This window comes from Tachypleus tridentatus, chromosome 8 (genome assembly GCF_004210375.1).
Source record: "Tachypleus tridentatus isolate NWPU-2018 chromosome 8, ASM421037v1, whole genome shotgun sequence".
NCBI classification, from domain to species: Eukaryota; Metazoa; Arthropoda; class Merostomata; order Xiphosura; family Limulidae; genus Tachypleus; species Tachypleus tridentatus.
In genome coordinates this window covers 154,805,665-154,949,843 of record NC_134832.1, presented here as the reverse complement: position 1 = coordinate 154,949,843, position 144,179 = coordinate 154,805,665, and the positions used below count along the sequence as shown (strand labels likewise).

The 144,179-nt window shown below is 32.1% G+C and overlaps 1 protein-coding gene across 1 annotated transcript; it reads right to left on the bottom strand.

Annotated features, from left to right (window-relative positions):
- Window positions 1–22,776: 22,776 nt before the first annotated feature.
- LOC143224050 (uncharacterized) lies at window positions 22,777–133,700 on the bottom strand. The gene is made up of 9 exons (XM_076452512.1): window positions 132,341–133,700; window positions 64,873–66,471; window positions 63,373–63,630; window positions 58,376–58,551; window positions 51,422–51,643; window positions 46,569–46,758; window positions 36,438–36,506; window positions 33,056–33,393; window positions 22,777–28,431 (listed from the first exon to the last, which is right to left on the bottom strand). The coding sequence occupies exons 1-9, from the start codon at window positions 132,876–132,878 to the stop codon at window positions 27,670–27,672; spliced, it is 4,152 nt and encodes a 1,383-aa protein (XP_076308627.1). The 5' UTR covers window positions 132,879–133,700; the 3' UTR covers window positions 22,777–27,669.
- Window positions 133,701–144,179: the final 10,479 nt, after the last annotated feature.

The following is a 144,179-nucleotide window of genomic DNA, read 5'->3' as shown; positions in this document are numbered from 1 at the left end:
TTATTGGTGAATCATTTTTGAATATATTGGAATAATCAATCATTAAATATCATACCTAGCAGCTCTGGAATTAATTATTTCCTAGCATAAATATTCGTAGGCTATAGAAACGTTCTCCTGTTCACGTAGATTGTCAGAGCCTTTTATCAAATCTTGACCTGTGTTAACTAAAGCATTTAACATTAGAAGTTTCATACATTTCATGTAAGCACCAGATTTTGTGAAGACACTATTTTACAATGTGTTTTATTGTTCTGTGTTCATCTCACTCAGTTGAAAACTGATTATTTTCAGAGATGTTAGTGATCGTTTTATATCATTTTTTGTGCGTTAAACTTATTTGTATGAAATGAATTATAGCTCAGTTTACCCTGTTCCGCCATATCACGTTTCCTGACTTAATTTAACTTTCAGACAGTTGCGTACTATTTTCTACCGCGTGGTCTGAAGCGTTACGCGTTACACACATTGTAAACAACTAAGCGGAAGTAATTACTCTATATTACCGCCAGTAGCGGAAAGTAATTAGGAGATAAATTAATATTGGAATGAAAACGAACTGTAGATAATAGAGTTAATAACTCTTTCGTCATATTTCTGAAGTTGTTTAGTTACACGGGTTGTAGTAGGTTCACGTACATTCCAAACGAGTTTTGAGTGTCATTAGCATATCACAGTGAGTTGAGATCGTCATTAATTAAAGTTTTAATACACGATATGGTAATTTTGTTGTTTTTTAAACACAGTGTGTTTCATGATGCACATGGTTAATAGCGATGTTTCCTTACTGTTCTATATTTGTATAAATTATATGTCCTGTAACATTCCAAGGAAGGCACAACTACATTTTATCTTACATTTTATGTCGTACTGTGAGAGACGTAACAACATCATAAAAAACTGTACCCGTTTTATACACAGGGTGGTCCAAAATTATCCTGCATTATTCAAACTAAGGAAATTTAACCATGCAATTTTCATAAATAGTCAGTCGAACTCAAATGGTACTTATTCTCCTGTCACGTTTTTTATTGTTGTTTTCTCTCTAGTGACTAGTGTTACAACCATGCAAGAAAAGGCTGAACACGTTATTTGTCTTGCAGAGATTAAGTTACTTAGTTAGTTTGTTTATTTAGAATTTCGCGCAAAGCTACACGAGGGCTATCTGCGCTACCCGTCCCTAATTTAGCAGTGTAAGACTAGAGGGAGGGCAGCTAGTCATCATCACCTACCGCCAATTCTTGGGCTACTCTTTATCAACGAATAGTGGAACTGACTGTCACATTATAACGCCCCGCGACTAAAGAGGCGAGCATGTTTGGTGTGACGGGGATTCGAACCCGTGACCCTCGGATTACGATTCGAACGCCTTAACCCACCTGGCCATGCCGGGTCCGATTAAGTTAGTATAATTACGATCGCCAGCACAAGAAAGACGTATGGGGGTATGTTAAGGATATCGTGTAATGCACATCTGTGGCAAACATTATGGATCTAAAAACAAGGATAACGGACATTATTGCCGTTGTAAATGTAGATATATTGCAACAAACGTAGACCGAAATCAGATATTGATTAGGCATGCTGAGAACCAATAACGATGCTCACATAAAAGCCGTATGATGTCAATAACAATTGCTTGTGTTGGGCAACAAGTTGTTGAAAACAGCATTGTTGTAATTTCTACTTATGTAATTGTTAACTTTTAAAATAGAAAAGATAAATGTGATCAACACCGTGTTCCAAATTTTCACTTCACTCCTGTTACAGGTAATCCTAGTTACAAATGGGTTCCGTATAAATCACAGCGAATTTTTAAATACATTTTTCTCAATTATTTATGTACCAAATTGTTTGCATTTTATACAGAAAATAAGTTATTTTAAATTTCCATACCAAAATATTTCTCCAGTGCTCATTCATATGTTCTTAGTTCTTATATGTTTTTATAAGGCAATCCAAATATTTTAAATTAATGAAACAACTGAGCTTTACCAACATCCCAACATATTGAACAAAGTATGACAACATTCTGTTTAATTATATAAACATTAACAGAAAGTATGAATACAAGATGTCAGTACAGACCCACTAGATGTTGTAAGTGACATTAATAAGAGAAATGTTTGTCTTCATCCTTTACTTTATACCACAAAACATATTTTATTCTACTTTATAGCCTTTCCACCAATGTCTTAAGAATCTAACATCTTTGTTGACCATATGATCGTTACTTTATCAGTTCTCCTAATGATAGAAAACAGTATATCAACCAGGAAGCCCTTATTGAAAAGCCAAAGATTATAAAAGCAATCTAGCAAGCTAGTCAACAATAAAATCTTTGTCTAAAAATTCTATATTTTGTAAAAATAATCTAGAAAGTTAGTAGAGTGTCAGTCATATGCACAAAGCCTTTTATTTGAAGTATTCTTCACAATAGATTCAAAACTTGATATTCAGTAGAAGTGAAACTAATTGGATTCAAAGTTGTAATATCTTTCTTGAACTATTTTTAGAAAATATTGTATCTGTATTTTGTATTTTTACTAAGACAGATAGTCAGCAGCACCCTATCGCCAACTTTCCAAGCTTGAGGCTTAACAGTTGGTGCGTCCACAGTTTCAAGTGCGAGTAATATTAAATGTATTCAAATGACGATCATCAGTTCCAAATCCATAGTCTCTGACAACGTACTTGGAACAACCTTACATTGAAAACTGTTTTAGTATCAACGCTTTTTAAAAGAGAAAGAATACGTCCATGATAGCGGAATACGAACCATGAATCGTTTGATTCGCTGCTCTGTTATATCACAAAAATAACACGCTTGACCATTTAATGGTTAAGTTACTAAAGATAAAAGTATGATAGATGACCATAAAGTCTGGAAGAAATATTACTAACGAGAATTCTATGGCTGTCTCATGATCTAATTGAATCTATTAAACTCTTATAATTACAGTAAAAAGTTTACATACTGACTGATTTAAGACTTCTACAATCCTCTTTCTTTGTATTTCTTACATCTTGTCTGTATTACTTGCTACGTTTTATTATTTTGTAAAACATAGTTACAATTGTTTGTTTTTGGAATTTCGCACAAAGCTACTCGATGGCTATCTGTGCTAGCCGTCCTTAATTTAGCAGTGTAAGACTAGAGGGATGGCAGCTAGTCATCACCACCCACCGCCAACTCTTGGGCTACTCTTTTACTAACGAATAGTGGGATTGACCGTCACATAATAACGTCCCCACGGCTGGGAGGGCGAGCATGTTTGGCACGACTCAGGTGCGAACCTGCGACCCTCAGATTACGAAGCGCACGCCTTAACGCGCTAGGCCATGCCAGGCCCCCATAGTTACAAACGAAATTAATGTGACAGAAGCACGGCGACTGGCAAGAAGTTACACAAATACATAGAATAGTAATTAACTTGACAGCTAGACATCCGGAAAGACAAACAAATAGATAAGAAGAGAGAACGACAGATAGAGCTTAATGATCGTTAGATCCGTATCGACAACTTGAGACCTCACCAAGGCGATGAAGGGTCAGGTCATCCATCACTGTCCGAACTCCAGTGAATTAGAAAACGGAAGACCTTGAGTAACATTAGGTCAAATTTCCACATAAATTTAAAGCCAGTAATTGATGAAATAGCATGAATGATGATGAGACTGTGGCATAACGAAGACAAACATACAAGTACTTACGTAACAAACAGTTTATTGTAAGCCAACTCCAGGGCTATACCTAGTTTAATTTTTCATAACTTTATATCAAGCATCGTATTCTCGTCTGCTTCCCTCGTATTAACTTTATCGTCGCTAACAAGTGAAGGTAAATTTTAAACATAAACAACTTATATATGGTAATCACGTGAAAAATTAAATAACTATTTGCTAAAACAATATTAATACGTTTCTATAATATTAGTACGCAATACTGTTGGTTTAGTCTTTTACATACGTAAACATTGACAATTTTTTCAATCACTAACTATAAAAGGCTTTGACACTCCTCTATTGTTAATACTCAATATTACACATCGTCACATAGTAACAAAACCGTCTCACGAGTGTTATTAGGCCAACTATGGTGTTTATGTTAATAGTTCAATACTAACGTTGATTTGTTAAAAAGTTTTTTTTATTCTTTATGTTTGATAACTTCAGTGATATAACAGGAAAACAGTTTAATTTAGGAGTTTTATGACATTTCCTTGAACCGAAGAACTAAATAAAATTTACTAAATAGTGTTATAGCTGAGCTTTACGTGTTTTTCTTAGGTATTAAACCTAATGCTTAAATTAGACTGCATGTAGGCCTACTACTTTTAATATTACAGAATATTTTTTAAAAACATTTAAGTGGTGAATAAATGTTAATTAATAAAAATTATTTCGGCATTTTAACACATATGTTATCTACTTGGACTTAAAATATGAAAACAAATATCGTTACCAACTATATTTTATCATTTTTACAGTGTTAAAATTTGTGTCAGAATGTCCACACTATGTTTTTTGCTTCCTGATATAGAATGCAGGGAAAAGCTCAAGAATTATATTTAGGTTTCTTCACGTGAACTTTTATTCTCGATAAATATTTTTTGCTGCTTAGTTTTCACTAAAACTTTAGTGATTAGAGAATTACTTCTACACCGAAGAAATGAATATATAATCTCAGTTTCAACAATACTGAGAGATTATAGGAATATCACTAAACAATTGAAACTGAAGAAAAGACTTTTCAAGATCTTCTGTAAATGTAATTTCTACAAAAATGCATATTCTAACTGAGGAAAAGTTAGGACACCCCAACATTTATACCTACTTAAAATGGCTCAACTCACACACTGGTGTATCACACCAGGTGCACATGATTATATGATCGTTACGCAGCATCTTGAATGAGGCTTGCCCTATTTAAACCTCAGACATTTAGTTTGGTGTGCTTCTGACTGTTGAAGTGAGAGTAAGCACCATGGTGAGAGCAAAAGAGCTGTCTGAGGCTTTGAGAAAGAAAATTATAGCAGCTTATGGGTCTGGTAAGGGATTTAAAAGGATCCCAAAAGATTTTGAAATCAGCCATTTCACTGTCCGGAAAATAGTCAACAAGTGAAGGGCTTTCGAAACAACTGCCAACATGCCCAAGTCTGGTCGTCCAAGCAAGTTCACCCCGAGGTTAAAATGCCATCATGGGACCTACAGCAGGCTCTGGCTACTGTTGATGTGAAAGTGCATGCCTCTACAATCAGAAAGAGACTGCACAGGTTTAACTTGCATGGGAGGTTGCAAGGAGAAAACCTTTATCCTCTCTAAGAGAAACATCAAGGCCAGACTGAAGTTTGCCAAAGAAAAGTATAAAAAACCAGGACTTCTGGAATAATGTTCTTTGGACAGATGAGTCCAAAATTGAATTATTTGGACACCAGAACAGAGGACATGTTGGCGTTAACCAAATACAGCATTCCAGAAAAAGAACCTCATACCAACTGTGAAGCATGGAGGTAGAAGTGTCATGGTTTGGGGCTGCTTTGCTGCAGCAGGACCCAGACAGCTTACAATCATAGAATCCACCATGAATTCTACTGTGTATCAGAGTGTGCTTGAGGATCATGTGAGACCATCTGTACAAAAATTAAAGCTGAAGCGAAACTGGACCCTGCAACACGACAATGACCCAAAATATACCAGTAAATCCATCAAGGACTGGCTGAACACTAAGAAATGGAGAGTCCTGGAATGGCCGAATCAAAGCCCAGATCTTAATCCCATTGAGATGCTGTGGGTGACTTGAAACTGGCTGTACATGCAAGAAACCCCTCAAACACCTCACAGGTGAAAGAATTCTGCATTAAGGAGTGGGGCAAACATTCTTCAGACCGATGTCAGAGACTGGTAGATGGCTACAAGAAACGTCTCACTGCAGTTATTTTAGCCAGAGGACTAGCTATTAGAGGGTAGGGTATCCTAACTTTTCCTCAGTTAGAATATGCATTTTTGTAGAATTACATTTACAGAAGATCTTGAAAAGTCTTTTTTTCAGTTTTAATTGTGTAGTTGTATTCCTATAATCTCTCAGTATTGTTGAAATTTAGATTAAATATATATATATCCAAAAATGTTAAAAAAATACACAGGATTTCATTGGGTGTCCTAGATTTTTCACATGACTGTAAGCACACAGTGACTTTCCGAACGCCCTGTATAACACAGTATACGAAATATTTTAGAGCATACAATACCTTATTCATAGTAATTATTTAAACAGAGATTAATATTTTATAATGAATAAACATTAAAGAAGGAATCTGTTGTCATTTCGATCGCTTTTAACCTCAGTACACTTAATGGGAATTAACACTTAACAAAATCTGTTATGAACACAAAACTAAGTAATATGTGAAATATGAAACTGAAGTGAGTTTTATAATTTCTTGTCGATAGGTATAGGAGTTGAATCTGCAAAGAATTGAGTTTAAAGATGAAAGAACGTCTTTGAATACCATTGCAAAACGATCTATACATATGACCTAATTGTAACGTGTATATAGTTGTATTATCGCTTATTTAAGAATTTACAGTGTAATGGGTTTAAAATTATATATTTATTTTGATATCAGTTGATATACATATATATATTGAAAAACGTGTGACTTACATTGTTAAATGTGTATTGCGAAAGTCCTACTTGTTCTCCAAATTTGTAGACGATTTCCAAAAGTAAAAATCAACAACAAATGTTTTACATTGTTTCCAACTGGACTTTCGGAAATCTCGCCAAATGATTATAAAAGGAAGCCATCACAACACTCGGAGAACAGTTTTAATATTGTTGATTTGCTCCAATTTGTACTTTATGAAATCTAGAAGCTATAACTGTGATAAACGCTTATTAATCGGAAAACAACAGATATTTGACCAGGAACGTTTATAAATTACGTACATTACAAACCGTTTAATTTCAGTGAATTAACTTCGAACGTTATTATTTCTAGGAAGACATCCCATAACTCCAGCGGATAAACCTACGTGTGAAGAGATAGCTAACTTTCCCATTAAGCGAAATGTGTCTGTGTTTAAACAGAGAATTACTTCGCTCATCGTGAACTGCTGATAACATATTCGGTTCCAGACAAGGTAAAAGATTCAGTACTGTTAGTAAAACTTTTATATCTAAACCATTACTTGTGACAACTATTATTATAAATTGTAATGTTACTTATATATTAAAATATATTTTTGTTGATTAAGAAAACCGTGTGTGTCAAACTTGGTGATAAATATCATACATCTGATACACATTCACTTCCAATTAACTTTTAAGTTCAGATTCAAATTTCCGACTGTTTAAAATCGTAAAGCGTAACGTATGTAACATGAAAAATGAGATAAATTATAATACGAAACAACTAATAAAATGTACTCTTTAACTGTGTTCTAGTCTAAATTTGCCGTAACATGTATATAACAGCATCATATATTCTTAAACTGTCTTCTACTGTAACTTAACACTAACAAGTACATACTCCTATCATCCATTTTTAATGATTTTCTTACAAAATGTATTCATAAGCCGCGTTGAAGATTAACCTTACTGTTATATCAATTTTAACTCTTTACTGATACATTTATTTTCAAAATTGTTGTATTTGAACTTTACGCTAACAAAACAAAACATGTCATGACATATGTAACAGATTATGAAATAAGAGTACCATTAAAGAATGTTATAATCAAGCTTCACAGTAATATTAATGTTGTATTATGTTTACTTATACAAAAAATTATTTAAAAAACTTACACTTTATTGTGATATAAGATCACTGTAGCATACATGTGGACGTATCATCTGTTTATAGCATTTTACTGATAAAATGTGTTATTAAACTGTGTTTAAGTCTAATCTTACACCAACGTGTATATAGTTCTATCAGCTATATGTTATATTTTAATGATAAAATGTGTTATTAAACTATGTTTTAATCTTATCTTACACAAGCATGTGTCTAATCTTGCACTAACATGAATATAGTTCTATCAGCTATATGTTATATTTTAATGATAAAATGTGTTATTAAACTATGTTTTAATCTTATCTTACACAAGCATGTGTCTAATCTTGCACTAACATGAATATAGTTCTATGATCTATATTTTATATTCTAATGATAAAATGTGTAAATAAACTGTGTTTTAGCATAATCTTTCACTAACATGAGTCTAATCTTACATTAACATGAATAAAGTTCTAATATCTATATTATATATTTTAATGATAAAATGTTATTAAACTGTATTTTCAGTCTAATCTTGCACTAACATGTATATAGTTCTGTCATCTGTATCTAAGAGTTTATTGATAAAATGTGTTATTAAACTGTGTTTTAATCAAATCAATCACTAACATGTATATTGTTCTATCTTCTATATCTAATAGTTTACTGATAAAATGTGTTACTAAACTGTGTTTTAGTCTAATCTTGCACTAACATGTGTTTAATCTTCCAGAAACATATATATAGTTCTATCATCCATATATAACAGTTTTCTAAAAAATGTGTTATTAAAATGTGTTTTAATCTAATCATACACCAACATGTGTCTAATCTTTTACTAATCTATATATAGTTCTATCATCTATATTTAACATTTTTCTGATAAAATGTGTCATTTAACTGTGTTTTCATCTGATCTTACACTGACATATGTCTAATCTTTGCACCAACATGTATTTAGTTCTATCATCTATATCTAATAGTACACTGATAAAATGTGTTATTAAACTGTGTTTTAGTCTAATTTTCCACAAACATGTATATAGTTCATTGATCTATATCTAACAGGTTAATGATGAAATGTGTTATTGAACCGTGTTTTAATCTAATCTTACACTAAGATGTGTCTAATCTTGCACTAACATGTATATAGTTCTATCATCTATTTCTAACTGTTTAGTGATCAAATGTGATATTAAACTGTGTTTTATTATAATCTTGCACTAAAATATATGGAGTTTTATTACTCATATTTAACACTTTTCTGATAAAATGTGTTATTAAACTGCATTTTAATCTAAACTTACACTAACATGTGTCTAATATTGCACCAACATGTATATAGTTCTATCATGTATATTTTATATTCTAATGATAAAATGTATAATTAAACTGTGTTTCAATGTAATCTTACACTAACATGTATATAGTTCTATCATCTATATCTAAGAGGTTAATGAGAAAATGTGTTATTAAACTGTGTTTTAATGTAATCTTGCACTAATATCTACATAGGTTTACTATCTATATCTAATAGTTCACTGAAAAAATGTGTTTTTAAACTCTGGTTTAGTCTAACTTTGCACAAAAATGTGGCTAATATTACACTAACATGTTTATAGTTCTATCATTTATATCTTATATTTTAATTATAAAATGTGTCATTACACTGTGTTTTAATCTAATATTATACTAACATGTATCTGATCTTGCATTTACGTGTATATAGTTCTATGATCTATATCTTAAGTTTACTGACAAAATGTGTTATTAAACTGTGTTCTAGTCTAATCTTATACTGACATTTATATTGTTCTCTCATCTATATCTAACAGTTTACTGATAAAATGTGTTTCTAAAGTGTGATTTTATTTAATCTTACATTAACATGCATGCAGTTCTGTCATCTATGTCTAAGAGGTTAATGAGAAAATGTGTGATTTCACTGTGTTTCAATCTAATCTTCCATAAACATGTACATAGTTCTATCATATCTATCTAAACCTTTACTGATAAAAAGTGTTATTAAACTGTGTTTTAGTCTAATCTTCCACTAACACGAGTCTAATATTGCACAACAAGAATAAATTACTAATATCAATATTTTATAGTTTAATAATAAAATGTCATTAAACTGTGTTTTAATCTAATCTTACACAAACATGTGTGTGATATTGCACTAACATGTATATAGTTCTATCATCTATATTTTATATTCTAATGATGAAATGTGTAATTAAACAGTGTTTTAATCGAAACTTACACTAACATGTATATAATTCTATTATCTATATTTATCCCTTTACTGTTAAGATGTGTTATTAAACTCTGTTTTAATCTAATCCTACACTAACATTAGTCTAATCTTACACTAACATGTATATAAATCTATGATCTATATCTTGTATTATAATGAAAAATGTGTTAATTTACTGTGTTTTAGTCTAATCTTGCACTAACATATGTCTAATCTTTGCACCCACATGTATATTGTTCTATCATCTATATCTAACAATTTACTGATAAAATGTGTTATTAAACTGTGTTTTAATCTAATCTTACACTAACATGAGTCTAATCTTTCACTAACATGTATATAGATCTATCATCTATATTTTATATTTTAATGACAAAATGTCATTAAGCATTGTTTTACTCTCAGTGATGTCGAGAAAACCCACTTGTAGAGAAATATATATGTAAAAATGGCTCGTTTGGGTTGAGAAAATATTTTACGTAGCAGAGCGAACAACGTTTCTACCTTCTTCGGTCATCGTCAGGTTCACATTTTGTTGATCTTCTACGTAAAATATTTTCTCAATCCAAACGAGCCATTTTTGCATATATATTGTTTTACTCTAACCTTACACATACATGCGTATACGTTTATCATCTATATCTAACAGTTTGCTAATAAAATATATTACTGAACAATGTTTTTGTCTAATCTTACACTAACATGTATATAGATCTATCATCTATATCTAAGAGGTTAAAGATAAATGTTTTATTAAATTGTGCTGAAATCTTATCTTACACTAACATGTATATATTTCTACCATCTATATCTTGTATTTTAATGGTAAAATGTGTTATTACACAGTGTTTTAATCTAATCTTACAGTAACATGCGTATAGTTCCATCATCTCTACATAAGAGTTTACTGATAATATGTTTTATTGAACTGTGTTTTATTCTAATTTTGGACTAACGTGTCTAATCTTGCACTAACATATATATATATAACTCTATCATCTATATCTAAATGTTTTCTGATGAAACGTGTTATTAAACTGTGTTTCTGTCTAATCTTACACTAACATGTATATATTTCTATGATTTATTCTTTCAGTTTTATTACAAAATCTGTTATTAAACTGTGTTCTAGTCTAATCTTACACTAACATACATATAGTTCTATCATCTATATCTAACACGTTACTGATAAAATGTGTTATTTAACTGTGCTCTTCTTTAATCTTACACTAACATATGTCTAATCTTTGCACCCACATGTATATAGTTCTATCATCTATACCTAACAGTTTACTGGCAAAATGTGTTGTCAAAGTGTGTTTTATTCTAATTTTATACTAACATGTATATAGTTCTATCATCTATATCTAACAGTTTACTGATAAAATGTGATATTAAATTTAATTTCGTCTTACCTTACACCAACGTGTGTATAATTCTATAAGCTATAACTTATATTTTAATGATAAAATGTGTTATTAAACTGTGTTTTAATCCAATCTTACACTCACGTGTCTAATCTTGCACTAAAATGTGCATTGTTCTATCATCTCTACCTAACAGGTTACTGGTAAAATTTGTTTTAAACTGTGTTTTATTCTAATCTTATACTATCATGTATATAGTTCTATCATCTATATCTAACAGTTTACTGATAATATGTTTTATTGAACTGTGTTTTAATCTGATATTACACTAACATGTATATAGTTCTATCATCTATATCTAACAGTTTACTGATAATATGTTTTATTGAACTGTGTTTTAATCTGATATTACACTAACATGCATATAGTTCTATCATCTATATCTAACAGTTTACTGATAATATGTTTTATTGAACTGTGTTTTAATCTGATATTACACTAACATGCATATAGTTCTATCATCTATATCTAACAGTTTACTGATAATATGTTTTATTGAACTGTGTTTTAATCTGATATTACACTAACATGCATATAGTTCTATCATCTATATCTAACAGTTTACTGATAAAATATGTTATTAAACTGTGCTTTAGTCTAATGTTACACCAACATGTATACAGTTCTATTTTCTATATTTTATATATTAATGATAAAATGTGTTATTAAACTATGTTTTAATCTGATCATCCACTAATATGTGTATAGTTCCATCTTCAATATCTAACCGTTTACTGATAAAATGTGTTATTAAACTGTGTTTTATTCTAATCTTCAACTAACATGCATATATTTATATCTTCTATATTTAAGAGTTTACTGATAAAATGTTATTAAACTGTGTTTTAGTCTAATCTTGCACTAACATGTATATAGTTCTATCATCTATATCTAACACTTAACTGATAAAATGTGTTGTTCAACTGTGTTTTAATCTATTCTTACACTGACATTTACATAGTTCTTTCATCTACATTCTGTATTTTAAGAATAAAATGTGTTATTAAATTTATTTTCGTCTTATATTACACCAACGTGTATGTAATGCTATTAGCTATAACTTATATTTTACTAATAAAATGTGTTATTAAACTGTGTTTTAATCTGATCTTACACCAACGTGTGTATAATTCTATAAGCTATAACTTATATTTTAATGATAAAATGTGTTATTAAACTGTGTTTTAATCTAATCTTACACTAACGTGTCTAATCTTGCACTAAAATGTATATAGTTCTATCATCTATATCTAACAGTTTACTTTAAAATGTGTTGTCAATCTGTGTTCTATTCTAATCTTGTATTGGCATGTGTATAGTTCTATCATCTGTATCTAACAGTTTACTGATAAAGTGTGTTATTAATCTGTGTTTTATTCTAATCTTATACTAACAAGTATACATTTCTATTTTCTATATTTTATATATTAATGATAAAATGTGTTATTAAACTGTGTTTTAGTCTAATCTTACTCTAATGTTTATATAGTTCTATCATCTATATATAACAGTTCACGGATAAAATGAGCTATTAGACTGTGTTTTAGCCTATTTTACACAAAGATGTATATTGTTCTATCACCTATATTCTATATTTTAATGATAAAATGTGTTATTAAACTGTGTTTTAGTCTAATCTTACACTTATATGTATATAGTTCTATCATCTGTATCTAACATATTACTAATGCAATATGTTATTAAACTGTGTTTTTCGTCTGATTTCACACCATCGTGTATGTACTTCTAATAGCTATAACTTATATTTTAATGATAAAAATATGTTGTTAAACTGTGTTTTAATCTAATTTTACACTGACATGTATATAGATCAATCATCTATATCTAACAGTTTACTGATAAAATGTGTTTTTAAACTGTGTTTTAATCTTATCTTACACTAACTGTGTCTAATCTTGCACTAACATGTATATTGTTCTGTCATCTATATCTAAAAGTTTACCCTTAAAAATGTTATTAAACTGTTTTAATGTAATCTTACACTAACATGTGTCTGATCTTACACTAACATGTATATAGTTCTATCTTCTATTTTTAACAGTTTACTGATGATATGTGTTATTAAACTGTGTTTTATTCTAATCTTACACTAACATGCGTTTGATTTTGCTCTAACATGTATGTAGTTCTATCATCTTTATTTTATATTTTAATGATAAAATGTGTTATTATACTGTGTTTTAGTCTGATCTTACACTAACATGTATATAGTTCTATCATCTATTTTTAACAGTTTACTGATGATATGTGTTTTTAAACTGTGTTTTAATCTAATCTTACACTAACATCTGTCTGATCTTGCACTAACATGTGTCTGATCTTGCACTAACATGTATATAGTTCTATCGTCTATATCTAACAGTTCCTCATGAAATGTGTTATTTATTTATTTTTAAACTATTTTGTACTCTAAACTTACCTATATTTGTATATCACTCTTAATTAACATTTTTCAGATATAAATGTATTATCATCAATAAATACATATACTTATAAAAGTTAATAATGTAACCAGTTAGTTCTGTCTCTTTTGACAAATTTCGAAACTCATGAGTATTGTGTTTCATTAATCAAGGCGAAACCCATGACTGGTGTGTTTTTTTTCAATCAGGTATTCGGACAATACTGGTGAATATTGAGAATCATGTTAAACAAATGATTACCACAACATCTAAGGGGGAACAATGTTACACAACAAGGAAGTTATGTTTCTCTGGGGATCTGTTTTTCTGATGTGCTGATTTTATTGTATTACGTAGTATTTCGGTGGTTGTTGTATTATTATTCGCTCCTTTGTTAATAGACTAATGGACAACTAAAGAGTCTGAACCTTACATACATATCGGGTGATATTGGATAGAACTGCTCCTTCACGTTGCTTCGGTACACGTGTCGCTTTGTCACTTTCCTGTTGGATGCGTGATTTCGTTTCCATGCAGCCCACGTACAGAAAGACAACATGACAAGTTGACTGTGCCGTTTGTACGTTAGCATACTTCATTTATCTGAACTTATCGCTTTATAAGCGGCTGTCACGCAGAGAATAGCTTGACGTAGAGGTAGACAAGACATCAATATTTCATCTCTTTACTCTTGACACGTGAGAAATGACATCGATTTATAACAGGGACAAATGTAGAATTTTTTCTCCCTCAAGGAAGCTAAAAATTGGCTCTTTACTCGTCTTTGTATGCATAATAAAAATGTTGTGTTTTTATTGACATAGATAAGAAATTGACAGAATTTTGTTACCTGTATTTTTCATGCTTAAATTCGAAGCTTTTACACATTTGAATATCAGTGTCTTTAGTTCGGTTTGTAAGTAAAGAGTTACAGCGAGTGTACGTAATTATCGTTCATACTTGTGTTGTCGTGTCAGGTAAACTAGTAACACTACAGACTACAGATGTCTTGTTCTGTTTTTGTTCTTCTTGCTGTCTTCCCTACAAGTAACATGGTTACAATATCTATTCTTTTGATTGGTTAGATAATTTCCATCATCTTGGATAAGACAGTTTTTTTTTCCCGTTTGTAAAAGAAAAGAAAAAAACTAAATATCAATAAATATTTGTGCAAAATAATTACACATACGTAAAACAATCACACATACGTAAAATAATTACACATAAGTGAAATAATTACACATACGTAAAATAATCACACATACGTAAAACAATCACACATACGTAAAATAATTACACATACGTAAAATAATCACACATACGTAAAATAATTACACATAAGTGAAATAATTACACATACGTAAAACAATCACATATACGTAAAATAGTCACACATACGTAAAATAATTACACATATGTAAAACAGTCACACATACGTAAAATAATTACACATAGTAAAACAATCACACATACGTAAAATAATTACACATAAGTGAAATAATTACACATACGTAAAATAATTACACATAAGTGAAATAATTACACATACGTAAAATAATCACACATACGTAAAATAATCACATGTAAGTGAAATAATTACACATATTTAAAACAATTACACATACGTTGTGAGAAAAACTTTAGAGAAGAATATACAGAGAAGGTTGTTCTCTGTTTCAATAGGTGATTATTAAGATGACAAATAACCATTCAATCATTTCATAAATAAAATATACATATTTTATTTTACTAACATAATTACACGCTGCTAATTAACTGACATAAACTGAAATTTCAACGCTTCTGTTTGCTCATTAGACACTGCTGATGCAATGTTTTTTTTTTTTCTGTTTTTCTTGCTGATGTAATGGGACAGAGAGACTGATTTTTATCTCTTTAGCTTTGTTAATCTAACAGGCTTTCAAAAACACTAGACCAACCCGCCTATTCAATGAAACTGTCAATGCGAAACACTTAAAATATTTTGGTGATTAAAATAAAATTACTGACTCTGAATATCCACGTGCTTCAGAGAGTACTATAATCAATACTGGCAGCTTGTATGACGTTACATATTCTCAAGTTAGAAGAATTTACTTTTTATTGAAAACTCATACAATAATGAAATAGCCATTATTTAAGCTGTTATATTTAAATGCAAATCGGACATGCGTGTTCTTCGTATTATAAGAATTTAAATTCCGTCACTGAGTATGTGATAATCAGATCAATAGTTCTATCCCGCCGAAGACCGCTACAAAATTAGTAAACTATATATGTAAAGTCTAATGTATATTGTACGGTATACAAGGATATTCCCAACAAATCATAACATTAACAGATGTGTACTGATGATAACATTAAATCAAAACGACATCAGGCATCTTTAAAATCCAACCTAATCAGTCTTCCATGGCATATTCTGACAGATACATCAATCATTTCTAAATGTCCACTCACCCTCCAGAAAAAACTAAATAAAAATATTTGTTTGGCAGCTATCGATAAATCTTGTCCTCTAATATTTTATGTATTGCTTCATTACTTTAAACGCCATGTGGCTAGCGGCGATTTCAAAGGTGTCACGAACTACCAAGCGTAAAAGATGGCGACTTAAAAAAACGGTTCATTCACATATCAGCCAGAAACCAATTTGAAATAAGAACGATATACATACTGCTACATTATGTATAAGGATTAACACTCGAATCATCTTTCCTATCTATGCTTTTATCACAAACAAATCTCTACAAGCTAAAATCCTGGCGGATAATTTGTTTTCTTCAACTATTGATGCACAGACACGTGAAAGACAGAGAGAAATGACGAAATGGTCATTCCAGTAAGAATAAAAATACTTTAATGTCGTTACATGCGTGTTAACTTTACTGAAGCTTAGGCATGTGTGTATATTATATTAACTTTTGGGGCCATTATGTGAGTTTTTTCTCTCTAAAAATTAAACGAAAAGGTATAATAATTTTAGATAATATACTGATACACTACTAAATAGGGAAGAGTAAAAAATACAAACCTCTATTTGGAAATATCAGAGAGAAGGAAAACTGTTTGCTGAACTAAAACAGTAATTTTTGTTTTATTTTTCATTTTCTTGAGATCACTTCGTAGTGAATAATATATTGTACGTTTAGCTCCATGTTTCGATTGTGGCGTCATCTCGCGAAGTTATTGTAAACTACATATTTTTCTTTTCTTTTTTTCGCAATCTTTAATAAGTTTTTACTTCTTTTTCTCTCTCTAATAGGTTCAGTACTTTTAATTATTCTTAAATTAATGTCGACGCAAGTTATATACTTTCATACCTTATTTTGTGATACCTTACGTGATAAAATTAATAAACAGACAATTTTTCACATATTTCATGAGAGCGTTCTATATTTACACCTCTATTTCTCTAGTAGTTATAATCTGTTACATTTACACAGTATTGAATCATAGGCGACAGAAGCACTTACAATTGTAGGAGGACACACGAATGCTTACAACTAGAGCCTGCCTTTCATTTTATTATATTTTTTTACGAAGTAGTCTTTATTTCTTTAAGATGGACACTTTATTACTTTGCAAAAATGTGAGGGTATGAGTTTCCAGTGAATTGCCCAACGTATTGAACATATATAATATAATTGTATTATTATGTTGCCAGATGCTCAATCTAACCAGAAATAAAGTGTTGAAGATATTGAGTTATCAGTTTACTACTCTGAAAACAACATAGTCTTACACTTCTGTTTAGTTATGGACTGTCGAATAAATAAAGTGTTGAAGACATTGAGTCTGGGTTATCAGTTTACTACTCTGAAAACAACATAGTCTTACACTTCTGTTTAATTATGGACTGTCGAATAAATAACTGTGATAGTACAGTAAATAAATTTTAAGGAGTTGTGTTCTAAAACAACAATAAAAGTCACTAAGTAATAACATAACATAATGTTTAGGGACAACAAGGGACCTCTTGGTCCATCTCGGCTGCTCCATCCTCTAAACCAAACTAATATTATTAAATAGAAAAAATTAAATCCACCCCTTATAATTCATATATTTATCAAGCTTTCTTTTAAAGTCACTCAAATTTACTGTCTCTACAACATCCGAACTGTCCTATTTTAAAAATAAAGTTGTCTTAGCTGGACACGGCCTTTACCTTGCCCAAACCATCTTTGTATTCAATTGCTCTATGATCCTCATTGTTAAGTACTGTACCATATTTGTATTCAATAGTTCTATGATCCTCATTGTTAAGTACTAAACCATATTTGTATTCAATAGTTCTATGATCTCATTGTTAAGTACTAAACCATATTTGTATTCAATAACTCTATGATCCTCATTGTTAAGTACTGAACCATATTTGTATTAAATAGTTCTATGATCCTCATTGTTAAGTACTAAACCATATTTGTATTCAACAGCTCTATAATCTTCATTGTTAAGTACTGAACCATATTTGTATTCAATAGTTCTATGATCCTCATTGTTAAGTACTAAACCATATTTGTATTTGATAGTTCTATGATCTCATTGTTAAATACTGAACCATATTTGTATTCAATAGCTCTATGATCTCATTGTTAAGTACTAAACCATATTTGTATTCAACAGCTCTATGATCCTCATTGTTAAGTACTGAACCATATTTGTATTCAATAGCTCTATGATCTCATTGTTAAGTACTAAACCATATTTGTATTCAATAGCTCTATGATCCTCATTGTTAAGTACTGAACCATATTTGTATTCAATAGTTCTATGATCTCATTGTTAAGTACTAAACCATATTTGTATTAAATAGCTCTATGATCCTCATTGTTAAGTACAAAACCATATTTGTATTCAACAGCTCTATGATCTTCATTGTTAAGCACTGAACCATATTTGTATTCAATAGTTCTATGATCCTCATTGTTAAGTACTAAACCATATTTGTATTCAATAGCTCAATGATCTCATTGTTAAGCACTAAACCATATTTGTATTCAATAGCTCTATGATCCTCATTGTTAAGTACTGAACCATATTTGTATTCAATAGTTCTATGATCCTCATTGTTAAGTACTAAACCATATTTGTATTTAATAGTTCTATGATCTCATTGTTAAATACTGAACCATATTTGTATTCAATAGTTCTATGATCCTCAGTGTTAAGTACTGAACCATATTTGTATTTAATAGTTCTATGATCTCATTGTTAAATACTGAACCATATTTGTATTCAATAGTTCTATGATCTCATTGTTAAGTACTAAACCATATTTGTATTCAACAGCTCTATGATCCTCATTGTTAAATACTGAACCATATTTGTATTAAATAGTTCTATGATCCTCATTGTTAAGTACTGAACCATATTTGTATTCAATAGTTCTATGACCCTCATTGTTACGTACTAAAATACTGATGCATCAACATTATCAATTCCTTTCACAGTCTCAAACATTTCAATCAGATCCCCTCAATCTCTTCTTTAACCAAAGGAAAACAATTTAAAGATATTAATCTCTCCTCATCACAACTCCTCCATCCCAGGTATCATTTAAAGATATTAATCTCTCCTCATCACTACTTCTTCATCCCAGGTATCATTTCAATAAACCTCTTCTGAACTCTTTACAAATATTCAATGTATTTCTTAAGCCAATGAGACCAAGACTGAACACAATATTCTAAATATGGCCTAACCAGTGATCTATACAATGAAATTATAACTTCTTTAGACTTGTATTAAATATTTTTGTAGATACAAACTAAAATCCTATTTGCTCTACCAACAACACTTTGCTTGGATGGCTTAAGAGACTGATTAACTTTTTTCACCAAGATCCCACTCTTTCATGGTTATTCCTATCCAAATTATACTTATCATTAAAATATGATAACCCACATACATTATCTTGCATTTATCATAATTAAAACTCATATGATATTTTATTTGCCCAACTCAGTAAATGATCTAAATCCTTTTGTAAATCAACAGTATCGTCTTTGCAGTCACCAACACAAAGACCTCAATATCATCTGTAAATTTAAGTAATTTTTTGCCCATTCTTTTATCTATGTTATTTATATAAATCAAAAAGTATAATAGTCCTAATACTGAGCTTTTAGGTACCCCACTCGCAACATTAATCAAGTCTGGTTGAACTCTATTTATAACAGCCCTCAGCATTCTTCCATCAAGCCACTCTTCTAACCAATAAGTTAACTTATCCCTCACACCTATAGCGATAAGTTTTCTACAAGCCTTTTATGTTATACTTTGTCTGAAAATCTGGACACACCAAATCTACACGTCATCTACATAAGCAAACGAAGGTCAAAAGATTTGTAAGGCAAGATTATCTCTAGTGAAACTATGTTAACTATCCAATAAAATTCTAAACTTTATTAAAAGACTTTACAAAGTATATTTTATCATGCTTTCCAAAATTTCCCCACAAGCCTATAATTACTATGACAACTTCTATAAGTCATCTTAAAGATTGGGGTGACATTAGCTAGTTTTCAATCTGTTAATACTTATTCACTATTCAAGGACTTAGAAAAAACTTGCTGCAAGTACCTACATATCCAATCCTTGATGTCCTTTAAAATCTTCGGGGATATAATAGACCAAGCAATTCTCCAATGGAAATTAACAGCTAAACGGCTGCCATCTTTTGTCGGAAAAATAAAATGAATATATTCAATATTTATTTATTCTAAGTTTTGTTGTAGTTCTAGATTAATCAAAATGTTGTAAGTTAAACTAAAATGTCCATCACTTCATGAACTAGCAAGTTATTCAATCGTGAACATAACTACGCCACAAAAAATCTATTGCCTTGCCCAAAATGGTGTTGAATGTGGCGGTATCGTTTTTGCCATTGATATATTCTTTGGTTTGTTGATGTGTTTTGTGCTGATGTGAACCTTCTTGACAACCACACACTGAATGGCACTAACTCATGGCCTACATCTCTATTTGATTTCAGGAACGACCCCCATCTGTATATGAACAGATACACACCAATAACAATATTAACATTTTGCTGTTATGAAACCTGAAAATAATAAACATGATTCGTGGTGTCTGAGCCATACAAACAATACGTGATGTATTTCTGGTTGTATGGTGCTTCTTACCTCCATCTCGTTTAATGTTGAGTGATTAAATACGTTTGTTGCTGAGATTAAGTACATTTAATTATTATTACTTTACATTTGCAAAACACAAATCAATCAATAATTTGTTTAGATATCGGAATATGCTGTGACAGACAGGTAACAAGTGTTTCTATAATACGTTTTAACTGCTGATGTTGTATCCCAGTAATTGTAAGTGCCACACTCAAATGATTATTTAGATGTAAAAGGTTGTAAAAATTATATGTGACAAGGAAAACAACTTAACTCTGCAACAGAAATTAGCTTGTGTTAGAGAACAAAAGCAATATTGAAAAGCATAAATGTTCATTTGCAAAGAGAAAATTGTTACTAATACTATAATCTTTTAATTTAGGCTGGATTCTTTAGAGTACGTGTCTGTAACCTGTTGGCGATAAATTTCAACAATAAACAAATGGAACAAAATCCACTTATTTTAAAATGATATATTAAAACAAGTCAAACGTACATACAAATGTTCATTATCACAGTTGTAACCCGAGCTTTAAATAATTGTCTCTTTTTCGTCAAAGTCCACACAATCTGGTTCAGGTGCTTTGGAATATAATTTGACAACATGAATCATTTTTTCTACTCTGTTATTACAATCCAATCTGTGATAAATTATTTTTAAAAATCACCACTATACGTTCTTTATGACTACATTCATAATGACGCACTCGAAATCTAATTTGAACTACATTTAGGACGCGTATTTATAGCCCAACAGAGGCATATAACGTTCAACACACTACGAGATATTATGACGTATTAATATTCAACGAAAAAAATGAGAAAAATGTAGGTTATAGCAACATTACGCAATAATACAAAAAGCGCCAATTCACAGCAACTGATCTGTGACGTATGATTTTCACACAGTCACGTAAATCATCTCTTGTAAAAATAAATAAACTTAACACTCGCATTAAACATAACTAATATTTTTATTATTATTTTAACCGTTACATTCATATCTTGTTCTTATAATATTTTCTGCTCGTGCAGTCCGTGTATTCCATCACACTGAGTACCTTTGCATTTGCCCACCGTGATACTGCAAATAAAAAACTAAAAAAAAAAAAAGTGAAAAATCATTTATTTCCCGAGGAAAATAGATATCAGATCCAATCTGTAACAAGAAGGAGTCGCTGAAATTTTATTGGTATTTTTTACATTTTTGTATGAGTGATATTATTCATTGTTGTTGGTATTTTTTACATTTTTGTATGAGTGATATTATTTCATTTTTGTTATTGATATTATTCATTGTTATCGGTATTTTTACATTTTTGTATGAGTGATATTATTCATTGTTGTTGGTATTTTTTACATTTTTGTATGAGTGATATTATTCATTGTTATTGGTATTTTTACATTTTTGTATGAGTGATATTATTCATTGTTGTTGTATAATTTTGTGAGTTACGTCGTACAATATCACAGATATTTTTATTACATCTTATTTTGTACGAGTCATATTAATTAATATTTTTTGATAGGTTGGCTTACTTCTTTTGTATGATTCACTTTATACAACATTACTGGTATTTTGTTTATGGTTTCGTGTGCTTTATATTATTAATAAATCAGTTTTTATATCTAAGCTATAACAATCAACATTTGCCCAGATTTCTTTTGTCACTTGCATGTCGACGAGAAATTCTCTCAAAAGATAAAAGAAAGAAAAAAACACATACATAAACTGAGCTAAAATATTTATAAAATCAATTGCTTTTATTTATTCGATATCATTTAGGCTATATAACCTTACATAGCACATAAATCTTTAATATACTCTTAAACTAGCATTGCAATCAGTAAACACAGTACAATTTAACACGTGTGTGTGTATATATATATATAGTAAATATTGTAAGCAAAAATAACTGATCGTATCTTTGTTCCCTTCTCCGGTAAAAATCATCCAGTTTTGTCTAAGAAAAGTTAAAATCATGTAGATAACAACGACAAAAATGACCTTATATCTAACTGATGACCTGTCACTAATAATTAAAACTATTTATTGTTAATTCTAATTACTGCTGTAAGATTTTAGCAAATTTTACAGAAGAAGTTGAACTATGACAGTGTTAAGTGATATTTTAAGGACTTGAAACACAAGGTTCGATCATGTATTTCTATATTTTATATTGATTGGTGTATGTGATTTCAATATGTAAGGGAGATAAAATATCACAATAAGACAAACTGATCTAATCTTTGTTTTTAATTAAATCCAAGGTCACAACATTCATCCACGTTAAATCCAAGTGTCTCGTTTGGCCTTGCACAATATTCGCTACCATAAATACAATCGTGGGTTTTCATAGTTTTTATCTGTAATATTGTACTCATCTAACCTATATATGTGAAATATGTCCTGGAGAAAGATGGCACACATCTAACGAGCATACCTGGAATACGTCCTGGAATAAGATAGTAGCCATCCAACCTAATATATACGTGGAATGTGTCGTGGAGTTAGATAGTATCCATCTAACCTAATATATACGTGGAATGTGTCGTGGAGTTAGATAGTATCCATCTAACCTGTACATGTGGAATGTGTCTTGGTGTAAGATAGTATCCATCTAACCTGTATATGTGGAATGTGTCTTGGTGTAAGATAGTATCCATCTAACCTGTACATGTGGAATGTGTCTTGATGTAAGATAATATTCACCTAACCTGTACATGTGGAATGTGTCTTGGTGTAAGATAGTATCCATCTAACCTGTACATGTGGAACGTATCTTGGTGTAAGATAGTATTCACCTAACCTGTATATGTGGAATGTGTCTTGATGTAAGATAATATTCATCTAACCTGTATAAGTGGAATGTGTCTTGGTGTAAGATAGTATTCATCTAACCTGTACATGTGGAATGTGTCTTGGTGTAAGATAGTATCCATCTAACCTGTACTTGTGGAATGTGTCTTGATGTAAGATAATATTCATCTAACCTGTATATGTGGAATGTGTCTTGGTGTAAAATGGTATTCATCTAACCTGTACATGTGGAATGTGTCTTGGTGTAAGATAGTATCCATCTAACCTGTACATGTGGAATGTGTCTTGGTGTAAGATAGTATCCATCTAACCTGTATATGTGGAATGTGTCTTGGTGTAAGATAGTATTCATCTAACCTGTACATGTGGAATGTGTCTTGGTGTAAGATAGTATCCATCTAACCTGTACATGTGGAATGTGTCTTGGTGTAAGATAGTATTCATCTAACCTGTACATGTGGAACGTATCTTGGTGTAAGATAGTATCCATCTAACCTGTACTTGTGGAATGTGTCTTGATGTAAGATAATATTCATCTAACCTGTATATGTGGAATGTGTCTTGGTGTAAAATGGTATTCATCTAACCTGTACATGTGGAATGTGTCTTGGTGTAAGATAGTATCCATCTAACCTGTACATGTGGAATGTGTCTTGGTGTAAGATAGTATCCATCTAACCTGTACATGTGGAATGTGTCTTGGTGTAAGATAGTATTCATCTAACCTGTACATGTGGAATGTGTCTTGGTGTAAGATAGTATCCATCTAACCTGTACATGTGGAATGTGTCTTGGTGTAAGATAGTATTCATCTAACCTGTACATGTGGAATGTATCTTGGTGTAAGATAGTATTCATCTAACCTGTACATGTGGAATGTGTCTTGGTGTAAGATAGTATCCATCTAACCTGTACTTGTGGAATGTGTCTTGATGTAAGATAATATTCATCTAACCTGTAGATGTGGAATGTGTCTTGGTGTAAAATAGTATTCATCTAACCTGTACATGTGGAATGTGTCTTGGTGTAAGATAGTATTCATCTAACCTGTACATGTGGAATGTATCTTGGTGTAAGATAGTATCCATCTAACCTGTACATGTGGAATGTGTCTTGGTGTAAGATAGTATCCATCTAACCTGTACATGTGGAATGTGTCTTGGTGTAAGATAGTATCCATCTAACCTGTACATGTGGAATGTGTCTTGGTGTAAGATAGTATCCATCTAACCTGTACATGTGGAATGTATCTTGGTGTAAGATAGTATTCACCTAACCTGTACATGTGGAATGTATCTTGGTGTAAGATAGTATTCACCTAACCTGTACATGTGGAATGTGTCTTGGTGTAAGATAGTATCCATCTAACCTGTACATGTGGAATGTGTCTTGGTGTAAGATAGTATCCATCTAACCTGTACATGTGGAATGTGTCTTGGTGTAAGATAGTATCCATCTAACCTGTACATGTGGAATGTGTCTTGGTGTAAGATAGTATCCATCTAACCTGTACATGTGGAATGTGTCTTGGTGTAAGATAGTATCCATCTAACCTGTACATGTGGAATGTGTCTTGGTGTAAGATAGTATCCATCTAACCTGTACATGTGGAATGTGTCTTGGTGTAAAATAATATCCATCTAACCTGTACATGTGGAATGTGTCTTGGTGTAAGATAGTATCCATCTAACCTGTACATGTGGAATTTGTCTTGGTGTACGATAATATCCATCTAACCTGTACATGTGGAATGTGTCTTGGTGTAAGATAGTATCCATCTAACCTGTACATGTGGAATGTGTCTTTGTGTAAGATAGTATCCATCTAACCTGTATATGTGGAATGTGTCTTGGTGTAAGATAGTATCCATCTAACCTGTATATGTGGAATGTGTCTTGGTGTAAGATAGTATTCATCTAACCTGTACATGTGGAATGTGTCTTGGTGTAAGATAGTATCCATCTAACCTGTACATGTGGAATGTGTCTTGGTGTAAGATAGTATTCATCTAACCTGTACATGTGGAATGTGTCATGGTGTAAGATAGTATCCATCTAACCTGTACATGTGGAATGTGTCTTGGTGTAAGATAATATTCATCTAACCTGTACATGTGGAATGTGTCTTGGTGTAAGATAGTATCCATCTAACCTGTACTTGTGGAATGTGTCTTGGTGTAAAATAGTATTCATCTAACCTGTACATGTGGAATGTGTCTTGGTGTAAGATAGTATTCATCTAACCTGTACATGTGGAATGTGTCTTGGTGTAAGATAGTATTCATCTAACCTGTACATGTGGAATGTATCTTGGTGTAAGATAGTATCCATCTAACCTGTACATGTGGAATATGTCTTGGTGTAAGATAGTATCCATCTTACCTGTACATGTGGAATGTGTCTTGATGTAAGATAGTATCCATCTAACCTGTACATGTGGAATGTGTCTTCGTGTAAGATAGTATTCATCTAACCTGTACATGTGGAATGTGTCTTGGTGTAAGATAGTATTCATCTAACCTGTACATGTGGAATGTGTCTTGGTGTAAGATAGTATTCATCTAACCTGTATACATTTATCTCACTACTTACTCAAGTAGGTATGAGTGTCATTGAGAAATAGTGCAGTAGAAACTTTAAATCGTATGTTTACATGTGGAACTAACTTACCATTCACATGTGATGCTCATCCATCTACCAAGTTTTACAAGTTGAACCAAAACAATCAGTCCCTACTGTCACGCTGATAAGTGACATATCAAATAAATATAACTGTGTCACACATGGTACTCAGCTGTTGTAGCATTTGGTGATCCACTGGACAGTGATAGGGTTACCAAACAAAATATGAGTACAAGGGGCAATGACCAAAGTCAATGTTAGGGTGAGTGCTGGAGTGAAATATCTCACTGAAATATATAAAATAATTTTTTACACTAACTTCAGGTCAGTGGGGTCAACAGAAGTAATATTGCGGGTGTTACAATGTTTTAGGAACAAGGTAAAATTACTCTAATAAGAGAAGAAGCACATTCTTCTGGTAACTTCTGGAACGTAGCGAATTTTATACAATTTCTCAAACGCTTCAAATAATGACTATAAAGATATACATATATGTTTACCGTGGAACTCATTTCAGGTAATTAGACTTTATATTTTTATTTACAAGTCATGGTTGCTACCGACTCGAAAATACATCGTTGAAAGAGAGTAGTTCCTAATTACAATCCACTAGATAAACTACACTATCGTCTATTCGCCATATAACATAGATATAGCACTGCATGTTTTATTCATCTACTAGTCTATATAAAATTGAATATATTTCTTTGGCACGTTTATTTAAGTGTATAACAGTTTCGGTTTAGGCTTTACACGTTTTACCCGCTGACTTACACTAACTGTTTTATTAATGGAACGCTACACGTTGCTCTTACAAAAACATGGCAAATCCTAGCGCCATCAGGTTAAACCATTTCTATTTTTTAATCCGTGAATATATGTATCAAATACAATAAACTAAACTCGTAATAACGTATGGGGTGAAAAACAGTAGGTTTGAAACTTTTTTCGCCAACAAAGGCTCAATTGCACAGGTTGTGTTTAAAATAGAAAACAAAACATATTTATATCCACGTACACAAAAGAGTTTTATACGAATATTACTTGTAAACAAAACAATTAACCGTTTAATACATCGTTGTTGAAGATCCACTAATCGCAAAAATCTATTCTATGCGAGAAATATGAATCTTTAAGTTCATACACTGATGTAAGTACATACACTGATACTGATTTTCTACTGTGTTGATGCTTTCAGTTGTTAAGAAAATCAATGTCTGCTTTTACGCACGTGCCTGTGACCACATCCAGAGCAGTGACTTTGATTTCTGTATCACCAAAAACCATTCTTGTCTGAATTTCTCGACGACGAGGAAGGTACTTGGAATCGGAAAGATCAAGCATCAGAGAGCCACATTTCTTGACCCCTGGGTCTGTAATAAAGTGGACATCGTCCAGTTCGCTGCAATAAATGTGAATGATGCTACACGCTTGACCAGCCTTTGCTGGAGTGTAACTTCTTAGAACAATGTCTCCTAGTCCAACGGACTGATCAGAAACAACAAATTTGTCAAAGACGTCAGTACACCATTCCACGCCATCTTTGACAATTAGTTTCTCAAGGGGATGGACACCATGTATAAAGCGATTAAGGACTCCTACACCATAAGTCATCCTTGAGCGTCTAACATTAACAATGGTAGGATCCAAACCGAATAAAACTGCCCCCTTTACGATCGCTAGACTGACCCCTTGAGGAATAACGACTTTTAGATGGGGGAAAAAAGCGTCTCTGATTTCTTTCTGGACAAACTGAGATTCGGCAAAGCCACCAACGAGGAAGATATAGTCAATTCTACCAAGTGTGGTGTTGTTCAGGATGTTAGCAATGTGCTGCTTTATCATGTGTACTGTGTTCTGAAAGAGACTAAACATGGCGGAAGGCTCTAGACGTAGCATGCCTTGAGATGACCATTTCACGTTTTTCTTGCCATATTTCTTAATAGCTGACTCAACCTACAAACACATATCATAACAAAATAAATAATTAGCAATTACTGGTAAGACACAAATAATAAACTTCATCTTTTCCTGATAATCAACTAAATTACACATAGTAAATAAATAGGTCTATAAATATCGTTTAAAAATTCATATGTTATTGTCCTTCTTTACACTAAATTAATTAAAATATTTAATGGAAAAAAAAAGAAAATTGCTTAACTGTAGTTAAACACAAATCTCTACCACAGGCTGTTAGTATTCTGCCCACCACGAGTATCAGAACCCAGTTTCTAGCATTAATAAGTTCACAAACCTATTGCTATGCCACCTGAAAGGGCGAAAAACACCCTATTTGTTTCATATAATGGAGAACAGGGAGATTGGTAATGAAAGTTTAATACTATAGTTTTTATTCCACTGAAATACAACGAGTTATATTCAAACATGTAGTATTTTGATACCATTTTCAGATCAGTTTCATAGAAAAAAATGGTGGACGTCTATACGTGGTTCGTAAAAGGCGTTGTTGTGTACCCAAAAAACTTTTGTGCACAACAAATAAGATGGTCATAAAACTTTGTAATATTATATTTGAACACACTAGCTGTAAAAGGCTATCATAAAATATACGATTATAATTTTATGTTATTTCTGAAAATAATGGAATCTCCTCTTTAAAAGCAAAACAAAATGTGCTCATCACATACCAGAGGAAAGCAAAGGGATGTTAAAGGATCAAAGGTCCAGAAATATATGTGAGGCAACAGGACATAGTGGTGTAAATACGGTATCAAATAGGAATGTGAAATGTTTTTATTTCCGTCTAATATATGTGAGGCAATAGGACATAGTGGTGTGAATACGGTATCAAATAGGAATGTGAAATGTTTTAATATTTGAGGCAATAGGACGTCTAATATATGTGAGGCAACAGGACATAGTGGTGTGAATACGGTATCAAATAGGAATGTGAAATGTTTTTATTTCCGTCTAATATATGTGAGGCAACAGGATATAGTGGTGTGAATACGGTATCAAATAGGAATGTGAAATGTTTTTATTTCCGTCTAATATATGTGAGGCAACAGGATATAGTGGTGTGAATACGGTATCAAATAGGAATGTGAAATGTTTTTATTTCCGTCTAATATATGTGAGGCAACAGGACATAATGGTGTGAATACGGTATCAAATAGGAATGTGAAATGTTTTTATTTCCGTCTAATATATGTGAGGCAACAGGACATAATGGTGTGAATACGGTATCAAATAGGAATGTGAAATGTTTTTATTTCCGTCTAATATATGTGAGGCAACAGGACATAGTGGTGTGAATACGATATCAAATAGGAATGTGAAATGTTTTTATTTCCGTCTTATTCTTTTTTTGTGTTAATTCACGAAATGAATAAAACAGGAATACTTTTGTTTTCGTAAAGGTCACTTTGAATGATTGCTCTTTTATTGAGTTCATTCTTTCTTCATTTATTTATCGAACTATTTATTCATGTCTTGAGTGGTAAATAAGAAACAAGTTCTGACATTCAATATTCATTTAACAGAGGTTATGAGTGTTAGTGTTTTCTGTTTCCATTGTTTACGTGTTTACTATACACCAATATCCACTACGTAGAATAAATAGTGGTCGAAAATATTGTTTACTGTGAGTGTACCGAGCTAATGAAACAATTCGTGATGACGAGAAACCCACTTAAAGTTTTAATACACATAACAGCTGTCTTGATAATACATTTTTACTTTTAATTCAAATAAAATACAGAACAAACTGTCTTTGTTAACCTGAAGCTGACCTAAGAAAGTTGAAACATTGTTCTGTACTGTATTTAATTAAAGTTTTAATACCCATACCAACCGTCTTTAAAATACATCAACCAATATCGTTTCAGAATACACGGCCAAGCGTGTTAAGGCATTTGACTCGTAATCCGAGAGTCGCGGGTTCGAATCCCTGTTCCACCAAACATGCTCGTCCTTTCAGTCGTGGGGGGAGTTATAATATTACGATTAATCCCACTATTCGTTGGTAAAAGAGTATCCCAAGAGTTGGCGGTGAGTGGTGATGGCTAGTTGCCTTCCCTCTAGTCTTACACTGCTAAATTAAGGATGGCTAGCGCAAATAGCCCTTGAGTAGCTTTGCACGAAATTCAAAAACAAACAAACCAACCATTCGTTGGTAAAAGAGTATCCCAAGAGTTGGCGGTGAGTGGTGATGGCTAGTTGCCTTCCCTCTAGTCTTACACTGCTAAATTAAGGATGGCTAGCGCAAATAGCCCTTGAGTAGCTTTGCACGAAATTCAAAAACAAACAAACCAACCATTCGTTGGTAAAAGAGTATCCCAAGAGTTGGCGGTGAGTGGTGATGGCTAGTTGCCTTCCCTCTAGTCTTACACTGCTAAATTAGGAATGGCTAGCGCAAATAGCCCTTGAGTAGCTTAGCACGAAATTAAAAAACAAACAAACGTTTTGAATACGAATTAGAGCCTTTGTCTTTCCTGGTTACAGGCGTAGTTACTAAACTGAATACACGTTTTCTAATTGGCAGAGAACAAACAGTTTCACTACTTGGCTAACGTCTTGACGTATATCTACTAAGTCAAACCCGTCTTTGCTGTTTAACATCAATAGAAGTAATCCAGTTCTTCAATCGAAAGCGAAAAAAACAAGGTTACACTGATGCACTTGCCCCATCTAGTGGACTTAATCATTAATTACTGTTGAACAGACGAATACAGCAAGAACAAGTTCTATTCACACAGTTCAAAAATTAAAGAAAAATATATTGTGCAAAAATGTTTAATTTTCAACCAATATTTATAGCATTTATTATTTGTCTTAAGAAAGTACAGAATTATATGATCGCGAAATTACATGATCTGAAAAGAATCTACAGAAAAAAAAGTTGAAAAGGTAACAATTAGTATTTATCAGTTATTTTTACAGTCACGTTATCTAAATGTGTAACAATATATTTTTTTATACAACACCATCATCGCTAACCAACATTTAAACGTCCACCATATTGTTTAAACCATTCGATCTGAAATTGGTGTAAACATTCATTTTCTTTAATTTCAATGACATACAGAAGCCTATGTTTAAAAAATATTTTTCTTACACTGACTTTTGGCCACTGATCCAGCCAATATTATTTTGTATTTTAACATATATTCCAGCATATACTTCTGTCTTTAATACAATTCTAACCCGTCGCACCAAACCTGCTCGCCCTTTCAGCCGTGGTGGTGTTATAATGTTACGGTCAATCCCAGTCTTCGTAGCCCAAGAGTTATCAGTGAGTGGTAATGACTAGTTTCTTTCCCTCTAGTTTTACTCTGCAAAATTAGGGACAGATAGCGCAGATAACCCTCGCGTAGCTTTTCGCAAAATTCAAAACAAACCATGGCAATTCTAGTTCTCATAATAAATATATAAATACTTCATACTTCTCTTCACAGATGGCACTAGAATTTAAAAATCCTCATGTGTATATTTCGTGTTAAGTAAGAAGTTACCCAATAAGTTGTCTATGTGATAATTTCGCCACGGGTATCTAAACCCAATTTCTAGTGTTATAAGTTATCATTTGAGCCACCTGAAGGGCTACACTAGTGCTACAAAATTGCTGTTTCTCCGTAGAAATAACATGAACATTTCAAATGGAAGTCAAATCAGTCTCTCTGCTCACACATTCGCTTGTATTTTGACGAGAAATTATTCACTTTCAAATTTAAACTCGAAAATATAACGTAAAGTAAAACATCCGTCTTCCTATTTTTCATTTACGTTATCCTAGAATAATTTTATTAAAACATGGATTTTCGTCTTAAGATTGATTTCAAAATAATAAGTTTTAAACTTTCATAAATTACGCATTTACCTGAAACTTAGATGTTCACAACATACACACAGTACTTTTCCAACTTCTACGTATGTGTATGTATAATTTAGAGAAAATTAATACTTATAAAAAGTTAAGTAAACAAAATCAAAAGGAAGAAGTGCGTTAAAAACAGCAAATTCAAACCTCTGACTAATTTTGTTTGTTTGTTTGTTATAATCTAAAAACAAGCCGAAACAAAACTAACAAACAAAAAACGCTGCACTAGTTAAAGAGACCCCAGGGTACAAGCTATAATAGTTAAAGAGACCCCAGGGTACAAGCTATAATAGTTAAACAAACCCCAAGGTACAAGCTATAATAATTAAAGAGACCCCAGTGTGGGATATAAAATGGAATCTTTTTAATTAGTGCGGCGTTTTTGTTTATAAATTTTGTTTCGGCTTCATTTAGGTTTTTAGGTTATGATTTTAGGTTATAACAAACTAATATATACACAAATATATAGCTTGTGTTCTTATCCGAAACTTTTAACAGTTCAGAACTACGGTTCTTTTCCAAAATTGTCAATAATAAAAAAAAAAAGTTAAAATTATTATTCATTTCACAAAATGAGTAATATCTATGTTAACATATCGATAGGCCATACAAACATAAAGTCTAATATTTAGTTACGTTCAAGTGTTCTGTTATGAGACTTACTCTAAACCAAATGTCTAATATTTTTCCACTATTCCTCTTGGTTCTGTTATGCAACTTAATCTGTGGTTAACTTACCGAGTTGTTCTTGTACTTCTTATAGTAATCGATGAAGGAAAACGGTAGTGATATGTTGAGTGGATTACTTTTAAAAGGACTAGCGTTTCTCTTTCTGGCTTCGAAGGCAATCATCAGGTCAACATATCCTGCTGGACGTTTCAACTTGTATTGTTCTATGAAATCTACACCAAAAATGCTATTTAGAAGGTTCTCAAATTCTTGGTCTACCCCAATAGAACCGTAGGGACCGCCTGTGGCTTTGTAGAGTTCTTTCAGTGACCCCTGTTGATTCAGAAGCTCGTGAACAGTGATGTCCACTGTTCCTCCACCACAGTCCACCACCATATACCTCGTGCCTGACGATGAATTGTGTGAAGTACACTTATCAGCTTCAAATTTGCATATATAATTCTAAATTAGTTCACATCACTAACTTGATACGAATTATCAAAAAATAAATAAACACCTACAAATGGAAGCCCTATTGTAACTGTAAATGTTATTTAGAAAGCATAAAATGGTACAATTACTTTCACAGAAAGTTCTCTCTATTTACAAAAAAACCCTAACAGTAGAGTTGACAAAATCTGAATTATCAGGATTGAAAGCAGTGTTCATAATAAATTATCCTGTTCTTGTTCTATATTAATTTATACACAACTAATAAAACAAAATAGTACCTTTAATTGTGATAATAAACTCCTTCTAAAGTATTCTTAAAGAACATAGTATCTCTGAGTGGTCATACTGTCTTAATACATGGCTTGTAACATATTCCATTCTATTTATATTTCAATTCTGACAAAGAGAAAACTTCTTTACACCTACTGGTTTAGGTAGACAAATAAATAAAGACATTTACTTTGAATAGTGAACCTACTGACAGTACAACAAAACGTTCATATATAAGAACCTACTGACAGTACAACAACACGGTCATATATAAGAACCTACTGACAGTACAACAACACGTTCATATATAAGAACCTACTGACAGTACAACAACATATTCATATGTAAGAACCTACTGACAGTACAACATATTCATATGTAAGAACCTACTGACAGTACAACAACACGTTCGTATATAAGAACCTACTGACAGTACAATTACACATTTATATATAAGAACCTACTGACAGTACAACTACACGTTTTTATACAAGAAGCTATTGACAGTAAAACTACATGTTTATAAATAAGATCCGCTCTGACATGTAAGATACATCAACATCTCTGACTATTCTCTCATCACTACTGTCACCAATGTTCTACATCTACTAACATGAACAATACATCAACATCTCTCAATATTCTCTCACCACTACTGTCACCAATGTTCTACATCTACTAACATGAACAACACATCAACATCTCTGAATATTCTCTCACCACTACTGTCACCAATGTTCTACATCTACTAACATGAACAACACATCAACATCTCTGAATATTCTCTCACCACTACTGTCACCAGTGTTCTACATCTACTAACATGAACAATACATCAACATCTCTGAATATTCTCTCATCACTTCTGTCACCAATGTTATACATCTACTAACATGAACAATACATCAACATCTCTGAATATTGTCTCACTACTACTGTCACCAATGTTCTACATCTACTAACATGAACAATGCATCAACATCTCTGACTATTCTCTCACCACTACTGTCACCAATGTTCTACATCTACTAACATGAACAACACATCAACATCTCTGAATATTCTCTCACCACTACTGTCACCAGTGTTCTACATTTACTAACATGAACAACACATCAACATCTCTGAATATTCTCTCATCACTACTGTCACCAGTGTTCTACATCTACTAACATGAACAATACATCAACATCTCTGAATATTCTCTCGTCACTACTGTCACCAATGTTCTACATCTACTGACATGAACAATGCATCAACATCTCTGACTATTCTCTCACCACTACTGTCACCAATGTTCTACATCTACTAACATGAACAATACATCAACATCTCTGACTATTCTCTCACCACTACTGTCACCAATGTTCTACATCTACTAACATGAACAACACATCAACATCTCTGAATATTCTCTCACCACTACTGTCACCAGTGTTCTACATCTACTAACATGAACAACACATCAACATCTCTGAATATTCTCTCACCACTACTGTCACCAGTGTTCTACATCTACTAACATGAACAATACATCAACATCTCTGAATATTCTCTCACCACTACTGTCACCAGTGTTCTACATCTACTAACATGAACAATACATCAACATCTCTGACTATTCTCTAATCACTTCTGTCACCAGTGTTCTACATCTACTAACATGAACAACACATCAACATCTCTGAATATTCTCTCATCACTACTGTCACCAGTGTTCTACATCTACTAACATGAACAATACATCAACATCTCTGACTATTCTCTCATCACTACTGTCACCAGTGTTCTACATCTACTAACATGAACAACACATCAACATCTTGAATATTCTCTCACCACTACTGTCACCAGTGTTCTGCATCTACTAACATGAACAAATACATCAACATCTCTGAATATTTCTCTCACCACTGCTGTCACCAGTGTTCTGCATCTACTAACATGAACAACACATCAACATCTCTGAATATTCTCTCATCACTACTGTCACCAGTGTTCTACATCTACTAACATGAACAATACATCAACATCTCTGACTATTCTCTAATCACTTCTGTCACCAGTGTTCTACATCTACTAGCATGAACAACACATCAACATCTCTGAATATTCTCTCACTACTACTGTCACCAATGTTCTACATCTACTAACATGAACAATGCATCAACATCTCTGACTATTCTCTCACCACTACTGTCACCAATGTTCTACATCTACTAACATGAACAACACATCAACATCTCTGAATATTCTCTCACCACTACTGTCACCAGTGTTCTACATCTACTAACATGAACAATACATCAACATCTCTGAATATTCTCTCACCACTACTGTCACCAGTGTTCTACATCTACTGACATGAACAATACATCAACATCTGTGAATATTCTCTCATCATAAAGTTACAACATAAGAGTTACATATAACAACAAATAAAAACACCTTGAAAACCTCATCAATCACTACTGTCACCAGGTTAATTGTTTCTACATTAGTAGTGTTATAATAACAACTAACTATTGTAATAAATACAATCAATTTCACTACAGACATCATCCATCATCACTGATGGCACCTGAGAATGGAAGTGAAGGATTGAAAGAGTACTTAATTAGGGTTGTGGTACATAAACATGCATTATGTACCAAGTTTTCATGCATGCAAACATAAATTGTTTCAAATGGTTGTGCCATGTCACAAGAAGCAATGCAATTTAAATTACATGTTGCTGGGCTTCCACAAAAGGAATTTGTAGGGGCATCTGGGATTATGTGGAAAGTGGTCTTGGGATCTGTAATAGAGAGATTGTTGTTAACAGGTGAAATTAAAGTAAGATATAACTGGTGTTAGCAAAGTGAGACTTAATATAAATCAATTTATACAAGCTTTGTAACATTTGCCACAAACGTATTATCCATGCAAGTACAAAATCCCTACAAGTAGGGATTAACATAAAGAAAGTAAGTTGGCAAGCTTAACTGTGAGCTCTTACAATTCCAATACATTTAAAATGGCATCAAGATACTAAAAACTATGTTTGAGTGTATATATATATATATATATATCCATGAAAAAGAATGACACATTAAGATTAACCTAGCAAATTTTTTTTATCTTATCTGCACATTTTACTTACATTAGATTTCAAGCTGTCTCTTCCTTTTGCATTTGAACTTTTACTTATCTTCAGTAAAGTTACTAGAAGATTTTCTTACAGTTACTTACTAACAAATACACAAAGTTTATGTCAGTTTTGTTCATCAGCATGTTAAACTGCATAAAAAATGTAGCAGCAAAGTTTGAAATGTAATCACCAGGTGGTGGTGTTAACCTAAAACCAACATATGATCTTCAAATAATAAAATTTAGTATGGGAATCAGAGGACAACAAAAGCTGTATGCACTTTTCAATCAGTTATTATTGACTATTATAGGTCTTTTTGGAAAAGAAATTCAGACATTAAAATTTTTCAGGTGTAGTGTTTATTTTGTAAAACAACACAAGAATCAAGAGTATCTAGAATGTAGTGAAACAGAACGTAAACCTCAACTCATAGGAAATAAAAACTACTTAGTGTTACTTCAGGGGAAAGAAAACCTAAACTCAAACTTGTCAATGATGTCAAAGTTAAACCCATCCCATTCTGAGATGACAACTGTTGTTACAAATCAGTTTTAGGACATATACAGATAAGTATGAAAACACATTCTGCCCATTACAGGATGTGGATCCATTACACGGTGTAGCTTCAAAGCACTAGCAAGTTGGCCAATACTCAACTTTGAACACTACTTATAGCTACACCAGGAGAAAATGAATTTAAAAGAATAAATACATAAGCTTACTATAAATATACCAACAGTAAGTTTAAGTATTTATAAACTGAAGTATAAATTTTAAGAATCAAATTGGCTACATCCATCACTACAATGTTAAATAATTTCAACATCAAACTCCATTACCTATCAAATACACTGTTGGGGTGAACGTGCTTAGTAGTCACTATGGAAAAATCTATTTACTGGATAGGTGAAGTGAAGAAAAGTGCCTTTGGCCACTATTCGGTTATTCAATTCATGCAATAGAAAATATAATAAATAAATTTGGTATTCTGTAATTTTAAAATCTAAGTTCAAGGGAGACCCAGTTCAACCTTCACCTTGATCAATATTTGTTATTGTGGTATGCTAGTTTAGGAGAATTCTATGTCATCAGTAGCTCTGAACACAAGTTAACCAAAGAGAGATGCATTCAGAGTTACTAATGAGTAATGGAAGTCTACTAAACTAATAAAACTCAATAGCACACACTGATCAAAGTGTATCTCCCTTGGGCATAGATTTCTAGATTAAATAATTTACAGAATATTAAGTTTATTTGCCATTACTTATGTAATATAAAATAGGACAACTTATCTGGTTATACTTGTTGTCACTTATGATCCTATGATTGCAGGACCATTCCTGTTGTGATCCAACTGTACCATTGCTTCACTAAGTTATTGAATTTAACAAGCTAGCACAGATAGCCCTCTTATAGCTTGACATAAAATTGAAACCAAACAACAGTAAATCATAGAACAGTAAACATTCAAATGCAACTTAAAAGGATACGTTTTGTTAGATAAAAGTCTTTAAGTAATTAACATTGATATCAGAGGATGACAAAAAGAGAAAACTACTATAAGTGTGTAAACTTCAATATTATGGCCATGCTCTTCAACAGGTACTAAAGCAAGAATAAGTCACTAGTGTTGAGTTTCAGAGACTAAGCAGATCTGAGGAACAAAAAAGACAGAAAACAGGAATACGCTTGTCTGATGATGTGAAGTTTAGATGAAACATACAGAAAACAGGAATGAGCTTGTCTGATGATGTGAAGTTTAGATGAAACATACAGAAAACAGGAATGAGCTTGTCTGATGATGTGAAGTTTAGACGAAGCATACAGAAAACAGGAATGAGCTTGTCTGATGATGTGAAGTTTAGACGAAACATACAGAAAACAGGAATGAGCTTGTCTGATGATGTGAAGTTTAGACGAAACATACAGAAAACAGGAATGAGCTTGTCTGATGATGTGAAGTTTAGACGAAACATACAGAAAACAGGAATGAGCTTGTCTGATGATGTGAAGTTTAGACGAAGCATACAGAAAACAGGAATGAGCTTGTCTGATGATGTGAAGTTTAGATGAAACATACAGAAAACAGGAATGAGCTTGTCTGATGATGTGAAGTTTAGATGAAACATACAGAAAACAGGAATGAGCTTGTCTGATGATGTGAAGTTTAGATGAAACATACAGAAAACAGGAATGAGCTTGTCTGATGATGTGAAGTTTAGATGAAACATACAGAAAACAGAAATGAGCTTGTCTGATGATGTGAAGTTTAGATGAAACATACAGAAAACAGAAATGAGCTTGTCTGATGATGTGAAGTTTAGATGAAACATACAGAAAACAGGAATGAGCTTGTCTGATGATGTGAAGTTTAGACGAAACATACAGAAAACAGGAATGAGCTTGTCTGATGATGTGAAGTTTAGACGAAACATACAGAAAACAGGAATGAGCTTGTCTGATGATGTGAAGTTTAGACGAAGCATACAGAAAACAGGAATGAGCTTGTCTGATGAAAGTTTAGAGAAACATACAGAAAACAGGAATGAGCTTGTCTGATGATGTGAAGTTTAGACGAAACATACAGAAAACAGGAATGAGCTTGTCTGATGATGTGAAGTTTAGATGAAACATACAGAAAACAGGAATGAGCTTGTCTGATGATGTGAAGTTTAGATGAAACATACAGAAAACAGGAATGAGCTTGTCTGATGATGTGAAGTTTAGATGAAACATACAGAAAACAGGAATGAGCTTGTCTGATGATGTGAAGTTTAGATGAAACATACAGAAAACAGGAATGAGCTTGTCTGATCTGAAGTTTAGATGAAACATACAGAAAACAGGAAAGCTTGTCTGATGATGTGAGTTTGAAACATACAGAAAACAGGAATGAGCTTGTCTGATGATGTGAAGTTTAGACGAAACATACAGAAAACAGGAATGAGCTTGTCTGATGATGTGAAGTTTAGATGAAACATACAGAAAACAGGAATGAGCTTGTCTGATGATGTGAAGTTTAGATGAAACATACAGAAAACAGGAATGAGCTTGTCTGATGATGTGAAGTTTAGACGAAACATACAGAAAACAGGAATGAGCTTGTCTGAATGATACAGAAAACAGGAATGAGCTTGTCTGATGATGTGAAGTTTAGACGAAGCATACAGAAAACAGGAATGAGCTCTGATGATGTGAAGTTTGTCTGATGATGATGTGAAGTTTAGAGAAGCATACAGAAAACAGGAATGAGCTTGTCTGATGATGTGAGCATACATACAAAACAGGAATGAGCTTGTCTGATGATGTGAAGTTTAGACGAAACATACAGAAAACAGGAATGAGCTTGTCTGATGATGTGAAGTTTATGATGTGAAGTTTAGACGAAACATACAGAAAACAGGAATGAGCTTGTCTGATGATGTGAAGTTTAGACGAAACATACAGAAAACAGGAATGAGCTTGTCTGATGATGTGAAGTTTAGACGAAACATACAGAAAACAGGAATGAGCTTGTCTGATGATGTGAAGTTTAGACGAAACATACAGAAAACAGGAATGAGCTTGTCTGATGATGTGAAGTTTAGATGAAACATACAGAAAACAGGAATGAGCTTGTCTGATGATGTGAAGTTTAGACGAAACATACAGAAAACAGGAATGAGCTTGTCTGATGATGTGAAGTTTAGACGAAACATACAGAAAACAGGAATGAGCTTGTCTGATGATGTGAAGTTTAGACGAAACATACAGAAAACAGGAATGAGCTTGTCTGATGATGTGAAGTTTAGACGAAGCATACAGAAAACAGGAATGAGCTTGTCTGATGATGTGAAGTTTAGACGAAGCATACAGAAAACAGGAATGAGCTTGTCTGATGATGTGAAGTTTAGACGAAACATACAGAAAACAGGAATGAGCTTGTCTGATGATGTGAAGTTTAGACGAAACATACAGAAAACAGGAATGAGCTTGTCTGATGATGTGAAGTTTAGACGAAACATACAGAAAACAGGAATGAGCTTGTCTGATGATGTGAAGTTTAGACGAAACATACAGAAAACAGGAATGAGCTTGTCTGATGATGTGAAGTTTAGACGAAACATACAGAAAAAGCTTGTCTGATGATGTGAAGTTTGAGCTACAGAAAACAGGAATGAGCTTGATGATGTGAAGTTTAGACGAAACATACAGAAAACAGGAATGAGCTTGTCTGATGATGTGAAGTTTAGACGAAACATACAGAAAACAGGAATGAGCTTGTCTGATGATGTGAAGTTTAGATGAAACATACAGAAAACAGGAATGAGCTTGTCTGATGATGTGAAGTTTAGACGAAACATACAGAAAACAGGAATGAGCTTGTCTGATGATGTGAAGTTTAGACGAAACATACAGAAAACAGGAATGAGCTTGTCTGATGATGTGAAGTTTAGATGAAACATACAGAAAACAGGAATGAGCTTGTCTGATGATGTGAAGTTTGAAACATACAGAAAACAGGAATGAGCTTGTCTGATGATGTGAAGTTTAGATGAAACATACAGAGGAAACAGGAATGAGCTTGTCTGATGATGTGAAGTTTAGATGAAACATACAGAAAACAGGAATGAGCTTGTCTGATGATGTGAAGTTTAGATGAAACATACAGAAAACAGAAATGAGCTTGTCTGATGATGTGAAGTTTAGATGAAACATACAGAAAACAGGAATGAGCTTGTCTGATGATGTGAAGTTTAGACGAAGCAAACAGAAAACAGGAATGAGCTTGTCTGATGATGTGAAGTTTAGACGAAGCATACAGAAAACAGGAATGAGCTTGTCTGATGATGTGAAGTTTAGACGAAGCATACAGAAAACAGGAATGAGCTTGTCTGATGATGTGAAGTTTAGACGAAGCATACAGAAAACAGGAATGAGCTTGTCTGATGATGTGAAGTTTAGACGAAACATACAGAAAACAGGAATGAGCTTGTCTGATGATGTGAAGTTTAGACGAAACATACAGAAAACAGGAATGAGCTTGTCTGATGATGTGAAGTTTAGACGAAACATACAGAAAACAGGAATGAGCTTGTCTGATGATGTGAAGTTTAGATACAGAAAACAGGAATGAGCTTGTCTGATGATGTGAAGTTTAGACGAAGAAAACAGGAATGAGCTTGTCTGATGATGTGAAGTTTAGATGAAACATACAGAAAACAGGAATGAGCTTGTCTGATGATGTGAAGTTTAGATGAAACATACAGAAAACAGGAATGAGCTTGTCTGATGATGTGAAGTTTAGACGAAGCATACAGAAAACAGGAATGAGCTTGTCTGATGATGTGAAGTTTAGACGAAGCATACAGAAAACAGGAATGAGCTTGTCTGATGATGTGAAGTTTAGACGAAGCATACAGAAAACAGGAATGAGCTTGTCTGATGATGTGAAGTTTAGACGAAGCATACAGAAAACAGGAATGAGCTTGTCTGATGATGTGAAGTTTAGACGAAACATACAGAAAACAGGAATGAGCTTGTCTGATGATGTGAAGTTTAGACGAAACATACAGAAAACAGGAATGAGCTTGTCTGATGATGTGAAGTTTAGACGAAACATACAGAAAACAGGAATGAGCTTGTCTGATGATGTGAAGTTTAGACGAAGCATACAGAAAACAGGAATGAGCTTGTCTGATGATGTGAAGTTTAGACGAAGCATACAGAAAACAGGAATGAGCTTGTCTGATGATGTGAAGTTTAGACGAAGCATACAGAAAACAGGAATGAGCTTGTCTGATGATGTGAAGTTTAGATGAAACATACAGAAAACAGGAATGAGCTTGTCTGATGATGTGAAGTTTAGATGAAACATACAGAAAACAGGAATGAGCTTGTCTGATGATGTGAAGTTTAGATGAAACATTCTTTCTCTCTAATTTAGATGAAGAATTTGATATTTAAAGAAAAAAGTTCAGAAATCAATGGTATTGAAGGCCTCGCAACACGATGAGTTACACCAATTTTTACAGCTACCATTTTTCAATCAAATTCAGCAACTAAAGGTGAAAACTGTCTTTCAGGATGCAAACAAGTTACTATACATGTCCAGCAAGATGAAAGTTGAAAGTCACTCTCATTATGGAATGCTTCTATACACAACACAATATTTGGGTAACTGTAAATAGACTTCACAATAAATCATGGAAATGGATTACTTCAGAGTTCATGACTATGAGCTGCTACACAGAATTATAACATCGTGACAGGTTTACTTCAAATGACAACAATAATGATAGTTATTATTCTAACAAGAAATTAAATGTTTGTACCTAGATTTATTAGACACAACCACAGATCAAATATTTGAGGCTTATATTAAAAACAACATTCTAACTTCACCTGAACAATTATTTGTTGGAATAATTCTTGTGGTACTGTAGAATAAGGACAGCATCACTAGTAGTAAGAACAAAACAAACCCTGAAACCCGAGTCACTTGTATTCCCACATAAATGGAGTATTACTTTAGAAAAAAGATTTAATAAGGATTATTATATCAAATATTTACCTGTGGGAACTTACCAGTCTTACATCTGTTCACTTTATGCAACTCTAATAAGATACTTTCTTCAACAGACCTTATGATTTAAGTCACACCAATAAAAAACTGATACTGGACTTGCAGCCCAATATATCAGATGACCAGAAAACTCCAAAACCTAAAACAGTCTGTAGATCCCAAAGCCATAAAAAAAAATCAAGAAATAAGTGAACTACTAACTAGTCCTTTGGAATCATCTGTTGTACTTACAAAGATTCTGTATGGAGTACTAAAAGGTAAATGTCAAGAAATAAGTGAACTACAAACTAGTCCTTTGGAATCATCTATTGTACTTACAAAGATTCTGTATGGAGTACTGAAAGGTAAACTAGTCCTTTGGAATCATCTATTGTACTTACAAAGATTCTGTATGGAGTACTGAAAGGTAAACTAGTCCTTTGGAATCATCTATTGTACTTACAAAGATTCTGTATGGAGTACTGAAAGGTAAATGGAGTCACCAAAAAGGATGCCAATCCACTTTCAAGTATTCTACTTTTAATGCTGAATTTGGATCAAATTTGTTTACAATATTAGATTTGAAAAGAAGCTGCTGATAAGCAAGGAAGTTATGAAAAATAGAAAACTTTCACTGCAGAAAATGGGTTCTTATGATACATTGTGTTTCCATTAGGATTATGTAATGCATTTGTCACATTTGAATAACTAAAGGAATGGGTGCTCTGTGAAGTATCCGGAATGTCATCATGATGAGAAACTCACTTGAAATAAAAAGGTACCTCAAGGTACATGATAAGATAAAGAAAGAAAACCTTGAGCTGAATTCCAAAAAGTATAAATTGTTGTCCATCAACAATTATGTTTTCTGGAACACACCATGAGTAGAGATAGAACGTCTACAAACATATGAGAAACTGAGTCTGTTCAGAATTGATAAATGTCATAGAACTTACACAATATAAAATAATTTCCTCAATTGTACTTCTACTGTCATTATTTCTTAAAACAGTTCTATGATTTAGGTTGTCCTCTATACAAATGGTTAGAAAAATAAGCAGATTTTCTGAGCTGCTCATTGTAAGCAAGCATTAAAAACAATTGAAGTACATCATCTGTATTAGTACACTAAACTCTTACATACTCACTTGTAACATGTGTTACAATTGAAGAAGTACATCATCTGTATTAGTACACTAAACTCTTACATACTCACTTGTAACATGTGTTACATCATTTTATCACTTACTGTAGCAACACAATGAGTTATGCAGAAAGAAAGTATTGTACCTCAAAGAACTCCAGATACTGGCTGACTGCTTAAAAGTGTGCTTAAGTGTACCAAATATCTTTATGTTGCTAAACACTTTACCATGTTGCTACTAAGTTTTATGTTCATGTGGATGTTCAGCATCTGCTTTCCACCAGTTCAATAATTATCCAAGATGTACAAAAACTGCCATCAACATTGAAACTGTATGTAAGTTGTTTATGGACAAATATATCAGAAGAATGAAAATGCTAATGTTATTTCAGTAATGTCTACATGCACGTATATGATAGCCAATGACTGAAATAGCCGATATACTATTATTGTTGTACAGAATTGTTTAAATTAGTAATATAACAATTAAAAACTACTTTTCATGTAGATGGTACAATACTTTACTATAATAAAACATGGATATTTATGCTGATTTAAGTCTAGGTCCCCAAGCAGTCTTACAACGGAATGATGATTTGTCAACTCTTCATTGATTGTTTCTGTATTTTATGTGAACAGCCATGTAATTGTTCAAGCAATATTTCATGCAAAAATTGCTTCCAGATTTAATCTCATAGCACCTACTTTTTAACAAAATATCTAGGGGCATGCCCCCACACTTTTATAGCATTAGCATACTCTTCATGCTGAGTGTACCTCGCACACTATGTGTTGATCTCATAATTTAGAACATCCTTTTCAAACATTCTGCATATGAACCTGACAACGTTCCAGGCAGTGCTGTTCTTTAGGTACCTCCATATAAACAGTTAGTTGGTAAACAAAAAGTTCTGAATCAAAGTTTATATATTTTATTTTGTAAACCTAAGTTGTAATTGCACTTTGTTTTATAGGCTTACAATCACTTTGTTTCATACATTCAATAAGTGATTGTAAGCCTATATTTATTGGTATTATCGTTGTAATATGTTAAGAGTTAAGTTATTCATAATTATGTAAATTTAAGATGAATGTGCCATTTTTTTATTTTTGTTGTTGTATGTTAAGAGGTTCTTTGCAGGCCAGGGAAAGAATAATGTTGTAAGCTAATTTTTTCCAAATTTAGATATTTGAGATGTTTTTATTGGATAGATGGAGTTCTGACACCAAGTACTTAACATATGTGACATTGCTAACCAATTTGTCTGTTACTGCCATGTAGTTCGTCAGCCTTATGCATGACCACTAGTAAAGCTAACTTGAAGTTAATAAAGAAATGAAGTGATTTCATTATTATAAACTGGACTGGACTCTGTATTATTATTTTACAAAATAATCCAAAAAACAATTGAAAAAATTACAAAACTAGTGTGTGGTACTTCAACATCTTGTACTTTTAAGTTTATGAACCCTTAAACAAGATATGTGAAATTGTTATAAATGAGTTACATATATACCAATACATATTAAACTTTAAGAATAACAGTAGACCTACCAGTGGACTGCATGGTTCAAGAGAAGAATTCAACTGAAATACCATTATTAACAAGTAACACATAACACTTACCTTCAACTTGAAAGGCTTACCATTAAAAATACTCAGGTCTTGTTTTGCATAATTATTCATATGTGCATACACAGCTGTGTTCAGACACTTTCTTAAACACTGAACCGTATGCAAATTTATAACATCAATATATTTTATGTCGTGCAATATAGTGTCCTTGAGAACAAGTGCTAACATAACTTATGTATAATCTCATTCAGTTAAACAATAATCAAACCATGTTATTTCTGTAAGAGAAAAAAAGATTAATTTTTCTTCAAAACTCCCCCTTGAGGGCCCTTTCTCAGTTCTTTAGATCTTTTATTCTATTATTGTGAGGGCCCTTTCTCAGTTCTTTAGATCTTTTATTCTATTATTGTTCAATACATTCATGTGCACACACCTAATTCATGTCATTTATGAAGTTATACTTACCTGTACATTCAATCACAGCAGGATCGCTTATTATTTCAGCTGGCTCCTCCTGTCTAATGGAAAGACGCCGTGGGGAAGGAGCTTCTGGAACTAGCTGGTGCATTCGGAGCTTGCGACAGTAGATAGATGCTGCTTCTGGCTCCAGTGCTATCAGTAACTGATCTGGATTATCAGGAGACCCTATACCAGCCTAGATAAAAATAACATTATACACTCATGATGAAAATATTTATAATCTGTACCTTGAAAATCTAAGATACAAATCTCCAGTACCTGCAGAAATCTGGTAAGATAGAGAGAATAAAGAGAACAAAATGACCAATAATTATATGTATTGTGTAACGATTACAAAACTGACAAGTATTGTATAGTATAACCTAACGGAACAATATATATGTTATATTCTAGTGGAACAATCTATATCATATGTTATATCCTAATTGAACAATGCATATCATACGTTATATCCTAATCAAACAATCTATGCCATATATTTTACTACAGGATAATGAATGCAATGTATAGAACTTTAATAATAAATTGACAAAGATTTATAAACATGATGAAATGGTTTATTTGGGGGGAGGAACATACTCCATGTTTTCTCCAGGTATAATATGCAATATTTTCTCTAAAAAATAAAGTAATTCATCATTTCTATAATTAATTATTTATCAATTTATTACTCCATTAATATAGTGCACTTCCATACTCAAGTACAATACAACTCTGGAGGATATACTTATTGTGGTCACACGTAATGTTGAATCATGTGGTGGATGTATATAGCATTATAACAGATATGATGAGGGCTTTAACCAAACTGTTCAACATGATAACACACACTGGTGTGGAGAACCTTTACCAAACTGTACAACATCATAACAGACACTGGTGTGGAGAACCTTTACCAAACTGTTCAACATGATAACAGACACTGGTGTGGAGAACCTTTACCAAACTGTACAACATCATAACAGACACTGGTGTGGAAAACCTTTACCAAACTGTACAACATGATAACACACACTGGTGTGGAGAACCTTTACCAAACTGTACAACATCATAACAGACACTGGTGTGGAGAACCTTTACCAAACTGTACAACATGATAACACACACTGGTGTGGAGAACCTTTACCAAACTGTACAACATCATAACAAACACTGGTGTGGAGAACCTTTACCAAACTGTACAACATGATAACACACACTGGTGTGGAGAACCTTTACCAAACTGTACAACATCATAACAGACACTGGTGTGGAGAACCTTTACCAAACTGTACAACATGATAACACACACTGGTGTGGAGAACCTTTACCAAACTGTACAACATTATAACAGACACTGGTGTGGAGAACCTTTACCAAACTGTACAACATCATAACAGACACTGGTGTGGAGAACCTTTACCAAACTGTACAACATCATAACAGACACTGGTGTGGAGAACCTTTACCAAACTGTACAACATGATAACACACACTGGTGTGGAGAACCTTCACCAAACTGTACAACATCATAACAGACACTGGTATGGAGAACCTTTACCAAACTGTACAACATGATAACAAACACTGGTGTGGAGAACCTTTACCAAACTGTACGATATCATAACACACACTGATGTGGAGAATCGTTACCAAACTGAACAATGTTATAACAAACACTGATGAGAACCTTTACTAAACTGTTCAATAGTATAACAGACACTGATGAGAATCTTTAACAAACCTTGATGAGAACTTTTAACCAACTGTACAACATTATAATAAACACTGATGAGAACCTTTACCAAATTATACAACATTATAATAAACACTGATGAGAACCTTTACCAAATTATACAACATTATAATAAACACTGATGAGAACCTTTACTAAACTATACAACATTATAACAAACACTGATAAGAACCTTTACTAAACTATGCAACATTATAACAAACACTGATGAGAACCTTTACTAAACTATACAACATTATAACAAACACTGATGAGAACCTTTACCCAATTATACAACATTATAACAGACACTGTGACGAGAACCTTTACCAAACTGTACAACATTATAACAGACACTGATGAGAACCTTTACAAAACTGTACAACATTATAACAAACACTGATGAGAACCTTTACCAAAATACACAACATTATAACAAACACTGATGAGAACCTTTACCAAACTACACAACATTATAACAAACACTGAAGAGAACCTTTACCAAACTACACAATATTATAACAAACACTGATGAGAACCTTAACCAAAATACACAACATTATAACAAACACTGATGAGAACCTTTACCAAACTACACAACATTACAACAAACACTGATGAGAACCTTTACCAAACTACACAACATTATAACAAACACTGATGAGAACCTTTACTAAACTGTTCAATACTATAACAGACACTGATGAGAACCTTTAACAAACCTTGATGAGAACTTTTAACCAACTGTACAACATTATAATAAACACTGATGAGAACCTTTAACAAACCTTGATGAGAACTTTTTACCAACTGTACAACATTATAATAAACACTGATGAGAACCTTTAACAAATTATACAACACTATAACAAACACTGATGAGAACCTTTACTAAACTATACCACATTATAACAAACACTGATGAGAACCTTTACCAAACTACACAACATTATAACAAACACTGATGAGAACCTTTACCACTCTGTATAACATTATAACAAACACTGATGAGAACCTTTACCAAACTATACATTATAACAAACACTGATGAGAACCTTTACCAAATTGCACAACATTATAACAAACACTGATGAGAACCTTTACCAAACTACACAACATTATGACAAACACTGATGGGAACCTTTACTAAACTGTTCAATACTATAACAGACACTGATGAGAACCTTTAACAAACCTTGATGAGAACTTTTAACCAACTGTACAACATTATAATAAACACTGATGAGAACCTTTACCAAATTATACAACATTATAACAAACACTGATGAAAACCTTTACCAAACTATACAACATTATAACAAACACTGATAACAACCTTTACTAAACTATGCAACATTATAACAAACACTGAAGAGAACCTTTACCAAATTATACAACATTATAACAAACACTGATGAGAACCTTTACCAAACTACACAACATTATAACAAACACTGAAGAGAACCTTTACCAAACTATACAACATTATAACAAACACTGATGAGAAACTTTACCAAACTGTACAACATTATAACAAACACTGATGAGAACCTTTACCAAAATACACAACATTATAACAAACACTGATGAGAACCTTTACCAAACTATACAACATTATAACAAACACTGATGAGAACCTTTACCAAACTACACAACATTATAACAACCACTGATGAGAACCTTTACTAAACTGTTCAATACTATAACAGACACTGATGAGAACCTTTACTAAACTGTTCAATACTATAACAGACACTGATAAGAACCTTTAGCAAACCTTGATGAGGACTCTTAACCAACTGTACAACATTATAATAAACACTGATGAGAACCTTTAACAAATTATACAACATTATAACAAACACTGATGAGAACCTTTACCAAACTACACAACATTATAACAAACACTGATGAGAACCTCTACCAAACTACACAACATTATAACAAACACTGATGAGAACCTTTACCACTCTGTATAACATTATAACAGACACTGATGAGAACCTTCACCAAACTACACAACATTATAACAAACACTGATGAGAACCTTTACCAAACTATACAACATTATAACAAACACTGATGAGAAACTTTACCAAACTGTACAACATTATAACAAACACTGATGAGAACCTTTACCAAAATACACAACATTATAACAAACACTGATGAGAACCTTTACCAAACTATACAACATTATAACAAACACTGATGAGAACCTTTACCAAACTACACAACATTATAACAAACACTGATGAGAACCTTTACTAAACTGTTCAATACTATAACAGACACTGATGAGAACCTTTACTAAACTGTTCAATACTATAACAGACACTGATAAGAACCTTTAGCAAACCTTGATGAGGACTCTTAACCAACTGTACAACATTATAATAAACACTGATGAGAACCTTTACTAAACTACACAACATTATAACAAACACTGATGAGAACCTCTACCAAACTTCACAACATTATAACAAACACTGATGAGAACCTTTACCACTCTGTATAACATTATAACAGACACTGATGAGAACCTTCACCAAACTACACAACATTATAACAAACACTGATGAGAACCTTTACCAAACTACACAACATTATAACAAACACTGATGAGAACCTTTACCAAATTGCACAACATTATAACAAACACTGATGAGAACCTTTACCAAACTACACAACATTATAATAAGCAGTGATGGAGCAACTCTCCACAACATCACGAGGTCTAAAAGCAAATTAATGAGATTTTTTATGTATTATTCTACTGTTTTCAGAACAAAACCTTTTTCCTATTGTCTTTATAAGGTGATTTACTTATACACTGCTCTATATTTAGTCGTGTATCTCAGAACAGCTGGTACTGGTATTAACACTTTTACTGATAAAGAAGAGAACAACGTTTCAAGTGGGTTTCTCGTCATTAAGAATATTTGTGTTTCCTTGTGCTTAAAATATAGAATACGATTATGAGGTAAATAGTATAAACCAACACGAATAAAAAATATTAATTTATATTAGCTGCTTGCAGTAGAACCATTACCAAATATTTCATTTCTTGAAAGGTTTGTATTCGGTCATTATACGTTAAGATATATATGTATTGAAACAATACCTCGTAGGCTGCTGTACGCATGAATTGTTTCGCTGGCTGCCTCCAGATGGCCGGAACAGTAACTACCCAGCGGATATCCTCGTTTACTATCTCCGTGGCTGTCTGGTCACTCAGCTCCTGGAGGGCGTGAGTTTTGAAGTACCGGAGAGCGTGGGCAAAAACTTGAACTGCTGGTAGAGTTTTCCCATTTGCTGCCCTTATAGGCGTGTCTCGACTTAAGTTCTGCAATTAAAGAAAAATGGATTATTTTAAATGGCAATATTTTCATTTAGATCAATTTGAAATATAAATAAAACGAACTATTTTATTATTATCTCCGTGTATCAAAATCTGCCTGTTTCCATCCTCTCGACGCTATTTTATATCTCAATTTCTTCCAACTTTAGAAATATCCAGAATCTTTAGTTTCGTGTTCACAAATCTACAGATACTCATAAAGAAATGTTTAAAACGCGCACCGTGTACCACTTAAACATATAGCTAGACGTAAAATATTTGTTTGAAATCAGAATAGAATAATACAAACTACTCAAAATTTCTCGATCACGAGAAGCCCACTTGAAATAAAAATGTATCTCAGAACGGCTGGTATTAGCACTTTTATTGATGAGAAAGGAACAACGTTTCGACCTTCCGAGGTTATCTTCATGTTAAAAAAACAGTTTGCAAGTGACGTTGCCAGACACAAGTCTTTGCGACGAAAGCATAAACGGGTACGAGATTGTAGGGGGCGTTGCAGTTAGATATTAGGTTATTAATTAATATAGGTATAAAGGTGTTCCTTTATATTGGTTTAAATTTGGTTTTAGTTACTGTATAAGTAGGGCTTCTTTGATTTTGAGTTTGTTTATATTTGTTTCCCTACTTAGTACCTAGATGTCTTCTATAGTTATGTTGTGTTTGATTTGAAGTGTTCGAAAACGTGTGAAAGTGTTTTTTTTTACGTTGTTGTTTTTGTTCTTTGAATCTGGTTTCCATTTTTCTACTTGTTTCTCCAATATAGAAGTCGTGGCAGTTATCACATCGTATTTTATAAATTATGTTGGTGTTGTGTTTGTCAGTGTAGTTTTTACATAGAACAGAACTTAGCTTTGTACCTGGTTTTTGAATAAATTTGGTATTAACTGCAATGTTGTGTTTTGTTATAATTTTTTTTCCAAATGTTGGTTATTTTTTCACTGATGTCAAGAACATATGATATGCAGCAGTATATGGTTCTGTTGTATTTTGAGATCTATCATTGTTTGTTTGTTGTTTATCTAGGTGTGTGCGTATAATTTTTTCCACGGTGTTTTGCGGAAATTTATTAATGTTGATGAAGTGTTGTTTTATTTTGTTCATTTCATCGTTAATTTTATCTGGTGAACATAGTTTTGTGACTGTGTTTATTTGGTTTCTTAACATGTTGAGTTTTTGTTTTGTTTCACGTGCTGACAGGAAATTTATAATCCAGTATGGATGATTTTTCTGTGGATTTCTGTTTTGAATTGTGTATCAGTTCTAGTGATCTTGAGGTTAAGAAATGCTATTTGGTTAGTTTTTCTTGTTCACAAGTGAAGTTAATGTTGGGATGTTTTGAGTTAACGTGGTTGAAAAACAAAGTGCGTATTGTGTAGATGTGAACCCAACAATTGTATCGTCAACATATCTGTATCAATATAGTAGTGGGTGTAAGGCTGAAATCATCGCTTGAGATTCAATCTGTGTCACAAAAAGTTTAGCTAGAACTGGTGACACGGGATTCTCCATACTTAGGCCATTTATTTGTAGGTAGTTTTGGTTATTGAACATAAAGTTAGTTTTGGTGGTAGTGAATTCTATAAGGGTTGCTAATTGGTTACTGGGGATGTGTATCAATGGATTGTGGTCTTGGATATAAAGTTCGAAATCTGTCTTGCAGGTTTCAATGGTTGGGATTTCTGTGAAAATGGAAATTACATCAAACCGACTATTAAGGATTTATGATTTAGTTGATTAAGAATATATTTAAAGTTAAAAGAGTCTTTGAAAATGGAGCTAGCTGATGTTACATAATTAGAAAATCCCCACGCTATATATTTACTGATGTTTTAGTTAAATGATTCTAGGTCGACATTAAGGGTCGTAGTGGACGATCGGGTTTGTTAGGAGTGCCGTATAGTTGTGGTGTGCGTGAGTCGGTCTTTCGTTGGTAAGAACGTTGTTCTCTCCTAATCAATAAAAGTGTTAATACCCATTCCAGCCGTTCTGAGATAATTTCTGCTCAAAATTTGTTGCAACAAATATTTTCTAAGCCATTATAGAATTTAAAATAACTTGTGAGCGTGCCTTTTTGACACAGCACATAGTCATAAGATTGGGCGTAGAATTAAGTTACTTGGTATGAATCGTCTGCAATCTGTTACGTGCTGACATCTAGTTTAATTTATATGTGATTATTATTCATTTTACCCACTGCGATTATTAATGAACAAAGCACGACTGAAGTAAACACATTTTTATCGAAATAAAATAGATATTTCATCTTCCTCCACCTGATGACTCAAAAGTAAGTCTGAGGACTTACTAATAACACTGAAAAGCAAGTTTCAAAATCTGCAGTGGGCATACCACATATAACCCATAGTGTAGTTTTTGCTTAAGTGTTAAACTAACAAGCGATATTTCAGTTGATTTCAAACAGTAAATGCATATAGTCAGTCAACCATGTTATAAAAGAAACACGGTTCTAGCTCACTGATTTATTTCTTGACGTGCGATTAATTTACGATCAGTGACTCATGGTAAAACGACCTCTTCATTTCCGAAGTTGTCTTGTCACGAGGCTTCAAAGAAACAAATCTTAACCCTATTCATATTTAATATTTACGTTCCGATCGTTGAGAGAAAAGATTAAATGATAAGTTATTTACATTTAGTTGCTAAATGTAGCATTTATTTAAAAGTTGTTTCGTTATGAGTTAAAGGGAAACATTTTTTACCTCATCTTGGGGTCACTTTTATTCAATTTTATAGGTAAAGAGGCCCCACAAATCATAAGAAGCGAATATTTTCAATGTCTAAAAAAATAATAATAATGTTCAATCCTCTTTCACCAAAACTTACATTTATAATAATAGAGTTCGTTTTAGAACCTTCTGCGTTGTCATAATATTCATACGAATTAGTGAAAATCACACTGAAAGTAATGTCACTGTCTTACGTCACTTTCCCCTACCGTTAATCAAAGTAATTCAGGAACGATCAAAAGAAAGGACTTAATATTAACTTTTGATGGACAAGCTATCCACTTAGAGGAAAATTTACTGTAAGTACAAAATATTGGATTCGTTTAGACCAGACTTTTTAGAACTGGCTCAGTGAGCACATTTGTATCTAGTGGTTATTGCTTGTTATTATCGATGTCACATTAAACTAACTTAAATGTCTCCGCCTTATCTATCGTAATTTGACGTAAAGCATGTGCGTTTTTATAACATACAGATGTATGTTATCAAATATTTCTTCTAAACGAGATAAATACTCTCACGAAACACAAATTACGACCGTATGGCATGAGCTCTCGTGAATAAACATTTGGATAAAACACAATATTACAAATTTACGTGATCTTCTTCTAATCCAATCTGAGTGTCAAAGAGCTTTAGGCGTGATGTTAGCCTTAATTTGCTGACAGGGGTATTTACTGCTGCCCTTGGAATGACCCAACACATGTTAAGGCTAAGGTGAAAGGTCGTGAAAAGTATGTAGAAAATGTAAAGTGTGGGTGCCACAAGGACCTACTTTTTAAAAGGAAATTTACACTTTCCAACATCAGGTCCACTGGTTGGCCTTGGGTACTCGACTCGTAATCTGCGGTTCGAATTTCTTCACGGAACATGTTCGCTCTTTCAGCTAAGAACGTAATAATGTGACGGTTGATCCCACTATTCGTTAATTAAAACAATAGCCCCAGAGTTAGAGGTGGGCAGTGTTGACTAGCTACCTTCCCAATAGTTTATCAATTAGAAATTAGATACGGCTAGCGTATATGATCTGTGAGTATCTTGACGCTAAAGTAACTAATAAACTACACATGTTTGAGGTTGACTATGATAGAGCTTGGGGAAGAGTATAAAGTTCATAGACCTACACATGTTTGAGGTTGACTATGATAGAGCTTGGGGTAGAGTACAAAGTTCATGGACCTACACATGTTTGAGGTTGACTATGATAGAGCTTGGGGTAGAGTAGAACGTTCATGGACCTAAACAAAACATGAATCCAATTACACCAATATAGTTTCCGTAAGAAACAAAGCAACGTTTCTATGTATATAACAACGGCTGCTATGAATAGAGAAAGCATTATGTAGAGGAGCGAACAACCTTTTGACCTTCCTCGGTCATCGTCAGATTCACAAAGAAAGAAAAAGGTAACTGACCGATACTTGATGACATATTTGAAGTCGGTTGTGTAATTGAGTGTAGGAATGTAGAGGGCGTGCTTAGATGTTGGATATATTTATTAATATAGGTATAAAGGCATTTCTTTGTATTGCTTTACTTTGGGTTTAAGTTGTTGTATAAGTAAGGCTTCTTTAATTTTGCGTTCCTTTATGCTTGTTTCTTTATTTAGTATTTGGGCGTTTTATATGGTTATGACAAATACAACACTAACATTATTTATAAAATACAATGTGATAACTGCCACGACTTCTATATCAGAGAAACAAGTAGAAAAATGAAAACCAGATTCAAAGAACATAAAAATTTACCTTCACACGTTTACGAAAACTTCATACATATATTAATAAAAATAATCCAACATCTAAGCACGCCCTCTACATTCCTATGCTCAATTACACAGCCCCCTTCACACATGTGGTCAACTATCGGTCAGTTACCTCTTTCTTTCTTTGTGAACCTGACGACGACCGAAGAAGATCGAAACGTTGTTCGCTCCTCTACATGGTGCTTTCTATCCATACCAGCCGTTTTACATATATATTTTTCTCTACGAGTGGGTTTTCTCGTCATCACGAATTTGATGTCATAGTTTTGATACACAAGACTGGCACTGCTTGCCCATTATGTATTTTTGTTATTAAGTACAAACAAAAATAAAGTATATTTAAAGAAACGATATCTTATAATTGCAAAAAAACATGTTCAGGATACGTGACGTGAGAGTGTATCATTAGAGGAGGCGTTGATTTTCTTTTTGTTTTTATTTCGCACAAAGCTACACGAGGGCTATCTGCGATAGCCGTCCCTAATTTATCAGTGTAAGACTAGAGGGAAAGCAGCTAGTCATCACCACCCACCGCCAACTCTTGGGCTACTCTTTTATCAACGAATAGTGGGATTGACCACACATTATAACGCCCCCATGGCTGAAAGGGAAAGCATGTTTGGTGTGATGGAGATGCGAACCCGCGACCCTCGGATTACGAGTCGAATGCCATTACCCACCTGGTCTAGCCGGACCAGAGGGCGTTGGATAAATAAATGAGGAAGATATTGTGTCTATCTATTTAAGTTCCAACCTCTTAAATGCACAAGCATGGCCCAGTTTTAAGGCACTCGAAGCGTAATCTAAGGGTCGCAGGTTCGAATCCCCGTTACACAAAACATGTTCGCCCTTTCAGCTGTGGGGGCGTTATAATGTTACGGTCAATCTCACAATTCGTTGGTAAAAGACTAGCCGAAGAGTTGATGGTGGGTGGTGATGACTAAGCCATCTTTCCTCTAATGTTATACTGTTAAATTAGGGACGGCTCGCGCTGATAGCCCTCGTGTTGCTTTCAGCGAAATTCAAAAACAAAACAAATAGATACAGAAACTCTCAAATAGTTTCAGTAGCTCAGTATTAATTAAAGCTTTCTTAGAAAAATAATTATTTCCGTTTTTTGCTAATCCATATTTTAAAAAATATACGATTAGTTTGCAGTATTGGTTTCAGATATTTAAACTTGTATAGAGTCAAAAATAATGGAAGTTTCTGGAGAACGTTTTGAATAAATACAAAGTTTTAGCAGCATTTCTTTTATTGATTGAAGTAAATTATAAAAACCGACAATTAATTTCATTATTATCAGACCATCCGTGGCCTAGTGGTTAGCACGATGGGCTGCGGATCCCAAGGTCCAGGACGTTACGAGTGTACTGGTCAGCCCTTCTATTTGAAAGTGTGTGTTATTTTCCTAGTCAACAGTTATAGCTTAATTTTAAGGTTTCTGACCTAATTGTTTAGCCTATGTGTTGCTGAAACTCAGAATAATAATGTTAATATCTTTGTTTCTTTTTATTACTTATTGAAACTTCACAGAAAAATAGAAAACACAACTTCACATAAGACTCTTAGAATGGGCAGGTCCCTGGCGTACATAGGTTTTGTTTGCAAACAGTCATTTTAAAGCTATCATGAAATATTTTCCATTTATATGAACTGCGCATGTCTCTGTTAGATGTAGTGCTCCACTGTGACGCAATCAGTCAACATTACCCACCGAATTAATCTCCACGCGTCTCCACCAGTCATGTTTTTCCTGTAAGTTGAATTGCACGTGTCTCGATCAGTTATTATTCTCTGCGTGAAGAAAAGTTTTAATTTTTACAAAGTAGTCCCCCGCTGAGGCAGCGGCAAATCTATAGATTTACAACGTTAAAATCATGGGTTCGATTCCCTCAGTGGAAACAGCAGATAGTTCAATGTGGCTTTGTTATAAGAAAACATAATTCTACAAAATATGAGAATCTGAAAAGTAAATTCTGCTGATTTCACGTTCTCGGTCCGGTTCAGTGGTCAAAAGTCCTCAAACCAAAAACAATATTATAAAGAAATAGATCTTATGCATTATGTTATTAAAAATGAAATAAATCAACTTTCTGTCCCTCCTCATAAAAAAGCTTTCAAGAGGTACTGTGAGGGGGACAACTTATGTCAATGTTGTCTATGGTCTGTAATTCTGTATCCTCTGCTGCTAACTTTTACCTCATTATTGTGAAGGGTCATTTTGAACTTTTCGAAGTATAACCACCTCTTAGCTTCCTCTCCGTCTAAATCATGATAGAAGTCCCTTGCGGTGAAGCCGAAAGAATGAAACTCGCCGCTAGGTGTCAAAAGTAATGTTGTCGGAGTTTTCTGATTAGGAACGCCAGGGTCGCCACCTATCGGAAATTATAAAATTTAAGTATTATGAGTGACAAGAATCTTCCATTTGTCACGGAAACATACGAAACTTTCTAGTGTTAGGAACTAACTTTCAAAAAATGGAAGCGACGTCGGATTATTATTAAATATTTCATTTAACAATTCAAATATTTCTTGAAAATAATCTTATTAGAGTAATGAACAGAAAGTTAACTATTGGTACGAATAGCTATTGTCGAACAGTTATCTTTCAACAATGATTTACGAAATTAGGCCACAAAAATACCACAACAACACCATATTTGATACAAGTGTTACAATTTAAGTCAGAATTTTGTACGATATTTATAGAAATAGTTGTTGTTGTTTTGCTTTTTTGTGTGAAGAATTAATCAAAGTGTTATAACTGAAAACTAAATTATAAGATCACACAGTATATGTATTATCGTGTATGATCACAGAAAATAGGGTATTACCAAAAATATAAAAGAACATAACGTCACAAAATAGAAGTTAGCACCAACAATACCGAAAATTACCTCCCAAAATATGAGATATTAATAACACATACAGGATTATTCAAAAGTGTTAGGACAATGTCAAAAATGATATTTTAGGCTGCTTTCAAAGAACAATGGATGATAAATCACATATGAAACATCGACAGTTTATTAATCTTCATATTTAATAGAACAGGAAATTTGTGGAAGTGCTTGACTTAAGCAAACTGTTAATATTTTGTGTGTCTCCCTTTTACTTTAATAACTGCAGACAGTCTTCCAGGCATTGTTGCAACATATTTAATTAATGTGCCCTTTGGAATTTTACTCCAACTGTCCCCAATTTACTCTCTTAAAGTTTCTTTGGAAATAACTTTTGATTTGTGAAGTTTTTGATCTATCAAATGCCAGATCTGCTCAACTCAGTTGAGAATAGGGCTTTATGTGGTCATTACATCATTTGAATGACTCCAGCAGCTTCTTTCTAAGCTTAGTAATTTCTGAATAGGTTGGATGTGTGTTTCGGATCATTATGTTCTTGATCGTAGAATCCTTTACAAATAATATGTAAACCAGTGGGTATACCATGACGGATCAGTATCTTATGGTACTTGTGCTAGTCCATTATCCATTATCCATTATCCAGCCCCAGCAAAAAAACAACCACAATCCACCATATGCTTTATGGTAGGTGCTACGCATTGTGGTAAATATATTTCATTTTTATTCCACTGGACATATACTGATTGCCTTGAACCAAGTTTGAAATACTTGGACTTATCCGTCCATACCACACTTTTCCAATCATCAGTAATCCAGTTTATGACTCCTTTAAAGCAAATTTTGGGTTCTTGACAACATTTGTAGATCAAAGTAAAGGTTTATAACTGCTACGTAACCAAATATTCAACTCTTGTCAAGTCTTCTTGATTACGTAGATCTGGACAGTTTTTGTCATTTGGTAGACGGTTGTTTATCTCATGCTTCAGAATAGTGGTAATTTTCCTTTAATCCTGAAGGCTGGATAATGAAGATACTTAGCATCGGTATCATTGAGTTTTAGTGATCTACCTCTTCCTTTAATATTTCAAATATTCCTTCTCCATTCTATTAACTAGGGTGTACTTGACAGTAACTGTGGAGCATTCCATTAACTAGAGGGTACTTGACAGTAATTGTGGAGCATTTCATTAACTAGAGGGTACTTGACAGTAATTGTGGAGCATTCCATTAACTAGAGGGTACTTGACAGTAATTGTGGAGTATTTCATTAACTAGAGGGTACTTGACAGTAATTGTGGAGCATTTCATTAACTAGGGTGTACTTGACAGTAATTGTGGAGCATTTCACAAACTAGAGGGTACTTGACAGTAATTGTGGAGCATTTCACAAACTAGAGGGTACTTGACAGTAATTGTGGAGCATTTCACAAACTAGAGGGAACTTGACAGTAATTGTGGAGCATTTCAACTCTGTAGTGATTTCTTGTAGAGTCCAACCAGCATCGTGTAAGCTTTTATGCAAACTCTCTGCTCTACTAACAGTTCTCTACGCTTTTTTGCGTCGTGGAATAACAACAAAACTTATTATATAGTGTTAAAACCTGTTTTTATCAAGGTTTATTTCTGTAGTGTTATTCAATTGATTTCTTCTTACATATACATTGCCTTATGCTAGCTTCTCTCTGTATAGTTAAGACACTGCATGGGATATCATGACAGTTATTTCAGACCCTAAATTTAATCAGTATGTTCATTCAAGCAGACCCTTACAACATGCCCTTAGTACGGGTACACTGCTGGCCAAAACCTTAAGGCCAATGAACATAAAGAAAAAACATGCATTTTGCGTCGTTAGACTCACCCACTTATTTGAGCAGAGTTTCAAGAAATGAAAATAAGAAAAGGGAAAATAAAAATAAAAGACGTTTTTAGCATTTAATAGGGAAAATGTGAACACTATGAAATTAGCCTAAATACTAGCTGGTCAAAAGTTTAAGACCATACCAAAAATAAGTCCTAAGCAGGGTAGGAAATGCCCAACAAGAAGTCTCAGTAGTGAGTTTCACGGCCGTCATTGCGAATAACTTCAAACATTTGCTTTAGTATGGTTGATATAAGCGTTTGCAGAAGGCTGGTTGGAATGTTATTCCAAGTGGTGAAGATGGCTTCACAAAGATCATGCACTGTTTGGAATTGACGTCCATTTCTATAGACTTTACTTGCCATCTACCCCCCAAACATTTTCAATAGGGTACAGTTCGGGCGAACACGCTGGATGGTCGAAAAGAATCACGTTATTCGCCATGAAAAAGTCCTTTGTCCTGCGGGCATTGTGGATTGCAGCATTGTCCTGCTGAAATATCCAGTCATTTCCACAAAAGTGAGGGCCTTCAGTCAATAAGGATGCTCTCTCCAACATGTCAATGTAGCCAGCTGCTGTTTGACGCCTCTGTACAACCTGAAACTTCATTTTTCCATGGAAAGAGAAAGCACCCCAGATCATGATGGAACCTCCACCACTGTGTCGTGTAGAAAATGTCTCCGGTGGGATATCCTTATCGTGCCAGTAACGTTGGAAGCCATCTGGACCATCCAAGTTAAATTTTTTCTTATCAGAGAACAAGACCTTCTTCCACTTTTCTACGTCCCATGTTTGGTGCTTCTCACCAAAGTTTAACCAAGCTGTTTCGTGGTGTAGAAGGAAGCGTAGCCTTTGAAGACGTTTACATTTTTAAAGCCTTTCTCTCGTAGATGCCGTCTTATTGTTCTTGAGCTACATTCTGCGTCCGTAATGGCCTTAATCTGGTTCGACGATCGACTGGTGTCTTACCGGACAACCTGTCAAATCCTCTTGCTCAACGCCGGCGAAATTTTCTTGGGCCGACCACTTGAATTTCTCATTCTGTATTCCTCAGGGTCTTTTAAGAAATTTGCAACAGCAGTTTTACTACGCCCAATCTCACGAGCGATGGCCCGTTGAGAGAGACCTTGCTATTGAAGCTCGACAATTCTGCCATATTCAAACTCTGTCAACTTTTTAGCCTTTGCCATGTTTTTATCTAATGTAACACAGGAGATGTCAGTGGGAGATGTTGACAACGCTAATGCTTGATCACAAATGACTAAATTTCTTTACGTGTTTACCAATTAACGCTTCGTTTTAGTACGGTCTTAAACTTTTGACCAGCTAGTATTTAGGCCAATTTCATAGTGTTCACATTTTCCCTATTAAATGCTAAAACATTTTTTTTTTATTTTTACTTTCCCTTTTCTTATTTTCATCTTTCGAAGCTCTACTCAAATAAGTGGTTGAGTCTTACAACGCAAAATGTATATTTTTTCTTTATGTTTGGCCAGCAGTGTGTATGGGAATTCTAAAGAATGATAAGTATTCTCAGTGAATCATTACCATAGTGTTGAAATCTACATATAGTAATGGTATGTAAGAATACAACACTATATAGAATATGATGTGACAGAAGATAGTGTGTTATCAAAAACATGCAAGAATCTTACTTGAGAGAAGGTTTATATAGAGGAAAGTAGACTGGACAGACATTGTTAATATTTGTAGAAGATTTATAAATGATTTTTTTTAGCTAAAAGCGTCGTTCAAAACTTTCTGGCCCGGCATGACCAGGTGGTTAAGACTTGTAATCCGAAGATCGCGGGTTCGAATTCCCGTCACACCAAACATGCTCGCCCTTTCAGCCGTGGGGGCGTTTTAATGTCACGGTCCATCCCACTATTCTTTGGTAAAAAAAGTAGCTCAAGAGTTGGTGGTGAGTGGTGATGCTTTTCCTCTAGTTTTACTCTGCTAAATTAGGGATGGCTAGAGCAGATAGCCCTCGTGTAGCTTTGCGCGAAATTCAAAACAAACCAAACCAAATCAAAACTTCCTAAGCAGATGCAGTCTAGTAACAGAGCTTTTCCAGTCAAGTGTAAGAATATAAGGTCACAGAATATAGAATATTAACCAAAACTTACAATAACATGAAAATTACGGAAGGCCCTATACCGAATATGACATCACTGAATACGAGTTATTACTAACATTATACAGGATATGACGTAACAGAATATACGGTATTGTCAACCCTTTAAGAATGCAATGTCACAGAATACCAGATATTATCAACCATATTCAGAATATGACGTTACCGAATACAGAGTATTACTAACCCTATATAGGCAGGTAGTACAAATAACAGACGTCAAAGACAGTTACTAACAATACTTAAAAATAATAACTTACTTATGGATATATCCTGAAAATGTGGAATTTTTTGTAACATTATACTCTACAACCCTTAGTAAACATGTTGAGTAACTAACCTTCCCATTTCCTCATCATATGGATATTTGCAGGATCCCGGATGAAACTGAAGGCATAACCACTGTAAGTTGTCCCGAAGTCAACTGCCACCACCACAAAGTGACCCTGTTGAGGAGAGCTGGTACCAGAATCCACTGAACTGGTACTAGTGTTAGCAACAATGGAATTCTCGAAATAATCTTTGGTTAAAGATGTCACTTCAGCCTCGAAGTGGTGAGTGTTCGGTGTTGGAAGATGATCATCTGATCGTGGTGAACCTGAAAATATTGTAGAGTGTTCCGTAATAATACACAGAGATATAACTATAGATTTTGTGATATCTCGTTGTAGTATTTTAACCATAATAATTTACTATGAAACCTGTTCGTAAAGTCTGGTGTTCCATTGACCTTATATAGGCCTGGATCAAGTTCGAAAGAAAAACGTTACTATGTTGATATTCTAACACCAATGAACTGATCGTAGACAGAAGTCACGCAAATATGTTCGTAAGTTTTTATTGCACTATCTCTCTAAAATTACTGTTTAAAAAAGCCAACTACAACTTTCATCACGTTAAAAGGAGTGTTAAACGTGGTCAGGCTTGGTCCAAAGTTTGAGCCACGATATGTCACATCCAGCGCTTTGCATTTTTAGCTGCAGATTGCATATAACCATGACAATTTTCTGCCATTCGGTTAAATTACAGTTGACTTTGCTTCAGCTTTCTTGACCCAGTCGTTTTTACTTATTATTGATGTGTAACAAGTATTGAAGGAAACAGTAAACTATAAAACTTTTTACATGCTTACTGCAATGTAACAAGTACGTAACAGTAACTTGTATATGTTTATTGTTTTTACATGCTTACTGCTATGTAACAAGTACGTAACAGTAACTTGTAATGTTTATTGTTTTTACATGCTTACTGCAATGTAACAAGTACGTAACAGTAACTTGTATATGTTTATTGTTTTCACATGCTTACTGCTATGTAACAACTATGACAGATTTACTATTATATGCCTGTTTTAATATCGATGTTTCTTTAAATTAAATGTATACTAGGACATGTACGTAACATGCTTAAGTTAAATGTATACTAGGACATGTACGTAACATGTTTAAGTTAAATGTATACTAGGACATGTACGTAACATGTTTAAGTTAAATGTATACTAGGACTTGTACGTAACATGTTTAAGTTAAATGTATACTAGGACATGTACGTTACATATACTGTTGAATCTGTACTGTAAAATTCCCTCCTATCCACTAAAGTTGTAAAAGATTCTCGAATGTAAAAATCAGCAATATATGTGTGTATGTAAACATTAATGTAACGTCAGTATTGTTGTGCAGGTTGAAATTTCCAAAACCTCTCCTCACACCTATGAGGCCCAACATGGCAGGGTGATTCAAGCACTCGAAGCGTAATCTGAGGGTCGCGATAAATATGTAGTACACTTACTATTTCATTATAATATTGTAGAGATAAATATGTAGTACACTTACTATTTAATTTCTTATGTTGAGCCAACTCTTCAGACAAGGAAAATTTTTGGGTGGAACTGGTGGACGCTCATCCAGTTTTTTTCTGGGTGAATTATCCACTGTTGATAAGCTGGTGTCTTTTCTATTAGTCTGTTCCTGAGAACCTTTCGGTGGTTCACTGTTTCTTCTTACTGCTCGTTCCAGAACCGTATTTACTGCTGCATCTGTTGTCCTACGAAACTTCTGTTTCTGTTGTTTCTTATCTTCAGCTTTCTGGTTTGGATCTCCAGACTTTACTTTTGATAATCCCTCACCACTCTTTTTGTTATTTGATTGAAGATATATCTCTTCAACCAGATTATCTGTTTGAGATTCGTTATCTTCAACTTCCACTGGAGACCTGTTCTGTCCTGATGTAGGAGTACTAAAATGAGGATGTTTTGATTGACTTACTGGAGTGCTTTCATTGGATGGTGGCAGAGCTTCATCCAAAGATCTGTCCAAGTCTTGAATTATTCTTAATGCCTCTGCATCGCTTCTTCCATGATCCTTACTTGAATATCGGTAATTCCTTCCAGAATTTTCATCGAGAAATACAAATTCAGATGAACAGCCTTCAGGATTTGAGTGACTAGCCATCTTTTCTAACACTTCTTTCACAATTCCGGGACTTTGGAGGGAAGGAGAAGACAGAGACTTGGGAAGACCTAATTTTTTTTCAACAGGCTTTTGAATTTCTATGCTACAATGGTTATAAATGTCGTTGTTGTTCCCGTGTATCTTCGGCACTAGGTTATCTTCTACACGTTTTTCGCCATTACTAGAAGTGAAATGTGGGCTTGTAGAGACGTAGATCCTCTGGGCTTGTAGAGACGTGAATTCTGGGGGCTTGTAAAGACGTGGATTCGAAGAGATTCTAGATTTGTTATGATCTGAAAGGTACTCTTGCTGGGTATTAGAGATATCACTGAAACCTTCGGGTTCAGTTGTAGTTACTTTAGGGTTGTCACTCAATAGCTTTTCGTTCCTCTGGGTTTCACTTGGCCGTAGACTATGTCCAAAGGTATCTCCTTCTACCCCATCCACCGATAGCATAGTCTGACAAAAATCATGAAAATTGGAAATAATAACTGTTTTTGGAGCTTTCACATTAACATTGTAGCATTCGTTAACCTCAGTTTGGGGATGTTCGTCTGGAATGTTCACATTAATGTTATAGCAGTCGTTAACGTCACCTGGAATATACTCGTCTTGATCGTTAGAGTTTTCATCGTCAAAGTATATACTGCTATTTTGTACTGAATACTGCGAGTTACGACTTCCCTCGGATGATAAACTGTTTGAATTCCTCACGCGGATTTGGTTGTTACACAAAGGTTGTTTCGGCTCATTATCACCTGACTGTTGAAACTTCGAAACCGGACGACCAATGGAACATGACTGTTGAAACTGGGGTTGGATGGAAGAACCTGGTTGAGCTGGACGCAGGTAGCGACATATGCCGAAAACAGTTCCTTGTGGTGACGACTGCGACACTATCGACGGAGATTTCTGGTTTGGAATTTCTGAAGAAATAATTGAGGAAGTCCTTTCAGGTTGCGCAGGTCTCCTGTAGGGGATTGGACCTGGAATAAGGATGACAATAGTTAGGAGTATATGAAAGTAATAATTGTGTAAATTTCGAACCAAATTAAATATTACAAATAAATGGGATGTTTGATCAAACACAAATCGCTTTTACCACAGATGTTAGTTTTTTAGGCACTATTTTAAATTCAAATTAAACATGGACTGCACGTGTTAAAGATAAGTGTACTAGATTGAATCGGAGACTGTGATATCTCACGAAAATTGGGGGATTTCAAAAAAGGATAGGCCCGGCATGGCCAGGTGGTTAGGGCGCTCGACTCGTAATCTGATAGCCATGAGGGCTTTATAATGTTACACTCAATATCGTCAAAACTACTGAAAGAGAGAACATATTCGAACCCGCAAACCTCAAATTACGAATCAAGCGTCTTCACCACCTGCTTCTAATGAAGAAAATACGAAACAATTTAAATATCATAATATCTAATTTCTGCAAGTCACATAAATTAAACAAATTGAGATAGATTACAGTACCATCAAAATATTCGAAGCTCCATAAGTTCAAAGAAATTGTGAAAAAAAACATCAAATGTTATGATGAATGATGCGTTTCTGTTGTATCTATTTCAACTTCAAGGGGAATTTAATTACGTTGTACTTACTCTTACCATACTAGGTTATACTTTTATAAATACAAATCAACTAACAGTTTTAATGGGAAAATGGCGGATAACTGTAAAAATAGAGAAATAAGAAGACATCTTCTTACTTAATACATGTTTTAACTTTCATTCTTCAAGCAACAAATTCGTTTTTATAATTTCGGTCTGTTAAAATAACTGCAGAGATAAGTTTACTGTTGATCCGACCAGCAAATTGTTTGTAATATTACTAAAATAGTTTATTTGTGTGATTTTGAATTTCGCACAAAGCTACTCGAGGGTTGTCTGCGCTAGCCGTCCCTAATTTAGCAGTGTAAGACTAGAGGGAAGGCAGCTAGTCATCACCACTCACCGCCAACTCTTGGGCAACTCTTTTACCAACGAATAGTGGGATTGATCGTCGTATTATAACGCCCCCACGGCTGGGAGGACGAGCATGTTTGATGCGATCCCACTGAAAGAGACACAGAAAGTTGAGTACATTATATTAAATGTATTTTCAATATGCAAATGGACGAATGACATGGCAACCACACACACGTACAAATAATATGAATCAGAACTACATTTTGACTTTTGGCGTCGGTTGTGTCGTATCACCAAATGTTTATTACTTTTGAAAAGTGTACGTAGTATCGCTTTATGACGCAAAATAAACATATACGCGAATCGTAAAGATATGTTTAGAAAATTCCAATAAAGAGATATCCGTTGTGCTTTAAAACACTGGAAAACAAAAGAAAATGAAGAGCAGAACTACCTAGAAAGATACTTACAACAGATCGGATCCCAGCCACGATAAGGATCTACGAACACATATATCAGCGGCTGAAAAAGTCCAAATGTCCCAAGAAATATTAAAAAACAAAATCAAGAAGAATCTCCATTTGGAAAAAATGACACAAATCACGTGTAGACGAGTAGATTCTACAGCATATTTGTTCAACAGTCGCATATCTCAAAATCTGAGAATGAAATGGGAATGCGTGCGTTGCGTATTCAAGTTTCCTAAGGATTTATATAGAACATTGGCTCTGAAAAACTGTTCTCTTATACTAGATGCCTTGCGGAAAGCACAAGGAGGACGAGTGTCATTCGGACATGGCAACCTTACGAAGAAGCTCCTAACAATGGAAACTACGCTGTGGGTTGTTGTCAAGATGTATAATCATTGCCTGGTATGGCCAGGTGGGTTAAGGCGTTCAAATAGTAAGCTGAGGGTCGCGGGTTCGAATCCCGGTCGCACCAAACATGTTCGCCTATTCAGCCATGGGGGCGTTGTAATATCACGGTCAATCCCACTATTCATCAGTGAAAGAGTAGCCCAAGAGTTGGCTGTGGGTGGTAATGACTAGCCGTCTTCCCTCTAGTCTTACACTGTTAAATTAGGGTCTTTAAAACAATATAACGCTGGTATTATTAAACCAGTCTTAAAAACAATATAACGCTTGTATTATTATAACCAGTCTTAAAAACAATATAACGCTTGTATTATTATAACCAGTCTTAAAAACAATATAACGCTTGTATTATTATAACCAGTCTTAAAAACAATATAACGCTGGTATTATTATAACCAGTCTTTAAAGCAAAATAACGCTGGTATTATTATAACCAGTCTTTAAAGCAATATAACGCTGGTATTATTATAACCAGTCTTTAAAACAATATAACGCTGGTATTATTGTAACCAGTCTTTAAAACAATATAACGCTGGTATTACTGTAACCAGTCTTTTAAAACAATATAACGCTGGTATTACTGTAACCAGTCTTTAAAACAATATGACGCTGTTATTATTAAAACCAGTCTTTAAAACAATATAACGCTGGTATTATTAAACCAGTCTTAAAACAATAAAACGCTGGTATTATTATAACCAGTCTTAAAACAATAAAACGCTCGTATTATTATAACCAGTCTTAAAACAATATAACGCTCGTATTATTATAACCAGTCTTTAAAACAATAAAACGCTGGTATTATTATAACCAGTCTTAAAAACAATATAACGCTTGTATTATTATAACCAGTCTTAAAAACAATATAACGCTTGTATTATTATAACCAGTCTTAAAAACAATATAACGCTTGTATTATTATAACCAGTCTTAAAAACAATATAACGCTTGTATTATTATAACCAGTCTTAAAAACAATATAACTCTTGTATTATTATAACCAGTCTTAAATACAATATGACGCTGTTATTATTATAACCAGTCTTTAAAACAATATAACTCTGGTATTATTAAACCAGTCTTGAAAACAATAAAACGCTAATATTATTATAACCAGTCTTAAAAACAATAAAACACTGGTATTATTATAACCAGTCTTTAAAACAATATAACGCTGGTATTATTATAACCAGTCTTAAAAACAATATAACGCTTGTATTATTATAACCAGTCTTAAAAACAATATAACGCTGATATTATTATAACCAGTCTTAAAAACAATATAACGCTTGTATTATTATAACCAGTCTTAAAAACAATATAACGCTTGTATTATTAAAACCAGTCTTAAAAACAATATAACGCTGGTATTATTATAACCAGTCTTAAAAACAATATAACGCTGGTATTATTATAACCAGTCTTAAAAACAATATAACGCTGGTATTATTATAACCAGTCTTAAATACAATATGACGCTGTTATTATTATAACCAGTCTTAAAAACAATATAACGCTTGTATTATTATAACCAGTCTTAGAAACAATAAAACGCTTGTATTATTATAGCTAGTCTTAAAAACAATATAACGCTTGTATTATTATAACTAGTCTTAAAAAACAATATAACTCTTGTATTATTATAACCAGTCTTTAAAGCAATATAACGCTGGTATTATTATAACCAGTCTTTAAAGCAATATAACGCTTGTATTATTATAACCAGTCTTAAAAACAATATAACACTTGTATTATTATAACCAGTCCTAAAAACAATATAACCCTTGTATTATTATAACCAGACTTTAAAGCAATATAACGCTGGTATTATTATAACCAGTCTTTAAAGCAATATAACGCTGGTATTATTATAACCAGTATTTAAAGCAATATTACGCTGGTATTATTATAACCAGTCTTTAAAACAATATAACGCTGGTATTACTGTAACCAGTCTTTTAAAACAATAAAACGCTGGTATTACTGTAACCAGTCTTAAAAACAATAAAACGCTGGTATTATTATAACCAGTCTTTAAAACAATATAACGCTGGTATTATTATAACCAGTCTTAAAAACAATATAACGCTTGTATTATTATAACCAGTCTTAAAAACAATATAACGCTGATATTATTATAACCAGTCTTAAAAACAATATAACGCTTGTATTATTATAACCAGTCTTAAAAACAATATAACGCTTGTATTATTAAAACCAGTCTTAAAAACAATATAACGCTGGTATTATTATAACCAGTCTTAAAAACAATATAACGCTGGTATTATTATAACCAGTCTTAAATACAATATGACGCTGTTATTATTATAACCAGTCTTAAAAACAATATAACGCTTGTATTATTATAACCAGTCTTAGAAACAATAAAACGCTTGTATTATTATAGCTAGTCTTAAAAACAATATAACGCTTGTATTATTATAACTAGTCTTAAAAACAATATAACTCTTGTATTATTATAACCAGTCTTTAAAGCAATATAACGCTGGTATTATTATAACCAGTCTTTAAAGCAATATAACGCTTGTATTATTATAACCAGTCTTAAAAACAATATAACACTTGTATTATTATAACCAGTCCTAAAAACAATATAACCCTTGTATTATTATAACCAGACTTTAAAGCAATATAACGCTGGTATTATTATAACCAGTCTTTAAAGCAATATAACGCTGGTATTATTATAACCAGTATTTAAAGCAATATTACGCTGGTATTATTATAACCAGTCTTTAAAACAATATAACGCTGGTATTACTGTAACCAGTCTTTTAAAACAATAAAACGCTGGTATTACTGTAACCAGTCTTAAAAACAATAAAACGCTGGTATTATTATAACCAGTCTTAAAAACAATATAACGCTTATATTATTATAACCAGTCTTAAAAACAATAAAACGCTGGTATTATTATACCCAGTCTTAAAAACAATATAACGCTTATATTATTATAACCAGTCTTAAAAACAATATAACGCTTGTATTATTATAACCAGTCTTAAAAACAATATAACGCTTGTATTATTATAACCAGTCTTAAAAACAATATAACGCTTGTATTATCATAACCAGTCTTAAAAACAATATAACGCTTGTATTATTATAACCAGTCTTAAAAACAATATAACGCTTGTATTATTATAACTAGTCTTAAAAACAATATAACTTTTGTATTATTATAACCAGTCTTTAAAGCAATATAACGCTGGTATTATTATAACCAGTCTTTAAAGCAATATAACGCTGGTATTATTATAACCAGTCTTTAAAGCAATATAACGCTGGTATTACTGTAACCAGTCTTTAAAACAATATAAGGCTGGTATTACTGTAACCAGTCTTTAAAGCAATATAACGCTGGTATTATTATAACCAGACTTTAAAACAAAATAACGCTGGTATTATTATAACTAGTCTTTAAAGCAATATAACGCTGGTATTATTATAACCAGTCTTTAAAGCAATATAACGCTGGTATTATTATAAACAGACTTTAAAGCAAAATAACGCTGGTATTATTATGACCAGTCTTTAAAACAATATAATTATTTCTTCTTGTTTCAGCGGATCTGTTATTGAATATTTTTTGTTTGTTTGTTGGATTGTTATAATTTATTTATGTTATACAACAGGTTATCTGTGCTATGAATACCATACCGCATCAAACCGCGGTTTGTGCACTGTGTGCTTTCGGACTTGCAATTGAGCCACGGTAAGGTTGGATCAATTGTAACCCTAGAAACGACCAACAGGAAAACAGTTAAAAAGCAAAGTTAGTTGTAACAAACGATTATTTACAACATATCTAGTAGTGCCATCTAGTGACATGGATACTAATTTCTAGTCTTAAACTCTTGTATCTTGTTTTATAACATAAATAGTTGTTATAGTTCTTAACTAATCGGTTAAACTCTGTTTAAAATTTGACATAGTGGATTTGATGAAAACTAATCAGTAATCAATAATTGTAATAAGGCAGGATTTTCTTCAAGACAACAATAATTATATCCTAGTTTATCTTGTTACGAAAGTAATTATGTAAAGTGCTAGACTATATTATACATTTTGAGAACAACTCGGGATTGTTTAAGAAAGTCGGAAAGTGGTTCAACAGTTGTTTAGGCTCAGTGATTTAAAATACAAATACCACTCAAACATATCTAACACGTTCACTACAGGAGTGGTAAATATGTATATATTACATCTTTCCCTTTTTCCCTCAGTACATACACTATAATTCAAAACCAGTAAAATCTGTAAGATTAACAACTAAGTTATGCTAACAAAAATAATCAACCTAATGATGAAATAGTACTAACACCATGATCAAACCAGTGATGAGATAGTACTAACACCCTGATCAAACTAATGATGAGATAGTACTGACACCGTGATCAAACTAATGATGAGATAATACTAACACCGTGATCAAACTAATGATGAGATAATACTAACACCATGATCAAACTAATGATGAGATATACTAACACCGTGATCAAACTAATGATGAGATAATACTAACACAGTGATCAAACTAATGATGAGATAGTACTAACACCGTGATCAAACTAATGATGAGATAGTACTAACACCCTGATCAAACTAATGATGAGATAGTACTGACACCGTGATCAAACTAATGATGAGATAGTACTAACACCGTGATCAAACTAATGATGAGATAGTACTAACACCGTGATCAAACTAATGACGAGATAATACTAACACCGTGATCAAACTAATGATGAGATAATACTAACACCATGATCAAACCAGTGATAATATAGTACTAACACCGTGATCAAACTAATGATGAGATAGTACTAACACCGTAATCAAACTAATGATGAGATAGTACTAACACCGTGATCAAACTAATGATGAGATAGTACTAACACCATGATCAAACTAATGATAAGATAGTACTAACACCATGATCAAACCAGTGATAATATAGTACTAACACCGTGATCAAACTAATGATGAGATAGTACTTACACCGTGATCAAACTAATGATGAGATAGTACTAACACCGTGATCAAACTAATGATGAGATAGTACTAACACCGTAATCAAACTAATGATGAGATAGTACTAACACCGTTATCAAACTAATGATGAGATAGTACTAACACCGTAATCAAACTAATGATGAGATAGTACTAACACCATGATCAAACTAATGATAAGATAGTACTAACACCATGATCAAACTAATGATGATATACTACTAACACCGTGATCAAACTAATGATAAGATAATACTAACAACATGACCAAACTAATGATGAGATACTACTAACACCGTGATCAAACTAATGATGAGATAGTACTAACACCCTGATCAAACTAATGATGAGATAGTACTGACACCTTGATAAAACTAGTGATGAGATAGTACTAACACCAGGATCAAACTAATGATGAGAGAGTACTAACACCCGGATCAAACTAATGATGAGATAGTACTAACACCATGATCAAACCAGTGATGAGATAGTACTAACACCCTGATCAAACTAATGATGAGATAGTACTAACACCCTGATCAAACTAATGATGAGACAGTACTAACACCCTGATCAAACTAATGATGAGATAGTACCAACACCCTGACCAAACTAATGATGAGACAGTACTAACACCATGATCAAACCAGTGATGAGATAGTACTAACACCGTGATCAAACTAATGATGAGATAGTACTAACACCGTGATCAAACTAATGATGAGATATACTAACACCGTGATCAAACTAATGATGAGATATACTAACACCGTGATCAAACTAATGATGAGATAATACTAACACCATGATCAAACCAGTGATAATATATAACTTTGTTCAACATACGAATTATAAACTGTAATTATGGATAACTTTGTTAAACATACGAACTATAAACTGTAATTATGGAAAACTTTGTTCAACATACGAATTATAAACTGTAATTATGGATAACTGTGTTCAACATACGAATTATAAACTGTAATCATGGATAACTTTTTTAACATATGAATTATAAACTGTAATTATGGATAACCTTATTCAACATACGAACTATAAACTGTAATCAGGAATAACTTTGTTCAACATAATAATTGTAAACTGTAATCAGGGAAAACTTTGTTCAACATACGAACTATAAACTGAAATTATGGGTAACTTTGTTCAACATACAAATTATAAACTGTTATTATAGATAACTGTTGAACATACGAATTATAAACTGCAATTATGGATAACATTGTTCAACATACGAACTATAAACTGTAATTATGGATAACTTTGTTCAACATACGAATTATAAACTGTAATTATGGATACCTGTGTTCAACATACGAACTATAAACTGTAATTATGGATAACTTTGTACAACATACGAATTATAAACTGTAATTATGGATAACCTTCTTCAACATACGAACTATAAACTGTAATCAGGGATAACTTTGTTCAACATACGAAGTGTAAACTGTAATTATGGATAACCTTGTTCAACATACGAACTATAAACTGTAATCAGGGATAACTTTGTTCAACATAATAATTGTAAACTGTAATCAGGGTAAACTTTGTTCAACATACGAACTATAAACTGAAATTATGGGTAACTTTGTTCAACATACAAATTATAAACTGTTATTATAGATAACTGTTGAACATACGAATTATAAACTGCAATTATGGATAACATTGTTCAACATACGAACTATAAACTGTAATTATGGATAACTTTGTTCAACATACGAATTATAAACTGTAATTATGGATAACTGTGTTCAACATACGAACTATAAACTGTAATTATGGATAACTTTGTACAACATACGAATTATAAACTGTAAATATGGATAACCTTCTTCAACATACGAACTATAAACTGTAATCAGGGATAACTTTGTTCAACATACGAAGTGTAAACTGTAATTATGGATAACCTTGTTCAACATACGAACTATAAACTGTAATCAGGGATAACTTTGTTCAACATACAAACTATAAACTGTAATCAGGGATAACTTTGTTCAACATACGAATTATAACCTGTAACTAGGGGTAAATATGTTCATCTTACGAATTACAAACTGTAATTATGGATAACTTTGTACAACATACGAACTATAAACTGTAAATATGTAAAACTTTGTTCAACATACGAATTATAAACTGCAATTATGGATAACTTTGTTCAACATACGAATTATAAACTGTAATCAGGGATAACTTTGTTCAACATACGAATTATAAACTGTAATCAGGGATAACTTTGTTCAACATATGAACTATAAACTGTAATCATGGAAAATTTTGTTCAACATACGAATTGTAAACTGTAATCAGGGTAAACTTTGTTCAACATACGAACTATAAACTGTAATTATGGATAACTTTGTTCAACATACGAACGATAAACTGTAATTATGGATAACCTTGTTCAACATACGAACTATAAACTGTAATCAGGGAAAACTTTGTTCAACATACGAATTGTAAACTGTAATCAGGGATAACTTTGTTCAACATACGAACTATAAACTGTAATTATGGAAAACTTTGTTCAACAAATGAACTATAAACTGTAATTATGGATAACTTTGTTCAACATACGAATTATAAACTGTATTTATGGATAACTGTGTTCAACATACGAACTATAAACTGTAATTATGGATAACTTTGTTCAAAATATGAACTATAAACTGTAATTATGGATAACTTTGTTCAACATACGAACTATAAACTGTAATTATGGACAACCTTGCTCAACATACGAATTATAACCTGTAACTATGGGTAAATATGTTCATCTTACGAATTACAAACTGAAATTATGGGTAACTTTGTTCAACATACAAATTATAAACTGTTATTATAGATAACTGTTGAACATACGAATTATAAACTGCAATTATGGATAAGTTTGTTCAACAAACGAACTATAAACTGTAATAATGGATAACATTGTTCAACATACGAATTTTAAATTGTCATTATGGATAACATTGTTCAACATACGAACTATAAACTGTAATTATGGATAACTTTGTTCAACATACGAACTATAAACTGTAATTATGGATAACTTTGTTCAACATACGAATTATAAACTGTAATTATGGATAACTTTGTTAAACATACGAACTATAAACTGTAATTATAGAAAACTTTGTTCAACATACGAATTATAAACTGTAATTATGGATAACTGTGTTCAACATACGAATTATAAACTGTAATCATGGATAACTTTTTTAACATACGAATTATAAACTGTAATTATGGATAACCTTGTTCAACATACGAACTATAAACTGTAATCAGGGATAACTTTGTTCAACATACGAATTATAAACTGTAATCAGGGATAACTTTGTTCAACATACGAACTATAAACTGTAATTATGGATAACTTTGTTAAAAATACGAATTATAAACTGTAATTATGGATAACTGTGTTCAACATACGAATTATAAACTGTAATCATGGATAACTTTTTTAACATATGAATTATAAACTGTAATTATGGATAACCTTATTCAACATACGAACTATAAACTGTAATCAGGAATAACTTTGTTCAACATACGAATTGTAAACTGAAATTATGGGTAACTTTGTTCAACATACAAATTATAAACTGTTATTATAGATAACTGTTGAACATACGAATTATAAACTGCAATTATTGATAAAATTGTTCAACATACGAACTATAAACTGTAATTATGGATAACTTTGTTCAACATACGAATTATAAACTGTAATTATGGATAACTTTGTTCAACATACGAATTATAAACTGTAATTATGGATAACTGTGTTCAACATACGAACTATAAACAGTAATTATGGATAACTTTGTTCAACATACGAATTATAAACTGTAATCAGGGATAACCTTCTTCAACATACGAACTATAAACTGTAATCAGGGATAACTTTGTTCAACATACGAATTATAAACTGTAATCAGGGATAACTTTGTTCAACATACGAAGTGTAAACTGTAATCAGGGATAACTTTGTTCAACATACGAACTATAAACTGTAATAATGGATAACCTTGTTCAACATACGAACTATAAACTGTAATCAGGGATAACTTTGTTCAACATACGAATTATAACCTGTAACTAGGGGTAAATATGTTCATCTTACGAATTACAAACTGTAATTATGAATAACTTTGTAGAACATACGAACTATAAACTGTAATTATGTAAAACTTTGTTCAACATACGAATTATAAACTGCAATTATGGATAACTTTGTTCAACATACGAATTATAAACTGTAATCAGGGATAACTTTGTTCAACATACGAACTATAAACTGTAATTATGGATAACTTTGTTCAACATACGAATTATAAACTGTAATAATGGATAACCTTCTTCAACATACGAACTATAAACTGTAATCAGGGTAAACTTTGTTCAACATACGAACTATAAACTGTAATTATGGATAACTTTGTTCAACATACGAACGATAAACTGTAATTATGGATAACCTTGTTCAACATACGAACTATAAACTGTAATCAGGGAAAACTTTGTTCAACATACGAATTGTAAACTGTAATCAGGGATAACTTTGTTCAACATACGAACTATAAACTGTAATTATGGAAAACTTTGTTCAACAAATGAACTATAAACTGTAATTATGGATAACTTTGTTCAACATACGAATTATAAACTGTATTTATGGATAACTGTGTTCAACATACGAACTATAAACTGTAATTATGGATAACTTTGTTCAAAATATGAACTATAAACTGTAATTATGGATAACTTTGTTCAACATACGAACTATAAACTGTAATTATGGACAACCTTGCTCAACATACGAATTATAACCTGTAACTATGGGTAAATATGTTCATCTTACGAATTACAAACTGAAATTATGGGTAACTTTGTTCAACATACAAATTATAAACTGTTATTATAGATAACTGTTGAAAATACGAATTATAAACTGCAATTATGGATAAGTTTGTTCAACAAACGAACTATAAACTGTAATAATGGATAACATTGTTCAACATACGAATTTTAAATTGTCATTATGGATAACATTGTTCAACATACGAACTATAAACTGTAATTATGGATAACTTTGTTCAACATACGAACTATAAACTGTAATTATGGATAACTTTGTTCAACATACGAATTATAAACTGTAATTATGGATAACTTTGTTAAACATACGAACTATAAACTGTAATTATAGAAAACTTTGTTCAACATACGAATTATAAACTGTAATTATGGATAACTGTGTTCAACATAGAATTATAAACTGTAATCATGGATAACTTTTTTAACATACGAATTATAAACTGTAATTATGGATAACCTTGTTCAACATACGAACTATAAACTGTAATCAGGGATAACTTTGTTCAACATACGAATTATAAACTGTAATCAGGGATAACTTTGTTCAACATACGAACTATAAACTGTAATTATGGATAACTTTGTTAAAAATACGAATTATAAACTGTAATTATGGATAACTTTGTTCAACATACGAATTATAAACTGTAATTATGGATAACTGTGTTCAACATACGAACTATAAACTGTAATTATGGATAACTTTGTTCAACATACGAATTATAAACTGTAATCAGGGATAACCTTCTTCAACATACGAACTATAAACTGTAATCAGGGATAACTTTGTTCAACATACGAATTATAAACTGTAATCAGGGATAACTTTGTTCAACATACGAAGTGTAAACTGTAATCAGGGATAACTTTGTTCAACATACGAACTATAAACTGTAATAATGGATAACCTTGTTCAACATACGAACTATAAACTGTAATCAGGGATAACTTTGTTCAACATACGAATTATAACCTGTAACTAGGGGTAAATATGTTCATCTTACGAATTACAAACTGTAATTATGAATAACTTTGTAGAACATACGAACTATAAACTGTAATTATGTAAAACTTTGTTCAACATACGAATTATAAACTGCAATTATGGATAACTTTGTTCAACATACGAATTATAAACTGTAATCAGGGATAACTTTGTTCAACATACGAACTATAAACTGTAATTATGGATAACTTTGTTCAACATACGAATTATAAACTGTAATAATGGATAACCTTCTTCAACATACGAACTATAAACTGTAATCAGGGATAACTTTGTTCAACATATGAACTATAAACTGTAATCAGGGAAAACTTTGTTCAACATACGAATTGTAAACTGTAATCAGGGTAAACTTTGTTCAACATACGAACTATAAACTGTAATTATGGATAACTTTGTTCAACATACGAACTATAAACTGTAATTATGGATAACTGTGTTCAACATACGAACTATAAACTGTAATTATGGATAACTTTGTTGAACATACGAACTATAAACTGTAATTATGGATAAGCTTGTTCAACATACGAACTATAAACTGTAATTATGGACAACCTTGCTCAACATACGAATTATAACCTGTAACTATGGGTAAATATGTTCATCTTACGAATTACAAACTGAAATTATGGGTACCTTTGTTCAACATACAAATTATAAACTGTTATTATAGATAACTGTTGAACATACGAATTATAAACTGCAATTATGGATAAGTTTGTTCAAAAAACGAACTATAAACTGTAATTATGGATAACATTGTTCAACATACGAATTTTAAATTGTCATTATGGATAACATTGTTCAACATACGAACTATAAACTGTAATTATGGATAACTTTGTTCAACATACGAACTATAAACTGTAATTATGGATAACTTTGTTCAACATACGAACTATAAACTGTAATTATGGAAAACTGTGTTCAACATACGAATTATAAACTCTAATCATGGATAACTTTTTTAACATACGAATTATAAACTGTAATTATGGATAACTTTGTACAACATACGAACTATAAACTGTAATTATGTAAAACTTTGTTCAAGATACGAATTATAAACTGCAATTATGGATAACTTTGTTCAACATACGAATTATAAACTGTAATCAGGGATAACTTTGTTCAACATACGAACTATAAACTGTAATTATGGATAACTTTGTTCAACATACGAATTATAAACTGTAATAATGGATAACCTTCTTCAACATACGAACTATAAACTGTAATCAGGGATAACTTTGTTCAACATACGAATTATAAACTGTAATCAGGGATAACTTTGTTCAACATACGAATTATAAACTGTAATCAGGGATAACTTTGTTCAACATATGAACTATAAACTGTAATCAGGGAAAACTTTGTTCAACATACGAATTGTAAACTGTAATCAGGGTAAACTTTGTTCAACATACGAACTATAAACTGTAATTATGGATAACTTTGTTCAACATACGAACTATAAACTGTAATTATGGATAACCTTGTTCAACATACGAACTATAAACTGTAATCATGGATAACTGTGTTCAACATACGAACTATAAACTGTAATTATGGATAACTTTGTTCAACATACGAACTATAAACTGTAATTATGGATAACTTTGTTCAACATACGAACTATAAACTGTAATTATGGATAAGCTTGTTCAACATACGAACTATAAACTGTAATTATGGACAACCTTGCTCAACATACGAATTATAACCTGTAACTATGGGTAAATATGTTCATCTTACGAATTACAAACTGAAATTATGGGTAACTTTGTTCAACATACAAATTATAAACTGTTATTATAGATAACTGTTGAACATACGAATTATAAACTGCAATTATGGATAAGTTTGTTCAACAAACGAACTATAAACTGTAATTATGGATAACATTGTTCAACATACGAATTTTAAACTGTCATTATGGATAACATTGTTCAACATACGAACTATAAACTGTAATTATGGATAACTTTGTTCAACATACGAATTAGAAACTGTAATTATGGATAACTTTGTTCAACATACGAACTATAAACTGTAATTATAGATAACTTTGTTCAACATACGAATTATAAACTGTAATTATGGATAACTTTGTTAAACATACGAATTATAAACTGTAATTATGGATAACTTTGTTCAACATACGAATTATAAACTGTAATTATGGATAACTGTGTTCAACATACGAATTATAAACTGTAATTATGGATAACTGTGTTCAACATACGAATTATAAACTGTAATCATGGATAACTTTTTTAACATACGAATTATAAACTGTAATTATGGATAACTTTGTTCAACATACGAACTATAAACTGTAATCAGGGATAACTTTGTTCAACATACGAATTATAAACTGTAATCAGGGATTACTTTGTTCAACATACGAAGTATAAACTGTAATTATGGATAACTTTGTTAAACATACGAATTATAAACTGTAATTATGGATTACCTTGTTCAACATACGAATTATAAACTGTAATCATGGATAACTTTTTTAACATACGAATTATAAACTGTATTTATGGATAACCTTGTTCAACATACGAACTATAAACTGTAATCAGGAATAACTTTGTTCAACATACGAATTGTAAACTGTAATCAGGGTAAACTTTGTTCAACATACGAACTAGAAACTGTAATTATGGATAACTTTGTTCAACATACGAATTATAATCTGTAATTATGGAAAACGTTGTTCAACATACTAATTATAAACTGTAATTATGGATAACTGTGTTCAACATACGAATTATAAACTGTAATTATGGATAACTTTGTTCAACATACGAAGTATAAACTGTAATTATGGATAACTTTGTTTAACATACGAAGTATAAATTGTAATTATGGATAACTTTGTTAAACGTACGAATTATAAACTGTAATTATGGATAACCTTGTTCAACATACGAACTATAAACTGTAATCAGGGATAACTTTGTTCAACATACGAATAATATACTGTGATTATAGATAACTTTGTTCAACATACGAATTATAAACTGTAATCAGGGATAACTTTGTTCAACATACGAATTATATACTGTGATTATAAATAATTTTGTTCAACATACGAATTATAAACTGTAATTATGGATAACTTTGTTCAACATACGAATTAGAAACTGTAATTATGGATAACTTTGTTCAACATACGAATTATAAACTGTAATTATGAATAACTTTGTTCAACATACGAATTATAAACTGTAATTATGGATAATTTTGTTCAACAAACGATCTATAAACTGTAATTATGGATAACTTTGTTCAACGGACGAACTGTAGTTTAATAATGGTTCACATTGTTGAACAGAGTAAGTATAAATTATTTATTAGACGAACTGTAGTTTAATAATGGTTCACATTGTTGAACAGAGTAAGTATAAATTATTTATTAGACGAACTGTAGTTTAATAATGGTTCACATTGTTGAACAGAGTAATTATATATTATTTATTAGACGAACTGTAGTTTAATAATGGTTCACATTGTTGAACAGAGTAATTATAAATTATTTATTAGACGAAGTGTAGTTTAATAATGATTAATATTGTTGATCAGAGAAGTTATAAACTATAATTATGGATAAACTGTTCATCAGAAGAACTGTAGTCTAATAATTGTTAACATTGTTCAACAGACGAACTATAAAATGTAAAAATAATTAACAATGTTCATAAGAGTAAGTGTAAAATGTAATTCTTATAAATATAATAATGCTGTCTGTTGTATGTCCATATGATTACGTTGCAGGGGCTGGATGATATGGTAGTTCAGTAGATCCGTGAAGGGGTACATACCAAATTACATTTTTGAATTTTGTGTTTTTCAGGTTTTATGGTCGATTTTTTCCCACTAACTCGCTTCCTGTACAATACTATTCAAAACGTTTAGGACAATTTTGTGATTATTTTCATTGTATGGGGCTGATTCTTCCATGCTATTCTTAAATGTAAATTTTAACACTATGGTGATGATTCACTGATCCCTCTTGGCAACTGTATAAGCCAGCGTGGGAATACTTATTTTTTATAATCCCCATATACCTCTACCAAGGGTATGTTATAAGGTTCTGTTTGAATAAAGATACTGATCAAATAAAGGGTTTGAAATAACTGTCATGATATCCCATGCAGTGTCTTAACTATACAGAGAGAAGCTAGCATGAGGCACGTGTACATGCAAGAAGAAATCAATTGAATAACACTACACAAATAAACCTTGATGAAAACAGTGTTTAACACTATATAATAAGTTTTGTTGTTATTCCACGGCACAAAACAAACCGTAGAGAACTGCCAGTAGAGCAGAAAGTTTGCATAAAAGCTTTACATGATGCTGGTTTGACTCTACAACAAATCACTGCAGAGTTGTAATACACCCAAACACTATCAAGTACACTCTAAAGATCACAACACCTGAACTCAGTAATACTGATGTTAAGTATTTCGTTTATGCAGCCTTCGTGACAGAAGGAAGACTGCCACTGATCTCAAGCATGTGATAAACAACCATGTACCAAATGATATAAAAGTGTCCAGATCTACAGTATCAAGATAACTTAACAAGAATGGGATATTTGGTCATGTAGCAGTTAAAAAATATTTACTTTGATCTACAAATACTGTCATGGGACTGGAATTTTCTACAAAGTGCGAAAACTGGACTATAGACATTTGAACAAAGTGTTAGGGACGGATGAGACCAAGTTTGAAATATACGATTCAAAATGTAGATTGTACGTTCGGCGGAGGAAAGGTGAAAGGTATTTACCTTAATGTATAGCACCTGTGACGGTTTGTAGGTGTTTTCCTGTTGATACCTTAATGTATAGCACCTGTGACGGTTTCTAGGTGTTTTTCTGTTGATACCTTAATGTATAGCACCTGTGACGGTTTGTAGGTGTTTTCCTGTTGATACCTTAATGTATAGCACCTGTGACGGTTTCTAGGTGTTTTCCTGTTGATACCTTAATGTATAGCAACTGTGACGGTTAGTAGGTGTTTTCCTGTTGATACCTTAATGTATAGCATCTATGACGGTTTCTAGGTGTTTTCCTGTTGATACCTTAATGTATAACACCTGTGACGGTTTCTAGGTGTTTTCTTGTTGATACCTTAATGTATAGCACCTGTGACGGTTTGTAGGTGTTTTCCTGTTGATACCTTAATGTATAGCAACTATGACGGTTTGTAGGTGTTTTCCTGTTAATACCTTAATGTATAGCACCTGTGACGGTTTCTAGGTGTTTTTCTGTTGATACCTTAATGTATAGCACCTGTGACGGTTTCTAGGTGTTTTCCTGTTGATACCTTAATGTATAGCACCTGTGACGGTTTGTAGGTGTTTTCCTGTTGATACCTTTATGTATAGCACCTGTGACGGTTTGTAGGTGTTTTCCTGTTGAGACAACATGAGATACTTGCAAATTAGTTGGAATAATGAATCAGTTCAAGTACCATAACATAACGTCACGGTATAACCAGTGGTGTACATATTATTGGTAAAGAATCCTACTACCACACACACACACACAGAGCACCATTCTCAACTCAGTTGAGCAGAGCTGGGATTTCATACATCAAAATCTTGGCAAATTAAAAGTTACTTCTAGATAACTTATGTATGTGTATTATAGATGCAGTAAACTCCCAATACTTTGATTAAATATGTTACAACAATACCTGAAAGACTGTCTACAGTTATTATTAAAGTAAAAGAGAGACACACAAAATATTAACAGTTTGCTTAAGTGAAGCACTTCCACAAAGTTTCTGTTCTATTAAATATAAAGGTTAATAAACTGTTGATGTTTCATATGTGATTTATCATCCATTGTTATTTGAAAGTAGCCTAAAATCTAATGTTTGACTTTACTCTAACACTTATGTACGGTTTTCTAGCTCGACTATTATTAATCTTTTATCATATTTTTTGTATTGTTAGCTTAATATATGGATTTGTAACTAGCATAAATATATGAAGCTGTTCCAACCACGTGACATATTAATAGGATTAGAGGAAGGAACTCTAATCTTTATGAGTAAACATGTACGACAAGAATACTTAATTAACTAGACAGCTTCACATTTCTGATTCGTTCCCTGTACATGCTCTGGTAGGCAATTCTTATTAATCAAACCGATATAAATGTCAGTATATGAAGGGGTGTATCTTAAATGTGAGATACATAACATAAATATCACTAAGCAGGGGTTTACTAAATGAGAGATGGATGGGGGACATAATATTATGGAATCTGTTAATGGCGATACACGTCAATAAAACTGGTAATTATGATATACATTAATTAATCTACTAATTATAATATACTATACATCTATATCATGATATGCATTATGATATACTCTACATTTATATCATGATATGCATTATGATATACTCTACATTTATATCATGATATGCATTATGATATACTCTACATTTATATTATGATATGCATTATGATATATTATACATCTATATTATATGTATTATTATATACTCTACATCTATATCATGATATGCATTATGATATACTCTACATCTATATTATCATATGCATTATGTTTAAATACTTGATATTAGCCATCCCTATATTATGATATACATTATGTTTAAATACTTGATATTAGCCATCCCTATATTATGATATACATTATGTTTAAATACTTGACATTAGCCATCCCTATATTATGATATACATTATGTTTAAATACTTGATATTAGCCATCCCTATATTATGATATACATTATGTTTTAATACTTGACATTAGCCATCCCTATATTATGATATACATTATGTTTAAATACTTGATATTAGCCATCCCTATATTATGATATACATTATGTTTAAATACTTGATATTAGCCATCCCTATATTATGATATACATTATGTTTAAATACTTGATATTAGCCATCCCTATATTATGATATACATTATGTTTAAATACTTGATATCAGCCATCCCTATATTATGATATAGATTATGTTTAAATACTTGATATTAGCCATCCCTATATTATGATATACATTATGTTTAAATAGTTGACATTAGCCATCCCTATATTGACTTCCTTTTTCTTGAAAGTTTTTCCTTAATTATTTGCTTGTTTTTAATGCAATGTTTGAAAAGACGTAAGAATGTTGTACTTATAATCAAGTTCTAAATACAGTGAGGCTCCAACTGTAATATTTATTGTTCATATGTTACTGTTTCACCCTGTACTTCAGTTTATTAAATGAATACCACACTTCTGTAAGAAAGCTGACCACAAGGGGTAATGAGAACATCGTTTACACCAGAATTATGATTTATAAATAGTTACAACTAGTTGCTAATAATACTTACAATATTGGATACTTTGTCTGAAACTATGTTATCTGAATTAAACTGGTTCACACCATTGTTTTGGTTTGAGTTATGTAAGAAAATTCAAACTTTTTACTTCGATATTTACAGACATTTAGAGAACTCGTGACTCAGTCATTACATAGATATTGTTGTAAAAGTAAACACTGTATAGTATTGTAAACTTCAGGTGGCCTCTTGAGTAGATATTTGAAATACCGTTTTCATAAACAATAACAGCCGTCCTACTTAGGCAGTGCTGCCACCTGACTGATACAAAATAGTTACGTTTATTGAATCCTACAAATTTTAAAACACCTTCTGCTTTTTCATTCCATAAAGATGTAGTTCATAAAATAAATTGTTTTAAAACCTGATATTTGAATATATATATATATTGTACCAATCAATTTTAGTTTTATCATTATTACTCATGAGGGTGAAACATTTCGTGTTTTCATGCATGGTTTAGTGTTCCGCCACGATAGCTTACAAATCTTGTTACCTGATCCATTGCATTAAAGGAAGTTTTGAAACAAGTCAATTAAGAGGTTAAAAATCGGGTCACAGCCGTCTTGTAGGCTCAGGGTAATACGAGGCAGGCTCCCTAGCGGGGTCAAGGGGCGCCTTGACCCCGTCAGTGTACAGTATCAAGTTGTCAGCGGGTAATGTTCAACGAGTCACTCAGTACAATGTGTCTGTTTCATAATAAACGTTTCACGTGCGTGAGAAGGAATTTCGAAACGTGTAAAGTAATAAACAGCAATTGGAGTGAATTTGTCTCATAAATCTTTATTATTCTTTACAAAAATTAAGATACATTTTCAAGAAAGTGCGTGATACAACGGTAACGTAGTCTGTGTACAAATTCATGTGTTACGTTTAGAGACTAGAGAGAGAGAGAAAGTGTAGGTTCACAGACACAGTAACAGAGAGAGAGAGAAAGTATAGGTTCACAGACATAGTAACAGAGAGAGAGAAGGTATACAGACCCAGTAACAGAGAGAGTGAAGGTATACAGACACAGTAACAGAGAAAGAGAAACTTTAGGTTCACAGACACTAACAGAGAGAGAGAGAAGCTTTAGGTTCACAGACACAGTACTATATCAAATGATCATTGTTTTTCATCTTTACTTTTAATAATGGTAATGACTTATAACTTTATGACTGATAATCTATTCAAGTACGAAACCAGTGTATGTATTTTAACGAACCGGGTTGATTGGTGCTATATTTTAATAAACCGGATTAACTGGTCCTGTATTTTAATAAACTAGGTTCATTAGTCCTGTATTTTGATAAACTAGGTTCATTGGTCCTGTATTTATATAAACCGGGTTCATCGGTGCTATATTTTAATAAACCGGGTTGATTGGTGCTATATTTTAATAAACCGGGTTGATTGGTGCTATGTTTTAATAAACCGTGTTGATTGGTCCTGTGTTTTAATAAACAGGGTTGATTGGTCCTGTATTTTAATAAACAGGGCTGATTGGACCTATACTTTAATAAACCGGGTTGATTGGTCCTATATTTTAATAAACCGGGTTGATTGGTCCTATATTTAAATTCTTTCATTCAGATAAATTGCCTTAACTTGCAGCCTACCAGTGACTGAATGAAACGTCTAAACCTAGTTTTGGATACCAGTTCTATGCAGCTTCCAGTCCGGTGTGTAGACAAGTGTTTAACAACACCAACCAACTAGCTTAATTATATGTACCGAAATAAAAGCATAAGAAACCTTAAAAGTGAATTTTGACTTAAGCCTTTTGCTGAGATATATAAATATTAAACATCAAACTACACCACAATTATACTGACACTTTACAGATACAACACAACATGTTTTTCACACAGCCGACCTTGTTAAACAGTATGTAAATATTCCAGTTTTCGACACAAACACAAGATACACACGCCAAGTACAAACATTGGTTCTCTCCACACGAAGTAAAAAAAGACAGGTTATACAAACACAAGTCACACACAAAAGCGCGGTTCTCTACACGAAGAGAAACAAGTTTTCCCGATAACCCAAACATTTAGTGTGGCGTTTTACACTGACACTAAACAGAAGGGAACAGCTATTTACAACTAATAAAAATATTTTACAAACTGGTATTGTAACAACATAATTTAAGTTTAAATAGGACATCAATAACCATGGATTTGTTTGTTTGTTTTGAAATTTCGCACAAAGCTACTCGAGGGCTATCTGTGCTAGCCGTCCCTAATTTAGCAGTGTAAGACTAGAGGGAAGGCAGCTAGTCATCACCACCCACCGCCAACTCTTGGGCTACTCTTTTACCAACGAAAAGTGGGATTGACCGTCACATTATACGCCCCCACGGCTGGGAGGGCGAGCATGTTTAGCGCGACGCGGGCGCGAACCCGCGAATTACGAGTCGCACGCCTCACGCGCTTGGCCATGCCAGGCCCAATAACCATAGAATACCCTTATAAATACATTATAACAAGTTCACGTGAAACTGCGTTATATCGCGATGATGTCATTGATAGTGCTACAAATAGAGGTCGCTCCATTTCAGTTATTCTAGTTTGAAATTATAAGAAAAATAAGAGAAACAATTCCTTATATTTTGGGGTGATAGCGACATTTCATGTACGTTGAATGCATTTTTCTAACAACCTACTATTATTCACTTTGTTCATATTCCACAATAACTGAAGCATTAGTTTCAGTATCAATCTATGCACTCCTTGAATAATCTAATAAGACAGCCAGGAAAGTAGAAAACAGGTTTAACAACGAACGTTATACATATATATACGAACTTTGAACAATGAAAACTACAGTACACGTACACGTGAATTTATAAATACATTAAGTACAGATTGTACTGCAAATAGGTTAAGTATCCATCATTTAAGAACATGGCTAGTTACGTACGTTTAGCTAATTAATACAAATTTTGAAACATGAGCCTTCATTCAGATACGAATACGTGAATATATAGGTGATGTTGGACTACATGTGTTACATTAGATACAGTTAGTATAAATAACACTACAGGTACAGATGTTGGACTACATGTGTTACTTTAGATACAGTAAGTATAAATGACACTACAGGTACAGATGTTGGACTACATGTGTTACTTTAGATACAGTAAGTATAAATGACACTACAGGTACAGATGTTGGACTACATGTGTTACTTTAGATACAGTAAGTATAAATGACACTACAGGTACAGATGTTGGACTACATGTGTTACTTTAGATACAGTAAGTATAAATAACACTACAGGTACAGGTGTTGGACTACATGTGTTACTTTAGATACAGTAAGTATAAATAACACTACAGGTATAGATGTTGGACTGCATGTGTTACTTTAGATACAGTAAGTATAAATGACACTACAGGTACAGATGTTGGACTACGTGTGTTACATTAGACACAGTAAGTATAAATAACACTGCAGGTACAGGTGTTGGAGTACATGTGTTACTTTAGATACAGTAAGTATAAATGACACTACAGGTACAGATGTTGGACTACATGTGTTACTTTAGATACAGTAAGTATAAATGACACTACAGGTACAGATGTTGGACTACATGCGTTACTTTAGATACAGTAAGTATAAATAACACTACAGGTACAGATGTTGGACTACATGTGTTACTTCAGATACAGTAAGTATAAATGACACTACAGGTACAGATGTTGGACTACGTGCGTTACTTTAGATACAGTAAGTATAAATAACACTACAGGTACAGATGTTGGACTACATGTGTTACTTTAGATACAGTAAGTATAAATAAAATATAATTTTGAAAATACAAAATAATTACTATATTTTCTAATGAGGAGGTTCAGTATGAAAACTAATTACTGCTACATTTTGAAAACACAGTATTAAAATACTGTAGGTATATCGGTGTTAGGATATGAAAGTATATCAGTGTTTTTGTAATAATAAGACTTATTGTACAGATGTTTAAAACATTTGTGACGTTTAATTTCACAAGTTTCATAAAAATATATAGTAATCAATTTGATAAAAGAAAACGAATGTTTTCTACTTACATAAACTTCTCTGACCCTATCGTTTGTCAAATCTAAACGTCTCATGTCCAAGGGAAATACCATTTGTACGTTAACAAGCATTAAAACTAGAAGGCCACCTGTTCAATAGCACTCGATCCTTTCAAACTACCCGGATGTTAGTAATGTACTAGTGGTCAAGAAGGGCCAAACGTTAAATTTTCTACAAACTGCGAGATAAACAGCTAAAGGACACGCCCCCTACCACACACAAGTGAAACTCCCTCTATCCCGGTTGTTTATTGTTAATTTCCATACGTGAAATAAGCTTTGTCTGCTCGTTCTATTGTGTACGAAGTGGTGAAATTAAAGATGGTAGTTAGAGGAACAGCAAATCCTCGACATTTCCTAATGTAGTTAGAGGAACAACAAACCTTCAACATTCTCTAATGTAATTGGAAGAACAACAAACCTTCAACATTCTCTAATGTAATTAGAGGAACAACAAATCTTCAACATTTCCTAATGTAATTAGAGGAACAACAAACCTTCAACATTTCCTAATGTAATTAGAGGAACAACAAACCTTCAACATTTCCTAATGTAATTAGAGGAACAACAAACCTTCAACATTCCCTAATGTAATTAGAGGAACAACAAATCTTCAACATTTCTAATGTAATTAGAGGAACAACAAACCTTCAACATTCTCTAATGTAATTAGAGGAACAACAAATCTTCAACATTTCTAATGTAATTAGAGGAACAACAAATCTTCAACATTTCCTAATGTAATTAGAGGAACAACAAACCTTCAACATTCCCTAATGTAATTAGAGGAACAACAAATCTTCAACATTTCCTAATGTAATTAGAGGAACAACAAACCTTCAACATTCTCTAATGTAATTAGAGGAACAACAAATCTTCAACATTTCCTAATGTAATTAGAGGAACAACAAATCTTCAACATTTCCTAATGTAATTAGAAGAACAACAAACCTTCAACATTTCCTAATGTAATTAGAGGAACAACAAATCTTCAACATTTCCTAATGTAGTTAGAGGAACAACAAATTCTCAACATTTCCTAATGTAGTTAGAGAAACAACAAACCTTCAACATTTCCTAATGTAATTAGAGGAACAGCAAATCCTCGACATTTCCTAATGTAGTTAGAGGAACAACAAACCTTCAACATTTCCTAATGTAATTAGAGGAACAACAAACCTTCAACATTCCCTAATGTAATTAGAGGAACAACAAACCTTCAACATTTCCTAATGTAATTAGAGGAACAACAAACCTTCAACATTCTCTAATGTAATTAGAGGAACAACAAATCTTCAACATTTCCTAATGTAATTAGAGGAACAACAAATCTTCAACATTTCCTAATGTAATTAGAGGAACAACAAACCTTCAACATTTCCTAATGTAATTAGAGGAACAACAAACCTTCAACATTCCCTAATGTAATTAGAGGAACAACAAATCTTCAACATTTCCTAATGTAGTTAGAGGAACAACAAATTCTCAACATTTCCTAATGTAGTTAGAGGAACAACAAACCTTCAACATTTCCTAATGTAATTAGAGGAACAACAAATCTTCAACATTTCCTAATGTAGTTAGAGGAACAACAAATCTTCAACATTTCCTAATGTAATTAGAGGAACAACAAATCCTCAACATTACCTAATGTAGTTAGAGGAACAACAAATCCTCAACATTTCCTAATGTAGTTAGAGGAACAACAAACCTTCAACATTTCCTAATGTAGTTAGAGGAACAACAAATCCTCAACATTTCCTAATGTAGTTAGAGGAACAACAAATCCTCAACATTTCCTAATGTAGTTATAGGAAAAACAAATCCTCAACATTTCCTAATGTAGTTAGAGGAACAACAAATCCTCCACATTTCCTAATTATTTACAGGAACAACAAATCTTCGACATTTCCTAATGTATTTACAGGAACAACAAATCCTCATCATTTCCTAATGTAGTTAGATGAACAACAAACATTCAACATTTCCTAATGTAGTTAGAGGAACAACAAATCCTCCACATTTCCTAATTATTTACAGGAACAACAAATCTTCGACATTTCTAATGTATTTACAGGAACAACAAATCCTCAACATTTCCTAATGTAGTTAGATGAACAACAAACATTCAACATTTCTAATGTAGTTAGAGGAACAACAAATCCTCGACATTTCCTAATGTAGTTAGAGGAACAACAAATCCTCGACATTTCCTAATGTAGTTAGAGGAACAACGAATCCTCGACATTTCCTAATATATCTTTAGCTCCTTACTACTTCTCCGCCTGTTATTTCAACCTTCTATCTCGTCCTATAGGCTCTGTGTTATATTTTGTTTAATAGCGACGTATTGATAGTTTCCCAAAGTTTGAACCTTGCATTATCGGCAGAAGTTTCCTTTTGCTTCGTTTTGTAATCAGTATTTTCCACCTCACAAACTAAACAAAAAACTGATGTTGGTTTTATGATACGTAGTTTACGTTTGATTCCATTTTGAAAGTAAGTACAATAATTATTATAATACCCTCTATGTTAGAAAAGATTTGTTGTTCTTTAATGAACTGTAAAGTGTAAGAGATTAATGCTTATTTTGGTAACGCATGTGACAACAGTATGCGAACCACGGCCTCTTCAAAACAAGTTCAGATACATATATTACACTTACTGTGTTTTATAGTCCGGATACACATATTACACTTGCTACGTTTTATAGTCCGGATACACATATTACACTTGCTACGTTTTATAGTCCGGATACATATATTACTATTACTACGTTTTATAGTCCGGATATATATATTACACTTACTATGTTTAATAGTCCGGATACACATATTACACTTAGTACATTTTATAGTCCGGATACACATATTACACTTGCTACGTTTTATAGTCCGGATACACATATTACTATTACTACGTTTTATAGTCCGGATACACATATTACACTTACTATGTTTTATAGTCCGGATACACATATTACACTTAGCACATTTTATAGTCCGGATACACATATTACACTTGCTACGTTTTATAATCCGGATACATATATTACTATTACCACGTTATATAGTCCGGATACATATATTACTATTATTGCGTTTTATAGTCCGGATACATATATTACTATTACTACGTTTTATAGTATTTCAAACATTGTCATAATGGATATATTAATTAGTTAATAAAAACTGTATTTCAAACACTGTCATAAGGTATATATTAATTAGTTAATAAAAACTGTATTTCAAACATTGTCATAATGGATATATTAATTAGTTAATAAAACTGTATTTCAAACACTGTCATAAGGTATATATTAATTAGTTAATAAAACTGTATTTCAAACATTGTCATAATGGATATATTAATTAGTTAATAAAAACTGTATTTCAAACACTGTCATAATGGATATATTAATTAGTTAATAAAAACTGTATTTCAAACACTGTCATAAGGTATATATTAATTAATTAATAAAAACTGTATTTCAAACATTGTCATAAGGTATATATTAATTAGTTAATAAAAACTGTATTTCAAACACTGTCATAAGGTATATATTAATTAGTTAATAAAAACTGTATTTCAAACACTGTCATAAGGTATATATTAATTAGTTAATAAAAACTGTATTTCAAACATTGTCATAATGGATATATTAATTAGTTAATAAAAACTGTATTTCAAACACTGTCATAATGGATATATTAATTAGTTAATAAAAACTGTATTTCAAACACTGTCATAATGGATATATTAATTAGTTAATAAAAACTGTATTTCAAACACTGTCATAATGGATATATTAATTAGTTAATAAAAACTGTATTTCAAACACTGTCATAATGGATATATTAATTAGTTACTAAAAACTGTATTTCAAACACTGTCATAATGGATATATTAATTAGTTACTAAAAACTGTATTTCAAACACTGTCATAAGGTATATATTAATTAGTTAATAAAACTGTATTTCAAACACTGTCATAAGGTATATATTAATTAGTTAATAAAACTGTATTTCAAACACTGTCATAAGGTATATATTAATTAGTTAATAAAAACTGTATTTCAAACACTGTCATAATGGATATATTAATTAGTTAATAAAAACTGTATTTCAAACATTGTCAAAATGAATATATTAATTAGTTAGTAAAAACTGTATTTCAAACACTGTCATAAGGTATATATTAATTAATTAATAAAACTGTATTTCAAACATTGTCATAAGGTATATATTAATTAGTTAATAAAACTGTATTTCAAACACTGTCATAAGGTATATATTAATTAGTTAATAAAAACTGTATTTCAAACACTGTCATAAGGTATATATTAATTAGTTAATAAAAACTGTATTTCAAACATTGTCATAATGGATATATTAATTAATTAATAAAAACTGTATTTCAAACATTGTCATAATGGATATATTAATTAGTTAATAAAAACTGTATTTCAAACACTGTCATAATGGATATATTAATTAGTTAATAAAAACTGTATTTCAAACACTGTCATAATGGATATATTAATTAGTTAATAAAACTGTATTTCAAACACTGTCATAATGGATATATTAATTAGTTAATAAAACTGTATTTCAAACACTGTCATAATGGATATATTAATTAGTTACTAAAACTGTATTTCAAACACTGTCATAAGGTATATATTAATTACTTAATAAAACTGTATTTCAAACACTGTCATAAGGTATATATTAATTAGTTAATAAAAACTGTATTTCAAACACTGTCATAAGGTATATATTAATTAGTTAATAAAAACTGTATTTCAAACACTGTCATAAGGTATATATTAATTAGTTAATAAAAACTGTATTTCAAACACTGTCATAAGGTATATATTAATTAGTTAATAAAAACTGTATTTCAAACACTGTCATAATGGATATATTAATTAGTTAATAAAAACTGTATTTCAAACATTGTCAAAATGAATATATTAATTAGTTAGTAAAAACTGTATTTCAAACACTGTCATAAGGTATATATTAATTAGTTAATAAAAACTGTATTTCAAACACTGTCATAATGGATATATTAATTAGTTAATAAAAACTGTATTTCAAACACTGTCATAATGGATATATTAATTAGTTAATAAAAACTGTATTTCAAACACTGTCATAATGGATATATTAATTGGTTAATAAAAACTGTATTTCAAAAACTGTCATAATGGATATATTAATTAATTAACAAAAACTGTATTTCAAACACTGTCATAATGGATATATTAATTGGTTAATAAAAACTGTATTTCAAAACACTGTCATAATGGATATATTAATTAATTAACAAAAACTGTATTTCAAACACTGTCATAATGGATATATTAATTGGTTAATAAAAACTGTATTTCAAAAACTGTCATAATGGATATATTAATTAATTAACAAAAACTGTATTTCAAACACTGTCATAAGGTAAATATTAATTAGTTAATAAAAACTGTATTTCAAACACTGTCATAAGGAATATATTAATTAGTTAATAAAAACTGTATTTCAAACACTGTCATAAGGAATATATTAATTAGTTAATAAAAACTGTATTTCAAACACTGTCATAAGGAATATATTAATTAGTTAATAAAAACTGTATTTCAAACACTGTCATAAGGTATATATTAATTAGTTAATAAAACTGTATTTCAAACATTGTCATAAGGTATATATTAATTAGTTAATAAAACTGTATTTCAAACACTGTCATAAGGTATATATTAATTAGTTAATAAAAACTGTATTTCAAACACTGTCATAAGGTATATATTAATTAATTAATAAAAACTGTATTTCAAACACTGTCATAAGGAATATATTAATTAGTTAATAAAACTGTATTTCAAACACTGTCATAAGGAATATATTAATTAGTTAATAAAACTGTATTTCAAACACTGTCATAAGGTATATATTAATTAGTTAATAAAAACTGTATTTCAAACACTGTCATAAGGTATATATTAATTAGTTAATAAAACTGTATTTCAAACATTGTCATAATGGATATATTAATTAATTAATAAAAACTGTATTTCAAACATTGTCATAATGGATATATTAATTAGTTAATAAAAACTGTATTTCAAACACTGTCATAAGGAATATATTAATTAGTTAATAAAAACTGTATTTCAAACACTGTCATAAGGAATATATTAATTAGTTAATAAAAACTGTATTTCAAACACTGTCATAAGGTATATATTAATTAGTTAATAAAAACTGTATTTCAAACATTGTCATAAGGTATATATTAATTAGTTAATAAAACTGTATTTCAAACACTGTCATAAGGTATATATTAATTAGTTAATAAAACTGTATTTCAAACACTGTCATAAGGTATATATTAATTAATTAATAAAACTGTATTTCAAACATTGTCATAAGGTATATATTAATTAGTTAATAAAAACTGTATTTCAAACACTGTCATAAGGTATATATTAATTAGTTAATAAAAACTGTATTTCAAACACTGTCATAAGGTATATATTAATTAGTTAATAAAAACTGTATTTCAAACATTGTCATAATGGATATATTAATTAATTAATAAAAACTGTATTTCAAACATTGTCATAATGGATATATTAATTAGTTAATAAAAACTGTATTTCAAACACTGTCATAATGGATATATTAATTAGTTAATAAAACTGTATTTCAAACACTGTCATAATGGATATATTAATTGGTTAATAAAAACTGTATTTCAAACACTGTCATAATGGATATATTAATTAGTTAATAAAAACTGTATTTCAAACACTGTCATAATGGATATATTAATTAGTTAATAAAAACTGTATTTCAAACACTGTCATAATGGATATATTAATTAGTTACTAAAAACTGTATTTCAAACACTGTCATAAGGTATATATTAATTAGTTAATAAAACTGTATTTCAAACACTGTCATAAGGTATATATTAATTAGTTAATAAAAACTGTATTTCAAACACTGTCATAAGGTATATATTAATTAGTTAATAAAACTGTATTTCAAACACTGTCATAATGGATATATTAATTAGTTAATAAAACTGTATTTCAAACATTGTCAAAATGAATATATTAATTAGTTAGTAAAAACTGTATTTCAAACACTGTCATAAGGTATATATTAATTAATTAATAAAAACTGTATTTCAAACATTGTCATAAGGTATATATTAATTAGTTAATAAAACTGTATTTCAAACACTGTCATAAGGTATATATTAATTAGTTAATAAAACTGTATTTCAAACACTGTCATAAGGTATATATTAATTAGTTAATAAAAAACTGTATTTCAAACATTGTAATAATGGATATATTAATTAATTAATAAAACTGTATTTCAAACATTGTCATAATGGATATATTAATTAGTTAATAAAACTGTATTTCAAACACTGTCATAATGGATATATTAATTAGTTAATAAAAACTGTATTTCAAACACTGTCATAATGGATATATTAATTAGTTAATAAAACTGTATTTCAAACACTGTCATAATGGATATATTAATTAGTTAATAAAACTGTATTTCAAACACTGTCATAAGGTATATATTAATTAGTTAATAAAACTGTATTTCAAACACTGTCATAAGGTATATATTAATTAGTTAATAAAAACTGTATTTCAAACACTGTCATAAGGTATATATTAATTAGTTAATAAAAACTGTATTTCAAACACTGTCATAATGGATATATTAATTAGTTAATAAAAACTGTATTTCAAACATTGTCAAAATGAATATATTAATTAGTTAGTAAAACTGTATTTCAAACACTGTCATAAGGTATATATTAATTAATTAATAAAACTGTATTTCAAACATTGTCATAAGGTATATATTAATTAGTTAATAAAAACTGTATTTCAAACACTGTCATAAGGTATATATTAATTAGTTAATAAAACTGTATTTCAAACACTGTCATAAGGTATATATTAATTAGTTAATAAAAACTGTATTTCAAACATTGTCATAATGGATATATTAATTAATTAATAAAAAACTGTATTTCAAACATTGTCATAATGGATATATTAATTAGTTAATAAAACTGTATTTCAAACACTGTCATAATGGATATATTAATTAGTTAATAAAACTGTATTTCAAACACTGTCATAATGGATATATTAATTAGTTAATAAAACTGTATTTCAAACACTGTCATAATGGATATATTAATTAGTTAATAAAACTGTATTTCAAACACTGTCATAATGGATATATTAATTAGTTACTAAAAACTGTATTTCAAACACTGTCATAAGGTATATATTAATTAGTTAATAAAACTGTATTTCAAACACTGTCATAAGGTATATATTAATTAGTTAATAAAAACTGTATTTCAAACACTGTCATAAGGTATATATTAATTAGTTAATAAAAACTGTATTTCAAACACTGTCATAAGGTATATATTAATTAGTTAATAAAAACTGTATTTCAAACACTGTCATAATGGATATATTAATTAGTTAATAAAAACTGTATTTCAAACATTGTCAAAATGAATATATTAATTAGTTAGTAAAAACTGTATTTCAAACACTGTCATAAGGTATATATTAATTAATTAATAAAAACTGTATTTCAAACATTGTCATAAGGTATATATTAATTAGTTAATAAAACTGTATTTCAAACACTGTCATAAGGTATATATTAATTAGTTAATAAAACTGTATTTCAAACACTGTCATAAGGTATATATTAATTAGTTAATAAAAACTGTATTTCAAACATTGTCATAATGGATATATTAATTAATTAATAAAAACTGTATTTCAAACATTGTCATAATGGATATATTAATTAGTTAATAAAAACTGTATTTCAAACACTCTCATAATGGATATATTAATTAGTTAATAAAAACTGTATTTCAAACACTGTCATAATGGATATATTAATTAGTTAATAAAAACTGTATTTCAAACACTGTCATAATGGATATATTAATTAGTTAATAAAAACTGTATTTCAAACACTGTCATAATGGATATATTAATTAGTTACTAAAAACTGTATTTCAAACACTGTCATAAGGTATATATTAATTAGTTAATAAAACTGTATTTCAAACACTGTCATAAGGTATATATTAATTAGTTAATAAAAACTGTATTTCAAACACTGTCATAAGGTATATATTAATTAGTTAATAAAAACTGTATTTCAAACACTGTCATAAGGTATATATTAATTAGTTAATAAAAACTGTATTTCAAACACTGTCATAATGGATATATTAATTAGTTAATAAAAACTGTATTTCAAACATTGTCAAAATGGATATATTAATTAGTTAGTAAAACTGTATTTCAAACACTGTCATAAGGTATATATTAATTAGTTAATAAAAACTGTATTTCAAACACTGTCATAATGGATATATTAATTAGTTAATAAAAACTGTATTTCAAACACTGTCATAATGGATATATTAATTAGTTAATAAAAACTGTATTTCAAACACTGTCATAATGGATATATTAATTGTTAATAAAAACTGTATTTCAAAAACTGTCATAATGGATATATTAATTAATTAACAAAAACTGTATTTCAAACACTGTCATAATGGATATATTAATTGGTTAATAAAAACTGTATTTCAAAAACTGTCATAATGGATATATTAATTAGTTAATAAAACTGTATTTCAAACACTGTCATAATGGATATATTAATTAGTTAATAAAACTGTATTTCAAACACTGTCATAAGGTAAATATTAATTAGTTAATAAAACTGTATTTCAAACACTGTCATAAGGAATATATTAATTAGTTAATAAAAACTGTATTTCAAACACTGTCATAAGGAATATATTAATTAGTTAATAAAACTGTATTTCAAACACTGTCATAAGGAATATATTAATTAGTTAATAAAACTGTATTTCAAACACTGTCATAAGGTATATATTAATTAGTTAATAAAACTGTATTTCAAACATTGTCATAAGGTATATATTAATTAGTTAATAAAAACTGTATTTCAAACACTGTCATAAGGTATATATTAATTAGTTAATAAAAACTGTATTTCAAACACTGTCATAAGGTATATATTAATTAGTTAATAAAACTGTATTTCAAACACTGTCATAAGGTATATATTAATTAGTTAATAAAAACTGTATTTCAAACATTGTCATAATGGATATATTAATTAGTTAATAAAACTGTATTTCAAACACTGTCATAATGGATATATTAATTAGTTAATAAAACTGTATTTCAAACACTGTCATAATGGATATATTAATTAGTTAATAAAAACTGTATTTCAAACACTGTCATAATGGATATATTAATTAGTTAATAAAACTGTATTTCAAACATTGTCATAATGCATATATTAATTAGTTTATAAAAACTGTATTTCAAACACTGTCATAAGGTATATATTAATTAGTTAATAAAAACTGTATTTCAAACACTGTCATAATGGATATATTAATTAGTTAATAAAACTGTATTTCAAACACTGTCATAATGGATATATTAATTAGTTAATAAAACTGTATTTCAAAACTGTCACAATGGATATATTAATTAGTTAATAAAAACTGTATTTCAAACACTATCACAATAGATATATTAATTAGTTGATAAAACTGTATTTCAAACACTGTCACAATGGATGAACTTAAGTTTAAAATACATCTTCGACCCGTCATCCTTGTATCTCAGTTCTGTCATCTGGGTTTCATCTTCGACCCGTCATGCTTATATGTATCTCAGTTCAATCGTCTTGGTTACATCTTCCACCCGCCATCCTTATATCTATCTCTGTTTTATCGCCTGGGTTACATCTTCCACCCGTCACCCTTGTAACTCAGTTTTGTAATCTGGGTAACTTTTTTTACCTCTATAATACACAGGTTGTTTGTACATGCCATAAGCCCTATAAACTTCATTAAGACTCCAAATAGTCATGATATTTAGTCATGCTTCGAGCAACATTGAGATTTGTAAACTTCCATCTGCCCAGTAAATATTTGGTGCGCGTGTATTATTTTTGAAGCATTGTAAATTTCCTAAGTTCTATCTGGGTACCGATTCAGAGGCTACCAATTTAAAACAGTACTCGTCACCCTAATTTCTCTTCTCACCTCTGACCTCGTGGGACCAAACCACCCCAGTTGCTGCGGTTTTTCATTTCCCGTGGCTTAAGATCATGAAAACGGGGAGGTACTAGCTAAGTACTCCCGCGGGTCTTAAAACCGTTTCAAACCCATTATTTTCACATAAAAATATTCTGATATCACTGTTTATTGATATCAGACTATGTTTTACAGTAAAAAATGTGGTGATTTCGAGCAAAAATGGTACCAATCTAACATCGAGAAGAATAATTGATCATTAGAAAAAATGACCATAGTTATGGTTAGTAGCAAAGTCAAAAACATTTATATTCTATCTAATGGGTACGTACCTACTGCTCAAGCAAACCAACTTACAAGTAGCTTCACAGTAACTCATGTTTAACAAATAATTGTTTCTCCAAGAGTATCATTTGATGCACTTGTTGTTAAAAATATTTCAAAAATGAGGCTGCCAGCAAATAAAAATAAACATGAAGGACAGAACAAATTACTGGAACAGTGGTAACATTAAAAAACAATACCTTGAATAATGAAGTTCGCATTTTGATTGTAATCTGGATACATCGATTATAAATAAAAGTTGTACTTGTTGTACTTTTTATAGCCGTGCAACAAATTAATATTGAATGATCAAATAACACCAAGTAAAGAAAACCGCCAATTTAGGCAAAAATAAAACTTTAATATACATACAAAAGAAAATATTAAAACTATGTTATTTAAGGGGTATTCCTACGATTGTTTGTTTGTTCCAAAATTTGGACCAAAGCTGCACAAGAACTATCTTAACTGATATATTAGAGAAAAAGCTGCTAACTAACAGTACCGGCCGCCAACCCTTAATCTACTCTGATCAGATTGAATAGTAGGATATCATCATTATTTCTATAGCACACCAATGGCCACAAAATTCAGAGTGCGTTTTTATGGCAGCAGATGGCAAACCATAAATCATCGAATTCATAACCTGGGAACTATTAAGCCTACGAGCAGATAAGCAATAAAATATGTAACTTACTGAAGAATTGATCATAAAAGAAAATATAATATATATCGAAAGTAGTGAAATTTCACTAGTTTCGACTAGAATAAAACTACACAGTAACATTATAACGGAAGGTCACTAGAATAAAACTACACAGTAACATTATAACGGAAGGTCACTAGAATAAAACTACACACTAACATTATAACGGAAGGTCACTAGAATAAAACTACACAGTAACATTATAACGGAAGGTCACTAGAATAAAACTACACAGTAACATTATAACTGAAGGTCACTAGAATGGTGCTTGGAATGGTGGAGCTAAAATTGGGGGGCTCTGATTGAGTTGTTTAAGATTGTTAAAGGAATTGATAGTATTGATGCAGCATTGTGTTCTTCATACTTAACAGTGAGAATAGTACCACCAGGGGACACAAGCACTAAGGGACACAAGTATACATTTTGGCAAAGTAGGAGTTATCATCAACTAAGACAGTTATTTTTTTAAGGAGTGGTGTTTTTGGAATGGGCTGCTTTCAGATGTTGTAGAAAGAATAAATTTAAGTGAATTTAAGAGAAATATTTGTAGCTATATGAATGACAAGAACTGGCTCTGGGGTTTTTGTGTTTTATTTAATAGTTTTTGTTTACTTTAAAGGATAAGTGAGATAGACCAATAGGTTCATTGTAGTCTTTAAACATTACGTTACGTATACGATCACATGATCGCTCCTAGAAGTATAAGGTTTATTTTCTTTATGAACAATATGTACATTTTTTGTATGTTGTGAAAACTTCATTCGTTTTCCTGTAATTAAAACTACGCTTTTCACTTTCGTTATTTAGGTTAGTCCAGTCTATTTCAAATCAACTGATAATCCAGTTGTGATAGGAAGTACAGAGTTGCAAAACAGGTTTGGTTTAAATAAGTGTTTCAAGGGTATATGAATAAAAATTCTCGTTAACTTCCTTAGTTATTCAGCTCGTCATTTGAAAGGACACTAACTCACATCCTACACTGTACTTTATATGAAATATATACCTTATCTAACACCCTTCCTCACCTATGGACATATTCCAAGAACACATAATACATTTAAAATTAACATCCTACGCTATATTTTATACGAAATATATACCTTATCTAACACCCTTCCTCACCTATGGACATATTCCAAGAACACATAATACATTTAAAATTAACATCCTACGCTATATTTTATACGAAATGTATACTTTATTTAACACCCATCCTCACCTCTGAACAAATTCCAAGCACCAACGTCAGGATTCGACGTAATCATTTTCAAACGATGAATTTCATAAACACTCAAATAAATGTGTCATTTTGAGTTTGGGAAGAAATACAATACATAAACTTCGTGTTTCACGAGTAACAAAAATAATTTCCTGTAGACATTAAATCAAAAACACCTCTTAGTCTACGTACTACTAATATATCCAAAGGTACACTAACTCTGGTACTGCAGTTTTAAATGTAGATTACTTCATGTAAGAGGTCTTATATGATCTAGTTTCATGGTACACGTACAGTGCTTCCTACATACTCTATGGCTGGAACCAATACAGGTATAAAACACAGGTAGGTTAGAAGCATTCATTCGTTAACTGTATACTAAAATGTCATGGCTAGAAGACCTCTTCATGCAAAAAGTAATTAAAAATGAAAAGATGCGCTGCAGACCGAAGCACGTGCGCCACACCCTCACCGTTGCCATAGTAACAGGTTATTCATTGCGTCTGTCAGGTATACGTACGGAATGTCAGCGGATACTGTCTTTCGTTCTTGTGGCACCTCTCAAAACTAAAATAAGGTTTCAAAGAACCGGATGATTTCAGACAAACACGAAGTTTCGCAGACTTTATTTTTATATACAAAAAAAAGCTCCCAAGGGCTCAGTTATAAGTCCAAACACGCAAAGCACAATATAACGTGTTGTGCAGCTTGTGCTTAAATCAAACACAAAATAACAGTATTCTGTTTCAATTTAAATCAGAAATGAAATTTTATTTCATTATAATTGTAAAATAAGGGTTCCGCTATTCTAAGAGCTTCTTGCCCTATATTCTAGGATGAGTGAAACTTAATAATTTGTGTATCCAAACTTTGAAACCATGGATTAACGGTTCCCGTCCCGTTGACACGTACGTGGAAACGTGGCCATACTATTTGGTCAGATAAAAATAGCTCAAGAGATGGTGGTGGATGCTATTTACTATCTATCACTCCAAAACATAGAGACAATATGTGCACATAGCTCTCGTGTAACTAGTTATCTTTATTCTGTAATAAAATAAAAAGAAAAACTCACATTGCGTTGAAAAAATATATATAACTAAACTTGCATCATTCTAACGTCACAACGTAACACGTGACGTTTTCTTCAACGAATCAACACGAAACTATCTCTTGTGTTAATAGGTTGTGCGACTTACTTGTATAACAGTAAACCGATACTCAGTTCTGTACTCCCAATGCGATTTTGAAAATCAATCGATAAGATAAGGTGACTAGCTAAACATGAAAACCTTCCTTATGTCGGACAGAAGTGAACAAATTACTTAGAGAACATCATAATAATATGTGATACAAACAGTTATTCTGTAAAACAATCAAATGGTACTACAACTTTTCATAATCAAGTTTCTACTTTACATATTACCACCTCCATTACATGACTTCTGAACTTGGGCTGTACCAGTAGATTTCTTCTTGAGAACTGTGACACGTTATTTCTGAACTTGGGCTGTACCAGTAGATTTCTTCTTGAGAACTGTGACACGTTTTTTCTGAGCATGGGTTGTACCAACAGATCTTCTAGTGAGAACTGTGACACGTTATTTCTGAGCATGGGTTGTACCAACAGATCTTCTAGTGAGAACTGTGACACGTTATTTCTGAGCATGGGTTGTACCAACAGATCTTCTAGTGAGAATTGTGACACGTTTTTTCTGAGCATGGGTTGTACCAACAGATCTTCTAGTGAGAACTGTGACACGTTATTTCTGAGCATGGGTTGTACCAACAGATCTTCTAGTGAGAACTGTGACACGTTTTTTCTGAGCATGGGTTGTACCAACAGATCTTCTAGTGAGAACTGTGACACGTTATTTCTGAGCATGGGCTGTACCAACAGATCTCTTGTTATGAAACGTGTTACATTATTTCTGAACATGGGCTGTACCAACAGATCTCTTGTTATGAAACGTGTTACATTATTTCTAAGCATGGGCTGTACCAACAGATCTCTTGTTATGAAACGTGTTACATTATTTCTAAGCATGGGCTGTACCAACAGATCTCTTGTTATGAAACGTGTTACATTATTTCTAAGCATGGGCTGTACCAACAGATCTCTTGTTATGAAACGTGTTACATTATTTCTGAACATGGGCTGTACCAACAGATCTCTTGTTATGAAACGTGTTACATTATTTCTGAACATGGGCTGTACCAACAGATCTCTTGTTATGAAACGTGTTACATTATTTCTGAACATGGGCTGTACCAGCAGTTATCCTGGTAAAAACTCATCATATTATTTTTGAATTTTAAATGTAACAGCATCTCTCCTTGTAAGAAATAGTTTCGATAACAGAGCTTTATCAGCAAGTTACCGACAGTAGGACACATTTATTTATCAGCAAGTTAGCTACAGTGGGACACATTTCTTTATCAGCAAGTTACCGACAGTAGGACACATTTCTTTATCAGCAACTAACCTACAGTAGGACAGATTTCTTTGTCAGCAAGTTACCTACAGTAGGACACATTTCTTTGTCAGCAAGTTACCGACATTAGGACAGATTTCTTTATCAGCATGTTACCTACAGTAGGACACATTTCTTTGTCAGCAAGTTACCTACAGTAGGACACATTTATTTATCAGCAAGTTACCGACAGTAGGACACATTTATTTATCAGCAACTAACCTACAGTAGGACACATTTATTTATCAGCAAGTTACCGACAGTAGGACACATTTCTTTATCAGCAACTAACCTACAGTAGGACACATTTATTTATCAGCAAGTTACCGACAGTAGGACACATTTCTTTATCAGCAACTAACCTACAGTAGGACACATTTCTTTATCAGCAAGTTACCGACAGTAGGACACATTTCTTTGTCAGCAAGTTACCGACAGTAGGACACATTTCTTTATCAGCAAGTTACCGACAGTAAGACACATTTCTTTGTCAGCAAGTTACCGACAGTAGGACAGATTTCTTTATCAGCATGTTACCTACAGTAGGACACATTTCTTTGTCAGCAAGTTACCTACAGTAGGACACATTTCTTTGTCAGCAAGTTACCGACAGTAGGACAGATTTCTTTATCAGCATGTTACCTACAGTAGGACACATTTCTTTGTCAGCAAGTTACCTACAGTAGGACACATTTCTTTGTCAGCAAGTTACCGACAGTAGGACAGATTTCTTTATCAGCAAGTTACCGACAGTAGGACAGATTTCTTTGTCAGCAAGTTACCGACAGTAGGACAGATTTCTTTATCAGCAAGTTACCGACAGTAGGACACATTTCTTTGTCAGCAAGTTACCTACAGTAGGACACATTTCTTTGTCAGCAAGTTACCGACAGTAGGACAGATTTCTTTATCAGCAAGTTACCGACAGTAGAACACATTTCTTTATCAGCAAGTTACGGACAGTTTGTTTTGTTTGTTTGTTTGGAAATTTCGCACAAAGCTACTCGAGGGCTATCTGTGCTAGCCGTCCCTAATTTAGCAGTGTAAGACTAGAGGGAAGGCAGCTAGTCATCACCACCCACCGCCAACTCTTGGGCTACTCTTTACCAACGAATAGTGGGATTGACCGTCACATTATACACCCCCACGGCTGGGAGGGCGAGCATGTTTAGCGCGACGCGGGCGCGAACCCGCGACCCTCGGATTACGAGTCGAACGCCTTACGCGCTAGGCCATGCCGGGCCTTTGTTACGGACAGTAGGACACATTTCTTTATCAGCAAGTTACCAACAGTAAGACACATTTCTTTATCAGCAAGTTACCTACAGTAAGACACATTTCTTTGTCAGCAAGTTACCGACAGTAGGACACATTTCTTTGTCAGCAAGTTACCGACAGTAGGACAGATTTCTTTATCAGCAAGTTACCGACAGTAGGACACATTTCTTTGTCAGCAAGTTACCTACAGTAGGACACATTTCTTTGTCAGCAAGTTACCGACAGTAGGACAGATTTCTTTATCAGCAAGTTACCGACAGTAGAACACATTTCTTTATCAGCAAGTTACGGACAGTTTGTTTGTTTGTTTGTTTGGAAATTTCGCACAAAGCTACTCGAGGGCTATCTGTGCTAGCCGTCCCTAATTTAGCAGTGTAAGACTAGAGGGAAGGCAGCTAGTCATCACCACCCACCGCCAACTCTTGGGCTACTCTTTACCAACGAATAGTGGGATTGACCGTCACATTATACACCCCCACGGCTGGGAGGGCGAGCATGTTTAGCGCGACGCGGGCGCGAACCCGCGACCCTCGGATTACGAGTCGAACGCCTTACGCGCTAGGCCATGCCGGGCCTTTGTTACGGACAGTAGGACACATTTCTTTATCAGCAAGTTACCAACAGTAAGACACATTTCTTTATCAGCAAGTTACCGACAGTAAGACACATTTCTTTGTCAGCAAGTTACCGACAGTAAGACACATTTCTTTATCAGCAAGTTACCGACAGTTGGACACATTTCTTTATCAGCAAGTTACTGACAGTAGGACACATTTCTTTATAAACAAGTTACCTACAGTAGGAGACATTTTTTTTACGACTCTGCATTTTTATTGGTTATTTTTCCATTTTCTCTTCAGTTTAAAGTAAAGAACTGGGAGATAAAGACTTAACTTATTGTGGGTGTTGATAGCCCGCAGTAACCCGAACAATGAGAATGTCTTAGTCAAATGAGTTTTTTCCCAACAAGTAACCTATTAACAATTTCCCAGCATAGCTTTAGCAAAAACTAACCTAATCAGTCGACCTTAAAATATCTAGTGGAATATATACAAAAAACAAGGTGTCTGAATATGTTCATTGGCATTCTTTTCTGGTATATAAATTAGTTGTTGAATAAATAATAGTCGAATCACTTAAATTAGAAACACATAAACCCAAACTCCTAACAGAAACTTTCTACACGAAAATCCTTAACCACAGTCACTCAAAAACCCTTCTTTCTTTTGGCCAACAGTTACACGTTTTTTGTTGTTTTTTTTGTTTTTGTTGTTTATAATTATGGGTTTGTTTGCGAGGGGTAAAACGCTCATTTACATGAAATTAATTATTAATTCGTGTGCACGCATCATGCATGCAGTTAAGGGAGTTTTTCTAATAAACTAATAATTCATAATAAAGAGGATTGTAAAATAATATATCAACCAGACATTATGTGCTGTATCCAGTACCGGCGAGGCCTTTCATACAATAATAAAGTTCGTCAGACTGATTGGGATACGACAGGCACACGTTAAGACGTTATCTCTCTCATCAAATTTCCTGAATAACAACTGTTACGGTGTGAACCAGGTTAAGTTGAAGTGTAACCTTTATGAATTAGAATTAGGCTTAAGGTGATTTACTTATTTATTTTTATTGAATAACAACTGTTACTGTGTGAACCAGGTTAAGTTGAAGTGTAACCTTTATGAATTAGAATTAAGCTTAAGGTGATTTACTTATTTATTTTTATTGAATAACAACTGTTACGGTGTGAACCAGGTTAAGCAGAAGTGTAACCTTTATGAATTAGAATTAGGTTTAAGGTGATTTACTTATTTATTTTTATTGAATAACAACTGTTACGGTGTGAACCAGGTTAAGCTGAAGTGTAACCTTTATGAATTAGAATTAGGCTTAAGGTGATTTACTTATTTATTTTTATTGAATAACAACTATTACGGTGTGAACCAGGTTAAGCTGAAGTGTAACATTTATGAATTAGAATTAGGCTTAAGGTGATTTACTTATTTATTTTATTGAATAACAACTGTTACGGTGTGAACCAGGTTAAGCTGAAGTGTAACCTTTATGAATTAGAATTAGGCTTAAGGTGATTTACTTATTTATTTTTATTGAATAACAACTGTTACGGTGTGAACCAGGTTAAGCTGAAGTGTAACCTTTATGAATTAGAATTAGGCTTAAGGTGATTTACTTATTTATTTTTATTGACTTGGTTTTACTCGTCATTTAAAAGATTGTTCTGAATTTCACAAAAACCTACACCACTGCTAGCCGTCCGTAATTAAGCAGTGAAAGACTAGAGGAAGTGATCACCACCCACCGCCAACTCTTGGGCTATTCTTTTACCAGTAAATAGTGGGATTGATCGTCACGTTATAAAACTTACAGGGCTGAAGGGCGAACACTTTTAGTGATGGGGATTGCGAGTCGAGCGCCCTAATCACTCGTAAGAACCAACAACGTACTGTTATTGTCAGCGTAGTGAAGTAACTACGGTGTTAATAGGAGGAAACAGTTTTAAAACAGTGTGAGTGATAGCAAAGACTATATAACGATATGTCAACTGTAGTAGACACGTACAAAGAACTGTATATGGATACGTGACTCCTGCTAGTCCCCTAAAATCTTTAACGATGGGTCAATGACTGTCACGGTTAGATTTCATACACATTGAGAAATCGTTTCTAGATCACCGTTTTGTAAACAAAACAAAAACGTTTTTTTTTTTTTAACTTAAATGTCTCGTTACGCAACAAATGAGCTTATTCGTACATTCTGTAAAATACTCTTTATCTGTTGGTTCTGTTGAAATTAGATTCAAATTATTAGAACATTTTCTTATTTGTCCAGTGAATGTGTTTCACTCTATTTAACCAATAATAGGCCCAGTGAATTCGTCAAGTAGAAATAAAATGGGACTCAATTTCATAACCTCCAAAGTGTATGTTCGTTCTATTCTTCTTTTAACATAAGTTCCAGCATGGTCAGGTGGTTAGGGGACGCTCGGTTCACTGTCTGAGGGTGGCGGATTCGAATCCCCATTCCCATCAGATACATTCCCCTTTCAGCCGTGGGGGCGTTATAGCGTAACAATCAATCCCACTATACCTTGGTAAATGAATATCCCATGAGTTGGCGGTGAGTTGAGATGACTAGCTGCTTTCTCTCTAGTCTTACATTTCTAAATTAGGGACGACTAGTGCAGATAGTCCTCGTGTATTTTTGCGCGAAATTCAGAACAATCCAATTCCTTTAATTTTTTGTAATGATAGAAATAAATTTTGGCAAATATCAGTGTTCTAATATGATGTTGTTGCTGTTTTACTGTTTATTTTTAATCACACAATTGCACAGTAGGGGCGTTCTACTATAAGGCGAATGATCAAATACGTTCAAAATAAATAATAAGAAAAATATATTGTTATCTACTTTTAAAATTAGTTGTCACTGTCTTAAGTGTTAGACGGATTTATGTACATCAATATTAGTTCATTATTTTAAGTGTTAGGTGTGTGTGTCTATACATATATATGTACACACCAATATTTGTTAACTATCTCACGTTATTTTAAGTGTTAGGTGTGTGTGTCTATACATATATATGTACACACCAATATTTGTTAACTATCTCACGTGTTACATAGATATATACACCAATATTAGTTTACTATATTACGCGTTAGATGAATATATATATATATACACTAATATTCGTGTATTTCACCCACTGTTAGATGGATATATGCACCGATATTGTGTTTTTCACCCAGAATATCATTCACGTAGCCCATGTAATAACAATAAACAACACATTTACCCATGAAATACTGTTTTCCAATAAACTACTTGACTGAAGGTAGAAACGTCTCAGAACATCACAGTTTATGTTTCAAAGTTTATTTTCTGGTTTCATTGCACTGTTGATACAATTCACTTAAAGCGGACAATATGAAGAGCAACATGGAGGAAATGTAAGTAATATCTATAATGTAAGTAATATCTATAATGTAAGTAATATCTATAATGTAAGTAATATCTATAATATAAGTAATATCTATAATGTAAGTAATATCTATAATATAAGTAATATTTATAATATAAGTAATATCTATAATGTAAGTAATATCTATAATATAAGTAATATCTATAATGTAAGTAATATTTATAATGTAAGTAATATCTATAATATATGTAATATCTGCAATGTAAGTAATATCTATAATATAAGTAATATCTATAATATAAGTAATATTTATAATATAAGTAATATCTATAATGTAAGTAATATCTATAATATAAGTAATATCTATAAGGTAAGTAATATCTATAATGTAAGTAATATCTATAATATAAGTAATACTATAATGTAAGTAATATCTATAATGTAAGTAATATCTATAATATAAGTAATATCTATAATGTAAGTAATATCTATAATGTAATATTGATTACAGTTTCGTTTTGAAGTTTAACTGTTTGGCCCGACATGGTCAGTTGGGTTAAGGCGTTCGACTCGTAATCTGAGGGTCGCGGTTTCGAATGCTCGCCCTTTCAGCCGTGGGGGCGTTATAGGGTGACGGTTAATCCCACTATTCGTTGGTAAAAGAGTAGCCTAAGATATGGCAGTGGGTGGTGATGACTAGCTGCTTTTCCTCTTGCCTTACACTGCTAAATTAGGGACAGCGTGAGGCCCGTGACAGAAGGTCGTGACACACTTGTTCTTATGGGCCTTTTATTCATGCAGCTACAAACACTTACTATATAAGTATCGGATCAATGAACGTATTTTGAGTAAAACACGTCGACTCTGTTGAAAAGGTCAAAGTAATAATTAACTCATCAATATCTTTGTTATTCTAGCCATCTGCACCCTCTAACGGGAGATCGGTGTTTTAATGGGGTTCGTCTGTTTATTTTGCAATAGTAGGGTCCGTTCTACATTTCAAACGTGAAACTGAATCTCTAAGTTCAGCGCCCCATCTAAGACACACTAAAGTACGGTACCCAAAGTTTATCTTATTTCTTAACCCTAAAACTTTTTACAAAAGGCAAGAGTTTTAAAGCTTCTACCCGAAGGAAAATGCTTGATATATTAAAGGAATCACTTCTCATTGGATAATAGAGAAGCCATGTCTATCTTTCTAATATGATGTCTCTATTTAAAGTTTTCAGCTAGTCTTAACAACAAATATTCTTCTAATTTGGCTGAAATCACACAAAATCGGCAAATAACCTCGTGTGAACTATCATAACAGGCTATAAAACACTATTGTTTCAAAACACTCACTTGTTAGACATGATCAGGTGGTTAGGGCGTTCGACTTGTAATCTGAAGGGCGCAGATTTGAATCTCCGTCCATCAAACACGCTAGCCCTTTCAGCCGTGGGGACGTTATAATATAACGTTCAATTCCACTATTCCTTGTTAAAAGAGTAGCCACAAAGGTGGCGGTGGATGGTGATAACTAGCTGGCTTTCCACTAGCATTACACTGCTAAATTATGGATGACTAGTGCAGATAGGCCTCGTGTAGCTTTGTACAGATAGGCCTCGTGTAGCTTTGTGCGAAATTTAAAAACACTTGTCAGACAAGCATTTCATTCTTAATCCACTGAATTTGAATAGCTGTACATAATCATAGACACGTGATTAATGGGAGTAGATTTGAATAATTTTACAGTTTTACCGAGTGTGTGTGTGTGTGCCATAAAGGTACAGTATGATAAAACGACAGACCACTCATTACTGCATTTGCAAAACAAAATAAAACCATCGCGGAGCTAAATGACTCCGGATGTCCATAACGTCTCACCCTTTCTCTAGTTAAATCTCAAATTACGTTTCTGTAAAGCAACCATATATCGATTCATCTAGTGACTGTGAGGAACACTGATGTAAAAAGTAATTAAAAACTGGTGGATCATATCCCGTGTATATATCTACTGACTGTGAGGAACACTGATGTAAAAAGTAATTAAAAACTGGTGGATCATATCCCGTGTATATATCTACTGACTGTAAAGAGCACTGATGTAAAAAGTAATTAAAAACTGGTGGATCATATCACGTGCATATATCTACTGACTGTGAGGAACACTGATGTAAAAAGTAATTAAAAACTGGTGGATCATATCACGTGTATATATCTACTGACTGTGAAGAGCACTGATGTAAAAAGTAATTAAAAACTGGTGGATCATATTACGTGTATATATCTACTGACTGTGGAAACACTGATGTAAAAAGTAATTAAAAACTGGTGGATCATATCACGTGTATATAACTACTGACTGTGAGGAACACTGGTGTAAAAAGTAATTAAAAAACTGGTGGATCATATCACGTGTATATATCTACTGCCTGTGAGGAACACTAATGTAAAAAATAATTAAAAACTGGTGGATCATATTACGTGTATATATCTACTGCCTGTGAGGAACACTGATGTAAAAAGTAATTAAAAACTGGTGGATCATATGCCGTGTATATATCTACTGACTGTGAGAAACACTGATGTAAAAAGTAATTCAAAACTGGTGGATCATATCACGTGTATATAACTACTGACTGTGAGGAACACTGATGTAAAAAGTAGTTAAAAAACTGGTGAATCATATCACGTGTATATATCTACTGACTGTGAGGAACACTGATGTAAAAAGTAATTAAAAACTGGTGGATCATATTACGTGTATATATCTACTGACTGTGAGGAACACTGATGTAAAAAGTAATTAAAAACTGGTGGATCATATTACGTGTATATATCATCGAATGCTGTGAACAGTGTGATTATTAGATTTCCGCTAACTGTGACCTTCATTTTCCGGAAATATTCTTCAATATGACTACAGGAATGCTTGTTTATAGCTTCTCGTCATATATACTGATGTAAACGTTTGTTTAGGGCCAGTGTCTTGTTACATATACTGTATAAATTTTTGTTTAGGATTAGCTAGTTTATTGTTTTATATATACTGTATAAATGTTTAGGGCTAGCTTATTTACACTGATATAAATGTTTAGGGCTAGCTTATTGTTATATACACTGAAATAAATGTTTGTTTAGAGCTAACTTAGTTATATATAATTTCTCGTTATATGTGCTGTATATATGGATAACTAAACATTATTTGTTTTATTTTAAATCAATATTTAAAATTCGGAATATTCTAGGTCTTACGTTGTCAACCTTATCACCAAACGCAACAAATGGGCTAAATGATCAATCATAAGTGTCTGAAGTTCAGGAATAGACACTCCGAATTCAAAAGACTATTCTGAGGGCAGCTAATGAACTCCACTCGCTGTCTTTATCACCGAATAGAGGGGCACTGATTGGCATAAATATAAAAACCTCCACAGCTCAAAGAGTGGATAAATTTTAGCAGCCTCATGTGGCACGAACCGACGGTACGCAGCCCAACACTTTAACCTAGAACAATCAGAATCAATCGAAGTGCAGTAATAATGATGCTTCCATAAGAGTACAATAAAAATATCAAAGTGTTAATTTTATATTTTGAAAACTTGTATGTTTGGCATGCCGATTTACACTTTATTTACTTACTTTTACACGACACTTAAAACTAATTTTTAGTTTCTGAAGATCTACGATTTGGTTAAAATTTCAAGTAAGTTTGTTCTTTCTTATAAAAATTTTACCACAGGACAAAGATTTTAAATGAGTTTTAAAATAAGAACTATTACTAAAATCTGAAACAATGGGTACATAAATAGAAAAAAAACTTTTATTTTAACTTATTTTAATTATTCAACTAATTAATAATGGCATTGAGAAAGGAAAATTCTGTAAAGGCTTATTTTGAACAGATCTTAATGTGGTTAAGCCTAATGAACAGATCTTAATGTGGTTAAGCCTAAATATCCAAAAGTTAAATCTTTTAAGATGAGAGCTTCTAGAAAATACGACTACCAAATACCACATGGTAAACACACCTTGAGTGTTGTGATTTATACATGAATATCTAGATATATTTAGTAATATTAATAAAAGAATATATAACTTGGTGCCTTCCAAACCTCTATTCTAAGCTAAATATTTTTACCACTTGTCAAAACTTCTAAACGTCCGAACAAGTGAAAAGTCATAAACTGTAACTGTTTCAGCTCATGTTTGGAATATGGATACGCTACACAGTTTAATGCACACTTTCTTAATATTCTGTTCGTTTCTTAGCAGCTTCTAGCAAGTTAAGTGTAACCGAAGCTCGTATTAGGCACATAGAGTAGTAAATTGTTATTGGATTTCAAAGGTTCGGTTTGTCCATGATGTTTCGTTTCAAAACGTTTTTTTCATGGAACTTTCACATTTACAAAAAGAAACAAAAAAAAAACACTCTTTGTAATATACTGCTCAATTTCATTTAACTTTAGACATAGAAAATTCTAACTGATCAAAAACAGTCCAGCGAAGCATCTGGCACAAAGAACAAAATAATTAGTATGCTCTTATGAAAATAACTTAATTTTAGTATGTATTCTAGAACAATTACATTTTATGGTGACATTTCTTAGATACATGCTGTTCCATGATGAGAAAACAATACAAATTAATAATAATAAATAAAAATTACCTTCATTCAGACAAAGTTAAAAGAAAAATATCCTGATGGCTTAGCGGTAAGTTCAGGGCTTATAACTGTAAAGTTCGGTAGGTACAGCGCACATTCTGCAGAATTGTGCAAAGCAAAACTAAACAAAAACCATGAGTTTCATTCCTCAAGATGTCTTGACTGTTACGAACAGAATTAATCATTCAAAAACGTCGTTAGAAGTCTGATTCGTCAAGAAATCTCTGCATGTATGGAATTAATCAGGAATAAATGTGTTTAGAAACTGTTATGCTGACTATAATCTCTCACGTAGCCAAAACCTCCTTGTGCTGACTACAGTCTATCACGTAGCCCAAACCTTCTTGTGCTGACTACAGTCTCTCACGTAGCCCAAACCTTCTTGTGCTGACTATAGTCTCTCACGTAGCCCAAACCTTCTTGTGCTGACTACAGTCTCTCACGTAGCCCAAACCTTCTTGTGCTGACTATAGTCTCTCCCATGGCTAAAACCTTCTTGTATGGTTATTTTTACCAATGTATGAAGAATATTAGCGGGCCTACATTATTTAGGAACAGGTACTTAAATTAACTTTACGTTTTTTTATTCTTGAATGGATGCAGTTCCAAGAACATCAACTAAAGTCTATAAACGTCCACGAGGTGAAAGATCTGTGGACAACTCGGTGGTGAATCTGTCGCACAAAGCCTCGTGGACTCTGCGCATATTGTTGTCCCAGTCTCACTTTGATTAATGAGCCCCAGAAACACCCAGCACACAAAACAACTGAGCTTCAAATACCGAAATTAGAAGGGTGTTGTCCTGAAACACTTGTTACCTCATGCATTTTACTGTCGTGTATGAAGTACCAATTATTAAGTTACAATACAAAAGTTGATTCCAGTCGTGATGTTGTTTGTTTGTAGGTTACCCTTGATAACGTACATAAGAATATCGCGTGACATCGTTTCTTGAAAATGTCTTTTGTTCCATTGGAATTTATTGTCACAAGTAGACAAAATTCGAAACTTTAATCATATCCACATTTAAGTTCTAAGGTATGCAATTATAAATGGCTTAGAAACATATATCATTGTCAACCTAAATTCTAATAAACCATAAATCTTTGTCCATTGCAATGGATAAAAGAAGTTAATTTTTAGTAGCTTCTATATACCCCAACTACAATACGTTTGGTGGCTATATCTTTCCTAACTTGTGTTACTTTATCTGCGGGTAGACTGGTGTTAAGAGAAGTTTCTGGAAGGTATCGAGAAACATACGATAATAACTTTTAAGGAGTAGTTTTACTGACTTCTATACGAATCTACGTGTCCATTTACAGAGCTCTGAACAATAACAAAAAAAATATTGTGTTACTTACTCAATAGCTTCTTTCACCAACAAAATTACTTTGTTTGAAAGGACACAGTAAACTGAAGACGTTTAACATTCGTGCTCAGTGAAATAAATACTCTAAACTTCCTTGTCGCTTGACAGTAGAAACGTTCATGAGCGTACAAACGTGATTATTACGTAAGTTAAAGCATGTGTTAACGAAACGTACGAAAATAAATGACGTGGGTACAGAGTGGTTATGGGTTAGGCTTGGCCCATTATTTAACGTATTCTCACATTGAATCAGTCATACAGTTTTATTACCAGTTGGTGCTGTTGTTTTTATCAGTCAGACAGTAGTATACCAATATGTGCTGTTATTTGTATCAGTAAGACAATACTATACCGATAGGTGCTGTTGTTTGTATCACTCAGACAGTAGTATACCAATAAGTGCTATTGTTCGTATTAGTTAGACAGTAATATACTAACAAATGCTGTTGTTTGTATCAATAAAACAATAGTATACCAATAGGTGCTATTGTTTCTATGGGTCAGATAGAACTAATTTCTAGTTTATCACGATCTGATAATTTAACAATTCAACTAGTTATTAATTTTATTACCATCTTACATTTTAACTATCACACTAACCACTACCTATATTTTAACAATTCAACTAGTTATTAATTTTATTACCATTTTATATTTTAACTATTACACCAACCACTACCTATATTTTAACAATTCAACTGGTTATTAATTTTATTACCATCTTATATTTTAACTATTACACTAACCACTACCTATATTTCAACAATTCAACTAGTTATTAATTTTATTACCATATTACATTTTAACTATTACACTAACCACTACCTATATTTCAACAATTCAACTAGTTATTAATTTTATTACTATCATATAATTTAACTATTACACTAACCACTACCTATATTTTAACAATTCAACTGGTTGTTAATTTTATTACCATCTTATAATTTAACTATTACACAAACCACTACCTATATTTTAACAGTTCAACTGGTTATTAATATTATTACCACCTTATATTTTAACTATTACACTAACCACTACCTATATTTTATCAATTCAACTGGTTATTAATTTTATTACCATTTTATATTTTAACTATTACACCAACCACTACCTATATTTTAACAATTCAACTGGTTATTAATTTTATTACCATTTTATATTTTAACTATTACACCAACCATTACCTATATTTTAACAATTCAACTGGTTATTAATTTTATTACCATTTTATATTTTAACTATTACACCAACCACTACCTATATTTTAACAATTCAACTGGTTATTAATTTTATTACCATCTTATATTTTAACTATTACACTAACCACTACCTATATTTTAACAATTCAACTAGTTATTAATTTTATTACCATTTTATATTTTAACTATTACACCAACAACTACCTATATTTTAACAATTCAACTGGATATTAATTTTATTACCATCTTATATTTTAACTATTACACTAACCACTACCTATATTTCAACAATTCAACTAGTTATTAATTTTATTACCATATTACATTTTAACTATTACACTAACCACTACCTATATTTCAACAATTCAACTAGTTATTAATTTTATTGCTATCTTATAATTTAACTATTACACTAACCACTACCTATATTTCAACAATTCAACTGGTTATTAATTTTATTACCATCTTATAATTTAACTATTACACAAACCATGACCTATATTTTAACAATTCAACTAGTTATTAATTTTATTACCAGCTTATATTTTAACTGTTATACTAACCACTACCTATATTGTATCAATTCAACTAGTTATTAATTTTATTACTATCTTATAAGTTAACTATTACACTAACCACTACCTATATTTTAACAATTCAACTGGTTATTAATTTTATTACTATTTTATATTTTAACTATTACACCAACCACTACCTATATTTTAATAATTCAACTGGTTATTAATTTTAATACCATCTTATATTTTAACTATTACACTAACCACTACCTATATTTTAACAATTCAACTGGTTGTTAATTTTATTACCATCTTATAATTTAACTATTACACAAACCACTACCTATATTTTAACAATTCAACTAGTTATTAATATTATTACCACCTTATATTTTAACTATTACACTAACCACTACCTATATTTTAACAATTCAACTGGTTATTAATTTTATTACCATTTTATATTTTAACTATTACACCAACCCACTACCTATATTTTAACAATTCAACTGGTTATTAATTTTATTACCATATTTTAACTATTACACTAACCACTACCTATATTTTAACAATTCAACTGGTTATTAATTTTATTACTATTTTTTATATTTTAACTATTACACCAACAACTACCTATATTTTAACAATTCAACTGGTTATTAATTTTAATACCATCTTATATTTTAACTATTACACCAACCACTACCTATATTTTAACAATTCAACTGGTTATTAATTTTATTACCATCTTATATTTTAACTATTACACTAATCATTACCTATATTTTATCAATTCAACTAGTTATTAATTTTATTACCAGCTTATATTTTAACTATTATACTAACCACTACCTATATTGTATCAATTCAACTGGTTATTAATTTTATTACTATCTTATAAGTTAACTATTACACTAACCACTACCTATATTTTAACAATTCAACTGGTTATTAATTTTATTACTATTTTATATTTTAACTATTACACCAACCACTACCTATATTTTAATAATTCAACTGGTTATTAATTTTAATACCATCTTATATTTTAACTATTACACTAACCACTACCTATATTTTAACAGTTCAACTGGTTGTTAATTTTATTACCATCTTATAACTTAACTATTACACAAACCACTACCTATATTTTAACAGTTCAACTGGTTATTAATATTATTACCACCTTATATTTTAACTATTACACTAACCACTACCTATATTTTAACAATTCAACTGGTTATTAATTTTGTTACCATTTTATATTTTAACTATTACACCAACCACTACCTATATTTTAACAATTCAACTGGTTATTAATTTTATTACCATATTTTAACTATTACACTAACCACTACCTATATTTTAACAGTTCAACTGGTTATTAATTTTATTACTATTTTATATTTTAACTATTACACCAACAACTACCTATATTTTAACAATTCAACTGGTTATTAATTTTAATACCATCTTATATTTTAACTATTACACTAACCACTACCTATATTTTAACAATTCAACTGGTTGTTAATTTTATTACCATCTTATAATTTAACTATTACACAAACCACTACCTATATTTTAACAATTCAACTGGTTATTAATATTATTACCACCTTATATTTTAACTATTACACTAACCACTACCTATATTTTAACAGTTCAACTGGTTATTAATTTTATTACCATTTTATATTTTAACTATTACACCAACCACTACCTATATTTTAACAATTCAACTGGTTATTAATTTTATTACCATCTTATATTTTAACTATTACACTAATCATTACCTATATTTTATCAATTCAACTGGTTATTAATTTTATTACCAGCTTATATTTTAACTATTATACTAACCACTACCTATATTGTATCAGTTCAACTGGTTATTAATTTTATTAATATCTTATAAGTTAACTATTACACTAACCACTACCTATATTTTAACAGTTCAACTGGTTATTAATTTTATTACCATCTTATATTTTAACTATTATACTAACCGCTACCTATATTGTATCAATTCAACTGGTTATTAATTTTATTACCATCTTATATTTTAACTATTACACTAACCACTACCTATATTTTAACAATTCAACTGGTTGTTAATTTTATTACCATCTTATAATTTAACTATTACACAAACCACTACCTATATTTTAACAATTCAACTGGTTATTAATATTATTACCACCTTATATTTTAACTATTACACTAACCACTACCTATATTTTAACAATTCAACTGGTTATTAATTTTATTACCATTTTATATTTTAACTATTACACCGACCACTACCTATATTTTAACAACTCAACTGGTTATTCATTTTATTACCATTTTATATTTTAACTATTACACCAACCACTACCTATATTTTAACAATTCAACTGGTTATTAATTTTATTACCATCTTATATTTTAACTATTACACTAATCATTACCTATATTGTATCAATTCAACTGGTTATTAATTTTATTACTATCTTATAGGTTAACTATTACACTAACCACTACCTATATTTTAACAATTCAACTAGTTATTAATTTTATTACCATCTTATATTTTAACTATTATACTAACCGCTACCTATATTTTATCAATTCAACTAGTTAATTATTTTATTACCAGCTTATATTTTAACTATTATACTAACCACTACCTATATTGTATCAATTCAACTAGTTATTAATTTTATTACCATCTTATATTTTAACTATTACACTAACCATTACCTATATTTTAAGAATTCAATTAGTTATTAATTGTATCACCATATTATATTTTAACTATTACACTAACCACTACCTATATTTTAACAATTCAACCAATACTTGCTCTTATGCAGATCCTGTATTTAAACAATTTCACTAAACAATTCCTTTATGAAAATGTTAAAGAGTTCAACCAAACGATAACCTTCTATCAATATTATATTTTAGCAACTCAACCAAATACTATCCTTTTCCTAAGACGGCCCAGCCTGGCCAAGCGTGTTAAGGCGTTCGACTCGTAATCCGAGGGTCGCGGGTTCGAATCACGGTCACACCAAACATGCTTGCAATTTCAGCCATGGGCGCGTTATAATGTGTCGGTCAATCCCACTATTCGTTGGTAAAAGAGTAACCCACAGGTTGGCGGTGGGTGGTGATGACTAGGTGCTTTCCCTCTGGTCTTACACTGCTATATTAGGGACGGCTAGCACAGATAGCCCTCGAGTAGCTTTGTGCACAATTCAAAAAACACACAAAGTTCACTTAACAGAAATATATTTCTTTAGGCTCCACACTTTTCATCGGCTTTTTTTTTTATATTTCTGGTTCTGTCTGTGGAATGATAGGAATATCATTTCTATCTATTCCTCTGTTTTCATTTTTTTAGATAATTTATTTCTAGACTTCAAACTTGCTAATCTTGGTGGTAAACCTTTTGTTTTTTAGAATGTTGAGTACAATTTTCTAAGAACTATTACCACGAATCATTATTTTTGAAGAAGAAATTGCAGTAGATTTCCTTATAGTTATTAATCTCTGGAAATGTACTCCAATCTCTTATATATTATTAATCTCTGAAAATGTATTCCAATCTCTTCTTTAGAAATAACGATTCATAAAGAACTTCATTGTAATTATATTTTTAATTCCCCGTACTCATGGAACCCGCGCGTAATTTCTAATTATTATATTTAAAAGAAAAATGTTACGAATCAAAAAAGATAAGTAAAATAAGTGAACTTTACTAATGTTGTATGTACTAATTTGTCTTGATTTTGTAATTACTTTTATTATCACAAATTAATAAATAAATAACAACAAACTGATATTATCGCAGAATTAGCCTTCAAAAGATTAAATAAAAATGTTAATAGTCCAAAGGGCCATTTGATCTTCGTTTTCATTTTTGTCGTTAGATCGACACAAAGTCCTTTTTTGGTAGCTGTGGTATCATTTATACTGAATATCTGTCTCAACATTTTATGTTCATTAATTTGTGAAGGACACCTGATGTTCACGAACCCTAATTAGTCGCCTAGTACTTAAAGCACGAATCAAATTTCTCTCATACAGCCTTGAATCATCATCTGGATAGTCGTTCAGCTAAACTTATATTTTTATATACGTAAAATACAGAAACTTTATGTGAGCCTATCAAATGCTTAAATTGCATAATGTTAAAATAAACTTTTTAAGCAATTTTTTCAAACCCTGTACTGTCCGTAGAAGCTAAAGTTATACGTACTTCTATTGGTTTAACAATAAATACAATTAAAGGGATAAATAATTACATTTCAGTTGCTGGAGTAACATGTGAAATGTCTGTTACAGAGTGTTACTTCTAAACAAAATTTACAATCTTCACACACACTGCATATAATCTGAGGGTCGCGGGTTCGAATCCCTGTCACAGGGCGTAATAATGTTACGGTCAGTCCCACTATTTGTTAGTAAAAGAGTAGCCCAAGAGTTGACGGTGAGTGATGGTAACTAGTTGCCTTCCCTCTAGTCTTACACTGCTAAACCAGGGACGGGTAGCGAAAATAACGTCCTGCCTTTGTTGTTGTTATTCACAAAGCTACGTAAGAGTTATCTGTGTTCCGACCACCATATCAAAAATCTATTTTTATCATTGGTAGCCTTTTTAGTCCACAATAACTTGTTAGTATTTTACTCTTACATACTATAAAAGTACCGTAATAATATTCATTTATAATTGATTAAAAAATACTGTTTTACCAAAATACGTCATACTGTGAAAAGTTCACATTGGAGATACATCTCCAGGGGGAATTTTATGCTTTTATTTTTGTTAAAGAACTGAAACATTCTTACGACATAATTTTATAAAAACACAGAGTAAGAATATGATAAATGCTTATACATACGATATAGAAATTACACGTGTTTTAAAATATTAGAAAATGTGATATTTGTTACGTCCTCACACATAATGAACGACGATGACCAACTTTACCAGTTGACGACAAATGTACCCAGAAATATTGTCCAAAACTGTAAATATTAGAACTATGTATAACATACGGTAGTAATATATAACACGACCATTACGTTTGTACGAGTATTCACTCAGCTTAAAATACACCTTTATTGAAAAGTCCAGAACCCATACATTCTGTAGTATTCGACAACTCAAGTTGAAAAGGAATAAATATATCTTGAATGGTTAGGTTACTACTTCTGAACTATTTCTAGATTCTGGAAATAATTCTGTTAGATATTTGTTAGTGTAATACTGTAACAGTTTTGAACTCAAAATTATCCTTTCATATTTTTCAGTCTTACTTGTTTTCTATGTTTACCAGTAGAGGGCGAGAATTTTAAAAATTGATGACGTGGATTTCAAGAGTGTTTTAAATTATTGAACCTTTTATAATTTATTTAATTCTACTCTGGTTATTCTGCAAATTTAAAATAAATGATTTTTATGGAAAGTAGTTACATTTCGAAAAACAGCTAATATAAATTACGTTATGTCAACAACTCAAATTATGGGTTAATTTCAAATTTTCTTACAGTAGTCACCAGAAAATCGAAATAATTCACACGGAAGTTTTATTCGCTCTATAGCAACCGTGGTATGATTCTAAAGAAACGAGTCTTGCATGAAGTTTAGTAAGAATTTATTTCAATTTAAACAATAAGCTAAACAAATGACAACAATGGTAAAGTAGTTATGTAAACCTTATCGCAATGTGGATTATGTTATTGCCTATGTTCACACTTCTTGTGTTTTAGTGTGAGAATTGATGGTTGTTTCGAAACGTTTTCCACGTGCCACCTGTCCTGGAGAAACTTGTGGCAAAACACAAGAAATTTGTAAAAACGCAAGAGACAACTAACATGTACTTTGTAAACTACAAAATGTGGTCAAGTTCGTGAAAAGTCGACTATACCATGTAATTATTGTTACAGACACAACAGACTTTAGAAATTGCTAGGCTACTGCTCACGGACTTAATATGGATTCCAGAACAGCAAATGAAGTGAATATCAGAGACCATGCTCTAAGAAAGACTCTTAACGTATCTAGCTTCAGATCGAAAAAGGCCCGACATGGCCAGGTGGTTAAGACACTCGACTCGTAATCTGATGATCACGGGTTCGAAACCCCGTGCACCAAACAAGCTCGTCCTTTCAGCCGTGGGAGCGTTATAATGTGACAGTCAATCCCACTATTCGTTGGTAAAAGAGTAGCCCAAGAGTTGGTGGTGGGTGGTGATGACTAGCTGTCTTCCCTCTAGTCTTACACTGCTAAATTAGGGACGGCAAGAGCAAATAGTTCTCGTGTAGCTTTACCCTAAATTCCAAAAAAACCGAATAAACAAACAAGCCTTGCAGTTGACCGTGTAGCACAACTAGGCTTATATCGACTCATTTCATAATTAGTAGTAGCGTTACTGGGCTCTGTGTTCTTCACAGTGGAACCTCTACCAATCTTTGGTTGATTCATGTCTGTAAAGCCAATGTTGGGCGGAAGTGGACAAGACTTTGATCGCTTTAATTTAGAATATGTTTTCAGATAATTCAATGGTACAATGTTTAACTAACCTTCCACAAATAACACCATTTTCTAACTAGTCTGATAGATGTTCCAAAGTATTAAAAGTGACATTTTAAAACAAATATATCAGGTTAAACACTCATTACATTCTCTAACCTTAAAGATTCTTATGTCCCATTAGTCAATCAATACCTTGTGAAGAAATTCGATCCATTATCCACATTCACTGAATAAAGTGTTTCTGAAATATACTCTAGTACCCGCTGTATTCACTGTTTGGTTCACAAACAATCTATCAATATTACCGAGTCCTTGTAATCTTTGGAGTCATTTGTAACCAATCTTTTTGTCTAAAAATCAAAACACTACAAGTTAGATTGAAATTAATAGTAACAATAAGTTTTACATACCTCCAAACGTTTCACAGCCAATAGTTAACATGATCCATTGCTGATTTGTTTTTTGTTCTATTCATTCAGAAAATGCAAATATATGTTATGGACACCATATTTAAACTGATAAATACTCTTCATTTTACGAAGATTGTTTCTAATCTAAATACACATTTGAAAACACTGTATTCAGTGAATATATCTTCTGCAGCTTCTTAAGGTTAGCTTATAATACAAGACTGGTATTACTTAAATACTTAAATAAGAAATTACTTAAATTTCAGTTGTTTTGTTTATCTAAACGGTAACTTCAGAACGAAGTAGAGAATAATAAAACTGCACTTTTTGTTTTTTGAATTTCGCCCAAAGCTACACAAAGGCTATCTGCGCTAGCCATCCCTAATTTAACAGTGTAAGACTAAAGATAAGACAACTAGTCAGTACCACTCACCGCTGACTCTCACACTACTCTTTTACCAACGAATAGTGTGAATGGCTGTAACATTATAACGTCCCCACGGCTAAAAAGGCGAGCATGTTTGCTGTGACAGGTATTCGAGCTCAGATTACGAGTCGAGCGTCCTAATCACCTGATCATGCCGGACCTTGCACTTTAGAAATAATAATAAATAAATAAGGACATGCACAATGATCTAGTCATAAAAAAAATTAAAAACGAAATGTTTCTGTTGATCTGAAAATAAACGATGTTTATCTTTACATAAGATTATCTACTTCCTCTAATGTACATAGACGTAATTTTTATATTTTAACAACATTGTACAACACAAAGAAAGAATTTCCAATCAAGTACGACTTGTATTAAGGGTGAACTGGATAATCAGAAAGAGATACAAACGCCCCCTATAGTTCATTTACACATTAAAATATTAATAAGAATTGTCATATCACTTAGTTTACCATCATGCAGTTTTTGTCCATATATGGAAAATATTCTAGTTAGATCTTCCGAGTTTAATAATTATTTTTTGCCATTAGCCTAATGTAGAACAACTTTCTTAAGTTTATTCATTGGTGTCGAGAGTAATCGTTGGATAGTGACGTGTACGTTTTTGTTGCCCGAACAAATCTTAATTGGTTGGAATAAAACAAAATCGTCAGGTAATTAACCCTTGTTTATGTTAAAGCCTTTCTCGCTCAGTTGTTACTCGTTAACCGAAATTTTCAAATTATCTCAAGTTGTTAAGCACAAAGACATAAAACTATCGCATTATTCTGTGCAAATAACCTTTTCCTCATTAACGTAATGGAGTAAGATGTGTTATTTTTACATGTTCTTAATTCATATTTAGGGTTGGTGTGCCCATTGTGTAGACCTGTTTACTTGTTGCCAACAGCTTTCGACTGGTTTACGACGAACAAAGTTAATCGCAACAATGTGCCTCTAATGATGAGAAGTAATTTAAACACATTCAATAGACCTCAGCTTACCAGAAAAAAGAAGGAAGCCGAAATACTACAAGAGAAGTGTGGATTCTAATTAAAATGAGACGGTAGAGTGCATATCTAGCTTCCTCGACATAACGTTACACACTATAATTTTATCGGACAAATGACGCCTGATTTGAATTTCATGAAATTACATTTACTAAAAACAAACAAACTAACATTCCTATAAACAAATGATTTTTAAACTTACAAGTCCTCTGTACTCCTCTGAAACTGTATAATGTCATGAATATTCATATTAATTAAATTACTAGAATTATATTCGTAAGCCAAAGTGCTTTAAAACGTTAAACATTATTTTTCCGAAATTTTAAAGAAGCTTATATTATGGAAGCATTTGGGTAATTAGTTTTCCTCAGTTTTATTCTTTTGTCGTTTTTATTATACGTTTCCCAAGTATTATGATTGAGCTCATAAAATCACACTTTCAAAGTTTTCAAAATTATCTGATTCACAATAAAACCAAGTTTTAAATACAATGAGGTTCTAACTGTAATATTTATTGTTTATCAACTATTGGTTAGTAATTCCTGTTTCACTCTATACTTAAGCTTTTAACACCAAATTTCTGTAAGAAAATTAACTTCAAGGATTAAAATAATGAGGTCGCTTAACTAGAAGTTTGCGAACATTTTAATTACTAGTAGTCATGTACATACAACAGCGCGAATGTCTCACTTTCTATATATATATGGGTCTGTTCCATATGCCACAACTTTTAAAACTCCAAACTCGAGGTACAGATACACCTATGAGTGGGAAGTAACAAGGACTATGTAGCCATGGCCTGAAAGGCCGATTTCAGTATAGCAACTATTGACAAACATGACGACCAGTTGGCCTTATATTGAAACGGCTGGGTTTTTTGGAAGTGTGTGACAACGAGAGATATTATTTAAGTTTCTTCTCTCTCTGATGGCTTCTCCTAATTAATCTACTCATGATCGGTTGTGTTCAAACGATTTAAAAACGTGAAGCCTTCATTTGCTTCTATGTTCATAATCTCTTTTTCCTTTGTTCCTGGTAGCAAAAAAAAAAAAAAAAAGCTTTACAGCAAACACTAGATTAGAACTAAGATCGGATACTTTTATTGAAACTATGTCACATCAGTAAAACTGGTTGACGCCATTGTTTTGGTTTATATAATAAAAATAGAAACATAAGAAAGAAGGACAAGAAATTCAAACTTTTTATTACGATATTTACAAAATTCCCACAACTTGTGACTCGGCCATTACATAGATATTGTTATAAAAATAAATACTGTGTAGTATTGTAAACTTCTGGCGACTTACTGAGAAGATATTTGAAATACTGTTTCCATAAGCATAGCCACCTCGATATAGGTAGTGCTGCCACCTGCTTGATGCTAATTATTATGATTGAATCTTTATTTATATACTCTCATTAAAATTATTTACCACTTGTAATGTTATAATGTTCTTCTCTCGTTGACAAATAATTTTAAATTATCAGGTGAAAATAATTCAATAACCTGTCCACTTACACGGAAACAATGCTTATTTGTTTAGAATTAAACACAAAGCTACACAAGGGGCTATCTGTGCTCTGTCCACCACGGGTATCGATAATCCAGTTTTTAGCGGTGTGAGCCCGCAGACATTCGGCTGTGCCACTTGGGGGCAAGAAACAATGTAATCTACTTTTACCTTTCTACAAACCTAAATACTTGTATGTGGCAGTACAGCTACTTACGAATGTCTTAAACTGATAAAAGTAATATAAATAAATCAACTTATAGTAAGTAATCAGTTTTAGCTAACACGTTCACTGATTCACTGATTTATTTTACCACCTTCCCATTTATAATATGCTTTCCAATATGCTAGAAAACTTAACGTCACATCCTTAGACTTTTCTAGAAGTTTTTAGGCCTGTCTCAATTTCCCGAACTTTACTTATCGTGTCATCATCAAAACCTCGCAGTTCCCTCTACCAAACAAAATATAACATAAAAATATATATAGCTTTCAAGAATATTTTGGTTTAAAGGGACATCTTCACATACAGTTATCGTGCTCAAGAGGTCACAACAAAATATTTATTTAATATTTCCTGACCTTCTATTTTTCGCTAAATCTGGATTACTCAAATAAATTTTGTCATTTAAAATATTTTGTTATAAGCATATTTTATACACAGTCTAGATGCGGGCACATTACAAAATATAACTTGGCTAGTTGCCAAGAGTTTTTACTGTTTTTCTCGTAAACATTTCTAATTGCAATATATAAACATGATATATCCGAATATTCCAACAGTTTACTTTATAAAGTTAGAACTTCAAAACCACAAAACAATTTTTTTTCGAATATTTTGATATATACCCAACTTAACAGTGTATATGTTAAACTACACAAAAAGTCGTTAGTATATGAGCAGCGATTTTGTCAAGATGATATCTAACATAAATTAAGTTGGAAAACTAAGAGTCCTTAAACATAAATATGCACATTTTGTACACTGGTGACCCCAACACACATCAACCCACCACCTTCTCTACTTATTAGCTTATCGACCTTTTAAATATTCTCCTATATCTACAAGTGGTAAACAACTATTCACTGGCGACTACGTGTCCAGCCAAACAAGTAATTCGAAACGCATGCTTTTTCTCGTCAGTAAAGAACACAGCCGCCAAGCACATTGGCCGTAAGTGAAACGTGGACCGTAAGTCACGACGTGGCCTAGTTAGGGCATGTAGTAGTTAGACATTAGATTAACATTAATTTCCCAGTAACGTGACATGGAAGTACACAGTGTAATCATAACTCATAGAATCGTTCTAACAGTAATTTATCTTTTATTAACCAGGTATGTATATTACAGTTTATAATTCTGGACCATCAGTGTTGAGTGATGAATTAACTTTGCAAGTACTAGAAATAAAGACAACAGTAGTCTCAAATACGTTTCATAAAGCGTATATATATATTTTTTTTAAATTGGTGTTTCGAACTTCAGAGTGGAACTTCCGGTATCATTCCATTAAACAACTTTGCTCACGCGGAACTGTCATTACGCCTGAAAAAGAAAATCCGGTTTCTTCATGTGGGCACTATCTTGTTGTTGATGTCGCGTGCATGCTGGTAGCTCGATGTGACATTAAACAACGCGTTATGATATATAACACTGCGTGAGATATTTAATAATGTTATAGAATATTAATATCATGATTTGAATAAGCCTGTCCAGTGTTGAATAACGTACTTTTAATATGTAATAGAATATCTAACAATATTATTTGATTTAATGTTTAACAACATGGTGTAATATTTATAGTGATTAAATACCACTCCTTGAAACAATTATTTTCAGTAAATATCTGAATATACTATAAACGTATCTTTTAAAGTAGAAAAATGTTTTTTTTGTTTGTTTAATATCTAACACATCAAATGAACTTTTTTTCCAGAAATGTAATATCTGGTAAATATCTAACAAAGTGGACACCAGGGGTTATGATGTCACAATACAACTGTCCTATAAGAATGTCTGTAAAAGCATGTTACTGAACCTAGTTTTGTTTCTCACCAAACCATAGACAGGATGATAGTATACTATACGTCTGATAAATGCTCCCTATAGAATACTTTTAAAATTAATGTATTAAAAAAAAACTTACCCTCTGCAAAATTTTAGATCGGTTAAAAAAATCAGAGATCTAATGTTCTAATTAGTATAAAAAAGGATGTTTAAGGACAGTTATTTTTTACAAAAATTTACTTTAGAAAATACTTTAAGGGTAAAGGTATCCATAACATGTGTTAGTAATTCACAATAAAACTGTATTACACATCTCACACAAACATTTATAGAATAACTATATACGTTAAAGTATGTGACTGTGTTATTTTAATTACACTTCAGAGAACAAACTTTAATAATAGCTACTTAAAAGATGTCACTACACCTTGTAACTTGGAAAACAATAATGAGAAGCCAGTCTAGATAACTGAATGAAGAGCAGTTATGAAAAAACAGTGACTTTGTGACTAAGAAAACAATACTGGGGAGCCAATTCTGGTAACTTAGTGAACAAAAGAGTTATAAAAACTAACTTTGTAAGTTATAGAACAATAATATGAGGCCAACATGTATGTTCACATGAAAAATAGTCAAAATTAGTGTAATCATGCTATACAAAAACAAACAGTGTTGTGCTCTATATGCTGTGAGTTTAATTTGTAGAACAGTATTCATTAGAATCCACTGACAAAATAAATAAATGCTTTTAAAAATTATATATATAACGATCTTATGAAGAACAATAGTGTTAAAAATATCTTTCAGTAAGAAAAGTAAACGTTTACATACAACACCATGAATATATTTTCAACCAATACTTTTACAGTGAGGAACTTACCTTGAGCTCTAACGGTGAAATAAGGCCCCTTTCCAATCGAAGACTCTTTCTTTAGACTTCTTACATCGCTCTGGCTGGTGCATACTACTGGACTGGGAGATTTTCCTTCCTGTGTTTGAACGCGGATGAGTTTTGAAACACCACTGTTTTGTGGAGGACACAGTCGTCCTCTAACTTTGCCTGGCTCTTCTGGGTCTATACGAGACTCTGGCAGCTGATCTAACAGTTCTGAAGGAATTTTTCTAGTAATGCTACTTGGGTCGACGACTGGGCGCGGAAATCGTGACTCTGCCCCTGTAGAACGGGACCTTTCTCGTGCAGCAAACTGGTTTGTTTCTCTCTCGGCCATGCCAGCATCATAAATGTCTATCTCCGTCTGACGGGATGGGTGGACTCTCTGTTCGTCGGATGGACTGCCGGACTGCGTTTTCTGCGGGGACGGGGAAGGACAGATACGTCTGTAGAACCCCGGTAAACCATCCCTCGACCTGTCGTGGAGCGACTCACTCCGAACTATGTCGTACTTTTGGTACGACATTACTCAAAGTACATCCCTACACAAATTACTTCAGAGGTTCCACTTATTGTCCACGTAATCTTCCAATGTCATGCTCTAAACTCTCAGACCATATATTAACTAAATAAGAAAAATTAAAGCAAAACAAATTTAAACTAGCCTAGATATACCTTTGTGTTGTGATCTGAACTTTAGCGTAGTGTATAATAGTGTTATAACGTAGTGTTAGCCACGTAAGCGTGGCCACGAGTAACAGGTGTTTGAAATGTATAACATATAATGATCAATCTAATGTACACTCGTTCACGGTTTGCTGGTATGGACTTTAGACATATCATTTGGCATGCTTAGGTCTTCCGCAAGCAATCATCCACAACTATGGAACAACAAACCACGTGATTAATCCGGGTTAAGTACGAGTACTCTAGAGTTAGCTGATCTGCTGTGGAGGGAGGCGTCCAGAAGACGTGAAATCAAATCTGTCTCTATCACTATTTCCACATAATGTTCCACATATCAGTTTGTAACTTTAGATGGTTATTTAAAAGAATATGACAGGACTTCGGTAACCCCAAGAAACTTTCGGCCTGTACAGACTGGCACCGCTACCTCGTGGTTTTCGACACCATTGTTCCTGATACCGTACAGCATACACGTGCATTTTGTTGTCATTGTTGTCAGCTGCTTCGTGGCTTTTTGTTTCACATTCATCAGGGCAGTAAAAACAACAAGTAATGACATTCTCTGTAAGAAGGAGAAAAAGGAAAAGGCCTCGAGGCCTGGAGTTTTTATAAAGAGATATAAATGAACTTTCCACTTGGGGTCATAAATATTTCTTTGTCCAAATTTTCACAAAGTTGTATACATGTTGTAGATTGTCACTAGTTGCTCCTTTATAAAATCTAACAGTTGAAAGTCTCTCATGGGTAACAATAAGATATGTCAGTGAGGTTTTAATACCCCTCAGAATGGCTGGTTCTCTTAGTGATCACATTTAAGGATATTACATTACAACAATAGATCCTTATTTTGGTATAGAAATTAGAAAGGGCACCAATTGTAATTTTCTGGGGGCTGTACATTCAAGGTTCACTTTTGTTTTCCAATTACTTTTACTGAACGTTTTTTTAAGTACTTTTATCTACCATTTAAATTGCATAAATCAAAATAAACTTATTTGAGTTCAGGTGAAAATTAACATCTTGAGACGTCGTTGTGATACACGGTTCTCTTACTCTCAGATAAAAAAGTAAACCCAAGTAAAGAATAGTTTTGGATACGAACGGTACTATTTGAATTTCGCGAAAATGTGTAATTCTCTGCTAGTAAAATGTTTTCATTAAGAGAAGTAAGTGGTCAAAACTTGTGGAAAATTAAATACAAGTCTTCACCTGATATAAGTGGTTGAAAATGTCAGGATGTTTTACATAGTGAAATGGTTAGGAGATTCGACTACAGACCTGCAGGTTGCGAGTTCGAATTGTGTTACCGAATAAAGTAATGCGACGGGCAGTACCATTTTCCGTTGGTAAAAGTATAGCTTATGGGTGACCAGTAAGTGTTGTTGACCGCCTGCCTTACTCCTGTTTGGACTAACGTAAATATTCTTTAATAAACTTTGCACGAAATTTAAAAAAAGCAACAAGCAAGCTTAAAATACATGAAAAGTAAAACACTGTACAAACGTATTAACTTAAAACACTGTACAAACATATTGACCTAAAACACTGTACAAACATTAACCTAAAACACTGTACAAACATATTAACCTAAAACACTGTACAAACATATTGACCTAAAACACTGTACAAACATATTGACCTAAAACACTGTACAAACATATTAACCTTAAACGCTGTATAAACATATTAACCTAAGACACTGTACAAACATAGTAACCTAAAACACTGCACAAACATATTAACCTAAAACGCTGTACAACCATAATGACCTAAAACACTCTACAAACATATTAACCTAAGACACTGTACAAACATATTAACCTAAAACACCGTACAAACATATTAACCTAAAACACTGTACAAACATATTAACCTAAGACACTGTACAAACATATTAACCTAAGACACTGTACAAACATATAGCCCTAAAACACTGTACAAACATATTAACCTAAGACACTGTACAAACATATTAACCTAAGACACTGTACAAACATATAGCCCTAAAACACTGTACAAACATATTAACCTAAGACACTGTACAAACATATTAACCTAAGACACTGTACAAACATATTAACCTAAAACACCGTACAAACATATTAACCTAAAACACTGTACAAACATATTAACCTAAGACACTGTACAAACATATAGCCCTAAAACGCTGTACAAACATATTAACCTAAAACGCCGTACAAACATATTAACCTAAGACACTGTACAAACATATTGACCTAAAACGCTGTACAAACATATTAACCTAAAACACTGCACAAACATATTAACCTAAAACGCTGTACAACCATAATGATCTAAAACACTCTACAAACATATTAACCTAAAACACTGTACAAACATATTAGCCTAAAACACTGTACAAACATATTGACCTAAAACACTGTACAAACATATTAACCTAAGACACTGTACAAACATATTAACCTAAAACACCGTACAAACATATTAACCTAAAACACTGTACAAACATATTAACCTAAGACACTGTACAAACATATTAACCTAAGACACTGTACAAACATATAGCCCTAAAACACTGTACAAACATATTAACCTAAGACACTGTACAAACATATTAACCTAAGACACTGTACAAACATATTGACCTAAAACGCTGTACAAACATATTAACCTAAAACGCTGTACAAACATATTAACCTAAGACACTGTACAAAAATATTAACCTAAAACGCTGTACAAACATATTAACCTAAAACGCTGTACAAACATATTAACCTAAAACGCTGTACAAACATATTAACCTAAAACACTGTACAAACATATAGCCCTAAAACACTGTACAAACATATTAACCTAAAACACTGTACAAACATATTAACCTAAAACGCTGTACAAACATATTAACCTATGACACTGTACAAACATATTAACCTAAGACACTGTACAAAGATATTAACCTCAGACACTGTACAAACATATTGACGTAAAACACTGTACAAACATATTAACCTAAAACACTGTACAAACATATTAACCTAAAACACTGTAGAAACATATTAACCTAAGACACTGTACAAACATATTAACCTAAGGCACTGTACAAAAATATTAACCTAAAACACATTAAAAACGTATCAGGCTAAAACACCGTACAAACATATGAACTTAAAACACTGTACAAACATATTAACCTAAAACGCCGTACAAACATATTAACCTAAGACACTGTACAAACATATTAACCTAAAACACATTAAAAACGTATCAGGTTAAAACACCGTAGAAACATATTAACCTAAAACACTGTACAAACAACAAATTACCCTAAAACGTATCACTAAAAACCGTACAAACGTATTAACCTAAAACACCGTACAAACATATTAACCTAAAACGCTAAACAAACATATTAACCTAAAACGCCGTACAAACATATTAACCTAAGACACTGTACAAACATATTAACCTAAAACACATTAAAAACGTATCAGGTTAAAACACCGTACAAACATATTAACCTAAAACACTGTGCAAACATATTACCCTAAAATACACTAAAAACGTATCAGCCTAAAACACCGTACAAACATATTAACCTAAAACACATTTAAAACGTATCATCCTAAAACACCGTACAAACACATTAACTTAAAACACCGTACAAACATATTAACCTGAAACACCGTACAAACACATTAACTTAAAACACCGTACAAACATATTAACCTGAAACACCGTACAAACATATTAACCTAAAAAACCGTACAAACATATTAATCAAAAACACATTTAAAACGTATCACCCTAAAACACCGTACAAACACATTAACTTAAAACACCGTACAAACATATTAGCCTGAAACACCGTACAAACATATTAACCTAAAACACATTTAAAACGTATCACCCTAAAACACCGTACAAACACATTAACTTGAAACACCGTACAAACATATTAACCTGAAACAGCGTACAAACATATTAACCTAAGACACTGTACAAACATATTAACCTAAGACACTGTACAAACATATTGACCTAAAACGCTGTACAAACATATTAACCTAAAACACTGCACAAACATATTAACCTAAAACGCTGTACAAACATATTAACCTAAGACACTGTACAAAAATATTAACCTAAAACGCTGTACAAACATATTAACCTAAAACGCTGTACAAACATATTAACCTAAAACGCTGTACAAACATATTAACCTAAGACACTGTACAAACATATAGCCCTAAAACACTGTACAAACATATTAACCTAAAACACTGTACATGCATATTAACCTAAAACGCTGTACAAACATATTAACCTATGACACTGTACAAACATATTAACCTAAGACACTGTACAAAGATATTAACCTCAGACACTGTACAAACATATTGACCTAAAACACTGTACAAACATATTAACCTAAAACACTGTACAAACATATTAACCTAAAACACTGTAGAAACATATTAACCTAAGGCACTGTACAAAAATATTAACCTAAAACACATTAAAAACGTATCAGGCTAAAACACCGTACAAACATATGAACTTAAAACACTGTACAAACATATTAACCTAAAACGCCGTACAAACATATTAACCTAAGACACTGTACAAACATATTAACCTAAAACACATTAAAAACGTATCAGGTTAAAACACCGTAGAAACATATTAACCTAAAACACTGTACAAACATATTACCCTAAAACACATTTAAAACGTATCACCCTAAAACACCGTACAAACACATTAACTTAAAACACCGTACAAACACATTAACTTAAAACACCGTACAAACATATTAACCTGAAACACCGTACAAACATATTAACCTAAAACACTGTACAAACATATTAACCTAAAACGCTGTACAAACATATTAACCTAAAACGCTGTACAAACATATTAACCTAAGACACTGTACAAACATATAGCCCTAAAACACTGTACAAACATATTAACCTAAAACAATGTACAAACATATTAACCTAAAACGCTGTACAAACATATTAACCTATGACACTGTACAAACATATTAACCTAAGACACTGTACAAACATATTAACCTAAGACACTGTACAAACATATTGACCTAAAACGCTGTACAAACATATTAACCTAAAACACTGCACAAACATATTAACCTAAAACGCTGTACAACCATAATGACCTAAAACGCTCTACAAACATATTAACCTAAAACACTGTACAAACATATTAGCCTAAAACACCGTACAAACACATTAACTTAAAACACCGTACAAACATATTAACCTGAAACACCGTACAAACATATTAACCTAAAACACCGTACAAACATATTAACCTAAAACACATTTAAAACGTATCACCCTAAAACACCGTACAAACACATTAACTTAAAACACCGTACAAACATATTAACCTGAAACACCGTACAAACATATTAACCTAAAACACCGTACAAACATATTAACCTAAAACACTGTACAAACATATTAACCTAAAACAATGTACAAACATTTTAACCTAAAACGCTGTACAAACATATTAACCTATGACACTGTACAAACATATTAACCTAAGACACTGTACAAAGATATTAACCTAAAACACATTAAAAACGTATCAGGTTAAAACACCGTACAAACATATTAACCTAAAACACCGTACAAACATATTAACCTAAAACACTGTACAAACATATTAACCTAAGACACTGTACAAACATATAGCCCTAAAACACTGTACAAACATATTAACCTAAGACACTGTACAAACATATTAACCTAAGACACTGTACAAACATATTAACCTAAGACACTGTACAAACATATTAACCTAAAACGCTGTACAAACATATTAACCTGAAACGCTGTACAAACATATTAACCTAAGACACTGTACAAACATATTAACCTAAAACGCTGTACAAACATATTAACCTAAAACGCTGTACAAACATATTAACTTAAAACACTGTACAAATATATTAACCTAAGACACTGTACAAACATATTAACGTAAGGCACTGTACAAAAATATTAACCTAAAACACATTAAAAACGTATCAGGCTAAAACACCGTACAAACATATTAACCTAAGACACTGTACAAACAGATTAACCTAAAACACATTAAAAACGTATCAGGTTAAAACACCGTACAAACATATTAACCTAAAACACCGTACAAACACATTAACTTAAAACACCGTACAAACATATTAACCTGAAACACCGTACAAACACATTAACTTAAAACACCGTACAAACATATTAACCTGAAACACCGTACAAACATATTAACCTAAAACACCGTACAAACATATTAACCTAGGACACTGTACAAACAGATTAACCTAAAACACATTAAAACACCGTACAATCGGGTTAAAAAACACCGTACAAACATATTAACCTAAAACACCGTACAAACACATTAACCTAAAACACCGTACAAACATATTAACCTAAAACACCGTACAAACACATTAACTTAAAACACCGTACAAACATATTAACCTGAAACACCGTACAAACGTACCTAAAACATATTAACCTAAAACACCGTACAAACATATTAACCTAAAACACATTAAAACGTATTAACCTAAAACACTGTACAAACATATTAACCTAAAACGCTGTACAAACATATTAACCTAAAACACCGTACAAACATATTAACCTAAAACACATTAAAAACGTATCAGGCTAAAACACTGTACAAACATATTGACCTAAAACGCTGTAGAAACATATTAACCTAAAACACCGTACAAACATTTTAACCTGAAACACTGTATAAAAATATTAACCTAAAACACATTAAAAACGTATTAACCTAAAACACTGTACAAACACTTAGAAGCTCTGTGTCCATGATCAGGTTATGCACGTGTCACTTGGAAGCACACACGTTATTATATTCCCAGCATCCGAAAAGTAAACTTTTAGACTCGCAACGCTAAAATACGAGATTCGACTCCTCTCGATGGGTATAGCAGATAGCCCATTGTAGCTTTACTTTTAAAAAAAGAAATCACTGGCTAGTTTGTTTTCCCCCCTTCCTGTCCCTAAATGACAGAGCGGTGTGTCTGCGGATTTATAACGCTAAACATCAGATTTCGATACCTGTGTTTGACACAGTACGTTACGTAGTTTTAAGCTTAATTAGAAACAAGCAAACCTTATGTTTGTTGAACGCGGGATCAACGAATAATTAAGACAATAAGAGAACAATCAACCTGATCAGCTGTATAGGAAGATTATTAGCGGATATTATAAGCAGAAGAGATGTGACATATATTGTAATAACATCAAAATGAATCCAGACAAATCTTTTACCCTTACTGAGGTAATAACAGGCAGCTTTAACATGCAAAAGTGCACTGTGGAGAAAATACTTAAGGCACCTGGCACAACCGTCTTCCATACCAAATGTCCAAGTTGGAGCTTACGTTGGGAATTATTCACTGACTGTCCAACTTCCTGGACTACAGATGAATAAGTAGACATCTTCTCAGAGAAAATTAGGCAATCAGGTAAAATAAACAGGACCGAACCTGAACTACAGATAGATGGAACACTACGTCAGGTAGTAGAAACATTAGCTAAATACCGAGGACTAATATACGGGCACAAATTAATTGTCCACCCCTCCCAATGTCAAAGTAGTACATGGCGATTAACAGGGTTTCGATACTCGTGGCGGGCAGAGCCCATTGTATAGATTCGTGCTTAATTACAAACAAACTAAGCTTGGTCTGAACATATTAATTGTGTCAGAACGAAACAATAGTGAAAGTATAATCAAACTGGGAGTCTAGCGGAGGTATACCGATAGATAAGACTCTTAATGGAAGTCTGGCGGAGGTATACCGATAGATAAGACTCTCAATGAAAGTCTGGCGGAGGTATACCGATAGATAAGACTCTCAATGGAAGTCTAGCGGAGGTATACCGATAGATAAGACTATTAATGGAAGTCTAGCGGAGGTACACCGATAGATAAGACTCTCAGTGGGAGTCTAGCGGACGTATACCGATAGATAAGACTCTTAATGGAAGTCTAGCGGAGGTATACCGATAGATAAGACTCTCAATGGAAGTCTATCGGAGGTATACCGATAGAAAAGACTCTCAGTGGGAGTCTAGCGGAGGTATAAAACTATATTAAATATGTGGAATGGCTTAGAAGGAAATATTGTCTTATGTGGTCTCTAGGGGAATACACGTTCAACACCACTATGCCAAAAGTAACTTTTAAAATTGCATTTATCTAAAAGCGTGACTGTGAGAAGAGACATAGGAGTACCTGGTTCTACCATAGGTAAGTATACATATAGAGTAAACACTTACAGCGCCATCTGAAGTTGTGGCCATTTCACATTGTTTTTTGATGGAAAAACATAAAGAATAAAACAAAATTAAGTACTGACTCATGCTGAAAGAGAGTCTGAAAAGTAACTTTCTATACAAATATTATAAAATTTGTAATATTTTCTACACTTATTTAGACCACTTTTATAAAGTCTAAACTTAATAAAAATATATATATTTCATTTATAAATACGTAAGACGTTATTAGTAATAAGCCTATTATATTCTTAAACACTACGTTCATTATCCAGTCTCTTAGGAATTTTTAAGAATTAGAAATATATAATAATAGTACTTAATCATACCATATTAATCATATTCATTGCCGACGACGCCTTTTGCTCAATTCAGAGCGCATTAGGACAAATAGAATGTAACAAACCCACCAGTGGTCGGAACACTACTTATCTATGCCATTTGTTACAACAAATGTGTGCGCCTTTTACAAGCCAGCGAAGCGTGGTTATTACTATACATTATTTTAATTCTTGAAAACCCCTAACGGACTAGATATAGAATGTAATGTGTAAAAATGTAATAGATCAAAATAATGTCTTATGATAACTGTAGCTATAATCATGCTTCGCCACCTTATAAAGAGCACTCACGCCAGAATAACATATATCGAGTTTGTTGTTAATGTTCAACTCAGAGATCGAACCTCAAACTTCAGCATTATAAGCCCTTAAGTTTATTATTGAGCCATTGGGATGCAAAAATGTATTTAAGATTGTAAAAAAAAAACTCATATTAAATATAAGGTTATTATACATTAAGTAAAATAATAAGATGTGTATTATAAAAATCAGCTGTAGAAAAGTACAAAATTTACAGATGCTTTTGTAGAAGCGCTGTCGGTATCTGGATAAAACTTCCTTCGTAAATGTCACGGCCTAACCAGGTCGTCAGGGCTCTGAGCTCGTAATCTGAGGGTCGCAGGTTCGAATCCCCGTCACGTCCAACATCCTTCCCCTTTCAGCTGTGGGAGCGTTATAAGTCACGATCAATTCCACTATTCGCTGGTAAAAGAGTAGCCCAAGAGTTGGCGGTGGGTGGTGATGACTAGCTGCCTTCCCTCTTGTCTTACACTGCTAAATTAGGGACGGCTAGCACAGATACCCCTCATGTTGCTCTGCGAAAAATTAAAAAACAAACAATTGTCTATGACTTTTAAAATCTCAGTTTTTATATAAACTGATGAATTTATTAATTGTCAGAAACATTTTGTCGAAGCAACTAAAATGTATAATCTTGAAATGTTAATACATCTACACTAAATCTATTTCCTTGTAAAATGACCTGATGGTTGAAGAGCTAAATTCAAAACTTGCGGGTCCGGATTCTAATTCCATTACCGAATATTCTCAGCCGTGGAGAAGTTACAATATTACGATTAATCCCGCTTTTCGTTGGTAAAAAGTAGTCCAAGAGATAGCAACGGGTGTTGCAAATTAGTTGTCTTTCCTGTAGTCTATCACTTCCAAGTTAGGGACGGTTAATATAAACAGCCCTCGAATAGCTTTAGCGAAATTCAATAAAACCAACAAACATGATAAGATATTGACGCCACCACGCATCGTCCTTATATCTTTTGTCATCAAACTGATTAAAGAATTGCCACTATATTCGGAAAAACTAGTTGGTAGCCAACTTATTAAATTAAGCAAAAAGTTGCACAATGGGTTATCGTTTACTCTGCCTACTGGAGGTATCGAAACACGACTTTTACCTTTATATATCATATGATCGACTAGGGTTCTTTATGGATATCAATAATTTGTGTCCTGTGTCATAAAATTATGATCCTCACATTGAAGTTGTCGTGTGACGGTTACGTACCTTCTATTTGATCCAACCCCCAACCCCCCACAGATAGCTCAATATACATCAAACAAATACACAAACCTTATATTCGTTAGAGTAGCCCAAGGGTTGACGGTGGATGCTATTGAGTAGCTGCCTCCCCTCTAGTCTATAAGCTCAAAATTAGGAGAAAATTAACAGAGTTGGGACTTGTGGGGTTATTTGCAAATTTCCTAAATAAACAAATATTAGGACGCATTTACATCTGAAAATGGAGAAGCTAGTTTCTATTCCAAATAAAATAAAGCATTACTTCATTTACTGTAAAGTTTATTGTTGTAGTAACTCATTAAACATTTGTTCATTATCTACTGCCTGAAATAATTGTCAGCTCGTATATGTGTGTATTCTAGTTTCCAGTTGTTTCTTAGTCTTTCGATCTTCACGTGAAAACAGATTACAGCATTGAAAATATAGTTTACAACAGTAATGAACAGGTGGCAGCACTACCTGTGTAGAATAGCTCTGATTGTTTATGGAAACGGTATTTCAAATATCTCCTCAATAAGTCAGGGGTCACCTGAACTATACAGTAACATACAGTACTTACTTTTATAACAATATCTATGTAATGACCTAGTCAAAAGTTCTGTAAATGTCTGTAAATATTGTAGTAAAGAAATTTGAATTTTTTGTTCTTCTTTCTTCTGTTTATTTTTATTACATAAACCAAAACAACAGTGTTAACCAGCTTCATTAATGTAACATAGTTTTAAAATGGAACATCCAATCTTGTAAGTACTATCAGTGACAAGTAGTAACTTTTTAAAAATTATAATTCTAGAGTGAGTAATGTTATCACTATCCCTTGTGGTTAGCTTTCTTACATAAAGAAACGTAAATTACCAGTCAGTAGTAGATAAACAAATGATATTACAATTAGAACCTTATAGTATTAAAAACTTAACTGTAAATACAAT

Bases quoted from the DNA above. Each gene is read 5' to 3' on its own strand.
- LOC143224050 (XM_076452512.1), bottom strand. From the start codon at position 132,878: ATGTCGTACCAAAAGTACGACATAGTTCGGAGTGAGTCGCTCCACGAC. The intron at 66,472-132,340 runs GTAAGTTCCTCA...TCCTTATTCCAG, and splicing joins TTTCACCGTTAGAGCTCAAG to GTCCAATCCCCTACAGGAGA. The intron at 46,759-51,421 runs GTATTGTTTCAA...ATTTTTATCTAG, and splicing joins TGCGTACAGCAGCCTACGAG to GCTGGTATAGGGTCTCCTGA.